Genomic DNA, 144,179 nt, shown 5'->3' with positions numbered 1-144,179 from the left:
GCCAGACCCATCCTTCATAACACCAGGGACAGGTAGAACCTCAGCACGTAGTGACACTTGGTGTTTGCGTACCAAGGGTCTACGCGCAGCTTGATGCAGCCACACACAAAGGTGGCCATCAGTATGAGGGCGATGTTGGACACGTTTTTTCCCCCTTTATCTAGAGGCTTGTACATCGCGTCCCTGCAGACACGATCCATTTTCGATCTCCAGATAAAGCGAAAGATGGCTCGGGTGATCGCCACCACGCAGGAGTGTGGAATGGGCCAGACCTGCGCCACGTAAAGCAACAGCGAGAATACATCACACCTGATGACCAGGTTCTTACCCGCAATGGAGAGGGAGCGTCACTCCCACGTGCGCAGTTTACTTTTCACCATAGACACTCGCTCCTTCCAGTTTCTAACGCATGCCCCGGTCCCTCCGAACCATATCCCCAGCACCTTCAGGCCGTCAGCCCTGATGGTGAAAGGGACAAAGGATCGGTCAGCCCAGTTCCCAAAGAACATGGCCTTGCTCTTCCCACGATTTACCTTGGCTCCCGAGGCCAGTTCGAACTGGTTGCAGATGTGGATCAGTCTGCGCACCGACAGCGGATCCAAGCAGAGGACGGCGACATCGTCCATGTACAGGGAGGCTTTGACCTGAGTGCCTCCACTGCCTGGGATCGTCATTCCTCTTATGCCCGGATCCTTCCTGATGGACTCAGCAAAGGGTTCTATGCAACACACAAACAGGACAGGGGAGAGAGGGCAGCCCTGCCTGACTCCAGATTTAATAGGAAAGCTTTCTGATTCCCAACCATTGATTGAGACTGCGCTACTGATGCTAATGTAGAGCAGTTGGATCCAATTGCGAATTCCCTCCCCAAACCCCATTTTGGAGAGCACATCCACCATGTAGGTGTGCGATATTCTGTCAAAGGCCTTCTCCTGATCCAGGCTGATGAGGCAGGTGTCCACACCCCTGTCCTGCACATAGGCAATCGTATCCCTGGGCAGCGTGAGGTTGTCAGAGATCTTCCTGCCCAGCACAGTGCAGGTCTGGTCAGAGTGGATCACCAACTCCAGAGCAGACTTGACCTGATTGGCGATGACCTTGGACAGAATCTTATAGTCAACATTCAACAGTGAAATGGGTCGCCAATTTCTAATTTCCTCCCTCTCCCCCTCTGCTTGTAGATGAGGGTGATGATGCCTTTCCTCATGGATTCTGACATACTACCGGCCAGGAGCATACTCTCGTACACTCCTAGCAGGTCTGGGCCGATCAAGTCCCACAGAGCCGAATACAACTCCGCCGGCAAGCCGTCGCTTCCGGGAGTTTTACTCTTCTCCAAGGACTCAAAGGCCTTAGTCAGTTTATCAGGAGTTAGCAATTTGTTCAGGCTCTCCAGTGTACTGTCGTCTAAGACCTCCGTGATAGAGGACAGGAAGGATTGGGAGGCTGTGCAGTCTGTGGGCTTCACGTCATACAATCCGGCATAAAAGGATTTGCTGATCCTCAAAATGTCGGACCGCGATGACTTTACTGAGCCGTCTTCTTCCTTCAGGCTGCTGATCACAGAGCTCTCTCTGTGTTCCTTTTGGAAGAAGAAATGTGAGCACGTCTCATCCTGCTCCACGGAGCGGACTCTGGAACGGAAAATGATCTTGGAGGCCTCCGAGGCAAAGAGCGAGGCTTGCTGGCTCTTCACCTCTTGGAGTTCCTCCTTGACATCGACCCCCATCGACTGCAGCCTCAGCAGGTCCTGCATGTTTTTCTGGAGTCGGGACATTTCCCTCTGTTCCTTTCTAGCTTTCTGGACGCCTTTGAGGATGAAAAACCTCTTGATGTTTCCCTTGATCGCTTCCCACCAGTGTGTCAGGGACTCAAAGAGGGGTTTCACGGTTCTCCAACCTTTGTAATCCCTCTTGAGCTCCTCAATGTTCTCTGGGGTCAGCAGTTGCAAGTTTAAAGCCCAGGGTACTGTATGCTTTATTAACTGCTCTCCACCTGTCCTGCCATCTTCTATGCACGTATACACCCAGGTGCCACAGCTCCTGCACCCCCTTAAGAATTGTACCCCTTATTTTAACTTTAATTTTAATTTTATTTTAATTCAACATAGTGCTGGAGGGATGAGTAATTCAGCAGACTAAAAGCCTGGAATCAGATTTGAATTTGAGTTTGTATAACGCTCCTCACCTTACCTGCATTTACCTATGCAAAGCTGAACACCTGCCTACCATTCCGTTTGGCTGATTAATTATTTCCTTTTCTTAGGAACCATTAAAGGAGGGTGCTTGTGGGCAAGGGTGGGGAATGTCTGTCACTCAGTTCCAGCTTACAACAGGTAGCAATAATTTCATACCATTAGCTCTCTGCTTATGAAATGTATTAAATACCCACAGTGACATAGAACAGGCAGACCTGACTCACAATTCCGTTTCCTGCCAGGATCTATGCTTTCAGCTGCCTGGAACCTAAGCTCTGGAATCCACCCCCCCGCACCCCCCATCAAGTCATTCTGCCTCTCTATGGGCAGAACATTGCGCTCATTGGGTGAGCGCCGACTGACCCAAACGAGGTGTAAAATGACATGCGATGAGGTTGGGCGAGCGTCTCAATGTCATCACACACTCCCGCGATATTTTGGTCGGTGGGCGCGCCCAGGAGTCGGCCTATTAAGGCCCTCAAGGAACGAGTTGACTTGAATTCTTCGCTGCCCGTCCATCCGTCCGGTTGGCGGGTGCACGAAAAGGCCAAGCGGCCTTTTCAATTTTGGCGAAACCTCATCCACAGGCGGGATGAGGTTTCGTCCAACGATGAAAAAAATTAACTTTATGCGCTCATGTTTTACATGTCCCTGCTCGTGTGACAGAGTCACATGAGGGGGCATGTTTTCATTATTTTAAAATTCTCTATTTATATTGATAAAAATCTTCAGCTCCCTTGGGCAGCTCTGTGCCTCGGGGAGCTTTTACTGTGCATATCGGCCCGCGTGCGCGAACATCAGCGCTCGCGGTCCTGTCACCCCCACCCCGGCAACACTCAGTGCGTGTTTCACGCTGGGCTGGCCATTAGTCAGCCAGCCCAGCGTGAAATCCATGTCGGGGCCCGATTGCGGGCACCGAGCCTGCCCAACGACCAGGAAATCCTGGCCTATGTATCTTTCCCCCTGTAATATGCTCCTTAACTATGCCTTTGACCAAGCCTGTCCTAATGGCCAGCATCTTCCGGTCGGCGAGCGGGTGGGGCGGGACCTGCTTGCTGACGCCTGAAATGATATTAATAATAAACGTTACCCCGCGTCATTTAGATTGTCAGTTTGGCGGGCGCGCGGCCAACTCAGATGTGCACCTGCCGACCTGTCAACGGCCTATTAAGGCCATTAAAAAAACCAATTGAGCTCATTAATGGACCTGCCCGTCCAACCTTAAGGTTGGCGGGCAGGCCGGGAGCCCAGGGGGGTGCTTGTGAGAAAACACACGAAACTTCATCCACGGGTGGGATGAGGTTTCAGGAGTGATTTAAAAAATGCAGAATATTTTACAATAAAAGTTATGGACATGTCCCAACTCATGTGACAGTGTCACATGAGGGGACATGGCAGGGAAATTTTTTTCTAATCTTTATCCAAAGTTTTAAATCAGAGCCAATCTCCCTGAGGCAACACTTCGCCTCAGGGAGACCTGTGCGCTCTTTCGCGCGCGTGCGTGAAAGAGCGCACTCCCAGCTGAGGGAAACTCCATCCCTCCGCCCGCACAGGGAGCGCCCCCTTCCTGGCACACGTCATGCGGGGCGGGCCTTAATTGGCTTACTCACGTAAAATGGCGGCGCGCCCCCAATAGGGGGCGCTGATTGGAAGCCCGCCTGCTCTCACCCGCTCCTGCACTTCCCCCCCCCTCCGACAGGGGGGAAAATGTTGCCCAGCATCTCTTTATGTGGCTTGGGGTCAAATTTTGTTTTCTAATCACTTTCTAATCGCTTTTTTGTAATGTCTTGCGACAGTTGTACTATGTTACAGGTGCAATATAAATGTGAGTTGTTGGTGTTCTAGGGTCAACAGAGTTCTCAACGTAGAGCTCCATTCACTAGTATTCAAATGGCTAGATTTTAATGTCAACAGAAAGTAACAAAATGTGAGAATCATCCAAGCCGTAGCAGTTTGAAGCAAGTAGCACATTCAGCGTTTTGGGCTAGTGAGTTGTGTCTTCCTAACATCAGTCAATATACTCCTTTCAAAATTCATCCACCCCCTCTTGTCCATAATTCCATTGTGTTTTATTTTCTAGCTTTCTCTCCTGTGCTTAGGCACAGTTCCTCAGACCTTCAGTTACACAGCTAATTCTCCATGCCTGAGGCTAGGCACTGAACATCATTGACCATGGCAGGCATCACAGCTGAGACATCCCTTCCACCCAACCCGTCATGTTCTGAAATTAAGGACAGAATAATGGGGAAATGTGACCTCGCTGAAATGGCAGCCTATCTCTTTCTCCAACTTGGGCTGAAACAATGGTTTGAACAAATCCAATAGTGACTGCTTTCGCCACACAGGTCATGACCCCTTATTGCATCTATTCTGCTCAATGTGGAAAGGTTTCCTAGCCACAAACACAGGTGGGACTCATTAGTCAAAGTATCTGACTGCAGCCGTGTACTTTGGAGGAAGTATTCCAACTGGAGCCTTCACTTTTGTTATTAGAATCATATTCTATAAGAGTTTATCCAACTCTATAGGGAGGTGTTTAAAACTGGCATCAGCTATGACTCAGTGAGCACTTTTAGCTCAGAGAGATGGTGAGCTTGAGTCCCATTCTAGAGACTTGAGCACAAAGTCCAGGCTGACAGTACAGTGCAGTACTGAGGGAGTGCTGCTCTGTTGGAAATGCCATCTTTCAGATGAGATGTTAAACTGAGGCCCTGTCTGCCCTCTCAGGTGGAACTAAAAAGTCCCATGGTGCTATTTTATGCAGAACAGGGGAGTTCTTCCTGGTGTCCTGAATAATTTTTATCACTTAACCAACATCACTAAAAAAGCAGATTACCTAGTCATTATCACGTTGCTAGTTGTGGGAGTTTGCTGTGATCAAATTGGCTGTCACCTACATTATAACAATGACTGCACTTCGACAGTACTTTATTAACTATAAAGCATTTCAATGTCCTGAGGTCATGAAAGGTGCTATAAGTGCAACTCCTTTCTTTTTATTGTAGGCAACACAGAGAATCGGCCTCTGAATTGCAGGCCAAATGCGAACAGGGGGCCTGATTTTAATTCTGTGAAGTGAATGGGCTTTGAGCACGTTAAAATTTGGTCTGTAGAGTTCAGGCTGGATCCTGTCACCTGCACATGGGACTTCTATCCAAAACAGCAGCATTCCCCCCTCACCAAGATTCAGAATTGAGGATAGAAGCTGTCAATGGAAAACGGTGTCCAGAAACCAATGAACTTATAATGACTTTGAACAGTTGTTTTTGACATGTTCCTACTGTCAAGAAGATATAATAATGTTATTGAAAATTATTTTAAAATAGAGTTCTAGTGGGGTCTGTGTCTATGTGTGTGTATGTGTGTGTCTTAATTGGATTAAAGCCAGCTAGTCTGGGTGCTTTGATATATAGTAATTTTGAGATGTTAATTAGATAAACATAAAAGAAGGTAGAAGGTAAAGTGTCAGTTTGCATTTGTTAAAAGAAACTATTCAAGACTGCAGGTGAAATCTTACACCTAGCTAGAAGACGTCAAGCAATGTGTTTATTTTTTTCAGCCTACTAATAAAATTGGTGGGATGAAAGGATGTTATTGTTAGAAGAGGTAAAGTTAAAAGCCTAGTGATACAATGGAAAATTTACATTCAAAGAGAAAGATATGTATAAAGGAGAAAGGAGATTCTGGGTAAGGGAGAGGTATTTTGAGATCCAACAAGTGCGAGAAATCTCCAGCCCATAAGCCTCAAGTCAGTCTGCAAGGACCCAGAGCTGAAAGAAACTCATTTTGAATGTGACTGTCCAGGGCGTGCTTTGCCAGGTGTCTGTTAAATCTATGAGTTTTACTGTTGCCTTAACAAAGATGTAACCGGGAGTCAGATTAATTAGAGGATTTTTGTAGTTATTATAGTAGTAATTTTGAGACATATGTATGTGTTTACAATCTTTCTTATATTAATAAATATTCAATTTAGTTTTATAAAAACCTCTTGAGACTTGGTGGTCTTATTACTACTGAATTCAAAGCCTACATCTCAAAACATACAAATTGAAAAAATGGGTTATGACAGTTGTTTCAAGCTTCCCTCTGGGATTTGAACAACTCTACCTTTACCACCGGCTGTGTCATAATAATATATGCACATTGACACAGAGTTGTGGTCTTGAATCTTAACCTGGTTAGAAAGTCTCACTAGATTATTTGCTGATTACATCACTAATAGAAAATATTTAAATCATTTTTATTGATAAACAGTAAAGGTTATGAACAGAACAAGAACAGCGAGCAATGAGCTACATTAATTACAATAATGTTTATGAGATACACGGTCCATTAAATTATACAATTGATCTTGGATATGTGGAGATACCTTAGATGTTTCCCACATGGGCAAACTTCTGACCTTAAAAACAGGAATAAAATTATGGATTCACTTTATCAATCTGAGCCTGGAGATTCTGATTGGGTCACTGTGCTGCCAGATGTGCACTGGGTGGTGTCATGATAATAGCTGATTGTGACTGTGGACTCCAGTATTAGACGCTGTACATTACTCTGTACTATATACAGGGTCACGTGACCTGGGGGTCAAAAGTCAGATTCCACACATTGAAGCCTGTCTTGATAGAGCAGATACTGCAGATATGTGTTCATGTTAGGAAAATGTGTTATCAATAAAGTTAACTCAGCTACAATGTCGACAGCCTATGTGCATCATTAAAAAAAAGAAACAAGACAGATGGAACCAAGTGCTCTCTGTGTTCCAAATCCCGGGGACGAGGTAATTTGGATTACGGAGGTAAGCACCCATGTCATGATACTGGGCATCCGCTCCACAGGGAGATCTGGGGTTTCACACCAGCACCTTCAGCTGAAGAAGTGGATGAAAATAATCCTGTACTGCATTTTGCCCAACTTGGGGCATAGCACTTTTGGAAGGATACCACACTTTTAGAAAGTATACAGATCAGTCTACCAGAGTGAAACCAGAGGTCAGGGACTGCAGTTATGCAGTGAAACTAAAGAAGTAGGGATTGTTCTCCTGTAAACAGAAAAGGCTAAGGAGAGATTTAGTAAAGGTGTTCAAAATCATGAGAGGTTTTGATAGTTTGTAGAGGGAGAAACTGTTTCCATTGCTAGAATGGTTAATAACCAGAGGACACAGATTTAAAATAATTGTCAAAAGACCAGAGGCTAGTTAAGGAGTGCAGAGGAACAAAGGGATCTGGGAGTTCAGATACATAATTCCCTGAAAGTGGCGTCACAGGTAGACAGAGTTGTAAAGAAAGCTTTTGGCATACTGGCCTTCATAAATCAAAGTGTTGAGTATAGGAGTTGGGATGTTATGGTGAGGTTGTATAAGACATTGGTGAGACCAACTTTGGAGTATTGTGTGCAGTTCTGGTCGCCTAACTACAGGAAGGATATCAGTAAGATTGAAAGAGTGCCGAGAACATTTACTAGGATGTTGCCGGGTCTTCAGGAGTTGAGTTACAGGGAAAGATTAAACAGGTTAGGACTTTATTCCTTGGAACGTAGAAGAATGAGGGGAGATTTGATAGAAGTTTACAAAATTGTGAGGGGTATAGACAGAGTAAATGCAAGTAGGCTCTTTCCACTTAGATTAGGAGAGATAAACACGAGAGGACATGGCTTTAGGGTGAAAGGAGAAAGGTTTAGGGGGAACTTCTTCACTCAGAGAGTGGTGGGAGTGTGGAACGAGCTGCCATCTGACGTGGTAAATGCAGGCTCACCAGTTTTAAGAATAAATTGGATAGATACATGGATGGGAGAGGGCTGGAGGGTTATGGACTGGGTGCAGGTCAATGGGACTAGCGGAAAAATATTTCGGCACAGACTAGAAGGGCCGAATGGCCGGTTTTTCTGTGCTGTAATGTTCTATGGTTCTAATTTATTTGTTGCAGCGACCTGTTATGTTCTGGAATACACTCCCTGAAAGAGTGGTGGAAGCAGTTTCACTAGTAACTTTCAAAAGGGAATACTTGAAAAAGAGAACATTTGTAGAGTTATGAGGAAAGAGCAGCAGCATTGGAATTAATTGGATAGTTCTTTCAAAGAGCTGGCACAAACATGATAGGCTGAATGGCCTCTTTCTGTGCTGCAAGATTCTATGATTTATTGTTTGCATTGTTGTTTCTTGCCCAACCATAATCAGTCTGTCAGATCGCACCCATTGGGTTTACATTTGATGGAATTAACAGAACCTCGGTTCCATCCAGTATCCCCTGTAAGCTGTGTGGACAATTGGCCACACAACAATCGAAAGGTCCCCTTGTAGGACACGCACGACTTGTCCCCGTTACGTTACCATGGGGAGGATTTTTCCCTCATCGGGTGGGCACGGTGGGGGCGGGTGGGGACGGTCAGGAAGCCAACCGCCGCCTGCATTCGGGGCCGGACTACGATTTCACACTGGCAGGCCAACTAAGGCCCGCCCAGCGTGAGACGTGAGTGCCAGCGCTGGGATGGGTAGGAGGGTGAGCGTGAACTTTGCGCCTGTGCTGCTGCACTTGAAAATCTCCCTGAGGCACAGAGCTGCCTCAGGGAGATGAACATTTTTCAAAATAAAAATTAAAGATTTCTGAAATGTTATAAAACATGTCCCCTCATGTGACCCTGTCACATGAGCAGGGACATGCCATTAAGTACATTTTAAAATGTTTATTTTATTTTTATTATATGTTTGAAACCGCATCCCGCCCGTGGATGAGGTTTCCTAAAAAATGCAAAGGCCGCTTGGCCTTTTCGCCTGCCCGTCAACCGTAAGGTTGGATGGGCAGCGAAAAATTTCTTTCAATTACTTTTTGAATGGCCTTAATAGGCCTTTTAATTGTCGGCGGGCGTGCTGCCAACTCCGGTGCATGCCCGCTGACCGAAATATCATGTGAGTGCGCGATGACATCGGGATGCTCGTCTGACGTCATCGCGCGTCATTTTACGATCAGTCAGGTCGGGCATGCGCCCACCCAATGAGCTAAAAATTCTCCCCCACGTGTGCACAACCGCACAAAAGCTAGGGCTGGACACTTAAATAAATCACCTTCACATTCCAAAATAACATTGAAGGGAACATTGGTCCTGCCTGTAGCTGCGATGTCACATTGAGCAAAGGGGGTCACATTGGAGAAGTTAACATTGGAGCTTTTGAAGATGATCTTAAAGGGACAGAGACCCAGTAGATACAGATTCCAACTCAAATGTCGCTACCTAGATTTGATAAATTTTGCTTCAGAAACGGTCTCAAAAGCTACAGGCCAGGATCCGCTGTATGAAATGGAAGGACATTACAGAGATTTGCGTATGGAGTTCCAATTCCCTTCTGAGTTCGTTAATTTGTAAAATTTGCCTTTATAATCGGTCATGTAACCTGTGCCCAACAGTATAGCACAACGAGGGTATCTCTGTGCCAGTCACTGTGATTGATTCATGATCTTCTCCGCATAGAATTACATAGAAATTACAGCACAGAAACAGGCCATTTGGCCCAACTGGTCTGTGGTGGTGTTTATTCTCCACACTAGCCTCCTCCCTCCCATCTTTATGCTTTCCTGGTTTGTGCTTTTAAATCCACCAGAAACCTAAGTGCTAATAACATGCAATTTCCATATTTAACCTTACTTGCAAAATGATTGTGGGCCCCAAGATAGATAGCCAAAGGTATTAAAGGATGTGGAGGCAAGGTAAATGGAATTAGGACACAGATCAGCCACAATCTCATTGAATGGCAGGTGGCTTTAAGGGACTGAAGGGTAACAAATTTGCACACAGCAAGATCCCATTTGCTCTCCCGCTCTTCTTCAAAATCATACCGCTGGATCTTTTATGTCCATCTGGAAGGAGAGAGAAGGCCTTGGCTTAATGTGTCACCCATAGAATGGCACTTCCAACAGTGCAGCACTCTCTCAGTATTGCACTAGGAGTGTCAGCCTAGATTATATGCTTAAGCCTCTGAAGTGGGACTTGAACCCCCAAACTTCTGGGTCAAGAAAAAGTTGGGCAACAGGGAAAAACATTAGGTGGAAGAGGAATTCTTGACAAGTTCATCAATTGCCATCACCAATCTCCAAATAACCAAGACTCAGTATTGGTTGGGAATGTCATTTACATAAATAGGCTGTTCACGTTGTTCAATTATGGGAAATGGCTCATTTACATAAAAGGGCTCCATGCGTCTCTTATTTACATATGCCGCCATTGGGCATAGGTCAGTTGTGTCAGTCATAGAAGAAAGCTTGGTGGTAACCATTGTGACAATAGGTGATGAGGAAGCTGCAGTAACGTTCTGTAAAGAACCAAACATACACCCATTGTTATTCAATCATACACATGGTGGATTTATACATTATTAGGATTCAATCGCTTTCTGTAAAATGTCCAGCAATGACGATGATCCTTAGCCTCTCTCTAATGGTTCATCTCTCCAGTTAATACTTGATATTAAACATTTATCCTTGGACCAACATCACAAAAACAGGTTAATTTGATCATTATCACATTGCTGTTTTAGGAGCCTACTACGTATCAACTGGCTGCTGCATTTGTTACATTACAATAGTGTCTACAGTTCAAAAGTACTCCATCGTCTGTAAAACACATTGGGATATCCTGAGTTTATGAAAGGCACTGTATAAATGAAAATTCTTTCTTTCTTTTATGGGACTTTCAGTGCAAGCTTGCAATTGAACTGTAAATGCAAAATTGATTCTTATTTATCTGACCCTAAATCTCTGCTAATGCACAATGAGGCTTGGCTAAGAGCCCATACATCCATTAGCTTGTTGAAACAGCTGACACCAGGGAAAATATTGCTTGATTGACAGCTCTGGCTCTCTGATCCCTTCAGTCAATTCACCATGTTTATTTGCATAAGATAAAGAAGTTAAAGTGCTTGCAGTTTCTGATATTGATATTTTAAAGGATCTGGATGATTGACACTTTTATTGGTCTGCAGTAAAAAGACTTTTTTTTCAAGAGAGTGGGAAACTATGAATAATTGATGTTTTTAAAGCTTTTTTTTTTACACATACTATTGTTGCTATAGAGTTAATCAGTTCTATCTAGTGCATAGTGGGTGAATGGCCATGTAAGTGCCATAGCTTGGCATTGGGGTATGAGGAGCCATTAGGGTAGATGGAGGGTATGAATGGGGCAGGTGGAATATGTGGGGGCTGAGAGGATGTGAGAGGTGAGCGCTGGAGGGTTCTGTTTTTATTTTTACTTGGTAAAGTCCACAGCACAGAGGCGGGCCTTTTAAAAACCCTGCCTCAGCACTTGGCAGCCCCTGTGGCTGCCTCTGAACTCTGTCCCAACCCCACTGTAGTTTGCACCCACCACCCCACAATGAAAATCTCATCCTTGCGTGCACTTTCTCCCAAAACAGTCATGGGGAGACAGGAATTTTCCCAACTCCCCCTACCTGCCTCGAGGATGAAAATCCAGTCCGTCCTTTCAGTCTCCATCCTGTCAAGCCCCCTCAGATCAGAATCTTATATGTTTCAATAAGATTTTTTCATTCATTCACGGGATGTTTGCTTTGCTGGTTGGACCAGCATTTATTGCCCATCCCTAGTGGCCCTTGAGAAGGTGGTGGTGAGCTGCCTTCTTGAACCGCTGCAGTCCACGTGGTGTAGGCACACCCATAGTGCTGTTTGGGAGGGAGTTCCAGGATTTTGACCCAGTGACAGTGAAGAAACGGTGATATGTTTCCAAGTCAGGATGGTGAGCGGCTTGGAGGGGGACTTCCAGTTGGTGGTGTTCCCATCTATCTACTGCCTTTGTCCTTCTAATTGGTAGCTCTCGTGAGTTTGGAAGGTGCTGTCTAAGGAGCCTTGGTGAATTCCTGTAGTGTATTTTTTTTTAGATGGTACACACACTGCTGCTACTGTGTGTTGGTGGTGGAGGGAGTGAATGTTTGTGGATGTGGTGCCAATCAAACGGGCTGCTTTGTCCTGGATGGAGTTAAGCTTCTTGAGTGTTGTGGAAGCTGCACTCATCCAGGCAAATGGGGTGTATTCCATCACACTCCTGACTTGTGCCTTGTAGATGGTGATCAGGCTTTGGGGAGTCAGGAGGTGAATTACCCTTTGCACAATTCCTAGCTTTTGAACTGCTCTTTTAGCCACTAGCTGGTCCAGTTCAGTTTCTGCTTAGGAGCATTTTACTTTGAATGATGACTCTCTTGTCACCTCATTTACCTTTTCTTGGGCTCTTTGTCTCTTCTGTGCCGATCGTCGCCTCTCTTCAAAAGAAAATCACAAGTAGCATCATTGTATGTGGCAACATATGAGATATGTGTGTCTGGTAATGATGATGAATAAGTGCCTCTCCTCTACTTTGTGCTGGTGCTTACCTCGACAATATAGTATGACACAGACTATCACCACGAATAAAGGCAGCAAAACCAAATAGTACCAATTATAAGTGTTGTCAGCATGTTCTACTGGTATTACTGGATCATCTGGAGCCTCTGCAAAACACACACAATGCATGAACAGCAATCCATGCAGCACTTGAACAATATATAATATAATACTCGCGTGATTTTGTCAGCTCCATGTTATGTGGTCAATTTCTACTCTTTATGAGTTACATTGCATGTACCATTCTCTGTGTGCCTCTCTGATGTGGACTCAATGATATAGGATATGACTGATCTTATGAATGGGTACTATCCAAACCGTGCCATTGATCTCATCAAGCTAAGGAATATTGGTCATGGGGAATGTGATGGTTTCCATTGCAGGCACCCAGTGTCAATGTTAAGCACTGCTGCTATGTCAAGTATAGCATGCTTAGAGTAAAGTACCTTGTACTCTTTCCTAATGATGTGCTTAAGCCCGTCTCAGAACTGTTCCCCATTCTGTTCACCTCTCTGCATTCAGTTGTCAATCAACACTGACTCAGGCTAATTTTGCAGTGTGGGTCAATGTGCACTTGGACCCTGATTTGACCCTGTTCAAACTCCTTTCAGGTCCCACATAGGGGAGTCAGATGGCTTCAATGAGCTGGGAATAGCTATTAGAATTAGGGATGAAAAAAATAAGTAACTTCTGCCTTATACATGAAACTCCCCAGCCTTGACCCTGGACTGGGCTTCACTGTACAATGTACAACTAGTTTTCCTGTACACGGATGTCCTTTCAGGTATCTAACACATTCACAAAACCAGGTTTAAGACAAAGTTAAAAATAACTAATGATGTTCAGTAAGGACAATAGAGAAAATGTATTGCAGGAAAAATGGGGAAACTGAAGGAAAACATCAAGAAACCAAATTGAAATAAAATTGAAAAATCAATAAAGAAGAATGGAAAATTACACGGGCATGCGGAGAAAAAAAACAAATATTTCATTTGAAGATAATGCGAAAAAGCAAGGCAAGTGAGAAAGAGTTCCTAGACAATCTGAGGTTGGAGAGAAGCTGCAGGTTTGGAAAGGAGAGAGACAGAAGTCTAATAAAGAAGTCCACAATGACTAAAATGCTTCCTAGGGGTTACCTGTGTTAAAACCGAAAGGTCAACTGGGGGCTCTAGAAGACAGTCATGTTGGTGTGGGTGCAGTGAGTTTAGATTATCAGAGTTATATCTAATTCGCATGCTATATTAGTGTACACTGGCTGTGCCTGCAACATTCCCCAGGTGATATGTACCTGAGCCTATTCACTCTTTCAAACAATGTACCTTCAGAGTATCCTGAGGAACTTATGTTCAAAGCTGAACCCAGAGTAGAACACTCCTACTCATTGGTTTCTCCTCCATTAAGAGCAAGCAACTTGGGGAAGGAAGAGGAAGACCTATGTTGTGTGTACTTGTAGGTTTATAAATGAGGCATATTCAATAATTACCAGTCACATTTAAAACAATGGAATTGCCTATTGCCTTCATAATTCCTTGCAAAGCTTCACATCGGAATATGCCACTATCACTGAAGTTCAGGTAGGCGATCGTGTAGCTGACAAACATGCTGCTTGCTTTGTCATGATTGGAATTTGTCCTGTTCGGAGGCACGGGCTGACAACTGCCTGCCTCCAACATGCACCAGTGCACCACAGGTTCTTGTGCTTGATCAGTGCAGAATTTAATTGTACAGTTCAGCGTTAGACTGTCTCCCACAGTACGTATCAACTTATTGCGTGGGTAGACTACAGTCAGCGGGCAGGCACGATTTCCATTTCCTGAAATAGAGAAACTGTAGGTCAGTCTACATACTATTTCTACACTGCCTTTGCACCACCATACATTTTCTTAATGCTTGTACAACAGTCTTTCAGGACCAGACCTGAATGGCTACCCTTCATGCGTATGTCTAGACAATGAATTCTAGAGTTTCTGATATGAGTGGAACTTACATGCAGATAGTTGAAAAGAACCTCCTCACAGTCGTGATCTGGTGAGTCTGCATACTCCCGGAGAGACTTGGCTTTTGGCTAACAGTCACCCAAACATACCTTTCATGCAGTGCTTCTGATTATGAATGAGATACTTCAAAGAAAGAGAGTCACTGCCTAACTTTCCCAGCTTCATTTATATCAACTATTCTAATAAATCAGCACATTAAGCTGCAAGAATAATTTAAGCTGTAGTTTTCCCTTGTTTGTCAGCCATGTCTCAATGGCTAGTACTCTTGCCTTTCAGCCAGCAGGTTCTAGGTTCAAGACCCATTGCAGAGACTTGAGCACAAAAATCTAGTGCAGTGCTGAGGAAGTGCTGCAGTGTTGGAGGTGCTGTCCTTTGGATGCAATATTTAATAGAGGCTGTATCTGCCTCCTCTGGTGGAAGTAAAAATCTCCTGGCACTATTCAAAGAAGAGCAGGTGAGTTCTCTCAATAGCATCATCCGAGACGGTGTCTTGGTCAATACTTATCACCAAAAACAAAACATCTTGTCATTATCAGATTGTTGCTTGTGGGGTCTTGCTGTGTGCAAATTACAACTGTGAATAATTTCAAAACTACTTAATTGTCTAAGGAGTGCTTTGCCAGATCCTGAAGTTGTGAAAAGTGCTGTAGGAATGAAAGTCTTTCATTCTTACCAAATAAAGTGACTTAACTAGTATCTGGGATCCACAAGTACCTGCCTTGGATTCTGAATCACAGATCACATCTGCCTTTAGATTGGTTTTGGATTCACATTTCTGCTGTGCAATGTCATTCAGCTTCTGAATTGTCACAAGATAATCCACAGCATTTGGGATTCCATTGGTCATATGGCTGCCTGAGTCAGGTGGTTGAGGTCAAATCTCACTGAAAGACCTAGTCTAGGTTTTTCCGGCCCCACTGTTTTGGGACCCACCGTGGGGAATGCTGCGGGCCAGCCAAAAATCCATTGACTTTCGGCAAGACCAGAAGATCCCAGTGGTGGGCGGGGCCGGAAAATCCCAGCCCCAGTCTATACTTTCAGTGCCACACTGAAAGAGGGCTGTGTTGCTGGAGGTACCATCTTTAGGACAAGCACAAAAACACAAGAAGTAGGAGCAGGGTAGACCATATAGCCCATCGAGCCTGCTCCACCATTCAATACAATCATGGCTAATCTTGGGCTTCAGCTCCAATTTCCTGCCCGTTCTCCATATCCCTTAATTCCCTGAGAGACCAAAAATCTGTCTATCCCAGTCTTAAATGTATTCAACAATGGAACATCCACAACCCTCTGGGGTAGGGAATTCTGAAGATTCACAACCCTCTGGGTGAAGTAATTTCTCCTCATCTCGGTCCTAAATGATCGGCCCCTTATCTGGAGCCTATGCCCCCGCGTTTTAGATTCCCCGGCCAGCAGAAATAATCGCTAAGTGTCTACCCTATCAATCCCTTCAGAATCTTATACATTTTAATGAGATTGTCTCTCATTCTTTCAATCTCCAGAGAAAATGGACCCAATTTACTCAGCCTTTCATCATGGGACAACCCCCTCATCCCAGGGACCAATTTAGTGAAACTTTGCTGTACCGTCTCCAATGCAAATATATCTTTTCTTAAATATGGAGACCAAAACAGCACATAGTACTCCAGATGTGGCCTTACCAAAACCTTGTACAACTCTAGCAAGATTTCTTTATTCCTGTACGCCAACGCATTTGCATTGAAGGCCAACATGCCACTTGCCTTCTTAATTGTTTGCTGTACCTATATGCTAACCTTTTGCATTTCCTGTACCAGCACACCCACGTCTCTTTAAACATCAACATTTATAAGTTTCTCAACTTTTAAAGACATTAGTGTGTAAAAGACCCAATGGCACTATCTGAAGAGGAGCAGAGAGTGTTATGTTCAACATTATCCCCTTCAACCTACATCACAGCAACAACATGCATTCATATAGCATCTTAAAGGTAGTAGAATGTCCCAAAGTAGCATTTTCAAACATGATTTGGTACCAAGCCACACAAGGGGATATTAGGACAGGTCAACAAAAGCTTGGTCATAGAGATAGATTTTAAGGAGTGTATTAAAGGAGGAAAGAGAGGTAGAGAGGTTTCTGGGTGGAATTTCAGAGCTTAGGACCCAGAAGGTAAAGGCATGGCTGCCACTGATGGAGTACCGAAAATCGGGGATGCACAAGAAGCCCGAATTATAGGAACGCAGAGATCTGGAAGAATTGTAGAGATGGAGGAGTTTTCAGAGCTCAAATAGGAGAAAGACTATTTGAAAACAAGGATGATAACTTTTAAGTCAAGGCGGTGCCTGGACCTGGAGCCAATGTAGGTGAGCGAGTGCAAGGGTGGTGGGTGAATAGGACTCAGTGGGAGTTAGGATACAGGCAGCAGAGTTTTGGATGAATTCAAGTTTATGGAGGGCAGAAGATGGGAGTCCAGGCAGGGCGTATTGGGGCAGGGGTGGAGATGGGATGATATTACAGAATATGGAGCAGGTATAGGGTTGGAAACTCAGACATTGCCAGGGTGAAGAATGGAGCTGGTGGCTACTGAACAGACTTTGGGGATGAGACCAAAGACAGATCTACAAAAACAGATCTATTGATTATTCATCAAATTCAAGGTTCAGGGGATCTTTCCGTGCAAAGGTTGGTTGTTGAGTTTGTCTGCATGTCAATGTTGATTCTATTTCAGAAGTAATGAATTGAGTGTAAACCAATTGTGACAGCCTGGAGATATGAAAAGCATTGTGGGGCAATGTTGTTGGAGATGACCATTGCCTGGCACTTGTATGGCGTGAACGTTACTTGCCACTTGTCAGCCCAAGCTTGGATATTGTCCAGGCCTTGCTGAATTTGGACATGGACTGCTTCAGTTCAAGAAGGCAGCTCACCACCACCTTCTCAAGGGCATTTAGAGATGGGCAATAAATGCTGGCCTAATCAGCGACACCTACATCCCGTGAATGAATAAAGAAAATTAATACCCTTATGTGCTGCTGTCAATGGCCATAAAACCAAACATATAGCTTCCTCCACCAAATGTTTAAGCCAAAAATCAGCAAGATGAAATAACATGTGATTATTACTAAAGAAGCATATAACACTCAAAACACTAACTTGGCTTCTAAATTTACCGATGTTGATGAATTTAATACAGAAAATAGCAATTTGTTTAATTGGGGAAGCGCACTTATGAGTTTTTAGAAAACAGTTCAAGGCCAGATCATAACAGATTACAAACTATCGAGGGAAACTTAACAGATGGTAATATTAACATTAAATGGCAATATTACTGTGTGCAGATTGTGTGCAGGCCTCATTGTGGTTCCATCATCTCTTCACACTCCTTGAGGCACAGATGTATATTTTGTGTCTCTATTTCAATATGTGTGAAATGATAAACATCCTGCTTTAAAAGCAAAATACTGCGGATGCTGGAAATCTGAAACAAAAGCAAAAATTGCTGGAAAAACTCAGCAGGTCTGACAGCATCTGCGGAGAGAAAGACAGAGTTAACGCTTCGAGTCCGTATGACTCTTCTTCAGAAGTTCTTTCAGCAATTTTGGTTTTTGTTTCTGCTATGTTGCTAGTTCGTCTTATAAATGGTCATTAGAAATGGCATCCCTTAAATTCACTGAGTCGGAAACATGACTTGGTTATTGTTCTAGAACTTTCACCATCCACAATTATAAATCCCTCTATGTCCGTGTCCCACACCTTGCAGCTTGCTGCAGCCTATATCCCTGTTGAACATTGCATTCCTCTGACTCTGGCCTTCCCTCCCTTCACTCACCAATGGTAGCCATGTCTTCAGCTACTTGGGTTTTAATTTCTGATATTTCCTTAAGTCAAACCGTTTCTTTCTCTCTCCTTTAAAAACCTCCTCACCCCTTGCAATCCTTTCTTTCCTGGCTCAGTCTGCATTTTCTGCATGCCTATCTGAGAATCATCTTCAAACATGTTTTTATATTAAACCTCCTAAATTGATGCAAGATTACATTAATGCAGCAGAGAAACAGGCCATTCAGCCTCCACACGAACTTTCTCCTACTCTAACTCGTCTCTCTAACCTTTCTCCCATCCCTCTATTCCCTTATCATGTATGTCATTATTTATATCAATCCTCCCCTTAAATAGATCAATGCTCTGTACTCCAAACACTCCAAGTGACAGCATGTTTCACATTCTCACCACTCTCGCTAAATTCTTTATTTGATCTGTTAGTCACCCTCTTCTATTTATGTGCCCTTGTTCTAGATTCACCAACCGGAGGAAAAGGTTTCGCCACATTCACCCGAACACCTTCATAATTTAAAATCAGTCTTATGGACATCAGCGACGGCCTTTGTATAGTCTGTGGCCAAGCACTGTGCACTGGTATGGACCAGAAGTAGCCACATTCAACTTGCTGATGTCCAACTTTACACTGCAATAAGATGTATCACTGGTACCTTTAAGTTAACCCCAACACACTGGTTGCCAATGCTGTTGTACATTGCTCCCCTGTCCTTTTGCTGCCACAAGGTCACAACCTGCCTGGGTGTCTGGGGAATTGAAAAAAAAGTCTTCCCATCAACCAGGAGCTCAACAATGCTGCTCAACACCACTTGAAAGTGCACAAATGCTTTAGGACCCACACGATCGACCTTCAATAATGTCACTTATAACCCTGATGAAACTTGGAAAGTTGAAGGAGTTCACAAGAAGTCACAAACAATCACTTTGTGAAAGACCTGATGCGGAAGGATACCTGGCTTCAATCTTCTGCTAACGGGTAACCCTAAAATGCATCCATAAACCCCTGACAGATTTAAGATTAAAAACTCTCCAGTTCGTGACTGTGGTCACCCAGAATAGACCATGAAACATATAACGACTCAATGCCTAATTCACAAATGCAAAAGAGGCATTAAAACGATACACTCAGCCACTCCTAACACAATTATCTGTCTCAACCACCTGAATTTAAAATTATGGTTGTTTTTCTACATTTATATCATCTGTCCAGAGAAGATGTACAATTTTAAAGAGAGGGTTTGAATGAGATCATGACGAAGCTCAGTTTTATTTTGCTCTCCTCTCACCCTCTCAGTCTATTAGTACACCATCCTCACACTGCCTATGGGCGACATAGATCCTGGATGTGAGTTACTGAGAAAAGAGTAGAAACGTTGCTATCTGGATCCCAAATCAATCATCGCCATCAAGAGGTAGTAAAAAAAGAAAAGCCGGAGGAAAAATCTTCATACAAGTCCCAGTGCAGCTGATCAAATCAACAGGAGAAATAGGAAATAAGTTCCGACAAGGCGGACGTGTAATTTTATATAGTACTGCTGCAGCCATTAATATCCTAAAGCACCAAAAATAATAAAAAAGAAATTGAACGTAAAAAGGGAAACTTGTTTTATATATGAGTAAGTCATTCGTAGCTCCTACCTTGTATCAGTGAGATTAGTAAGAAACAGTGAAGAGGAGCCCGCTGATTTCTGCTAAACCACATGGCCTGGTAGAAATTCAGAGTCTTGAGTAATTGATGAAATGTGAGTTAGAGTCTCGCTGCTACCTCAGAAGAGAAACCACAGCTTGGTGTGGTTTCTGCTATCAGGCACTGAAAGCTTGAGAACCGACTGACCAGTCAGCTTGTCCTTTGCCGGCCAGTCACCACTCTGCAGATATCTTAATTTAAACCGGCATGACTCAGCCCCATGGGGCTGAATTCTCCACCCACCACCCCCCCTTCGTCGGAGGGGTTGTGCGGGGGCGGGCAGGAGCGAGCACGAACCCGATCGGCTCCCCCCGACCGGGTGCGCGATGCTGTTTTACATGGGTGGAACAATTAAGGCTGAGCTGTGCAGGTGGGGGAGGATTCCCTGAGTCGGGGCCTGAAAATCTCCCTGAGGCACGAAGGAGCCTCAGGGAGATTAATTTAAGTTCTGGAAAATTTAATAAAGGTGAAATAAATTTTTAAGGATATGTCCCCCCATGTGAAACTGTCACATGAGCTGAGACATGTCCATTAATTTTTTCAAAAACTTTTATTTAATTAATAAACCCTTCATGAAGCCTCTTCCCGTCCCTGGGTGAGGCTTCATGAAAAATGTGAAGGCCGCCTGGGCTCTTCGTCTGCCCGCCAACCTTAAGGCTGGACGGGCAGCATTCTTAACAACTTTAATTACTTTGTTAATGGCCTTAATAAGCCTTCGATGGTTTGGCGGGCGCACAGCCGACACAGCTGCACACCTGCCGAACTGAAAATCTAAATGACGCGCGGTGAAATCGGGACGCACGCCCAACATCACTGCGCGTGCACTTTAAGCGTCGGTGAGCGGGTCCCGCCCCTGCTCGCTGATGGGAAAATTCTTCCCATGGTAGCGGGCGAAAATGTATCTTTTTATTCCCGTCTTACGTTCCTCCGCAGGCACCAGTTTATCTCCTTCGTGATAGTGTAGATACAAAGAGATCTGGGGATGTATCTTTGAGGTTGGCAGGACAAGTTGAGAAGCTGTTAAAAAAAACATTTTGGATAGGTAGCTTTACTAAGCTGGGAAGAGATGCAGTGGTCTTTGTTGCAGTTCATCCTGAACAGCTCAGTAACACAGGACTCTGTGTTCCACAAGCTGTTCCCAGGGACGCACACCGAGAAAAACATCAACTGCTGCTAGAGGACCATCAACTCGGTGAAAAGCGCTCTTTGGTCTGCCTTAAACCAGCTGGTCTTCCAGTGTAAAAAGCTGCCCACAACCAAATGGAACATTCCAAAGTCCAGAACCACCTGCTGAGGGATTGGGGCGGTCACCGCAAAGGCTAAATGGAAAGGCCACAGTCTAAGACCCTCCTGCCAATAGTACATTGAGGGACTGAGACTTTTGTAAAACCCACCAGGTTGTATGCGCCAGAGAATGATTGACATGAAATGTCAGTGACGTCAAGGGAACAGGTGATTCCAAGTGACCCAGGATTAGTACTACCAACAGTCCCCGTCTGGGGAGAGGAGGGTAATGACCATTTACCAAACATTCAATTAAAAAAACTGAGAACAATTTCCTTTCCCAGAAAGATTGGCATTACACTACCAGTGTGAAAGACTTGGATTTTTAATTTTAATTCCTACCTAATTAGCTGACATTTCTCCTTCTGTCATCCATCTTGTCTCGCTCTCCTGCAGTCTTCCCTCTGAAACATCCAAAGGCTGATATTCTTATCTTCAGTAGAAGCAGGACCATTAGAATAACTATAAAGGCCACCACAGTCACCATTTTGCCATTTGTTGCAGGGCCGATGGTGACTGGTCTGTGAATTGTGGGGTTTTCTCAAAAAAATTCCGGGCAACAGGCGTTTTCGGATTTCGGATTTCCAGACTGGATTTATCCAATTACCTTTTGAAAGTTACTATTGCATCTGCTTCCACCACCCTTTCAGGCAGTGTATTCCAGACCATAGCAACTGATCAAGAAAAAACACCTCAAGATAGATGATCTTCTTGTGCAGCTCGCTGCATGTAGCTAGTACAGAATGGTTGCTCTGTTTGCCTTTGTAACAGTGACCATGCTCCAATGCAATTTCCTGTGTGAATAGCTGTAGGGCATTTTGACATAATGAGGTACTGCATAAGCACAAGTTTCAGACATGCCACCACATGGGGGTTAAATGTTTACTTGCTCGACCCACCAAGTGTTGAAGGGGAGTTCCAGAGGTGAAGGAAGTCAGGTTTCTCCCTTGCGCTGTGGAGTTTTAATTCACCATGTTTAGTTTAACATGACGTCACTGATCAGTTCCCCATTCAGAAGCCAGCCTGATTGACAGGCTTAGCTTCCAGTTGGAAGGGGAGTCTGTTGGCGAAGACTGTAGGAGGTCTGCGTGGGATAGGTCGATTGAGGAGGGGGACGGAGTGGATTGAGATGGGGGAGGGGATCAATTGGAGTTGGGGGGGGGGAAGTTGATCCCGGAGACTGGAGGGTCAGTTAGGTGGTGATGATCAAGGTTGGGAGGGATGAGGTTCCAATCCCAGTGAGTTAATTGGGGGGAGCAGGGGGAGCATGGGGTGGAGAGTTGGGGGCAGGTCCCATGAAGGGATTGGAGAAGTGCTGATCCTTTACGTTGGGGGAGGGTGAGGATTGAGGGCTCGGGTAATGACGGTTATTAGAGGCCTCTGGGGGAAGATCATTGGATTGGGGGTGCCCAGTTGCAGAAGTGCCTCAGGCAGGTACCTGCATCCAGCATGTAGGTGTGAAGGCACTTACCTGCTGAATCCACCATGTCCTCGCTTCGATGAAACTGCCGGTTTCCTCAATACTCAATGTTGTGATGTGGCAGGTGGTATTTGCTGGGTAGACCAAATCCCAAAGGGAAACTTGGTCAGGCTATCACAGCGATTTTGCAATTTGTATTTATCAGGAGAAGGTATGTGCACTGAAGTCAGAAGTAAAGATTCAACTACCGCTTTTGGGGATTTTTAAATATTAAATTAAAACATTTATTAACAAAAGAAAAGAAAACTTAAACACACAAGATTACAATTACGCAGTTAAATTTAGTCTTATAACATTTCTCAAAAGATTGCTACTTAGCTAGACTCACAAATAAACACCCTTTTCCAGGCAGCAGCCTCTATAGATTCTTAATCTATAAAACATCCTGTAATATTACTGCAAGGCACACACTAACGTTATAAGGGAGGTATTTCACAAGCTTCTCTCTCCCTCTCACTGGGCAATGGAAATCCAAGGTTTGTAACAAAACCTTGCTTTCTGGAACAAGTTAACACTTCTCTGGGGTGGCTTTTTCACAGCATGTCTTCACACAGCCCATTCTTCAAGATCTCATTTGGTCACTCACAGTTCATACAGCTTTCAATCTTTCCTTAAATATATTTTCTCCCCTTTTATTTTTTAAGCCCATTGTTCTTAACCTTCTTTCGAAAGTTACCTTTCCCAAAATCTAAAAATCTTATCAGTTGTCTTTATGTCCAGCACTTTCTAGAAAAATAAACTTAGTAATTTTACTTTATTTATTTATGGTCTTTGCCAGTTGTAAAACTTCCTTTCTGTCTCTTTGAAATTTAACAGCTAAAAATTAACTCCTCATTTATTTCCTAATGCAAATTCCTATTCAGGCTGTATCTACTGGGATCCAATCTTAGCTCATCCATCTCTACTTCAACATGCCTGCTTTTACACCTAATTCTTTTGATGATTTAAACCTTGCAGTCTGATTGTCTTCAGTTTAATTAAATTAGTCACACACACACACAAACACACACTCACACACAAAACATGCACACAGCCCCCACAAGCCTGCTTCACAGTATCCCACAGTAATACTGGAAAAAATATTTTCTTTACATCAGGAAACCTGAACAACCACAGTTAAAGTTGAAAAACAGAATGAGAATGAGACCCACACCCTCATTATTATAATTAAATTGCCAAACTGCCTCCTTAGATCAGATTCATCGTCTGCTCCCCCTCCCATTTCAGGCAAAACTGGAAATGCGCAGGTTGGGAGTAGTGTGAATCAGGAAATGTTTTTTTCAGACTTTAACTCCCCCACGTGACTCATAAATGCTGTTTTTAGGTTAAAATTCAAACAATAAAACAACAGACAAACTTAAAAATCTAAAGACTTGGTGTAAAAAATCATGAGTCTCTACTTTCTCAAACATAAACCAAAATAGATTGACAATTGGTTTAAAAACCTCATTAGTGGCTTATTTAATCTATAGCAGTTCAGAACTCTTTACAAAAACCGTGTATGAAAAGGCTTCACAAAGAACTTTTATTCAGTCCCACACACGGAACAGGAAGATCCCAGATTCCATCCCCAGTCACAAACATTAATATACAACAAGCAAGGAAATATCAGCTCACTTCCAGGGACTTCCTGGAAACATTAGCACAGAGATGCAGGAACATGATTATCTCAGGGACTGAAAATAAATCAGTTTGTTTCATTTTAATGTGTGCTTTAAGCTATGTGCGCTGTAAACGGTGAAATATAGAGGAGAAGTTTTTGCACTGAATTGTTTGTCTGATTTCAAACAATTTCCAAGTCTGGGGCGGGGTGGAACTGGATGGTAGAAAGAATGTGAAGTTAATTTACCTAAACTATAAAACATTATTATCACATTGAAAAATAAAATATTGGGCAAAAAATGTTTCTATGAAAACAGAAGAAATATTGGGCTGGCTTGAGGGAATTTTTTTTTAAATTATGACGCATTAGAACAGAGTAGATAGAAACATTTCAGTGACCGAAGGATCTGGAAAGAGAGGATGTAGTTACATGATTAAATGTGAGAGATGTGGACAGAGAGCAGCAGAAATATTTTTACACAGAGGGTTGTGAAGCTATGGAATCCATGACCCGAATTGGAGCAAAGCACCTGCCAAAGTTTAAGAATAGGTGAGATACACAGTTGGGGGGAAGGATATATGAACATGTAAGAACTGAGCAGGCACATGGGATTAAGATACTTTTCATGTGGACGACAAACGCTAATATGGACTGGTTGAGTTGAACGGCCTGTTTCTCTGCTATCATTTCTACCCAATTCTAGGTAAGGAGTAGAATTTTCTTTTCAGTGCTGGGTTGTAAGTGCTTAATGGTCCAGAAGTCCTCATCACAAATTAGCTGCTCACAATTTCCCCTCATGTTGTTGTGACAAACAGAAAGAACTTGCATTCATTGCAGCATGTTTCAAATCCTCTGGGTACCTCAAAGCTTTGCGCAGCCAATTAAGTACTTTTGCAGTTTAGTCACCATTGTAATGTAGGGTAAACAGTAGCCCATGTGTATGCAATAAGGTCACACAAACAGCAATGTGATGAGGGACAATGGAGGAACACCACCTCATCTTCCGACTAGGCACTTTACAGCCTTTCGGACTGAATATTGAGTTCAACAATTTTAGATCACGAACTCTCTCCTCCATCCCCACCCCCTTTCCAATCCCCCTTTTTTCCAATAATTTATATAGATTTTTCTTTTCCCACCTATTTCCATTATTTTTAAATGTATTTCCATCCATTGTTTTATCTCTACCTTTTAGCCTACTTTGATCCCTTCCCCCCACCCCACCCCCACTAGGGCTATCTGCACCTTGCTCGTCCTGCTTTCTACCCTTAATGTCACCTATTAGCACATTCCTTAGATAATATCACCACCTTCAACATCTCTTTGACCTTTTGTCTATGACATCTTTTGGCTATCTCCACCTATCACTGGCCCTCTATCCAGCTCTACTTGTCCCACCCCCCTCAACTAGCTTATGTTTAACCTCTTTTCTATTTTTCCTTAGTTCTGTTGAAGAGTCACGCGGCCTCGAAACGTTAACTGTGTTCCTCTCCGCAGATGCTGTCAGACCTGCTGAATTTTTCCAGGTATTTTTATTTTTGTTGTGATAAGAGATGTTAGTTGAGGGCTAAATATAGGACATCAGAGACAGTGCCTATGCTCTTTTTTGAATCATGCCATTGGATTTTTTATATCCACCTGAAGGCGGACAAGGCCTTGGTTAAGTGCAGCACTGCCTCACTATTGCACTGAGAGTGTCAACCCTAGATTTCAATTTACATAGGCTTGAATCCACGACCTCTGACTCATCGGTGAGAGAGTTATCACTGAAAATGCCTCATTTGGTGTTTTGCAATGCATTGTTTCACATCAGAACAAAATAACTTTTCCTTTTTTCTCTTGTACCTAGTGACAGCTGAAGCAACTTATTTTACCACTTCTCCTATTCTGCCCTCTTGCCCTTGGAGTTAATCACTCCACCACTGGAGGCTGTGCCTTCAGCTACCTAGCCCCTAAGCTCTGGAATTCCCTCCCTGAACTTCTCTGCCTCTCTTTCCTTCTTTAAGACACCCCTTAAACCCTGCCTCTTTGACCAAGCTTGTGGGCACCCGCCCTGATATCTCCTTGTGTAACTCAGTGTTTTGAGATGTTTTAACACATTGAAAGCTCTTGATAGGTGCTATTGTTATGCCCTGCATACTTGGCGCTGCTGCAAAAGTGCAAACCAGGTCACACAAACAGTAAACATCTAGGGTGAAAACATGCATCTTAAAGGCACTAGCACAGAGCCTTTGATCAGTGCATAGGTGGTGTGGACCAGATGGGTCAAATGTTTCCTGTTATCAAAAACAGTCACAAGCCATTCATAAACCTCAACAACACAAAACAGGTTGATTTTATCTTCAGGTTCAACAGAAAAGGCAATAGAAATTTATATTGTTCACCCCAACAGAACCAGAGGAATTATTCCTGGAACCCTCAGCTAGACAACTTACCATCCATAACAAAAACTGAAAATGCTGGAAAAACTCAGTAGGTCTAACGTCATCTGTGGAGAGAAAAACAGAGTTAACGTTTCAAGTCCGTATGACTCTTCTTCAGAGCTCTGGGATACCCATGCCACACTGTCATGTGCAGTGACAGGTTCCAATATATAAATGGAACAAAATTTAAAGCTTAGAAAGACAGTATCTATCCACAGAAACACATCCACAATCTTGTAAAAAAAAATTGACAATTAGACCAGTAAAGTATAGCTAGCAGTCAAATTTCCAGTAGATAAACATGCTTGATGGAATCACAGATTGGAGAAGCAGTTACAACATTGCAGGCCTGAACCACAGGGGACAGGGGAATGTTAACCTCCCTCTACAATGATCAGGAAAGTGAGTAAGAAGTTCTGATGATGTTCTGCTGTCAAGGATCACCTGGGTGGAACGTATAAAGGAAAACTGGGGAGATTGGATGTCTGCAAAAGCGAGTCAATATAACTTACAGGCATGTATTGTCTCTGCACAGTTTGCTTCTTTCCACTGTGCCCAAGTGATCCTTGTCACCAATCACAGTAATGAAAAACTGCCCTCGATTCTGACCCTGTCTGCACGCTTTCACATTCTGTGATGAAGGGGGTCTAACCAAAGTATTAACTTTCCTCTTTCACCTGCTGCCTGACCTGTCAAGAATTTCTATCATTTACTGCTTTCATTCAATGTTCCTTTTGTCTTGTTAGCAAATTCACCAATGACCTCACCTCTCCCCATCTCTGTAACCTCCTCCAGTCCTACAACTCTCTGAGACCTCTGCACGCCGTCAATTCTGCACATTCCTGATTTTCATTGCTCCACCATTGGTGGCTATGCCTTCAGCTACATAGGCCGTAAACTCTGGAATTCTCTCCCAAACCTCTCCCCCTCTCCCCCTCCTTTAAGACAATCTTTTTAAACTAGCTGTAACACCTCCTCGTGTAGTTTGATATCAATTTTTTTGTGTTAAGGCTCCTTTGAAGCACCTTGTGATATTTTACTATGTTAAAGGTGCTATATAAATACAAGTTATTAGTCGACAGTGAGTACAGCCCTCTAGTGGTATTTGATATCATTGGCTCACTGCAGGTGCAGTACCAACAGCCCGTTCTTTGGAGGTGCAATATAATCTATGGTTATAATCTGTCCCCTCATACTAGACTGGGCAAGGATGGCGTAAATACTCACAGACTCAGACAGTTCACTTATTGAGTTGGTTGTTGGCGATTTGTAAAATGTTTTAAGTTTTGAATAGCAAAGTAACCTAAACAATGAACTTGCAAAGTAACCATGAACTGCTGCCTCTGTTCTTCTTGGTGAAAGCAGTCACGAGGGAGGGAAGGTGCTTTTGAAGTGACCTTGGTGAACTGCTGCTGTGCATCCAGTGGATTGTACCTGCTAACACCACAGTGCGCTGGTGTTGGTGGGTGTGGATAGAGTCCAGTGGCAGGGGCACTGGCCAAGAGAACTGCTTCACCCTCAGAGCTGTCAAGCTTCTTAAGCGTTGGTGTGGCTGCTGCCATCTAGGGGGTGCGAGAATATTCCATTACACTCCTGACTTGAGCCTTGTCGATGGTGGCTAAGCTTTGTGGGACCAGGTGGTAAACCACTTACCACAGAATGCCTAGCCTCTGTCCTGTTATTTTTTTTTTTTGGTTACTGTGCTGATGTGGTTAACTCAGTTTATCTTCTGGTCAATAGTGAATGTATGGACTGAAGTTGGGGCAGGGGGCTGCTGTAAGGGGATGTGCTGCTGAGAGAGGGGGTTAAGGCACATTATTGGACAATTGAAGAGAGAGACAGGTTGCTCCTGACCTGGGAGTACTTCAGACTAATGTTGGATCCATCAAGGGATTCATTCCCCAGCACTGACATCATTCACCATGATAAGAACAAACAAAACAGCCTGAAGAAATACGCAAAGAAAAATAATTGATAAAAGAGATACGAATAAAACAAAGACAAAAAGACAATGTTGAGCTAGCTGCTCTTACTTAGGTCAGCAGACAGGAGGTGTTACGGGTTGTACTAGCTTCCCTGGACTAGGGAGGGGAAGAGAATCCAACAAGATCCCTATTGCTGACCCAGGCAAATGAGCTTCTTTGGAGGTTGGTTGAGGACTGCATTGGATTTGTTGGTGTCTATGGTGGAATAGTGTGCCAGCACTAGTGTAGGCTCCATGGGATGAATGGCCATTTAGAGTTGGGAACAAACAGATCTCGGAATGTTTAAATAATTCAAAAACAAGAAATAGGAAAAAAATAAGGAACTGCAAATGAGCAAAGGGAGATGTGATCCTCTCACTGCCTGACTAAATCAGCCAGACAGCTACATAAATGTGGGTGGTGCAATGTAAGTTACCTCAGGCTAGTTCAGTTTAGTTTTTCAGACGAAAGCAAGATTCCGAATATATGTTATTTACCGTCAACCCTGGGATTCAGGAATTGTAGCAAACTATGATCCCTGTCAAGCAGCTGAAAGTCACCATCGGCTTGGTCCTCCTGCTGGTACTGATACAATTACAAGGTAAGAAATGTTGAAGCTATTGAAAATACTTTATAGTTGATAAAGGATGAAAGTTAGGTGGAAGTATTGAATCTAACTCAATGTAATGGCATTTATAGCCCAGGTTATGTTCTATGCTTTTTAAAAATTCATTCCTGGGATATGGACACGCTGACAAGGCCAGCATTTATTGACAATACATTAGTTGCCCTGCAGTCTAAGTGGTGAATTGCTGTCAGTTAGGGAGTTCTGGGGTTTTGATCCAGTGACAATGAAGGAAATGCCATAAATGTCCAGGTCGGGATGGTGTACATGACTTGGAGGGGAAATTAGAGGTCATGGTATTCCCATGCACCTGCTGCATTTCCACTTCCGGGTGGTGGAAGTCATGGGTTTTGGAGGTGCTGATGAAGAAGTCTTGGCAAATTGCTGCAGGGAATCCTGTAGCTGGTACAATGATGCACACTGTAGCCATGTTTGTGCTGGTGGGTCGTCAATGTTTAAGGTGGTGGATGGGGTGCTGATCAAATGGGCTGCTTTGTTCTGGATGGTGTTGAACTTCTTGAGTGTTGTTGGAACTGCACCCACCCAGGCAAGTGGAGAGTATTCCATCAGTCACTCACCATTGAATATGCAGCTTTTGTCTCCTACTCTTACTAATCTTGCCTCTGTTTCTTTTTCCAGTGTTCCTTGGTGGAAATGTTGCAAGTTCCATGCCTTAGACTTGTGTTTATATAACATCTTTTGCGAAGAAAAAAAATCTTAGAATGTTCAAAGTGAACAGGAGGAAATAAATGGGAGAGTTAGAAAATGTGACCAAAACTATGATCAAATAGGTCAATCTGAGAATGTTTAAAGATAGAGAGAGTAATCGATTGGTGGCTCAGCTCAGAAAGGGAGTAATAAAGAGAAAGACCTAAGCGACTGAAAGCTCTATGAGCAATGGTGGAATGGAAGGGGATTGGGGAATGTTGGAGTTAACATAACTATGCAAAATATTGTTAGAACATTGACCATCACTAGTTGACCACCCTCCCATCAGACAGTAAATTAAAGTGTTCTTGGGATGTGCTGGTTCCTGACTCACCACATGAGCTCGTGGGTAACACGTTTTGCTTTGAAACAAATTGCAAGAACCAAACACTTAAAGACAAGAGGAGAGCCTACACATTCCAGAGGACAATTACAAGCTTGTAAGACACAGTTGGCAGTCGAGGAGAACAGAGTATTGCACAAACAGCTCACCTTCAGTTGGTGGCATGCTGTCAGCTTGGTGGGGTCATTAATAACTAAAAGGTAAGGGCAGAGTTGTACATGTGCAGCCCTGTGCAGGCGAATAGCACAAAGATAGAGCTCCCTCCTTCCAAAAATTAGCACTCTCGTTGATGAGATGGAAATCCATAGCCTTGAAGGCAGCCCATGCTGGTCAAGCCTAATGACCTTGAGATCCGCAGGGTAACTATTTGCATTAACTGCTCAGCAGGTCTAAACAGCATCTGTGGAGAGAAAGACAGAGTTAATGTTTCGAGACAGTATCACTCTTCTTCAGAGGCATACGGACTCGAAACGTTAACTCTGTCTTTCTCCCTACAGATGCTGTTAGACCTGCTGAGCTTTTCCGGCATTTTCTGTTTTTTATTCAGATTTCCAGCATCCGCAGTATTTTGCTTTTATCTTTGCAATAACTGCTTGTCATTTAATATAATGCTACAGGACAGTTGTACAAGAACAATTAGTCAATATACTAAAGCTTGTTCCTTAAAGCCACTTGGGCCCAAATCACACGGAAGTAATTGCTAAAAGACTAAGAATCTCGTATTGTGGCAGTAACCATTGAAAGAAATCTGCTCTTAGGTACATCAACAGAAAGGCAGAAGAAAAGCAGAGGGGGCTAAAGTCTATGGCAATTCGTTACTACTGTTGTTTAAGAGATGACTTGTGTCTTTTTACACTGCTGATGTGTTGACACTTGCTTTCTGTTCCTGATTCCGACCCTACGCCATAGGATGGGGGCGGGCCAAAAGAGCCTGGAATGGGAACTGGGACTTTTTTGTGGGATCTGAGAATACAGCCTCATTAAATATATTAATATTCCCCTTTGCCGAGCGACCATCCAATACCTTTATAAAAGAATGTTTACGACAGAGAATTCCATTTTGACCAAAGCTTTGGCTGTCCCTCCTAATCTTGCCTTCGACTCAAATCCCATTTTTCCACTTCTGTGAAGTACCAGGGGAGTTTTTACACTTTATAAAAATGCAATTTGTTGTTGTTCAGAACTACTAATCTCCGCGCCCCCCCCTCCCCACCCTCCACCATTCCTGGTAATGTTCTAGAAGGAGTAAGGTGTCAGCTGTGTCTCACTGGGTAGCCTCTGAGTCTAGAAGGTGTGAGTTCAATGTTCCATTCTAGAGACTTGAGTACAAAAATCAAGGTTGACACTCCAGGGAAACACTGAGGGAATACTGCACTGTTGGAGGTGCTGTCTTTCAGATGAGCCGTTCAACTGAGGCAAATCTTGCCCTCTCAGGGCACAATGGCACAATTTCAAAGAAGCTGCAGGGAAATTATTCTGGGTGTCTTGAGCAATATATATCCCGCAATAAACAGCATCAAATTATTTGGTTATTATCACATTGCTGTTTGTGGAACCTTGTGGGTACAAATTGGCTGCTGTGTTTCCTACATCACAAAACTGACTACATTTCTAAAGTACTTCAGTGTTTGGAAGAAGTAAAAGAAGCTATAGAAGTACAATGTTTTACTTTTTAAAAATTGAAGGAATGTGAGAAACAGAGAGAAGTGAAGGAGGACCATTTAGAAGAAGATGAGTTACTTTCCAGATAGTCCTATGCCCTCTCTTTTCTTATCATCCGCAAAAAAACGTTTTTGTTTTATTTTTGTTCACTTCCACCTCAACTCTTTAAAATGTTAATTTCTAATTTTTTGTTCTTCTTCTTTATTTTAATCTTGCCTCTGCTTCCTCTTTCAAGTACTGTGCTCACACAGCACTTCTGTTCTTTCATTTCAATCCTTTTCTGTTTATTAGTCACTTCACATCATTTCAGTCTGCATGAGAAAGGACTTCCTTTTTTCAAAAGAAACTTGGTGCTTTCTTTCTTCTTAGCAACCTCACTGTACCTTGCACTCTGCCTTCATTCAATCTTCACCGTTCAAACTGTTCTCAGTGTCAAACTTCCACCTTTTGACTCAGGAACAATGATTTTCCATTACATTGGGCAGAATTTTGCCCTTGGTGGGCATGTGGGCCCCACCGGCTCGGCGGCAGGCGGACAGCCGATCCCCGCCACCGAAACGGGGCCCGCCGCCATTTTGAGCCAATTAAGGCTCGCCCAGCGGCCTGCCCGACAGGAAGTGCTATGCACTTCCTGTGCGGGGAAGGGAGGGATTCCCCAACAGTCAAAGTGCGCTCTTTCACGCATGCGCACGAAAAAGCGCACTGCTCCCCGAGGCAAAGTCCTGTCTCAGGGAGAGCGCTGACAGGTAAGAAAAGTCACAAAATAGAAAAATTTTTAAATTATTAACATGTCCCCCTCATGTGCCATTGTCACACGAGATGGGACATGCTAATAAAAAGGACATAAACTTTATTAGACTTTTTAAAAACGGACATGAAACCTCATCCCGCCAGTGGATGAGGTTTCATGCTTTATCAGGAGCCCGCTGGGGCTCCTGGCCTGCCCGCCAGCCTTAAGGTTGGATGGGCAGGTCTTTAATTATCTTAATTAGCCTGTCAATGGCCTCAATTGGCCATTGAAAGGTCAGTGAGCGGACAGCTGATTTCGCTGTCCGCCCGCCTTCCTAAAAATTTAAAGGGACCGGGATGACATCGGGGGTTCCTCCCAATGTCATCCCGTGTCATTTTCCCCTTGGTGAACGGGCCCCGCCTCCCAAATCGCTGACGGGAAAACTCAGGCCATAGAATACTTAGCAGAGAACCAGGGCATTCAGCCCAGCTACTGGCTTACACACAGTTAACTATCTCCATCGTCTGTCCTCTGTGCACTTTGTCAAAGGTGCTGCCCCCTGTTAATTACAATCTTTACACTTCTACCAGTTGCAGAGGATCAACACATCCCCATACAACAGTTTCTCCTCTTGCATTTTGAGAATCATCTCTGAAGTAGCCCAGGATTCTATCTTTGGACCTCTCCAGTTCCTGCTTTGCAAGCTGCTCCTTATAGAGTAGTTGGTTAACATCAAAAGCAGCAGATGCTGATGTAACTATGATGTAATGACACGTGACTAAGTGACAGAGATCTGGAGGAAGGAGAGGTCCAACCTGGTGTAGAGTTCCTAAAATATACATAAAGCTGTAAACAAAATGTTTTTACAAACTGCAGTCTTGAGTAGCTTACTTAATGAAAATAGACAAACCCCAAAGAACCTCACGTAGACCCTGAATACACGTTAAAACACCCCTCAGTGACAGTATTTGTAAGCCAAGGTTCAGTTTCCACATGTATGCAACCTCTGTATTCTCCCTCAGCTGTTTGTGTGCCTGTCCCACATCACATTGTGAATGAGCCAGAACATTAGCCAACTTATTGTTGGAAATGCCGACTCCATCTTGTCCAGATTCGGGAACTCCATGCTATGGTCCTCAATTCTGGCCTTTGCTCAGGTTGGATCCAATGGTGCATAACCTTTATTTGACTTTCAGCTGAACTGCAAAACACTTTTGCTATCTCCACAACATCATCTTCCTCTGCCCTTCCCACTTCTGTACCTTTGTCACCTCCAGACTTAACTTTTCCAGCTCTTTTCTCAGTTGCCTTCAAAGCTCCATCCCACCAACATTCCAATTCATGCAACACCTCCATCTTATCTCATACTGAGTCTTGCTCCTACATTATCTTTGTCCTTGCTGATATCCATTGATTTCCCAAACTTATTGATTTTAAAATCCTTCTCCTCATTTACATTTCCCTTTAGAATCATGTTCTAGTTTATCTCTGAAACATCCTGAAGCTCTATGCACCAACTCACACCTTGTGCTGCTTCCGCCTCTTATTTACTGTGTAATCCCTACTTTTGTCCATCTAATGATCAGTAGCACAACCATCAGTGATGAGGTTGCCTCTGTGCCTGGAGCTGGTCAGTCTTGACATCCCAATAATCTTCTCAGTTTGCAGCAATTCTCTTCCACTTTCTGGTTAAAAAACATCAGTTTAACAAGTTTAAAGCTTTCAGGTGGAATCTCCTCTTTGTATACTCCTTCATGTTTTATTTATTGGTTCCTCTGCGTGGTGGACAACCACAATAACAATAATTTACATTTATATAGAGCCTTTAGTATGGTGAAGAATCCTAATGTGGTTCACAGGAGTGTTAACAAACAGAATTTGACACTGATCCATATGAGGAGATAATCTGAATAGGTTTGTAATATAAGAGTCTGGCACACATGGGGTTAATGTGGGACTGAGTATAGTACCGCCCACACTGTGATATAAGAGAACACATGACCCACACCCCGGGTCAGTCTAGTATTGGACAGAGCTGTGTGTACCAGCAAGTGTAGAGACAGCTCCTAGCTTATACCCTTTACTCTATGTTTGTAAATAGTTCTAAGATGCAATAAAGACTTAAGGTTAGACGTATGTTAACTCTAAGAGTCAATAAGGATGTAGAGTTAACCTACATATGACTATGAAGACTTCTTCAGGCCTACTGAACTGTAACCAACACCCAACAACAAAGTTGGCTACAGGAATAGGTTTTAAGGTGTCCCTTAAAGGAGGAGAGAGAGGTAGAGAGGTTTAGGGAGGGAATTTCAAAGCTTGGAGCCTTGGGCAGCAGATGACTGGACTTAGCTGTCACATTTCGGCAGCCATTTCCCCTTCATCTCATGATCAGAGACTCTGGCTATAGGAATCGTTAATTATCTTGACCAATCTTATTTGGCTAATCAGTTAATTAAGTGTTATATCTAACTTTTAATACCAAGATCAAAATGTACAATAATAAAATGGAATTACTATACCTGAACTGTTTTCTTATTCAGAAAATACTAATTGTGTATTTCTTTGGCTTGCAATATTGAAATTATACAAATATATGATCCTGTTTGTTCTCTCTTCCAGAAAATACAGTTGCCACCTGTACACTGAGAGTAGGATACCCCAGGGCTACATTAAACTATAGTGCAGGAGATAGCCTAGCACTGAACTGTTCAGTTTGGTTCTGTGGTCATGAGGTCCCCGAGGTCTCCTGGTATAAGATGCATTCACATGGTTATCAGCCACTGGATGAATTGAATCATCAACTCAGAACTTATTCTTCCATAAACACAGAAGGAAGATTACTCGTGGTGTATACAATCCCTGCTGTCACCTTGGCTGACAGTGGCACATATTGTTGTCAAGCGAGAGAAGAAAACGTGGGAGCAACTGGAAATTCCATTATTGTGAATGTATTTGGTAAGGATTGCTTTCTAAACAGATATACCCATTTTTTTCAGTGAATTTTATGCTGACCAGGGTGAGGGAGGTTAGCACTGGCCAATGAAATCCTATCACATTTTGGACAGCTAATATAAGCAGCAAATGTATCCAGGTTGAAAATAGCAAAAATCCCTTTACATTACCCAATTAAGCACTCTCACACCAGATAATGGCAAGTCATTTCATAATGTACCTGAAACCAGCAGGTCAATACGAGACCAGGAGGTCAGTGCAAAACCAGAGGGTCAATGCAAGGTGTGGTAATCTGATGTGTAGTATACTTTTAAGAAGAATGTTATAATAGAAGATCACATGATCTTATTATCCAATGACAGAGTAGCCTGGGCTACCTTAGTAGCCTGTAGTCAGCAGTTAATAGTCTAGAGTAATAGTCTGTAATGTAGAGACAGGGTTTGAGTTGTAAGCATGCAAGTGTAGCTGCTGAGTTCCTTTGTAAATAAAGAGAATGTGTTCTACATAAGAACTCGTCTACTGGTCTGCTCTGTCTATGGTACCAACTCGGTCATCCCGAAACAAGCATGCAACCTGGATCCATTAGTCCAACTAAACTAGTGACCAGGATCCAACACAAGGTGAGTGGATCAGTGTGTGACCAATGGTTCACTCCACATACAAGACCTCAAAATTTAACTGATGTATTTCAATTTAGTTCTCTTGACAAATGATTAAGTTTTGGAGTCTTTAAGTGATACATCATATCCAAACATTTCTTTATTTCAATCTGGGGATGTGGGTGTCACTGGTAAGACTGGCATTAATTGACCACCCCTGGTAGCTCTGATACAACTTCAGGGGGCAGTTAAGAGTCCACTATAGTGCTATTAGATTGCAGTCACATATAGGCCAGAATAGCTAAGGAGCTTAGGTTTCCTTTCCTAAAGGATTTTACTCAAACAGTTAGGCTTTCATAAACAACCCACATTCGTGTGCTTTTTACAGTTATTTTATTTACAGAATTCCTTTTTAAAAAACTTGAACATCAATTCTCAAACTGCCATGCTGGAGTCTGAATTTGAATTCTCTTAATTCAAAGTCAAGGCTTATGGATTACTAGTCTAGTAACATAACCACGCTATCCCAGGTAGGGCAAATATTGAACTTATGCAAATATCTATAATAGATAGTCCTGTTTGTTCTTCTCTTTCAGAAAGTACAAATGCCGCCTGCTCCCTCTTTGTACAGTACTCCAGGGCAGTGTTAAACTATAGTGTAGGAGACAGTCTAACACTCAACTGCACGGTTCAGTTCTGTGCGAATGGAGTTCAGTTACCTGAGGCTCACTGGTGTAAGATGCATGGAAAGACTTGTCAGCCAGTGACTGGAAGGACTCATTATCCAAACATGACATATTCTCCTCAGGATGCTGGTAATTCATATCGTTTCTCATGTTGAACTGAGTACCAGTGGCGTTTACCAGTGTCAGGCAACACAAGGGGTTGTAACCACAGTGGGTCAGTTCGTGAGTGTAAACGTGGGTGGTAAGCATTGGTTTTCTTTGTTTAACTTTACTGAGGTAACTCATACCATGTTTGTATGGTTGACTTGCCAATGATTTGTCATGTATTGTGCTGTTGCTGAACTTGACATGCACATTAGGGTTGATTTGCCACATAGAGCTGTGAGGGCCATTTTCTACCACACTACAAACAAGGTAGAGGGATCCTAAACCATCCATGTAAAACCTATTGGAAAAATTGGAGCATGCTTGATTAGAGAATGTCTTTTTGTATATTCTTTGTTGCATTTAACCTAATTTGGTCTATATTTGGTTGATTTATGGGTCCTAGATCCCTTTCATTTTGAAAAGCAGAGAACTTATGTTAAATTTATTGTTCCACACTTGGAGTGTTGGGAAAGGTTCTGATCTCCTTATTATAAAAAACATACAGAGTCACTGCAGAAGGTGCAATAAAGGTTTGATACCAGATCTGAGGGGTTATAACTATCAGGAAAGACCCAATATGTTGAGGGGCTTCTCCTGTATAAAAATATGAGGGGTGACTGAATAGAGTTCTTTAAAGTTATGAAGGAGGTTGACTGGGTAGGCGTAGAGCGATATCTCCACTTGTGGGTGTGTCTAAAACTAGAACCCACATATATAAACTAGACCCCAGTAAGGGGTCAGTTGAAATTTCTTTACCCAGCAAGTGATTAGAACATGGAATTTGTTGCCACAAGCGCAAGTTGAGATGAGTAACATAGATCCATTTAAGAGGACTAAGGTAGAAAAGAATAGAAGAGTGTGCTGATAAGGTTAGACAATGTAGTGCCAGTGGAACATAAACTCCAGAATTGATCTGTTGGGCTGATTAGCCTGTTTCTCTGCTGTAGACCTATTATAACATTGGCATGGTCACACTTATTGATCATCTTTAGTTGCCCTGAGATGGTGCTGGACTTTCTTAAACCATAGGTCTTCTATGTCACATCTTGCTGTGTGATGATGATGGTGCATTGATAGGGGAGTTCCAGGATTCTGAGCTGGCAACAATGAAAGAATGGCATTATATGGTATTGTCGCGTTTGGGACGCCAATAATATTTGAACTATAGTTAATCACTATTAGCTTGGCTCAATTGGTAGAATTCTTGCCTTTGAGTCAGTAGCTTATGGTTCAAGTCAAATTTGAGGTCTTTGGTGCAATACTGCTTTGTTAGAGGTACCGTCTTTCAGAAAATAATATTAAACCAAGGTTCCAATTTGGCTGTTGCAGTGGACATAACAGATCCTGATGCTTTACACAATGAAGAACACATGCTTCTCCCAGTGTTCTAGCCCCCATTTGTCCCTTAGCCGCCACCACTAAAATAGGAAAATGAGTCATTTATCTCATTTAGCATTGGCGAGATCTTGCTGTGTGCAGGTTAGTTGCTGTGCCTGCATAACAATGATGACTGCACTTTAATATATTATAAATTCGAGTTCCTTCTTTCTACCAATTTCATTTACTTTTGCATATTTTTTAGAAACTTCACCTGCATGTACAGTGTGGAAATGGTACAGCATTGGCAGATGGATCGTATTTGGTTTGCTGGTCATGACACCTATATCATTGTGCGTCCTACGGTGTGGTTAAGGTAGTGACCATCACATAAGCTTAGATTTTAATTCTTCCATTATTCAACAGTGAACCTAATTTGTACCAGAGTCATGGGTCCCTGAGCACTGTGCAGGCCAAAAACCAGGGCCTGGGGGTCACCAGGAATTGGTCCTTGGACCTCATCTACCTATTTGGGTTGAGCTGCTGGCAATGTTGGTGCTTCCAGAGGTAGCATGCCCCACAAGAAAAATCAATTTGGGCTCCTCTTCCTCACCAGCACCAGCCCTCTGGTAAGATCTGAGAGGCAGGAGGGGGTTGGAGTGGACAATGGATAACAAAGTTTATAGCAATATCTCCAATTGGCATTAGGCCTACTCATTTACACATTCAAAGGGCCCGTGATGCCAAATAAAAATGGGTCATACAAACTTCCTTTTATCACTTACGTGTGCCTGTGTCCCTCCTCCTTCTGAGGCCTCAGGTGGGTGTAGTACCAGCAGCAGCCACCGCCTCCCTGGCAGCGCTGCTGAATGCAGAAGAGCTGCCAGCCTCTGATTGGCTGACAGCTCTCAGTGGGCAGGACTTCCATCTCCAGGGCCCTTGATCCTGGGGACAGCCTATCACTGGCCTGTCAAGTGTTTGAGAAGCACAACATGTGCTGGGCCTGCCCTGAATGAGGCAACATGGGGCTCTTGCTGACTCTCGAACCAGCAACCAAGACCTCCATTGCCTCCACAAGATTCCACCTTCAAGAGTGAGTCAGACAGAGAGATTCCAGGAAGAAAACTTAAGGGAAGTGCTGCTATGCCAAGCAGAGGCAAAGGTTTTTGTGTTAACCACCAAGCAGAGAGCTGGTGAGGACAGATTTCCAGTTTGGAGAGCCAAGTCTTGTAGAAATTTAAAGACCAAGGATTCTCCAGAGGATGCCTTGCTATGGGAACTCCGTTTTATTATGCCCAGGAGACTGAGTTAAAGGACTTTGTTTAAAAGGACACTGGAAGACTCACCCTGGTTGGGCAGGGAGATTAGATCCTGTGGAAACTGGGAGGAGCTTGGGACTTTATATGCAAGACTACATCTGCTGAGAGTATGGTGTAAATGTGGCATGGGATTTTTCAGTTGCATTATGTTCATGGAGAGTACCTTTCATAGGTTTAGTTTATTAGTTACCTGCTAAGTAATGTTTAGTCGTTGTTGATATTAGATTGTTTATTACAGTGAAACAGTGATTTACACAGTTAAAACGTGAAATCTTGCTGTGCAACGTTTTGCGTTGCTCACTGGGAAATCCACATCACTTTTTAAAAGTTATTGTCTCTACAGAAATTGCAACAATAATGATATTATCTTTGTGGCTGTGTGATAACTGTGCTCTCTTTGCAGGATGATCTTGGACCAACATCACCACTTGCTCTTCTCTGCAATTCATTAACCGTTGGTCGCTCTCGAAAGGAACATTATCTGGATATTCAGTCCATTCAAGACATATTCCACTAGCAAAACCACACTGAACCAGGGTTCTGCAGACAGCTCAGGACTCAATATTGCCATGGTAGTAATTAAAATTCACAGAATGATTTCAGGCCAACTAGCAGGGATACAATCTATGGCAATTTCGCAGAATCTTATCTCCATGCATGTCAAACAAAAACTTTTGCAGATTATGCTTCCCTGCCAACGGCTTTGAAGGTGGGGTGGGAGGGGTGGGGTGGGGTGGGGTAGGATGGTGGGGGGGTGGGATGGGATGGGGTGGGTGGGGTAAAATCCAGCCTGATGGTTTCCTCTTTTCTGTTTCCCTAATGAACCCCAGAAATAAATGTTTCAAGAAAACGATCCCACTTCTTACAGGAATGAGTACCTCGTCTTTAAAGAAGCAAAGTTGGATCAGGAGTAATCACCAATTAAACCATCCGTATATTAGATTGTGTCATTGTTAGAGGTTGGGGTTTTATTTATGATTAGCTATTCAATCTAGTCCTCAAAATCAACCAAGTTCTCGAGATGTTGAGGCCAGACGTTTTATTAAGCATACTGTACATGCAATGATACTTAGACATACACTTAAACTATAGGATTTGCATTATTTCTGGGGGATTCAAACGGACTACTGTATTCGGGTTGATCAAGCCCTTCAAATCCAAGATCATCATCATTTGCTACTTTTACACATTTCTCGTACCCGGATGATGTGACCTGATGTCCACAACTCCACATCAAAAGGTTAAAAATAACTCGATATAAGGAGAGCCAATCAGCACCCATACCTTATTCATACTCAGTTAATATGCTGCCTTCTTCACCAGCAAGCTTTTTATAACACTGAACCAAAAAAAATCAATACAGTTTGTGTCGCATGCATTTTCCAAGTGCAATTACCAGTTCTGTTTGCTTATGTGTCATTCAGCACTAATTTGATTTAAACTCCAAATAGAAAGCTAATACTTTACACAGACGTCCTGTCCTTGCAGCTCCAGATCAGTATTACAATGATTAACATGGGTGAAAATAAGTCAACTTTCAAACATTTTTAGCTCTAACATCCTTAACTTGGTTAAAGTAGGTAAATCCTTCCTACCTTTCTCAATCGTGGTTCCCAATTAAGTTCTTGTGTGACCAGAGCCATACAACCTCTCCCTCTGTCCCCCTAATTTATTTCCTCCCACCTTCCCCTTTCTCTCTCTTTCTTCTCCCTCCCTCCCTCCTTCCTTCTCTCTCTCTCCCCTCCCTCTTTCCTTCCTTCCCTGCATCTCCCTCTCTTTCCCTATCTTCTTTCTGTGCTCTCTCTTTCTCATTAAATAGGTGTTTGTAAGGGTTGTTCTATGTTCAAAGTTCATTGGTCACTCCTTTAGAGTTGCTGTACATTTGTAGCTGCTTTAAGAGATTAAAATTTAAGAATCGCACTTCTCTATTTAACAAAGGCTAAAAGCTAACATTACTGCAATATGAAGATAATTAATAGTGGTATTACATTAGTAGACTTTAAGTCAGTCTAATTAACCCTTTCCCAGCATAGGAACAGAGGATATAACCTTAAAGCTAGAACTAATCTGATTAAACCTGAAGTACACAAGAACACAAGAAGTAGGAGCAGGAGTAGACCAGATGGCTCGTCTAGCCTGCTCCACCATTCAATAAGATCATGGCTGATCCTAGGCTTCGACTCCACTTCCCTGTCTGTTTCCCATGTCCCTTGATTCCCTGAGAGACCAAGTCTTAAGTATATTCAATGATGCAGCATCCACAACCGTCTGGGGCAGAGAATTCCAAAGATTTACAAACCTTTGAGTGAAGTAATTTCTCCTCACCTTAGTCCTAAGTGATTGGCCTTTTATCCCCAACCAGCGGAAACAATGGCCGGGATTTTCCGGCCTCATCATGATGGGACCTGCCGTGGGGGATCTGGCAGCTCAGCCTAAAGTCCATTAACTTTTGATGGGACCAGACAATCCCAGCAACCGGCAGGGCCGGAAAATCCTGCCCAATCTCTCAGCGTCTACGCCTATCCGGCCACTTCAGAATCTTGTATGTTTCAACGAGATCGCCTCTCATTCACCTAAACTCCAGAGAAAATGGACCCAATTTGCTCAGCCTTTCATCAGAGGACAACCCCCTCATCCCAGGGATCAATTTAGTGAACTTTGCTATACTACCTCCAATGCAAATATATCTTTTCTTAAATGTGGAGGCCAAAACTGCACGCTGTATTCCAGATGTGGTCTCACTAAAACCCTGTACAACTCTAGCAAGAATTCTTTATCTCTGTACTCCAAACCCCTTGTAATAAAGGTCATCATGCCATTTGCCTTCCTAATTGCTTACTGTTTTTCATTCATTTTACAGGGTGTGGGCTTTGCTGGCTAGGCCAGCATTTGTTGCCCATCCCTAATTGTCCTTGAGAAGGTGGCAGTGAGCTGCCTTCTTGAACTGCTGCAGTCCTGGTGATGTAGATACACCCACAGTGCTGTTAGGGAGCGAGTTCCAGGATTTTGACCCAGTGACAGTGAAGAAATGGCAATATATTTCCAAGTCAGGGTGGTGAGTGGTTTGGAGGGGAACATCCAGGTGGTGGTGTTCCCATCTATCTGCTGTCCTTGTCCTTCTTGCTGGTAGCAGTCGTGGGTTTGGAAGGTCCTGCCTAAGGAGCCTTGGTGAGTTTCTGCAGTTCGTCTTATAGATGGTATATACATTGCTGCTACTGTTCGTCAGTGGTGGAGGGAGTAAATGTTTGCTGTACCTATATATTAACTTTTTGCCTTGTATGAGCATATCCAAATCTCTTTGAACATCAACACTTACAAGGTTATCATCTTTTAAAAATATTCAGCTCTTTTATTCTTTCGAACAAAGTGAATAATTTCACACTTCCCTACATTATAATCCATCTGCCATCTTGTTGCCTGCTCACATAACCTGTCTATATGACAGAGACAAAATATTTGTTCAATGCCCCTACCATTTTCTCATTCCCCATGTTAATTTCTCCTGTTTTTGATTCTAATGGACCGATGTTAACTTTAGTTACTATCTTCCTTCTTTTTATATACTATAAAAGCTCTTACAATCTGCTTTTATATTCCTGGCTAGTTTACTCTCATTCTATTTTTTCCCTTTTTATCAACTTTTTGGTTGCCCTTTGCTAGCTTCTAAAACAATCCCAATCATCAGACTTGTTACTGTTGTTTGCAATATTGTAAACTTCTTCTTTTAATCTAATACTATCCCTAAATTTCCTGAGTGAACCATGGATGGGTCTTCCTTGCTGAGTTTTTGTTTTTCCATGGAATGTACTTTTGTTGGACATTTTGAACTGTTTCTTTAAACGTTTCCCACTGTTTATTTCCAGCCATACCTTCTAGTATATTTATCCAATTTTCCTTAGCCAGTTCTCCCCTCATACCTATATATTTGGCTTTATTTAAGTTTAAGATTCTTGTTTGTGATTTGAGAATGTTACATTCAAAGTTAATCTGGAATTCAATGGTATTACGATCACTATTTCCCAGTGGCTCTTTTACTGTGACATTATTAATTAACCTTGCTTCATCACACAATACTAGACCAAAGATAGCTTCATCCTTTGTTGGTTCCAAAATGTATTGCTCCAAGAAACTGTCATGAAAACATTTCATCTTCTAGACCACTCTTGCCAATTTGATAGTCTCAGTCTATATGAAGATTAAAGTTCCCTGCAATTAGTACATTGCCTTTGTAACAAGCTCCAATTATTTCTTCAGAGCTCTGAAGAAGGGCCATACAGACTCGAAACGTTAACTCTGTTTCTCTCTCCACAGATGCTGTCAGGCCTGCTGAGTTTTTCCTGCATTTTCTGTTTTTATTTCAGATTTCCTGCATCTGCTGTATTTTGCTTTTACCCAATGATTTCTTGTTTAATGCTCTGTCCAATAGCATAACTACTGTTAGGAGGCCGATAAACTACCCCCACCAGTGTTTTCTGACTCTTGCAATTTCCAATTTTTACTCACACTGTTTCCACTTCATGACCGTCTGAGGCCAGATTCCTTCTCCTTAAAGTCCTTTTGTCATCCTTTACTATCAGGGCTACCCCTCCTCACTTGTCATTTTGTCTGTCTTTCCGAAGTATTGTGTACTCTGTGGTACTTGAAAGGCTAATGTTGAAGGAACAAAATTGGTGACATATTTTTCAGAGAGACAGGGGCCATTACAACATAGTAAAGTGATAGCAGCAAAGGTCCAGCTGGTGCATCAAACCCACTGCACAGAATGATGGCTGAAGTATCATGACTGGACTTTCCTTCTCTCAATCCATGACCACCAGAGAGAACACATGGTCAATAAAAACTTTGGAAAATTCCTCTCGGATCTCCTCAGCCACTGAAAACTAGTCTGAGAAATCACAAGGAACAAGTGTTATCTATAACAAAAACAGAATTACCTGGAAAAACTCAGCAGGTCTGGCAGCATCGGCGGAGAAGAAATCAGTTAACGTTTCGAGTCCTCATGACCCTTTGGCAGAACTGAGTATAGTGTTATCTATAGGTACACAACTTCTATATGATTTGATGCTAGCCCTAGTCAGGAACAAGTCCAACTTTAACTCTTGCTTTAAAAAAAAGGGAAATATATGAAGTGACATTTGGATTTTCAGTGGACCAATATCACCAAAAATTACTTCAACATTAACTGCCTCGTATCCTTCAATCGAGTTAACAGAAACACTGCACCCCACTCAGCACTGCATTTTCACAGAGACCCTCTGTCATCCTCCACTTTAGAGACGAAGGCACAATCTAAGCTGATGCTCCCAGTGCAGTACTGAGGGGATGCTGCACTGTTGGTGGTGCTGTCTTTCGGATGAGAAATTAAACTAAAGCTCTCGCTGCCCTCCCCCAGGTGAATGTAAAAGATCTCATGACACTATTTCAAAGAAGACCAAAGGAATTCTTCCTGGTGTCCTGGCTAATATTTATCCCTCAACCAAACTCACCCAAAGCAGATTGTCTATTCATTACCATAATGCTGTGGGAGCTTGCTGTGCATGTTTTGTGCATAACACTCTCAAAGGTAACTCATTGCCTGTAAAACTCATTGGAAATTTCCTGAGGTTATGTAAGGCTCTACATAAATGCAAGTCCTTTCCTTCTTTATAGGTCCTGTCCCTTCCCACTTTGATGCTGAAACTCTCCTTCAATCGCCCACCTGGAAATGCCATTCATAACTCCCTCCAACCACCCCCAAAAAAGCACCTCACCCTTTTCCCTTTCTGACCATCCATTTCACTAAACCCTTCCATTCCTCTGCCCTTCCCTCTGCCCTTGGTGCAGCGGTAATGGAATTGGCTCTGGTCCCTGTGTATAATGAGAGTTAACTGCATTTCTAACTAGAATTCCCATCTACATCAGGGGGCAGCTGATAAACCTCCATTAGAGGCAGGATTCAGGTAAGAATGGCACTGAAGGAGGAGGGGCCCAATCAATACTGACCAGACGCTCAGATGCTGACTATCAGGTTGAAACACTGAGGCTAATTTTAACCTCCAAAAATCGGTAGTTAACAGGTGGTTAAAAATCTCAACCATAAAGAAAAAGCAGCTTGAATCCACCCATGTCCACTTTTAAAAAGGAAGGACCTGGGACGTGCAGCCAACCTGCTCCCAGGAGGTGCCTTGGTCTCTGAAATATTTCAAGGAGACTGCGTGACTCCATTTTAGAAGGGTTTCTGTCCTTAACTAATATTCGACTGGGTTTCTCATACGTCAGGTAAAAGGTGAGAAAGGCCAGATCTATCAGGTAAATGCCTTTACAGCACTGCTTGTGGGCCAGGAGGAGCAGGAGTGATGACCCACGTGTAACATGCTTACCTGTAAAACTCCCACCCCATTGCCATGATCCTCCCCCCAACCTGGTGCCCCAATGATTACTGAGCCCCACCCATGCCCTATGAATGACATGCACACCCCAATCTAAGACCACCCCTCTCCCAAACATCCCAACAATCTCTGATCCCCCTCCCCAAACTCCGATGCTCCCCGCAGCCCCGCAATCTGTGATCCCCTCCGATCTCCGATCCTCGCAACCACCAACCTCCCCTTCTCGCAATCACTGACCCTCCCCACCACCTCCACCCTCCTCCCCCCCCGCCCCCCGGCTCCCATTACCCCCCCCCAGCCATGTTCGGCATACCCCCAGAACCACAAAACTTACCTGATCCTGGCTGCAAACTTTTCTCAAGTGTTCCCGCCTGGCACACAGCCCAGCTGGCCAATCACACTGGAATCTGGGTAGGTTCAAAACAGCCACGCACAGCCCAGAGTTAAAACTTATACTCCCAAGTATCCTGACCGTAACTCCCACCTCCCTCTCCCTGAAAACTTGGCTCTGTAAAATATCAGGGCCATTAATAGTTGAAGTGTACGACTGCATCATTTAACAACTCTACTGAACAGTTTCCAATTTGCAACTTCCATTGCTACATATGGGTATAATTTCCTCAAATTGACAGGTTTCAAATAGCCTCCAGTTTAATCATTAATTCTTCAATTATCACCCGGAGCTCTCCACAGAGCTAAGTTATAATGTGCTGGTGTTAGCGATGCAGTGATTGGTGATGTGGTAATAAATGTTAGAGCGTTGTAGATACCCTGATCTTTAGGTCACAAGGAGTAACAATGAACACTTTACTGTCAAATGACAGTGGGAGCCTTTTTGACCAAACTGCTTTGTTCTACCTCCTGGTAATTTGCTAATAACTGAACAGCTCACATCAATCCATCATGGTGTCCCCTTTGCTAACATACTGGGATTAGATTGGATTCTGTGATGTTATTCCTCAAAGTTATGACCAAAAGATTTGTAGCCCCACTTTTCAGGTGATCCTATGACACTATTTCAAGGAAGAGCAGGGGAATTCCCACTGACCCCTTGGGTTCTGAAGAAGGGTCATCTTCAACTCAAAACGTTAACTCTGTTTCTCCCTCCACGGTTGCTGCCAGACCTGCTGAGTTTATCCAGCACTTTCCTTTTTTATTTCAGATTTCTTTCTGATACCTGGTCAATACTGATCCCAGAGCCAACATCACTAAACCAGTTTATCAGGTCATTTATCTTATTGCAGTTTGTGGGAGCCTGCTGTTCACCAATTCATTTTCACGTTTCCTGCGATGCAAGAGTGACAATAATTTCAGAAGTACTTAATTGGCTATAAAGCCCTTTGGGATGTCCTGAGGTCATGAAAGGCCCTTCATGAATACAATTTCTATCCCGCGTTATGTTATTCTTGTAATCGCCTCCATTGTCACCCTTTCATTTTAGCTTCTCAGTGCTTTTTGCTTCTTCCTCCACAATGAAGGAGGCTAATTTTAGATCTCCATATATGGTTTTGAGCCCTTGTAGTAACTTAGATACACTATTTCTCAAAACTCAACTTACTTTAAATTTATAATATTTGGAAAGCCTATTGGTCTGCAATTTTTTTCTATTCTTTAGCGGGATGTAAGCGTCGCTGGCTAGGTCAGCATTTTTATTGCCCATCCCTAATTGCCTAGGTGGCGGTGAGCTGCCTTCTTGAACCGCTGCAGTCCCTATGGTGTAGGTACACCCAGAGTGCTGTTAGAGAGGGAGTTCCAGGATTTTGACCCAGCGACAGTGAAGGAACGGCGATATATTTCTAAGTCAGGGTGGTGAGTGGCTTGGTGGGGAACTTGCAGGTGGTGGTGTTCCCATGTGTCTGCTGCCCTTGTCCTTCTAGGTGGTAGATGTCACGGGTTTGGAAGGTGCTGTTGAAGGCGCCTTGGTGATTCCTTAGAATTCTAATTCCACTTTGAGTCTGCTCTGGATCTTTTTGATATGCTTCTCTAAACTCCAACTTAGCTGCTCAATCAAAGGATGTTACTGTGCACTCACCTCCGAGTTCCCCTTGAAGTGCATCTCGCCAGGTGCAGGCCTTATAAATGCTGTTGTGAAAAACTCCGGCACGCAATCACACTGACGTGCCCGGACTATCTAGCATGGGTGGGATGATTCCAGCGAGCAGGGCTTATAATGATATACAGACGTATTGAAGTGAAGCTCCTGATGTCCAGCGGTGGGAAACACAGCCTGCCATTGATGGGTGAAGCCGACGATCGCAAACTGGTTTCACAACATCGTGAAACTGATTTTTGGCCTCCCTGCCATATTGTCCGCTCACACTCGCCATGGCCCCCGTTGCTAACAGGCACATAAAATTCCGCCCTGAGCCTCAAAAGGAGATATTAGGGCAGGTGATCAAAATTTGGTTAGAGAAGTAGGTTTTAAGGAGCATCTTAAAGGAGGAGAGAGAGGCAGAGAAGTTTGGGGAGGTAATCCAGAGTTTAGGGCCTAGGTATCAAAGGGTATGTCTGCCAATGGTGGAGCGATTAAAATCAGGATGCACGAGGAACTGGAAATGGAGGAACACAGGGACATTGGGGGATTGTAGGAGGTCACAGAGCTGAGGGGTAAGGAACTGGAGGGGGTCAAGACACTGCCAGACCAGGAACAGTAAAGAAAACACAACAGCCAGCTTAAAATGTCAAAATCATTAGAAAAAAACCAAAACACATCATTTATGTGATTTGAAACTTTTAGTTTAAGTTTTTTTTAAGAATGCACACAATTCAGTAATGTACTGTAAAATCTTTTCAATGGACCTTTAGGTTGACCTTCAAGTTTACTTTGTAACATAACTCAAAGCAGCTTTCATCTCAGTGAGATTAGTCAGAGCATAAAGGGTTAACAGTCACATGTTGCCAGACTCCTTCATTGATTCATTTGCTAGTGAAGGCACCATTTTGCCAGTAACAGGTTGCGAGATGCAGATAGTTGCCAGGGAGCGTCAATGAATCTGAAAAGCGTAGATTCAAATCTATATAAAGTGTAACAGCTTTACTGTATGGAATGAAGGAGCTCAGCATCGTTTTCTCTTTAAAAAAGCACATCTGTCACCCTCCAATTTTAGGTGTAAGATTGAGAGTTCACAATGAGGCATTAGAGGAAAAAAATTTGGCCCCTTCTAATATATTGTTGGATCATTGCTCTCACCATTACATTTCTGTGGGATTTCCTTTGCCCTGGTTCTGCATAAAGTTACAAAATCATTTGGCCCGAAAAATGCTTTCAAGAGAAGTGAACTGCAAATGATCTCAAGAAAACTGCTGCGAACACTGTGGATGCTATTTTGCACCATCAAAGACAAGTAAGGTCAAGACTGGGTAAAGAACAACACTGACATTTCATAGGAGCATCTGAGTTCAAAGTGCCCCATCATCTGCCCCTTTCAATAATGCCCATGAGCATCATCCTCAGTTAATTTGTGTTTTCATACTAACTTCATATGGATCTTGAGCGTAGGCACCTAAACTGGACCTCAAGCTTCAGCCAATGTGAATGAACTGGTTTAGACAACAGGTCAAAGCTGGGCGCTTGACTCAAAAAGGCATAATTTTACAACGAATTCAAAATAAAAGACACAGAAAAAGAAACATGCATCAGTCATCGTTAAGGTTGCAAATGGAATCAAACTCTGACCTGCATTGTTATGCTAGGGAAGCTGAGCTCCCAGTTGGAATGAATGCCGGAACAAGCATATACATTGTCAGTCAGTATACTCAGGTTCCTGTTCACATCATGAAGAGATAAAGGCAAAAGGTTGCCATGGACAAAATGATGATGGTGGCAAATATCTCCCATACATGTCACATATTCACAGTTCTTATTAATACTGTTACCAGAAGTGATAAATTAGGTGACAAGCAGCCTAGTGGTGTGAATTTAAAAGCAGTCACCCATTCCACTCTGCCTGCATTGGTTGCTGTAAGTTTTGAGTATTATCTATCTAATCCTGTTAAAAATCTATCTTTAATTGGCTAGTTTTAGTGGAAGTGGTGGAAGAGCCTTTTGACATAATGCACTCCTTCTACCCAACTAAAGATCATGAACCAGCAATAAATCTCAGCTGGTTCTCTCCTATTCTCACTCCAGTCCAACCCAATCTCAAGGGACCAAGCCAATTATTCTGACCAGTTGATCAATAGAAAGGAAATTGTAAGCACATAGCTGAACTATCTTATCTTAAAGGTTATGTTCAGAGGTAAAACATGGTCATAGAAAACATTTTTAAAAATACTTTTGCATGAAAAATTCCCAACAACACACCTTCCACAATAGCTGTGAATCCAATTCCTACAGCTTATCTCCAGTTCAGACCCAAAACTCAAATGATTAAACTGTAAAGCTGGTGTGGACATTAGTGACTCCAGCTCCAAGACCGACGAAAACAGTTTCATTTGAAATCAAGAGATACCCACAGGATGGGTAAGAGAAGGCTGGGAGGTGACCCTATTAAAGTCTTTAAAATTGTTAACAGGTTTGATTAGGGTAAGCATAGAGATGATGTTTTCACTTGTTTTAGAGGGGGTGGTGGGGGGGGGGGGTTCCAAAGCTGGAGGCCATAAATATAATAAATCCAATATGGACTTCTAGAGAAACTCTTTACTCAGAGAGTGGTGTGAATGTGGTTAAGACAAATAGGACAGGTACATTGAAGGAGAATCTAGATAAGTATATGAAGGATAAAGAAATATGTGGACATGTTAGATGAGGACATGGGGTGAGATGATGTAAGGTGGGAGGAAACTTGTTTGTGTGCATGTAGCACCTGGCAAGTTAACTCTGCATCTCAACTACACATCCAGTGACCCAGAGGAGAGCAGCGATTAATGAAATTGGCCCTGTTCATTTACACTCGCCCCTTCGCTGATCACATTTACCCCTTTTGAGGGGCAGCTAACCCCCAGTTTGGCTGCGTGATGACTGCTGGGAGCTAGTATTGGTATTTAACACAACTGTGAATCCTACAATCTCTTTTTCTCTCTCTATCTATATATCTCTCATCCATCACCCCTCCCACCCCCGCCAATATCACTTCCAAGTCACTGACTTTTAGAATCGTAGAAGCAGGTGGCCATTCAGCCCATCTTGCCGGTGCTGGCTCCTTCAAAGAGCTATTGAATTAATTCCACCCCCTGCCCTTTCCCCATAGCCTTGCAAATTTTATCCTTTTCAATTATATATTAAATTCCCTTTTGAAAATTACCTTTGAATCTGCTTCCACTACCCCTTCAGGAAATGCATTCCAGATCATCATAACCCACTGAATTAAATTTAAAAATTCCCTATCTCCTCTCTGGTTCTTTAGCCAAATACCCTAATTCTACATCCTCTGGTTACTGACCTTCCTGCCATTGGAATCAGTTTCTCCCTAATTCCTCCAGCAAAACCCCTTATAATTTTGAGCACTTGTTTTAAAGCTTCCCTTAACCTTCTCTGTTCTAAGCGGGAAAACCACAGCTTTTCCGGTCTCTCCACATTGAATGAGCAGAAATTGCTCATCCCGTTCCAGTGAGTCTCTTCCGCACCCTCACCCCCAAGGCCTTGGCCTCTTGCCTAAAGTGTGGTGACCAGAACTGGGCATAGTACTCCATCAGGGGCTGAACTAGAGTTTTATAGCCTTGATGCAGGATGTGCAGCTCAAAGGGCAAGGGTGCTATATTATGTTTTAAAGTCTTAGTCTGATATATTTAAGGTTGCAAACTGTGGTGTGTAGTTTTTCCAGGAGGAATGTTATCAAAGCACCTACAATATTAAAACCGATCGAGGAGAGTCAAAGGCCGAGATCTGTACAGTGAGGCAGAGACAGCGCAGGGGAGTGAATTTGCAGGGGGACAGGGGGAAACCCGGAAATGGGGAGGCCCTGCTGAATTTTTTCCTTCATTTCCTGCCTGGCGGGCAGCCAGATTGAGAGTTGGGAAAGCCAGCAGCAGCAGAAGGTCCCCAACAATCAGGAAAGACCGGGGATTGGTGGGTGGTGGGGTGGCGGGGGTGGGGGGGGGTTGGGGGGTGGTTATGGGGCTGTCCAATCACAATGGAAGGCTTGCTTGACAGGCTGGGGTCAAGGGAGGGAAGCAACCTTCCTGGCTCACAAGGTAGGCACTTACCTCCAGGATCCGACTGCTCCTGCCTCCTTTTAGCTGCCATGTTTCCCGAACCCCAGGAAAACAGTGCAGAAGGTGTTGATTTCAAATCACTGCCAAAACATCAGGACAGGAGCCTCATTTAAATACTATAATGAGTGACTTACTTAGACAGCTCGACATCCACGTGGGTTAAAACACAAACAAGTACCTTAAGAAATCAAGTAGGGTTTGGGTTTTGCGGCTGAATCAATTTCATCCCCCTCCTCCCCTCGATTCTCTCCCCCCTGTCATAGGTACAGCGGGGTTTAAAATGCCCCTCCAAAAGGTTTGATTATTGCACAATTAGTCCTTAATAACCAAAAAATACTTTCTTCAGCCAACACTGAATTGCGGAGCAGCTTTCAATAGTATTGCGAATAACATTAAGGATATTGGGAATGAGATTTCTTTGGCTGCAATTTTTTTGCATAAAATAGTCCATCAAACATTCTCCTTCCTCCCAAGTTCTCAGTGTCCCTTTCTCCACTAATCAATCTTCATTCGATGGTTTTGGTTGCTGTCCACAAGTGATCGTCCATTCTGTTGCCCGTTGCAATGGTGCTTCATCACCGTTTGTTTAGCCACTTGGAGCTCCTGTTGTTCCTTGGACGTACAGCGTGGTTTCTTTGGCAACACCAGGATAAGGACAATAGCGATGATATGCAAACCGAAGTACCAAGTCCTGAGGGGACAAAATACAGATACTGAATTCATCGTTCAGCCCATTGCACCTCCGCCAGCTCTTTGAAAGAGCAGACTTCAAACTGAGGCACTGGAGATTGTCAGAGTGACCAACCCTGGGGGAAAGAAAAAGAGAGGGTGCAGATGAGACCAGAAGACAGGGGTGGGGGAAGTGCTGGCGGGATCAGAGACGAGAGGTGGGGGAGGAAGTATAGACCCAGAAGTGGGAACTTCAAAGGGACAATATGCACAACATCAGCAGGGTGGAGGAGGGAAAAATGAGTTGCTCAGTGAAAGGCCTATGTCCATCACAACATTCTGTATACAGTGTAAAATACTTATAGTCTGCCTCCTTGACCCTGTTGATGCTGTACACACTGCCCCCTTGGAGCTCCACGCTGATCCCAGACTCTCCTTGCTGTTCCCCAACACACAGATGCTTCTGCCCAATTCCCCTCCCCCTGACAGACATACTCAGCAGCCTGTTTCTCCAACCCCCCCCTCCTTTCCCCTGCACACTCAGCAGCCCCTCTCTTCCCCCATCCTCCTCGGGTCTGCCAGACCTCCACCCCCCCCTTCGGCCTGCCTGGAAACCCTTCCAATCTGGCCTGTCCGACTGCCCACCCCCTCAGGCCCCTGAGTGCCTCCGTCCACCTGACCCCAGACCCTCCCACCCCGGGCCTGGGTGCTGCTGTCGGACCTCCAACCCCCTGCCACTGAACCCATTCCCCCATCAGACTAACCCCCTCACAGACCTCCTAACCCCAACTACCCACCTACCAAAATGGAACAACTCTAGAGAGCAAAGTGCCGGGCAGTGGTCCTGTTCCTCATGGCTGAGTGCGGGCTCTGAACCACGCACGCTCAGCAGCACAATGTGCATGTGCAGACACTAAAGACGCTTGGGCAGGCGCAAGAGGGGACTCTGAGTAATCTCCCCGGTCACTGACTGGAGAGATTCGTGATAAATGGTGTCCCAGGAAACACCCGGTCCCTGGACACTAAGGACCAGGACATCAAGGCAAATTCCAAGGCAATCCCATAAAATCTGGGATGGTTCGTCACCCGGGAAATAGTTCAAAAAAGATTTTTAAGGATAATACCAGAAATGCAGGGAATATTCCGATCAGGAGAGAACTGACAGGATAGGTCTCTTGTCTCTAGGAAAGGGAAAGCTGAGTGTGACCTACTAGGGGTCTTTAAATCTCTGAAAGGTTTTGACAGAGTGGATAAAGAGAGAATGTTTTCAGTTGTGCATAACTAGAGACATTGATATAAGATAGTCACCAAAAAATCAAATAAATAATTCAGAAAAAAAAACTTCTTTACCCAGAGATTGGTGAGAACGTGGAACTCACTACCACTGGGAGTGGCTGAGGTGAAGAGTGTAGACGTATTTAAGGGGAGGCTCGACAAACATATGAGGGAGAAGGGAATAGGGGGTTCTGCTGTTAGAGCTAGAAGAGGAAAGACGGGAGAAAAGTCAAGTGGGGCATAAATGCCAGCATGGACTGTTTGGGCCAAATGGCCTGTTTCCATATTGCAAATTTGATGTAATGTTACAAAATTAGTTCCACTCCCCTGATCTTTCCCCACAGCCTTGCAATTTCCTTCCCTTTTAAGTATTTATCCAATTCTCTTTTGAAAATTACTACTGAATTTGCTTCCACCAACCTTTCAGGCAGCACACTCCACATCTTATCAATTCACTGCACTAAAAAAAAGGCCTCCTCATCTCACGTCTGGTTCTTTCGCCACTTAAAATTGCAGCTATAGAAGCAAAGAAAGGCCACTCATGACATTAATTGGCTGACCAACAAATAAAATGACCAGGCACCCAACCGAGAGTCTGAAACAGGTTGCTCACCATTTTGGTTATTTTACAGTCGTCCACTTTCCATTAGAAGATGTCCAGTGATCATTTGAAAATTGAAATCCAGAGCTAAGTGTCTACAGATTAACCAGGTAAAGCGTGACTTCCTATCACATCATGGGGTGCTGGTTGGGGAGGGAGGAATCTTTCCTGATAGATACCCAATTCGAGAGGAAGAAGGATGGAGGGACCTTTTATGGAGTGTTGGGTTACAGATAAGTTAGGGCAAAATGGTGGAGTTGTGGTGATGTCACTGGACTAGTAATCGAGAGGCTTAGGTTAATGCTCTGGGTCCATGGGTTCAAATCCCACCCTACCAGCTGGTGGAATTTAAATTCAATTAATAAAGCTGGATCGTAAAGCTAGTCTCAGTAATGATGACCATGACAACTCCCATTGAATTTTGTAAAAACCCATCTGGTTCACTAATGGCCTTTAAGGAAAGAAATCTGCCATCCTTACCTGGTCTGGCCTATATTTAATTCCAGACTCACAGCAATGTAGTTGCCTCTTTGTTACATGCTGTTGTATTGTCTGTGAAGAACTAGGAACTAATCAGCTAGGAACTAATTGATATGTATAAGTGTTCTGGGGCCATATTTCATTGCTGCACCAGAGACTAATGTGATATGTAGCAGAACCAATTCAATCCGGTCCTTCTATTGGACAAGACAGCAGCAAGTTAAAGATAATGAGTTCTGATATTTCCTAGCTTGAAGTGTGATTATTACCAACATCGGGGAACCAAAAGACAGCAAGAGCACAAAGCACTCTTAACCTATCTCTGAAATGCCACTCAGTTCAAGGGCAATTAGGAATGGGCAACAAATGCTGGCCTTGTTAGTGCCACCCACAACCTGTAATAGGATAATAAGATAATAACTATTTGCTAGTTATTAATAACAGCGCCTTAAGTTACCTATATTACATTCTGCTGTCCCTGATAGCAAGGTGAGGAACATAAATGATATGTTACTTTGATCTATTGGTATTTTTGACTCACCTGTAAAACTTGAATGATGTGTCCACAAATGGGAGGACAAATGGTGCCACAGTATAACTCACAACGACCTGTGTAGTCGCCCACGTCATCACATCGTAGAATGCCTTGCGTGTTGGTGATTTTAGGAAACAGGGCCTCAAATTGTTTCTAACCTGGATAAAAACAAACAAACACACACAGAAGAAAAATTAACCTGGTTTGAGTAAATGGAGTTAAGGTACAGATCAGCTGTGACCTAATTGAATGTTGGGGTGCAAGAGGAGAATGTCTAGACTATTCCTTGTTTCTATGTCCTGAGATCTCTACCCTCCTCCAATTCTGGCCTCTTCCATATCCCTGATTTTCATCCACTGGCAGCTAGGCCTTCAGTTGCCTACAGTCCTACATTTTAGAATTCCCTCCCTAAACCTCTCCTCTACCTCTCTCCACCTTTGAGATGCGTTTTAGAACCCTATGTCTTTAGCCAAGCTGTTAGTCACCTGTGCTAATATCTCCTCATGTGGCTAAGTGTCAAATATTGTTTGACAATTGCTCCTGTGAGGTGCCTAGGAGCATTTTATTATGTTAAAGGCACTATATAAATGCAAGTTATTACTGTTATTCCTATGTTCCCAGCGGATGCTCTTTGTTCAATCATTTTTTTAATCCTCCAGCACTTTTTGCCCATCCCCTAGTTGCCCTTGAGAAGGTGGTGCTGAGCTCGCTTCTTGAACCACTCCAGTCCATGTGATGTAGGTACACCCACAGTGCTGCTAGGAAGGGAGTTACAAGGTTTTTGATCCAGCGACAGTGAAGGAACAGTGATGCGGTTCCAAGTCAGGATGGTATGTCTTTGGAGGGAAACTTGCAGGTAAGGGTGTTCCCCAAGTGCCTGCTGCCCTTGTCCTTCTAGATAATAGCGGTTGGGGATTTGGAAGGTGTTGTCAAAGAAGCCTTGGCAATTTGCTGCAGTGCATTTTGTAGATGGTACACACTGCAGCCATGGTGCACTGCTGGTGGAGAGAGTGGATGTTGAAGGTGGTGGCTGGGGTGCCAAGTAAGTGGGCTGCTTTATCCTGGATGGTGTTGAGTTTCTTGTGTGTTGTGGGAGCTGCACTCATTCGGGCACATGGAGAGTATTCCATCACACTCCTGACTTGTGCCTTGTAGATGGTGGACAGGTTTGGGTGACTTATGAGGTGAGTGACCTGCCACAAGAATACCCGGCCTCTGACCTGCTCTACCAGCCACAAGAAGCAATCTTGTGAAGCAATTGCTTGTTGGGGCCACTGCACAAGATGCCAGGCCTCTCACTCGGAACCTTCGGAGCTCTCATCATTTTTGGATCCCTGGCGTCCTTTCAATTTTGTTCCTTCGTAGCTTTTCTTACCCCTCCTCCCAAACCACACTTCTCATTACTGTGGTCTGGTTCCATCTCCCATTGCTTTTATTTCATTGAATTTATGTTTTTTTCTAAATGGTCTGACAGGGTACCCCAATGAGCAATATAGATATTCCAACCATGAACAGCAGATTACAACAGTGACAGCTCTGTGTAAGAAGGTCATTGGTTGTAGAACTCTTGGTCAAATGATCGTGTGTTTAAAGTCATAATCCAAAAAACTTGAGCGCAAAATCTAGGCTGATATTCCATACAGCACTGAGGGAGGGCTGCACTGTTGGGTGTTCTGTCTTTCAGGTGAGGCATTAAATTGAGATGCCATATGCCCTCTCAGGTGGATGTAAAAGATCCCATGTCCACTATTTCAAAGAAGAGCAGGGCAATTCTCCCCAATGTCCTGGCCAACATTCATCCCTCAGTGAACATCAGGAGAAACAGATTATCTGATCATTATCACGTCGTTGTTTGTGGGAGCTTGCTGTGTACCAATTGGCTGCAGTGTTTCCAAATTGCAACAGTGACTTTACTTCAAAGGTGCTTCCTTTGACTGTAACGAGCTTTGGGACGTTCTGAGGTTGTGAAAGGCGCTATTTAAATGTGAGAGCATATGGGGCACATTAATGTAGCGGCAACTTGCAGGCAATTACACTGCCCTCAGATTCTGGGATAGGGGGATTTCCATTCCATCCTAGAAGTGTTTGGGAGGGGAGGGGCAAGTGGTCTCGTAATGGTGGAGCATTCAGACCCCAGGATTTTCATGGTCTACAAATCTTTAGGTACAACTGCGTTGCAGAAAACCAGACCAAGCTGTCCAGTGTTACTTACTGTTCTCGCTGCCAGTGTCATGAACATGCCTGTGATGAAGGTGAAGTAGTAGCCAGGGTAAACACCGTGCCATAGTGCAGATAGAAGGAATGTCACCAATGTAGGGTTGAATGGACATCGATCATAACAGACTCTAATGGGAGGAAACAGCAGCATTGATTAGTAAAATTTAGCATTATATTAGTGTATAAATGCTGAGATTCAAGGAATCATACAGTAATAAAGCACAGAAGGAGGCCATTCAGTCCATCATACCTCTGTATGCTTGTAAGTAAAGTTATCCAATTAATCTCACTCCAAGCCCTTTCTCGTAGCTCTAAATATTTTTCTTCAAGTACATATCCAATTTCCTTTTGAATATTAAATCTTTTAACATCACACTTCCAGATCGCAATAACTTGCTGTGTAAAATTTAATCATCCATATACCATCACCCCCTCACCAACCTACGACAGTAACATGAAGCAGACTATGAGCTTGTATAGTGCTGTAGACCAGAACTACCTACTCTTTGAGCCACAGAGCTGTTTGTATGTTCCAGTTATCAATAAACATCTTCAAGCTTGTTGCAAACTGAAAAATAAAAGCATCAATAAATTATAGTTCAGCCATTTTGTGGTAAAGGTGGGTGTTTATGTATGTGTATGTGTGTGTGTGTGTGTGTGCACGCGCGCTTTTGTGTGTGCGTGTGTATTGAGGGGGAGGGTGTAGATGTGTACGAGTGTGCGTAGCTACCTAGGTTTCTATGTACATGGTGTATGTGTAGGTATGTGTGTGTGTGTAGGGGTTTCTGTGTAGATGTGATTTTGAGTGTTGGAGTAGATATTTGTGTATAAGTGTGTGCGTGTGTGTAGGGGTGTGTGTATCAGGATCAGTGTGTGTAGGGGTGTGAGTAGGGATGTGTTAGGGATGTGTACATAGGGGTGTATATGTAGGAGTGTACATGTATAGAAGTATGTGTAGGAGTGTGTGTGGGAGTGTGTATATGCATGTGTGTGGGTGTGTGTAAAGGGATTTATATATAGGGGTGTGTGCGTGTAGGCGGGTGTGTGCGTGTAGGCGGGTGTGTGTGTAGGCGGGTGTGTGCGTGTAGGCGGGTGTGTGCGTGTAGGCGGGTGTGTGTGTGTGCAGGCGGGTGTGTGTGTGTAGGCGGGTGTGTGCGTGTAGGCGGGTGTGCGCGTGTAGGCGGGTGTGTGCGTGTAGGTGGGTGTGTGCGTGTAGGCGGGTGTTTGTATATGCATAACGGTGTGTGTGTAGATGTGTTTGTGTAGATGTATGTGCAGGAATAGGTGTTTGTGTGTAAGTATCATTGTACATTGTGTGTAGGGATGTGTGCATTGATGTGGGTGTAGGTTTGTGTGTGTAGGCTTGTGTGTATGCATTTTGCATGCATTACTTTTCAGTTCTTACCTCTACGTTGACGATGTTAAGATTGGAGAGCAGGTCCCAGCGAGGCTTACCACGACTGTCATATCCGGTGAATCCAAACCCTGCGGCATTATTGACGGCATCAGCTGTGTGCAAAACAAACAGTCACAACCAGTCCCACCAATCCTGTGCCTATAGGCCATGGGCTAGAGTCAGGCAACACAACCTGCTCAAACAAAACTATTTTTCACAGGATGCACTGGGTGTCAGCCTCTGAGCTAGAAGATTGGAAGTTCAAACTCTACTCCAAAGACTTAAATACAAAATCCAGGCTGACGTATCAGTGAGGGATTGAGCATTGTCAGAGGTCTTGTCTTTCAGGTCAGATACTAAACTGAGGTCGTATCTGGTTGCCCTCGAGGTGGGGACGAGACCGTTGTTCACCTCCTTGTGGATTGTGCCTTTGCAAAGAAGGTCTGGAGAGAGATGCGGTGGTTTTTGTTGAGGTTCATCCCGAGCAGTTCTGTGACACAGGACTCTGTGCTCTACGGGCTGTTCCCAGGGACACACACCGAGACAAACATCAACTGCAGCTGGAGGGTCATCAGCTCGGTGAAAGACGCTCTTTGGTCTGCCTGGAACTTGCTGGCCTGCTAGTGCAGAGAGTTGTCTACAACCAAATTTGGCAGACTGGCACGAGGTCCAGGACTACGTGCTGAGGGACGCACCAAAGCTTGGGGCAGCCGCCAAAAAGGCTCAATGGGGAAAGGTCACTGTCGAAGGCCTTTCAGCCGTAGTGCATTTGGGGCTGGAGACTGTGTAGAACCCCTTGGGCTTGATGTCTGACGTTGGATGTACATTGCAAATGTGAAGAATATTGAAATTGTATTGAGGCACCTCAGAGTGGAACATTCTGTATAGAGAAAGGCTGAATTCTATTGTACTTTCCGTAATTTTCAATTGGAAATTTTTTTTGCTGTCAGGCCGTTTGCCTGACAAGGAATTTATGTTGTAAACATCAAGAGTTTCACAATTATATCGCGGCTCCTAAGAGTGCAACATGCTGAATGGAGACCAGTTGAATTTTATTGTACTGTCTATAATATTCAAATCGGAATGTTTAGTAATGTACTTTTACAAATTTTATGAATTACATATATTTTTGGGAAAAAATAATTCTCTCTGCACCATTTTGAAGAAGAGCACTGGAGTTCTTCCCAGTATTTGCCCATTATTTTTCCCGCAATAGCACATTGCTGTTTGTGGGAGCTTCAGGTATGCAATGTCGCTGCCACATTACGTTCCTTATGGCTGCGCTGAGGCATCTTGCCAACCCGTGATGAACTGGGAGGCATTAAGTGCTCAGCCCACTTCACTTTAGCCTCCTGCATGTGACAGAGGGAACAAACTTTCTGACCATTAATCTAGGAGGGGGGCGTAGGGAGGTTTGAAACCAGAAACCAGAGGTGAAATGACAGTTTACTACCAATTCCTGTTCAGAATATAGAAACAGGAGGAGGCCATTCAGAAATTCAAACCTATTCCGCCATTCGATTAGAAGATGGCTGACCTGGGTCTTAACTCCATTTACTCACTATGGTTTTGTAACAAAAATTTATCAATCTTAATTTTGAAATTTTCAATTGACCGCCAGCGTCCACTGCGTTTTGGCGCGAGAGAGTTCCAGGTTTTCACTACCCTTGGTGCAATTCCTGCCATCAGCCCTGAAGAGCCTAGCTTTAATTGTAAGGCTATGTCCCCTTGTTCTGGACTTTCCCACCAGAGTGAAATAGTTCCTGTCCAACCTTTTACCTTACCCTAAACACCTCAGTTAAATCCCTCCTTTAATCTTCTATACTCGCCTTATCAATGCAACCCATCCTCATATTTTAGCCTTTTAACCCTGATATTATTCCAATGTGGCTCAGTCACACCCCTTCTCAGGCCCAGATATCCTCGATGAGGTGTGGGACCTGAAATTGTGTGCAGAAATCTAAATGGGGTCTGAACAAAGCTCTGTACTGCTGTAGCCTTGAAATAAAGGCCAATATTGACCTTTCAAATTACTTTTTATGCCTGTCCACTAGCATTTTAGCATTTTCTGTACTCAGTCCCATTAATCTGCTGTAGGCATTAGGTCGAATGTTGCTCTTACCAATCGTCCATGCAAAATAATACTTGGGCCTGCAGGCGAGGAGGGAAATGTAGAGATACAGCAAGCGCACGGGGACCGGTCCTGTGACAATAAAGGTGTCGTCTGTATTGTAGGAGACGGGAAATACTTCCAAAAGCGACAGATGCATAAACACACACACGGCACAGATCAGTATCTTACATCCCACGGCACCCTACGGAAAGAATCAATGAAATCCCAGTCAATGAGGAGATAACACAGCAACAGATGATTCACCGGTAACATTGCAAGATCCCCGGTGCAGGAGGGCGTCAATTTTACCCAACTACCCTACCCCCTAACTCCATCGTCACCTTTCCCCAAATTCACATTCCTGAGCGTATACTTCTGCTTATAAGTTTGATCTGTTTCAAGAACAGCCCAACCTGACAAAAGACGAGGGGGAGACAAGGGAGAATTTATTTTTGTGTAGGGATTTGGTGGTGATCTGAAATGCTCTGCCTGAAAGGACAGTGAAACTGCACTATAACTTTCCCTCAAAAAGGAATTGTCTAAAGTTTTTCAGGGAAATGGGGAAAGGGTAGGGGGTAGTGGGAAGTTAGACAGGTGCCAAGGCTGGTGGCACCAATTCTCTGTGGATGCTGGGAGTAATTTTGAAGACTGAGATTTTTTGGTCGGTATGGGTGTCAGGAAATATGGATCGGAGGCAGGTGAATGCAGGAATATGGATCGGAGGCAGGTTAATGCAGGAATATGGATCGGAGGCAGGTGAATGCAGGAATATGGATCGGAGGCAGGTGAATGCAGGAATATGGATCGGAGGCAGGTTAATGCAGGAATATGGATCGGAGGCGGGTTAATGCAGGAATATGGATCGGAGGCAGGTTAATGCAGGAATATGGATCGGAGGCGGGTTAATGCAGGAATATGGATCGGAGGCGGGTTAATGCAGGAATATGGATCGGAGGCAGGTTAATGCAGGAATTTGGATCAGAGGCAGGTTAATGCAGGAATATGGATCGGAGGCAGGTTAATGCAGGAATTTGGATCGGAGGCGGGTTAATGCAGGAATATGGATCGGAGGCAGGTTAATGCAGGAATTTGGATCGGAGGCAGGTTAATGCAGTTGAGATACAGACTAAAAGGGGTCCAATTGAATGATGGAACGGGCTGGAAGCACTGAATGACCACCACCTATTCCCAGGATCATATTTATTTAACAAGATATTGTGATCCCTACATTACAGAACTAAAAAAAGAGCTTTCATTCATCTAGCTCCTTTCATGACCTCAGGATGTCTCAACGTGCTCTGCAGCTGATGAAATACTTTTCAAGGTGTGGTCACTGTTGTAATGTACGAAATACAACTGCTAACCTGCACACAGCAAAGTCCCAGAAACAGTAATAATGACCAAATAATCTGCTTTAGTGATACTGGTTGGTGGATAGATATTGGCCAGGACACCAGGGAGAATTCCCCTGCTCTTCTTTGAAATAGTGACCATGGGATCCTTTAGATCCATCTAAGGAGGGCAGGACGGAGCTTCAGTTTAATGACTGATCTGGAAGACAGCACCTCCAGCAGGGCAGCACTCCCTCAGTACTGCACTGGCGTATCAGCCTCAATGTTGAGCTCAAGTCTCTGGAGTGGAACTTGAATTCCTGACCTTCTGATTCTGAGGCGAATGCTGAGCCACAGCTGACAGCTAAACAGCAAACCACTTCAATAAAGAGGAATTAACCTCAGGGACACTAAGTTGCATAAATAAAACTATATGTGTTAAACTTTAATATGAAGCTCTGTAAGATGCCTCCTGTCACTGAGCGATCAGTGACTTGTGCAAGAGGGCGCAGTGAGCCAAGACAGCCACAATGTGGAGCTCTTTACAAAGAAAAAAGCGCCAGTCTCAGTCAGGTTGAACAGTGTACCCTGCCTCAGCCAACAGCAGGGCACCACTACCAGAAGGTTAGTACTCCTGCACAAAAGCAATGGTGGTTCAGATGTAACACACAGCACACTTGGAAAACTAAAACTATGTCACTCTTCTGGCGGAGCTACTGTAGGAAAAAAACAAGTGTTTTAACAGCTGGGTTTAGGTGAAGACTGGTCTGATAGTTCGACCACATCTTTTGTCCAATCCCATCCTCACCAGCTCCCCCATCATTGCGCCTGGCTGGTACTTAAAGGGATCCAGGATCAAGGCAGCGTGTTCCTGCTGTTGATCAGCGGGTTACAAAACACATCCTGGTGTCTATCCTAAACTTGTCCGTCATGGACCCTGGACGAACCTGCCAAATTGGGGTCGCTTCTTTCCAGTTTGTTTTCTTTATCCCATTGAGCACTTGCTTACAAAAGTAACGCCATTAAACCAGAGGATCCAGTCGTTAACTCGCTGCTTGTTCGTGGGATCTTGCTGTGCACAAGTCGCCTGCCACTTTCCCTACATCACCAACGTTGACTGAACCTCACAAGAAGTACTTCATTGGCTGTAAAGTTTCTTTGGGATATCTTGAAGATGTGAAAGTTGTTATAGAAAGGCAAGTTCTTTCTTTCTAAGGGAATGGAAGGATGTGTTGATAGGATTAGATAAAGAGGAGGAGGCTCATGTGTCGATCCTTTGGGCTGAATGACCTGTTTTTGTGTTGTAAGCTCAATGGAACCATGTTACTTATTACAGCTCTCTCTATAACTGGATTTGTTTCCTGATTCTTTGTTACCTTTATTCCTGACATATACTCTTTCTTTTATTTTTAGCTTTGCATTATTCCTACCATATTACCCCAACCAGCCACCCAACAATGCCCCTGCCCCCCACACCCCCATCTTCTTAGTTTAAAGCCGCATCCACAGCTCTCTTTACCCTTCCCACTGGGACTCTGGTCCCAGGCTGGTTCAGGTGGAGCCTGTTGCAGGGGGTAACACCTCCTTCCTATCCCAGCACTGGTGCCACAGTCCCAGAAAATGGAACCCCTTCCTCCCCACACCAGCCATGCATTCATCTTCCTGATCCGCTTACCTCTGTGTGTCAATTAGCACATGGCTCGGGTAGTAATCCCCAGATTATCACATAGTTACTGTATCAGGAAACCACATGGATCGTTTGAAGGAGGATAATATCACCTGCACAATCTTGCAGGTTGCAGGTTGGTCAATTACCGCCCCCCCAGTTCACGATCTTGCTTTGAGCTGAGATTAACCTCTCGGTCTTTCCTCCAAAATTATATATATTTTACATGTCTGTATCCTGCTTCCTCCTCCATCGATGCCCAAGGCTATATTGGCTATTTAACATGACAAGTGATGTTACCCATCAAGATGCTTTGGAGAGAGAGAGATTTTGAAACTTCACCTACATTTCACACAAAAAAAAGGCTAATGGAATGTTGGCCTCTGTTTCAAGGAGGTTTCAACACACCAGGTGTGGAAGCTGTGCTTCCGTTGTACAAAGTTCCAGGTGGACCCAGTCTGGAGTAACATGTTTACTTCTGGACAGCATTCATTGAATCAGGGAATGGCTACAACACAGAAGGAGGCCATTCAGCCTGTCGTGTCTGTGCTGGCTCTTCAAAGGAGCCATTCTTCTAGTGCCGTATCCCTGCATTTTCCCCCCTAACACAGAAAAAATGTCATTTTCAGATGGTGATCCAATTCCCTTTTGAAAGCCTCGATTGAATCTGCCTCTACTGCACTCTCAGGCTGTGCATTCTGGGTCCTAACCATTCACCCCGCAAAAAAGGTTTTTCCTCACGCCACCATTGCTTCTTTTGCCAACTACCTTAAACCTGTGCCCTCTGGTTCCAACCCTTCCACCAACAGGAACAGTTTCTCCCTATCTACTCTGTCCAGCTCCCTCACGATTTTGATCAAATCTCCTCTCAACTGTCTCCTCTCTAAGGAAAACAGACCCAACTTCTCCGACCTATCTACACAACTGAAGTTCCTCATCCCTGGGACCATTCTTGTGAATCTTTCCTGCACTCTCTCTAACGCCTTCACGTCCTTCCTAAAGTGTGGCGCCCAGAACTGCACACAATACTCCAGTTGAGGCTGAACCAGTGTTCTATACAAGTTTAACATGACTTCCTTGCTTTTATACTCCATGCCCCTATTAATAAAACCTGTGTGCTTTATAAGCTGCTCTTTCAACCTGGCCTTCAACCTTCAGTGATTTATGCACAGATACACCCAAATCCCTCTGCTCTTACACTCTCTTTACAATTGTAATAATGTCTAATTTAGGGTTGCAGTGCATGGATGTAAATTTATCTACGTATGTGACTTTACCTATTAAAGGTCATTTTTAAAATCATGAAACATTGGCCAATTAGCATACCAGAGCTGAAGGTTCATCAGGGAGATACTTGTTGCTCTTCTTCCCATTAGCAACATGGTTTGTTCCGACCTCAAAATTTCTGCCTTCAATGAAGCTGATGTAATCGTTGAATGAATTCAGAGGTCCTGCAAGGATTCCCATGAAGTTGAGGTTGTAGCTTAAGTACTCAAGTAAACTTGGTATTCGCCTGAAAGCCCCAATAAAAATGTCTTACTCCAAAAATGTTATAGGAAAAGCTGTATATACCTAAGCTATTGCATCACAGCGTTTTAACTCAAGACAAGTAGCAAGTGGGGGGCACTCGATTATGGTGTCTAAACATATTCTGATGGCTGGTGTGTGACACTTCAAGTCAATAGGTCCCTTATTGAAACTACATCTCCAGAAGGTCAGATGCCCAAGCCTGTTCTACCCCTTCCACACAACCACCTCTCTCTCTCTTTCACACACACACAGACAGACACACAGACACACACAGACACAGACACACACACACACAGACACACACACACACAGACACACACAGACACACAGACACACACACAGACACACACACACAGACACGATGCAGGTTAAGAACAGTAATGTTATTGATCCATCATATCCATTAGGACAGTCAATCTTTGTGACTTTGCATCATCATTAAGGACAGATAATTAATGCATTCATGGCCACCTCCCTGTTGGAAGAGAGGAAAATGAGCTCTTCTGGGTTTTGAAGCTTTGAAGTTTTTTCTAATAAAATTCTGAGCCTAGTTTTCAAATCCTTCCATGTCCCCACCCCTCCCTGTCTCTATAATCTCCTCCAGCTCTACAGATCACTGCAATCTGGCCTCTGAAACATCCCTGATTTATCATCACTCCACCATTGATGGCTGTGCCTTAACTGCTAACGGCCTAAGCTCTGGAATTCCCTCCCTAAATCTTTCCTCCTCTCTACCTCCCTCTCCCCCTTTAAAACACTCATTAAAACTGACCTTTTGGCCATCTGACCTAAAATCTCTTAATGTAGCTCAGTGTCAAATTCTGTTTGACAACGCTCCTGTGCAACATCTTGGGGGTATTTTATTATGTTAAAGGTGCTATATAAATTCAGGTTATTGTTATTTGATACTTAACTAAAGGTAATAATAAATTTGACAAATATCACTACAAGTGAATAAGCACAGGTCCAATCACTAGAGTTGAAATCACATTATACAGTATTAGAAATGAAGCTCAATTATGTGGAACTCCTGTGCCCCCAGTTTGGTGATTTCAGGAGTATAATTTAACTGGTTTGGATTAACACCTTCGATGGATATCAGATGAATGGTTTAACTTACAAAACACAGTAATTGTTTCTTTTTCAGAAGACATCACTCAATGCAAATCCAAACCCTATCTTCCTTGGTGTGCATCCTATACCTACCTCACTGCTAAACGTTTCTGCGATGGATTCAGTTCATTTTCGTCGCGGGCCAGACCTGAAAGGAATTAAGACAAAAAAAGGTCCGGAATTGTTTCAACATAAGAAAGCAAACGCACCGATTTATCTGGACATGGTAAAAGCAGAGAAGGGAAACAGCTTGTATCGATTGTTGTACCTCAAAACGTGCCAAGTACAACGAACCAATCTGAAGCGTGACTGATTTTAAAACTGGCAAGCACCACAGCCAACAGGTGCACAGCAAGATCCCACAAAGTTGCAATTAACCTTTTTAGGACCGTGACTGGTTGGGGAAGGAAAGTTGGCCAAGACCCTGGGGCTGGGAAATTTCCTTGGAGCTGCTGCCATTCTGGTGCAGCAACTTTGTCGGAAATTCCCGGTGAGGGAGGGGGATCTGCCCGTGATTTGATCCACAAGCTCTGGGGTAGTGTCGCACTGTCAAAGTCCCATCTTTCAGATGACGTATAAAATGGAGTGCCACTATCTAGTAGGTGAACAAGGAACCAGGGAGCTGGGAGGCGTCAGGGAGAGGTCCCAAAAGGAAGTCCCAGGTAAGGGACAAAGACAGGGGGTGGAAAAAGGTTCTGATGTTAAGGGAAAGGTGCAGAGAAATAGGCTCCAAATTAAAGGAAGAGCTGCAGGCAGCCGACTTTAAGTGAAGTGGGCACGAGAGAAGCCCTGAAGATCCAAGAAGGCAGCCATAGGTTGGTGACTCCGCACCACAGGCCATTGGGGCAAAGGTACCCTTCGGAGCAGCGGTGATCTGCCTGGCATGGCCGAAGATCTGAAATGGGGCTTGGAAGGTGAAGCTTGAGCGTACTCGGAGATCCAGGGTAAAGGGATCTCGGAAGGCGAGGCTGAAACCCTGTAAGGTGGGTCGTCATTGACGGAGTGACTTTTGGAGAGAATTCCGAGGCAAAGTCTTCAAATGTGGAGATTGGAAACATTTGTGAGAAAGACAAAGTTTCAGTGAGATTGGTTGGCTCACAATGTGACAAATGTCTGGGTGGGTTGCGGAGAAATCCATGGAATTGGGTTTGGTCGCTTCTGTCATCTATTGTGTAGTGTGGTGTGTCTGTTCACATGAACCTCATACTTAACCTGAATGTTAGAGCGTAGGATAGATATTGTAATTTGTTTTATCTTTCTGAACTTGTATAGTAAACCTTATTTTGTTTAATCCAGTCCTGGGGAATCTAGTGGCTTTTATTCACTTAGTAAGCGTCTTGAATCTCAAACTTTATCTACTTTAACAAAACGTTATTGTTCTCTTACCAAATCTCCCCCCATGACACAGGGTCTGGCCGAGGATCATAACAGCAGGAACGCTGACCGGGCTATTGCCAATTTTACATTGACAACCAGGGAGATAGCAGTGACACAAGATGAACAAGTAATGGGGTTTTCTTTCTTGCTCACGGTGTTGACGGGATCCTGGCTCTACTTTTCCATGCCTTCAGTGGCAAATCTCATCAAGTTTGGGGAAGAGGGGCCAGGTCTCAGAAGGTCAAAGTTCACAATCTTTCTGCCATCCGTGGGGGATGGGGGTGGGAGGAAAGGACTGACAACCACTGAAAACTTCCAGCAGAGGGCAGTAGGAAACAGTCAGCAGTGCATTGGGAATCGTGAATCATGACTCATTCCATCCAACTCAGGCCCAAAATGCCTCAGAACAATTATAATGCTTGCATATCTCTAACCCAGCTGAGGCAGGCTAACCCTTTACTAACAGGGAAGTCAAACCAAGGATTTCCCTGTCTGTACAGTACAATGTTGTACTGTGTTGTCTCCAGTGTCCTGCAGCCAAACTTTATCCCTCAACATCACTAAAGCAGATTATCTGATCATTACCACATTGACATTTATGGGAACTTGCAGTGCGCAAATTGTTGCGTTTCCTACATCTTGACTGCTCCTCAAAAGTACTTCATTGACTGCACAGCAGCTTGGGCACCCCAGGTTTGTGAAAGGTGCTATATAAAGGCAAGTCTTTCTTCCTTTAACAAGAATTCATATGTCAAACTTGGCACCACAGGGAGTAATGAAGGCAACAGGTGCGGTTAAGGGAGAGTTAGAAAAGGGCATGAGGGAAAAAGGAATAGAAAGGGATGTTGTTGGCGTTAGATGAAGAGAGGTGAGAGGGGGCTTCCATGGAGCATAAACACCAGCATGGTTCTACTGGGCCAAACAGCCAAAAAAATTGTTGTGGCCAAATAATAGGTTGTAAACAGAGGTAGGCCTTTCAGCCTCTCAAACTGATCTACCATTCTGTTTCATCGTCACTGATCAGTTGGACTACTTTCTTTTAGTTTGAGTCTCTTACCATCATGAAGTTCAAATGCCAACTTTGTTATTTTCTGTGTGATCACCATCAATGGCCTACAAAAAAAAAAGAGAAGGCACTTTAATAGGTAACACACTGAGGGATTTACTCAAAACTCCCGCAGGCTGTTGCCATTTTTTTCTTTAAACAGGAAGTACCTTTGAAATTATAGACATTAGTGGGTGATTAATTCTCAACCTGGGTCTGGGAGTGATGCACACCTAAATGTGACACACCCATCAGGTTTCACTCCAGTGTCAGTAACTTGTTGAACCTCATACCTAGATGACATCACCAACAGTCATGACTTAGACAATATTGAAAGGTCAAATAAAAAAACTTGAATGTAAAAAGCCTGCTCGTTGATTTGAAATCAAAGTTCCTTCAAGCTATTTGTATCCAGTGACGTGACTGCCTTTAATCTAATTGTCACACTTAAAGTTAATAACTGTGGTTGTCTTTTACATTAGAACAGATAAAGTTATGAGTGATATAGAGCAAAGGGAAGGGTTAAATAATAACTTTTTGACGCACCCACACACAAGGTTGTTGGGATGTAGAATTCAGCCACAAGCTGCAGTGGGAGAAGAATCCACAACAATTTATAAAAGGGAACTTGATAAATACTGGAAAAAGAGAAAAAAATAAAAGGATGTGGAAAAGGGGCTGGGGAATTGGAACCTCTTGCAGAGAGCTGGTACAAATGCAAAGGACCAAATGGCCTCCTCCTATTTAGTAAGGTTTTATGGATCTCTATTGGCCTGAATCTGAAGAATCATTTCTTTTGTCCCATTTCTACCTTCCCCTCCACCCCAACACACAATATAACACACTCCATTCCATGAACCATTTACACAGAGATCACCCGTTTGCCCTCAGCCCATCTTGATTTTGTGGTTATTTTACCGGACAGCACAATGCAGTGGCAGAGGATGGTTTACTAACAACTGGTCTATGCTTTTTCATTCATTTACGAATGTGAGCATCACTGGCTGGGCCAGCATTTATTGCTCACCCCTACTTGCCCTTGAGAGGGCGGTGGTGAGCCGCCTTCTTGAACCACTGCAGTCCATGTGGTGAAGGTACTTGCACAGTGCTGTTAAGGTGGGAGTTCCAGGGTTTGCTCCAGGAATAATGAGGGAATGGCCAATGTACGTCCAAGTCAGGTTGCTGTGTAACTTGTAGGGGAGTTTGATTGTGATAGTGTTCCCATGCACCTGCCGCCTTTGTCCTTCTAGATGGTAGAGGACACGGATTTTGGAGGTGCTGCCGAAGAAACACCGGTGAGTTGCTGCAATGCATCTTGTAGATGGTACACCTTGCAGCCACAGTTCATCGATGGTGGAGGAAGTGGACGATTAGTGTGGTTGATTGGTGGATGATCAATTGGGCTGCTTTGTCCTGGATGCCAAAGAGCTTCTTGAGTGTTGTTGGAGTTGCACTCATCCACGCAAGTGAAGCTTATTCTAACCCAATCCTGACTTGTGTCTTGTAGATGGTGCACAGGCTTTGGAGAGTCAGAGGTGCATCACTTGCCACCTCTGACCTGCTCTTGTAGCTACAGCATTTATATAGCTTGTTCCTAAATTTCAGGTCATTGATGACCCCAGGATATTGGCAATGGAGGAATTGACAATGGTAATGCCATTGAATGGCAAAGGGAGATGGTTGGGCTATCTTCTCTCCAAGACGCTAATGCCAGGCATTTGTGTGATACAATGTAACTTGCCACTTATCAGCCCAGGCCAAGATATGTCCAGCACATGCAAACAGATTGTTTTGTTATTTGTGTATTACTGAACATTGTGCAATCATCAGGGAACATCTGAGTTCTGACCTTAGGATGGAGGGTAGGCCATTGATGAAGCAGCTGAAGATGCTTCGGCCTAGGACACTACCCTGAGGAGTTCCTGAAGCAATATTCATAATGTAGTAACCAATTCAGGAATAAACTTGCTGATTAGATTGACAGAAAACAGTTGCTAGTACTCATATGGTGACGACAGATTCTAGAAACCAGTTGCTAAACTAAATGGGCAGAGGACAGCACCATATCCTGGAACTCCCCCAGCTTCACATGTAGACCAGATGTTTGGAACGAGCTATTGTTCCATGATTTGATGACTAATTGAATAAATGTCAGCCACATGCAAAGGGGTCAAAAAAACCATTCAACCAACTTGCCAACTCAGCTCAAAATGTTCAGGACACAGCAACACACACCAACAAATTAGTCTTACTAATCATACATGTGTTTGCCTCACTAATCATATTTGCTGGCCTCACTAAACAAATGCAGGACCTGGCTAATTACCAGCAGCTACACTAGATTCAACCAATCGAGCGCTTTTCCAAAATCTACAAAACTAACATATATTTCCTGTCCAAACTCTAAACTGTCTCCACTCATTAATCTTATAATGCTGATAGCTTCTCTCTTCCCTCTTCCTCCATGGAATCCAAACTGGCCATCTCTGATGTTGTTCTGCACTTTCCCATCCACACTCTTTGTTGCAATTCCTTGCACAACCTTCGATGCACGGACAATCAGGCTAATTTGGCTGGATTTTCAAGAAGTCAGGAAGGCTCCATGGAGGGGTGAAAACAGTGGCCAGGGCCTGATTCCAAGATTCCCGACCCCATTCCCAGGATTTCCAGTTTTCAGTAGTGCCATTTAAGGTATGGTCTGGTTCAGGTTATGAGCGCACAGCCTGCACTCCTGACCTGGCCGGCTCCATGGCGGGGGTAGGCATTTCCTAGTCCTCCGCAATTTTGATGGAGTTGGCCCAGCTTTTCAAAGAGCCATGGTTCACAGCACCCCAAAGGTGTCATGAACCATGGCCTGGATGACTGAACCTTTTGAAAGGTATGTTCAAAAGGTCTTACCCGTGCCCTCCATGTTAAGCTATGCTCCCCACCCATCCCTCACTGTCCCTCATACCCTCCATGCCAAGCTATGACCCTCCCCCTATCTCCATGCCAAGCTATGCCCCCTATCCACCTACCATGGCCCCTCCTACCTTCCCTGACAAGTTATGGCACTTATATGCCCATTCACCCACTTAACACACGGGATGGAATGAATGAACCCTATAGTGGCAATAGGATATGTTAAAAAGCTTTTAAAAAACCATTATTTATTCATAAAAATTGCTTTCATTACAGCCCAATAAAGGTATCAATCGTCCAGATGCTTTAAAATATCAATGGCAGAACCTGCAAGCACTTGAAATTTCTTTATCTTATGTAAATAAACATTGTGGAATTGACAGAAGAGATCAGAGAGCCAGAGCTGTCAATCAAACCATGTTTTCCCTCCAGCTCAGGTGTTTCAGTACTCTAATGGATGTCTGGGCTCTCAACCAAGAATGCATAATGAGGCTTGGCTGAGAGGTTTAGGGTAGGATTCCAGACATAGAGTTAGGCAGCTGAAGGCACAGCTGCTAAAGGTGGAGTGACGAAAATCAGGGATGTGTAAGGGGCAGAGATCTTGGTGGCTTGAAGGGCTGGAAGAGGCTACAAGAGATAGGGAGGTGCAAGATCTACATGACAACAACTAAATGTTTCTTAAATGATTCCAAGGCTAGTGAGCTCCCACTGCTCTATCAAGAAGTCCATTCAACATGTTATCAACTTTTTGTTTGAAGAGCTTCCTGGCACTGGGTATTACTTGTTTGAGCCCATGTCTCTGTGCCCTACTCACACCATGAGGTAATTCTCTGAATCTGGATTTTCCATATCATTTACCAGCTCATGTACTTTAACAAGGTCACTTTTTGATCATCACTTTCTTGGGGAGAACATGGTCTGTTCAAGCATTCCAATGTTCTATATCACACTGGCAGTGAGGGTGGAGGTTAGGGGGAAGGGTAGAAAGAAGTACAGGAATTGTCTGTCACTAAAGTGAATTAGATCATGACTGAGCTTTAAGGAGGGAATTCAAGGAGTTAATTTAACTTAATCCACGTTTTGGAAAACAGATGGTATTGGTTGGTATTTTGGTTTTACACCCCGCTTGATATTACTTGGGACATTTCATTAGGTTAAAAGCTCTGTATAAATATAAATTACTGTTGTTGTTGCTAATTTTAGTGGAATATGCAATCAGGTGAAGTGTCAAACCTGTATTGCACCTGATCCTGTCACTATCCTAATGGGAAACATAGGCTAAACTTAACCCCCAGTTGGAACCTGTGCATAACATCCTCATCTAATTCTTCAAAAATACTTGGTCATAAACAGAGTTACTGGTGGCCAAAGCAGTCCCCTTGATCGGCACCCCAACCACAATCTACTAAAGCAACTTGCCAAGGCTTCTTTGACAGCACCTCCCAAACCTATCTAGAAGGACAAGGGCAGAAGGTACAAGGGAATAAAACCACCATCACAAAGCTCGCCTTCAAGTCATACACCATCTTTACATGGACCTATATTCACCGTTGTTTCATTGCTGGTGTATCAAAATCCTGTCTAACAACACTGTAGGAGCAGCTTCACCACACAGACCACAGTGCTTCAAGAAGAAAACTCACCACCATTTCAAATGGCAACTAATATTGAGCAATAAATGCCAGCCTTGTCCCCAGAAATTTTTTGTAAATTTATAGATATATATATATCTGAGAAGGGAAAAGCTCCAATGTTGAGTTTTCCTTGTGCTTTGTTAACTTTTTAATGACATTGGTTAGCATCGCAGCTGCTTTTGAGGAGGCCACAAGTTAAAGCGATGCACATATTATGACATAAACATCACACGGCACCAACCTGCGATTAATGACCATTTCAAATCAATGGCATGAAAGTGCCCTTCTCCTGTACTTACCCTGAGAAGTCAGCAGACCGTTCTTCACCATCAAACACATAGACTCGGATGATCTGACAGATGGTCAGATATGCCATTGCTACCAGGAAACTGTACCTGAAACAACATTAAATAGTGGGTCAGGTAGACCATAGAAAAGTTATGGCGCCAGAAAGAGGCCATTCAGCCCATCATGTCTACAGCGGCCAAAAAGAGAAAAAAGAAACTTGCCGCTCATTTTAATCCCACCTGGTCCGTAGCCTTGTGGGTTACAGCGCTTCAGATGCAGATCCAGGTACCCTTTAAATGAGTTGAGCGTTTCAGTCTCAACCACCAACTTAGATAGTGAATTCCAGATGCCCACCACCCTCTGGGTGAAAACTATTTTCCTCATGTCCCCTCTAATCCTTTACTAATCACCTTAAAACTATGCCCCTGATAATTGACCCCTCAGCTAGGGGAAACAAGTCTTTCCTATCTACCTTATCCAGGCCCCTCATAATTTTGTACACCTCAATTAGGTCAGCCTTTAGCCTTCTCTGTTTTAAGGAAAATAACCCTAGCCTATCCAATCTCTCATCATAGCTACAATTTTAAAGCCCTGGCAACATTCTTGTAAATCTCCTCTGCAGTCTCTCCAGAGCAATTATGTCCTTCCTGTAATGTGGTGACCAGAACTGTACACAAAATTCCAGCTGTGGCTTAACCAGTGTTTTTTTTTTTACAGTTCCATCATTACATTCCTGCTTTTGTACTCAATACCTCGTCCAATAAAGGAAAGCATTCCATATGCTTTCTGATGACTTTTTTCCACTTGTCCTGCCACCTTCAAGGACAAAGCACTCAAAGGTCTCTCACTTCCTCAAACCCCCTCAATAACTTCCCATTTTTTAAGTATTCCCTTGCTTTGTTTGCCCTCCCTAAATGCATTACCTCACAATTTTCCGGATTGAATTCTATTTACCACTTCTACGCCCACTCAACCAAACGATTGATATCACTCTGGAGTCAACAGTTATCCTCTTCACTATCAACTACATGGCCAATTTTTGTGTCATCTCCAAATTTCCTAATCACGTCCCCACATTTAAGTCTAAATCAATATATAAAGCAAACAGCAAGGGCCCCAACACTGAACCCTGTGGAACACCACTGGAAACCGTTTTCCATTTGCAAAAACATCCATCGACCATTACCTTTGTTTCCTGACACTGAGCCAATTTGGATCAAACCTGCCACCTCTCCCTGTATCCCATGAGATCTCACTTTCCTGACCAGTCTGCCATGAGGGACCTTGCCAAATGCCTTACTGAAATCCATGTAGACAACATCCACTGCTCTACCCTCATCAATCCTCCTTGTTACTTCCTCAAAAAATTCTATTAAGTTGGTAAGACACGATCTTCCCCTAACAAAACCATGCTGACTATCCCCTGATCAATTTGTGCCTTTCTAAGTGACCATTTATCCTGTCTCTCAGAATTTCAATAGTTTTCCCACCACTGAAGTCAGACTGACCAGCCTATAATTTTCTGGCCTATTCCACACACCCTTTTTAAATAATGGTGCAACATTCGCAGACTTCCAATCCTCTCGGACCTTGCCTGTGACTAGTGAGGATTGGAAAATGATCCTCAGAGCATCTGCTATTTCCTCCCTGGCTTCCTTCAACAGATGACATACACTGTAGGTGGGGGACATGTGCTGTTATGAACAGAGTTGTGCTGTTCTAGATGTTGCATCACCAAGTTCCTCATGTTCACCTCTGCTGAAGGAACAACTGTTCCTGAGGTATTGTTCCACAGGTGCTGAGTGTCCTCCACTATCTTTCCCCAAGTGGCCATTCTTCCTGGGTGAGACTCAGTAGTGTTGGTTAGACTACTTGAGCATGGAGAACATTGCAACCCTATCCCTCCTCTAACCTGGTGCATTTTTCCAGCAAGGAAGTCACTGGACAGTTATCAGGGGACAAGGCTGATTTCACCACACTCCCCCCCACCAATTTCCTTGCCTTGGGGCAGTGTGTGGCATGTGAGCCTGGCGACCCCACTCTAAGACTCACTGGTAATTGGGCCTCAGTCCTTGACAACATCAAACCTGCAAGCTGTCAAACCTGCAAGCTGTAGATGCCAATCAGGTGCCTTGGCACAACTTGCCAATAGGGAAGCTTCAGAAATTTGGGTGACTCCAACGTTGGGCCAGGCGGGTATAGGAGAGAGGGAGATAGGGAAGGAGAGGACAGAGGGAGGAGAGAGGCGGAGGGGTACGGAAGAGAAAGAGAGGGGGAAGAGGAGAGAGAGGGAGAAGGGAAAGGAGGGAAGGGGAGCAAGGTGAGAGGTGGAGGACTGAAGGGGGAGGGGGAGGGAGGAGCAAGAGGAGTGGGGTGAGGAAGAGGAGAAAAGGATAGATGGAGGAGGAAGGGAGAGAAGGGGGGAGAAGGAGAGGACAAAGGAAGGAGGGGGAGGAGAGAGTGAGGTGAGGGAGGGGAAGGGGAATGGAAAGAGAGGTGAGGAAATTGGGGGAGGGAAGCAGCAAGGGGAGGGTGAGGGGTAGGTAAACAGATGTGTGTCAGACCCAGGCCGACAGTGGCTTGCAGAATTTTTGTAGAATCCTCAGAAACACAAGAATAGAAAAGTTAAAATAAAAAGAGAAATTGCTGAAGACACTCAGCAGATCAGGCAGCATCTGTGGACAGAAGCACACAAGTTTCAGGCCAACAGCCTTTCATCAGAACCAGAAAAGGTCAGATATTTACCAGGTTTTAAGCAAGAACAGGACCTGGGAAAGGGTTTGGGGTGGGGAGGTTGGGAGAGGGGAAGTTGGGGCTGTGAAGGTTGGGAGAGGAGAGGAAGAAAGTACAAAAGGGAAGGTCCATGATGGGGTGGGAGGCAGGAATGATTACAAAACAAAAGGGTTGATGGTGCAAGGCAAAAGGTGGTGATGATGTACAAGTAATGAAAGGAAAGATGAGTCCAGAAAAGGTGTAAATGGCAATAGCAATAGCAGAACCATTACCAACACCTCCTGTCTGAAAAATTGGAAACAGTGGTTATGGTTTGAAATTGTTGAACTCAGTGTTGAAGCCGGAAGGGTGTAAAGTGCTCCTGACCTTTCAGTCAGCAGCCTCAGTGATCCCTCTAAGAACCGCTGGTCTTTCTAAGAACCGTTAGTTAAGTCACGGTAGAGCCAGGAAAGCAGAGCAGGTCACGCACTGTCCACATTCAATCCAGTTGCTGATTAGTTGAAAATGGGGCCAATCAGGTGGGCTGCTTTGCCCTGGATGGTGTTGAACTTCTTGAGTGTCGTTGGAGCCACATTCATCCAGGCAAGTGGACAGTATTCCATTCCACTCTTGACTTGTGCCTTGTAGACGGATTTGGTCGGTGGGGGGATCAGGAGGAGCAGGAGTAGGCCATTAGACCCCTTGAGCCTGTCCCACCATTCAATAAGATCATAGCTGATCTGATTGGGGCCTGACGCCACTTTCCCATGGGCCCCCATAACCCTTGCAGATCAAAAATCTGGCTAACTCAGTGTTGAATACATTAAATGACTCAGCCTCCATTGCTCTCTGGTGTAGAACTCCAAAGACTAACTACTCTCAGAGAAGAAATTAATCCGCATCTCTGTCTTAAAAGCGAGACCTCTTATTCTGAAACTGTGTCCCCTTGTTCTTGACTCCCCGCTGAGGGGAAACATCCTTTCAGCATCTACCCTGTCAAGCTCCTTAGAATCTGATATGTTCCAATAAGATCACCTCTCATTCTAAACTCCAATGACTATAGGCCCAACCTGCTCAACCTTTCCTCATAAAATAACCCCTTCATTCCAGGAATCAACCTAGTCAACCTTTTCTTTGTGGTATTTGAATTTACATTCTCTGGTTCTTAGTCCAGGCCCCTCAGTTATTAGTCCACTAACATGACCCACTATGCTACTCTATCCCCTTACAGTTCTCTCTGCTGTCGCCTGTCAGATTTCAGTGTGAATTGGGTACGAGCAGCCCCCAACCCAGTTTTTAACCACACGTTGACTCATGTGGTGCCCACAAGTCTGCGCAGAGGGATGTTAAAATATTAGTCTCACTCAGGAAAATAAGTATGTCAGACAAGATTAAAAGGAAAAATTAAATTAAACCAGGAAATTCAGGTTGTTCAGTATTTCAGAGGGAGTTTCTCATCTGATGAGGAATCCCATCCAAACCCGATCGCCCTATTGAGCAAGTCACAAGCTGCCTGATGTGCAAAGTAGAAATTTCACAATGCTCTCGTCAATTAGGAACACAGCAAGTGAAGTGTAATCACCGAAGCCGGTGCTAACTCACATGCAGAGCCAAGCCACTTCTGTGCTGTCATCTCTGTGACACAGAAACTTTGGATTAGTTTGTGCAGAGAGAGAAGCGGTGAAGAAATTCTCCTGACAGCATGCTGGTTGAACACTGCTGCCTCCTCCCACAAACATGGACAGGGGCTGCAGGTGAAAACCATGGCTCCACAGGTTACACTCTCGCCCCAGTGTCTAAAGGTTGTGGGCTTGAAACCCATTCCGGCCTTCTGAGCATATAATGCGGGCTGATTTTCAAAGTGCAGCGTTTTTCAGATGGCAGGCTTTCCCACCCTGTCACCCGAAGAGTCGGCGGGGAGGTCAGATTAGCCATCAGCTCTGTAGTCCCAGCAATGTCTGTGGCAACAGTGATCAGGCCTCATGGGATGACAAGCAGTCCCCAGATTCTAAGTCCTGGAGTCCAACACCAGGTAAGTGCAGGGGGCTGGAGGGAGGTTTCATGGTGGGGAGGCGAGGTGAGGCCAAAGAGGGGAGAAGGGGATGGCAATCTTTATGGAGAGGCCAGTGGGGGAGGGAGCACCCGCAGGGGGAATGCCTTTGAAGTGGGGGGAGCCCAATGTGGGAAGGGGGGAGGGGTGCCACCCTCAAGGGCCCTCTTGAGGGAAGTGCCCACCGCCACCACCCCCTTCCAACCCCTAGCCCTTAAATGTCCAATAATTGGGGCAAAGGCGAGAGGGTCACCCTAGGCCTTGCCTGGCCCCATATAAAGTTGCGGACAGGTCAGCATAAGGTGGGAAGGCAGTGGGACGGCCACCCAGGGAATTTAACAGGCCCTTCATCACCTGCAAAGGCCGCCAGCCGCCAGGAAAATTCTGCCCCTAGTGTAGTACTCATGTAGTGCGGCACTGTTACAGGAACTATCTTTTCGATGAGATGTTAAATCGAGGCTCTACCTCATGCTCTCACAGATAAAAGACCCCATGACACCATTCTATACAAGTTTAACATAAACTCTCTGCTTTTCAATTCCAACTTTTCTAGAAATTAGCCCTTTTCTATAGGCATGCAGTCATGACATCATTAAAGGACATTTTATAGGTAAATATTTAATATTACTTTGTGTAGCAGCTTTATGCTTACTGTAAATCTACAGTCATATTTGCTAAACATAAGCCGCATTGTGCTGAGAAACAGTGTTGGGTTTTTATCTAACATTCGTTTCAACCAAGATTGTCCATTCATGGAGTGGGCAGTCAGCATCAGCTCCAGAATTAACAATTACCCTCTGACATATTTGATGCTGTAAGACATACAAAATGCCTGCAGTGCACTATAAACAAATCTTATGGTGTTTTATTTTTATTTTTATTTTCATCTTGAACATTTTCATTTTCAAGTCCATGTCCAAATGCAGCAAGACCTGGACAATATCCAGGCTTGGGCTGACAAGTGGCAAGTAACATTTATGCCACACAAGTGCCAGACAATGACCATCTCCAACGAGAGAGAATCTAACCATCGCCCCTTGATATTTTATGGCATTACCATCACTGAATCCCCCACTATCAGTATCCTGGGGGTTACTATTGACCAGAAACTGAACTGGACTAGCTGTTTAAATACTGTGGCTACAAGAACAGGTCAGAGGCTAGGAACCCTGCAGCAAATAACTCACCTCCTGACTCTCCAAAGCGTGTCTACCATCTACAAGGAGTGCGATGGAATATTCCCCACTTGCGTGGATGAGTGCAGCTCTAACAACACTCAAGAAGTTTGACAGCACTTGATTGGCACCCCATTCACAAACATTAATTCCCTCCATCACTGACGCACAGTAGCAGCAGTGTATACCACCTACAAGATGCACTACAGAAACTCACCAAGGCTCCTTAGACAGCATCTTCCAAACCCATGACCACTACCATCTAGAAGGACAAGAGCAGCAGACACATGGGAACACCACCACCTGGAAGTTCCCTCCAAGCCACTCACCATCCTGACTTGGAAATATATCGCCGTTCTTTCACTGTCGCTGGGTCAAAATCCTGGTGCTCCTTCCCTAACAGCACCGTGGGTGTACCTACACCACATGGACTGCTGAGGCTCACCACCACCTTCTCAAAGGAAATTAGGGATGGGCAATAAACGCTGGTCTAGCCAGCGATGCCCACATCCCGTAAATAAATGTTTTAAAAATTTAAATGTTGGAGATGGGAAGGAGAAAGGGAGGTTTGAGTGAACGGGGAGGTGTGTGCTGGGAGTTCATGTGGTGAAGCCCCCAGCAATATGTCCAACCAGAGCTGGCAAGTGGCAACCATAAGCCCCCAACCAGCTACAAAATGAACTGAGGCCATGGATATAGTGATTCGAGCAGCAACTGAACACCAGGCCTTTCCACTGGAACATGGTCAAGCCTTCCAGGGTTGGTATGCGTTGAACCGAACTCCACATATTCTTTACAGGCAAAGGCTGCAGAAACAAGGCAGGACTATCCATCCATTGCAGGCTGGGATTTTCCGGTCACGCCCGCCCGGGACCAGAACTCACCGCCCAAAGTCAACGGACCTCTGGCTGGTCCGTCAAGTTTTCCATCCGGCCCGTGTCGATTCCTGCTGCTGGTGGGACCAGAAAATCCTGGTCAAAGATTACAGTTTGAACGCTGTGCAGGTTATAAATGAACAGTGCCCATTTGCAGCAAGAATCCTAGAATCGTAGAAACTTTGGCCCGTTGTGCCTTTGCCAGCTCTTTGAAAGACCAGCCATACCAAGCCCCACATCCCTGCTTTTCATCCATAACCCAACAAGTGTGCTCGGGCTGGCATGGACAAGATGGGCCAAATGGCCTCCTTCTGTGCTGTAACTTTTCTATGGTTCTATGGTTCTAAGTTTTTCATGTTCAAGTACTGGTCCCTTCTAAAATTATTTATGGAATCAGCTTCCCCTCATCTTTTCAGGTAGAGGGTTCAAGATTCCGATGACTCTTTGAGTGAAAAGATTTCTCCTCATCTCCCCTCTAGGTCTTTGGCCAATGATTTCAAATGTATGACCTCTGGTTATTAACCCACATGACAGAGGGAATAGTATTTCTCTATCTACCACTCACTGATTCACTCCAGTTAAACATCCACCTAAACGTGAGAACAGTCTGAGTATAAGCAGTGAATGCCGCAGTGTCCGTTCCATTTAAATGTCCTTTGCTGTTCCTGTACACTTGTCAACCTGCATGAGTTTTCTAGGAATGTCTCATTTATAAAAATGTCAACATCCTAAATTCAGCCTAAATTCAACTCCCAGCTAGGCCGAAAGATCGAAAAAGCTAGAATTGTTCTCCTTAGGGCAGAGAAGGTTAAAGGCAGATTTAATAGGTGTGTTCAAAATTATGAAGGGTTTTCAGAGAGTAAATAAGGAGAAACTGTTTCCAGTGGCCCCAGCAGCCACAAATTTAAGCCAAAAGGCAAAAGAAACATTTCCACACAGTGGATGGTATTTATGCAGGTGACGGGGGGTCCCACCCAGTAGCTGGAGATTCACCAGACCAGTATTCCAGAGACCCAGGGTAATGCTCTGGGGACCCGAGTTCAAATCCCACCATGGCAGACGGTGAAATTTGAATTAAATAAAAACCTAGAACGGCGCAATTGGCTCTGATTTTTCGTTGCCCGTCCAACCTTACACGTTGACGACGGGCGAATCAGCCAGGCGGCCTTTACACTTTTCATCAAACCTCGCCCGAGGGTGGGGTGAAATCTTCGTCATGAAATAAAATTAAAATAAATATCTGTGGACAGCACTTTTATCAGTTATGTTGTCAGGTGATTGATTATGATGCACGGACACTTTTTTTCAGCTTTTAGAACCTTTATTTCAGCTTTTTCAGGTCTCCAGCTCCCTGAGGCAGCTGTCTTCCTTCAGGGAGCTCCCTCGCAGCGCTCACCCGCGCCCATGGAAACGTCATCACCCGCCCTCTTCCTGCCCCCCCACCGGCGGCGCTGAACATTTCAGCGTGTGTTTCGCGCTGACTGGCCGTTAATTGGCCAGCCAGCGTGAAATCGCAGTGGGAGGTCGACCACTCCCAGGCCCGCCGATCGGGCACGACCGCCAAAGGTAAAATTCAGGCCTAAAAATCTGATAATGACCATGAAACTATTGCCGATTGTTGTAAAAACCCATCTGGTGTATTAATGTCCTCTAGGGAAGGAAATCTGCTACCCTTACCTGGTCTAGCCTACATGTGAGTCCAGACCCACAGTAATGTGGTTGACTCTTAAATGTCCTCTGAACAAGGGCAATTAGGGATGGGCAATAAACACTGGCCTAGCCAGTGACGCCAACATCCTATGAACAAATGAAATTTCCTCTTCAGGAAGGCCCACCACATTAAGTACCAATCAGGGATCAAGGACCCATGGGGCGGAAATTCCACCACCACCATCACCAACCCCCCCCCCCCGCCCCCGAGAGCTGCCGCCCAATCAGAGGCCAGTAGCTGTCCATTGCAGGCAGTGCCAGCTGGAACAGCGGCTGCAGCCAGTAATGCACCCATCAGAGGCTGAGGATCCCCATGGGACCTCAGGTCAAAGGTACGTGGTGGGTGGGGTGGGGATCGTGGGAGGGGGTGGAGGCAGCAAGGGTAGGGATCTGGCTCTCAGTGGGCCCCCCCGCCTTTCCCATGCTGGGTCCCTCGATCAGGTACTGAGTTTCTGACAATGAGGGACATACAGCCACTCGGGAACCTGGCTTTGCCTTTCGGGTTTCCCGCACGGTTAAAACACCAGCAGCAGTGGGATGAGGCCCTTAAGTGGGCCTTGATTGCCCACTTAAGGGCCTCAATTGGCATTGGGGTAGGAAGGGGGTCCATGAGACTCCCCGACCTGGAATTAATCAGGGCAGAAGTGGGACATATGCAAAAGAAAGCTACCCGGTTTACAGAGGTTAGCTGCACCATAGATGAGGGAAAGCAGTGCACTTAGACCTTGCTCCCAACATCCAGGCTGCATCACAAAAGCAGCACTAATGCCTTCTACACAATCCCTAATATTTAATTTATACAATATTTGTTTTATATAAACTTTTCTTAATAAGGAAGGATGATTTATGGCCTCAAGGTTCAACCTCACTAAGGCTCTTAGCAGTCTGTGAAGTGAACAGAAGGTGGTCCTGTGGTGGTGCATCTTCATGGGCTCCAAGGGTCACAGGGCAAGATCTGATCTTGGTGGGAGGAAGAGATGGAACACAAGAGTCTGGGCTGCAGAACTAAACAACATAGCAGGGGCACAGGCTGAGGTAAAGCCAAGGTCGTGGAGGGGTTTGTAGAAGACCAGACTGGCAAGGAAAGCATTGGAGAAAATCAGAGTAAAATGGATTCTGCTTCACAAATAAAAAGGTTTTGGACATTCAAATGGCAAATCTGACACTCCGTTCAAAGTTAATTCTCACTGTTAGTATCTAGCCAGTGGGAACATGCCTGTGGTTTCCCAAGTATGTGTGTTGGTCTCATCACTCAATGATTCAACGTTCTAAATAAAGAAAGCATCGCACATTCTCCAACACTTTTCCATTCAGTATTAGGATTTGCACAGACAACAGGAAGTACCCTAGCTTGCAGTGTTCCCATAGGGGACTCCCTCAGTATTGCACTGAACATGTGAGCTTAGATTTTGTGTTCAAGCATTTGGAGGGGGGTTTGAACCCACAACTTTCTGATTCAATGCTATCCATTGATCTGAAAGGGGTATTTTTGGCCTCAACACTTGTGGTTAGAGAAGAAAGGCTCTGGGCCAAGTGCTGGTAAATGGGATTAGGTAGGTAGGTGTGGTGTTTCTCACGTGTCGGTGCAGACTCGATGGGCCGAAGGGCCTCTTCTGCACTGTATGATTCTGTGAAAGTGGAAAGGGTGGATCATCAGGAATGGTTTCTGATCATTATGCAGTGACACCTCCTGGAAATACTCATGCATGGATAGGACTAGGCTTAGCTCTGATGACAATCCCTCCACACATTGTCCCACAGTGAATGTCCTGCTGACACTCATGGCCAAAGTTCAGATATGAATAACAGCCAATTAAGCAGATGACTGGCACCAGTAAATCTAAACCCCAGTGAACGGCAAGACCTTCAGGAGACAGACACATCAAATATTCACAAAAAGTCAGAATTTGTAGTTATAACATGAATCAACACCAAAAAAAAAATTCAATAGCCAATACTCCAAATGATTGAATATTAGCATTACTTCAGAGAAATGAAATGTTTACTTACTTGTGAATGCTCTTCATATGTACAGTCACCATAATACAATACAGTAGGATTACCTCGCCCAGAAAGTGAACAGCATAACTGAAATGGAAAAATCACATTCAATAGAGGATGTTGAATCACAGAGTAATGGAGTCAAACAAGGTAAATTACATCGACTGTCCAACACAGAAACAGGCCATTCATCCCAACTGGTCTATGCTGGTGTTTATGCTCCATGAGCTATGAGCTAAAAATAACTAGAATTTGCATTCATATAGCACCTTATTAGGACATTCCTACATGCTTCACAGCCAATCCATTACTTTTGAAGCACAGACTCTGTTTTATTAAGGCAAAGTTGACAGCCAATTACATGCCAGTGACATATGGGTGAAAGACCTGTTAACTGTTCTTGATGATGTTGGTTACATACATAGAATTTACAGCACAGAAACAGTTCACTTGGTTGGTGTTTATGTTCTACATAAGCCTCCTCCTCCCCGCCCCCTCTTCATCTAACTCTTTTCGGCATAACCTTCTGTACCTTTCGCTTTCATGTATCTTTCTAGGTTATCCTTGAATGCGTCTGTGCTATTCACCTCAACTACTTCCTGTGTAGCGAGTTCCACATTTTCACCACTCTGTGGGTAAAGATGTTTCTCCTGAATTCCCCATTGAATTGGTTAGTGATTATCTTATATTTATGCCCCCTCAGTGTTTTGGTCTCACCCACAAACAGGAACATCTTTTCCGCCTCTATTGAATTGAACTCCTTCATTTTTTAAAAAGAGGGCATCCCTCAACCTTCTTTTTCTAGAGAAAAGGCCCTGCCTTTTCCGTCTTTCCTCATAGTTATAACCTCTCAGTTCTGATATCATCCTTGTAAAACTCTTTTGTACACCTTCATCAGAACTTAGATATACTTTTTAATCATATGGAGACCAGGATGTTCAAGATTACCTCTGCTGGAGGTACTGTATACAAGAGGCACCAGGATAGGATATTTCCTGGATGCTGTGAAGATGTCCTAGTCCTGTTTTTTGGATGGTAAAAAAGGACAGAAATAGGACCTACTTCAGGTGGAGTTTGCATGACAGATTCCACCACGATGATGGTAAAGGTGGCTTTTCCTGAGTGGCTGCCTGAAACAAGCATTCGCACCCGAGTCAAAAGTTGTGGGTTTGAAACCTCACTTCAGATACTTGAGCATAACATCCAGGCAGACACTCCCAGTGCAATACAGAGGGAATGCCACACTGTCAGATATGCTGTCTTTCGGATGAGACGTTAAACCAAGCCTCTGATTGCCCTCTCAACTGGGCGTAGCACCATTTGAAGAAAAGCTTGGGAGTCCCCTCTTATGTTCTAGCCAATATTTATCACTCAACCAACTTCACTAAACCAGTCATTATCACGTTAAGTCCATGGAATCTTGCTGTGCAGTGCATGTTTCCTAAATTACAACAGTGCCTATACTAAAGTACCTCATTGTCTATAAAATGGTTTAGGATGTCCTAGGATGTGAAAGGCACCATATAAATGTAAGTTCTTTCTTTTCTTTTAGATCATGATGATCTATGTACCTCTTTTGACTGAACCTTTGGTCACCTGTCCTAATATCCTCTTATGTGCCTCTGTGTCTAATTTTGTTCGAGAACACTCCTGTAAAATACCTTGGGAAGTTTTACTATGTTAAAGGCACTATATAAATGTAAGTTGTTGCTGTATAGCCAGTTGGGAGATGTTCCCCGCTTCTCAGTTCCAGTGTGAGGTACTGTTTGGGCTCTTCTTCACTCTCTGGATTTACATTTTTTTTTACTAACTGCCAATCTTCGTGCCAAGGCCCCATTGGGTTTTCAGTCATTGGAATAGTTTGTCTCAATCTCAGTTTACAGGAATCAAACAATGACCAATAAAGAGAATCTGCCATAAATCTGGACAAAAAAAAAATACTCAGAAGAGCAGATTTTCCATGGTCTGGTTTACATTAGCAATGAAATCATTCAGATTGTCTTTTAAAAAAAAATCCCAGACATGTCCTAATATCAGCACTGGGTTCGTGCTAGGTCAGCTAGTACAACATTCTAATAGAGACCACGAAGGAACTCGCATTTATATAGCACCTCTGATGTCTGCAGGATGTCCCAAAAAGTGCTTTAAAGCCATTGAAGGTTTTTGAAATGTAGCCCTAGTTGTAATGTAGGAATACAGGAGCCAATTTGCAAATCCCCAGAAAGAGCAAAGTGAAAATAACAAGGTAATCTGTTTAATTTAAGTGATATTGATTGAGGTAAACATTTTGACTAAGAGTCTGGGAGGAACTCCCCTGCTCTTCGTTGAAATAGTGCATGAGATGTTTTACATCCACCTGACAGGGCAGGCGGGACCATGTTTAGTACCTCATCCGAAAGGCAGCACCTCCCTCAGTACTGCACTGGGAGCCTACAGTTTGTATACAAGTCTCTGGGATGGGATGTGATCACAGTACCTGCTGAGACAGTGGTGAGAGTGCTGCCCACTGGACCATCGTTGACACCTTATAAACTAACGGACATCACGTCATTCGCTGAGTGGTAGTGTGAAACTGGACCATCTACCAACCAGTGTGAGTTGACTGTAACTAATTCCTCACTGCCCACTGAACACATGTTGCATTGTAGCTATGTTAGTGGACTGGTAAACCAGAGACCTAGGCTAATAATTCAGAGACAAGAGTTCAAATCCCGATAAGAGCCATTGGAGAATTTAAATTCAGTTAATTAAATAAATCTGAAATTAACCAGCCAGGATCAAAACCTTGAAATAAATGTACTGTTGTAACAAACCAATCCGGTTTGCTATTGCCTTTTAGGGAAGAAAACCTGCTGTCCTTGCCAGGTCTGGTTTATATGTGACTCCAGACCAACAACAGTGTGATTGACTATTCCCTTTGAAATTGCTTAGCAAGTCACTCAGTTGTCAGGAAAAAGTGTCTCACCACCACCTCCTCAAGGACAATTAGTGATGGGCAATAAAACTTGTCACTGATGCTGACATCCCATGTATGAATAGCAAATAACTGTTCTCTTCACAGCCAACATATTCATCTCCCTAAGTTATTAAAGGGGGTTTACCCTTGTTAAAGGCGGCTAGATAATTTACTTGTTGGCCGGAAATCAAACACACAACACACGCCATGACCTCATAGTGAAACAGATACTGAGGAAACAATGTTTTGCTCAGGGTATTACAGTACCCCTTTAAGTACAGTCAGCCAGATGGGGGACTGTACCAACTGCTTTCCAACAGGGAGAAACATCTGGATGCATTTTGAACATCTTGTTAGAATGGTGATGAAAATACATTGGGAAGTGTAGCTGAAGAATCAGGTTTCTCTTTGGCAATATTTTCAAGAGCACTTTCTGAGGAATTGATCTGGAGATTATGCATCCCATCACTCTACCCCTCGCTACCAACTAAAGAGGATGCAAATAGGAAAAGTAAGAGTCAGTCATTAATCTCGGGGGGATGGTGGGGCAGGAGTGAAGAAAGGGAAATATAGCATTGCTGACTTTTGGCGGAATTATCCCAGATTTGCTCTAAGTGTAGTAGCGGGTGGGAAAAAGGACATTATACCTGCAGGCCGCAATGGCGGCTTTTCGCGCCGAATTATGCATGCATGGGGAACATGCCAGCTCGCTGGCAGACGAGCTCAAATTTGCCCGCCACACTGTGACCTTAGCGCTTCCTTGCTCTTGGTGCCATACTTAAAGTGCAACAGAGCGCATACCTACTTCATGTCTACAGACCAGGACTGGTCCAGGCGACAGATGGCCCTGAAAGCAAAAAAGATGGCAGCCCACAAATTTAGTGACGCCTCTCTGGGGCGCCCGCTGGCTGATGTGGAAGGCCGCCACAATGTCCTCTACACTCGCTCTGGCCGCAGGAGGTCCACCAGAGTCATCAATCCAGATGGGAAGAGGTGGCAGCGACAGTCAGCACCACAGGAGCACAGAGGAGGTCAGCCATCCAGTGCAGGAAGAGGATGAATGGTCTCATCCGTTCGGCCAGGGTAAGTCACTCTTCTCATCACTCTCAACTCACACACTCCCAAACCCATCACGCATCCACAGGGATCTCATGCCTCAAGGGACAACACCACTAACTCGCACACACACCCAAAAAATTCTATCAGGCTTATACCCTCTGGAACCTGTGTCCTCATCCTGTCCATGGCTCCGCTCACCACGCAAACATTCCATGCAGTGCCGTGCCCTGCTCACACTCTATCTGTTTTCATGCAGGAGAATCTGGCTCACAACAGCAGGGAGAGGTCCCAGACTGGGGGCGGTGTGGCCCACATTAGGCCCCTCACTCACTTTGAGGAGAGTGCCATTGCGCTGACTGGTAAGAACATGGGTTATGCCTGCAGCGACAGTGAGGTCGGCGGTGAACACCCACATGAGAATCCTTCACCACATCATCTCTCTCAGGCAACTGTGAGTGCTCTCTCTTCTGCTTTTGACTCTGCGGCTATGCACTAATTATCTCTACTTTGCTTCACAGGGAGCTCTGCCAAGGGACCGTCACACACAGCCAGTTCCTCAGCTCCATCCATGTCCTCACCTCTAGCCAAGAGGACACCTCCTTCATTGAAGAGCTGGAAATAAGCAGCCTGGAAGACCCATCACAGCACTTACCCACACCCCAGCACTTACCCACACCCCAGCGACGCACAACTCGGTGGGACCTGGACCTAGAGCAGGCTCGGGTTCACAATCTGGTGGTCACCACACGGACACATGTCCGAAGCAGGAGGAGGCAGGTTCAACCGAGCTCCCCGGCACTTGGAGGGGTGCTGGGGAAGAGGCATCTGTGAGGTCCGACACAGAAGACGAGCCTCTGGATTCGGCCTTCCAACTCACCGTGGAGAATCAGCAGGAGGAGGAGAAACATCACACAGGGCTGTGGGAAGCCCTCAACAGAGCGGCACACGACTTGGAGGTGTGCATCTGTCTGCTCTCTGATGAAGTGGTGGACACATGTGCGCATATGGAGGTCTCCATGGGATAGATGGCAGATGCCATGTTGACCCTGGTCCAGCAGAACATGGAGGTGCACGGAGACCTGCACTCCACCGTGGTAGCCACAGGTGAGTTCCTGCAGTGGCAACATAAGAGAGAAACGGGGCACCTTGGCATCCCTCCAGGTGTTCCATCCCCTCAAGGATTCAGACCGGGGCCCTCAGTCACTCAAAGAGAGGAGGAGCGGAACTGGACACCCCTGGGTCATCCACTTAGGAATCTCAGAGGCTGTCCTCTCCCTCTGAGTCCCCTTTGCCTGTGACCCCCTCAACCTCATCCTCTGTCACCACAGAGGGAGCAGCTGGCCCACAGAAAGACAGCCAAAGCAAGCCGGGGCCCTCAAGGCCTCGGCTCTCCAGAGAACACTCAAGTCATCAGAGCCTGCAATGACTGTTCTCCCACGATGAGCCAGATACGTGAACAATGAACAATTCTTTTGTTTACAACTTGTAAATGTACACTATTCTCTCTAACTGCATTTTTTCTCAAGTGTGTGTGTGTATGTGCATGTGCTGAGTGATTGACATAGCATTTAGACTTTTGTGGTGAAGGCATAAATAAATAATCCTCTTTACTGAAACACTCAAATGCTTGCTGCTGTTATTTAAATTGACCACATCCGGGGCCTAAGACACACATACATCTTCCTCTCCAAAAACCACACTGATTACAGACAGTAAGGGAAAGGGTGCAAGGGTTTTGGTTCACTCCCAACCCTGTCTGTAACAGTGAGAAAAGGCTGTTGGGGGACGGAGGTCACCTGATGAAGTTTCTAGGATTATGTCCAAAGGATGGAATTTTCCGCCCCTGTTGGCGTCGGGCGTCATAGTCGCTGGGGTGGGTGGGGGGGAAACAATAAGGCGAGAGGGCCAAAAATTGGTTTCATGCCGGTGTGTAAGCACAGCAGGATCATCCGTTGATGTCGGCCATGGTGGAACGCCAATCCTGCTGTAGGCCAACGTGAACCCACTTTGCATCTCACTAATGGGATACTAAGTAAGGCCCAACTGGAATCTGAAGCCATTACTACACAATAAGAGGTAGATGGTGGTCTTTCACACTCACTTGTGGATAACTGGCCTCTTCAGCTTTCTTTTGTTAAATTGTAAACTTGGAGATGTGAAGTCTGGAAGTCCATTGATTCTGAGTTTGGGGTAAACTATGAATGATGCCGGGTGTGAGTTCCACAAAGGGATGCTGTATGGGCATGTCCATGCAAGGAGGAACCCACTACCCAGAGTGATTCCATTAAGAACTTTCCAGAAGCTTGAGATAGTCTGTGTTGAAGTTGCAAAGCTCACCTGATCATTGGCAGCCATCTTAGCCACCTTGCAAGAGTCCATTTAAAAAAAATGTAAGACAGTCCCAGAAGCTTCCAGAACACAGTCCATGTTTGAAGTTATGAATAGGAAATGCCTTCACAGGGCATGACATTACCCAATCACCAATATTTCCATAAATAATAAACAAAAGAGTTGAAGCAAAAATAAACAAAAAACACAATTCCTTTTTAATGCCCCTCAAGATTGCTCTTAGTTGTGTCCATGAGATTAATCCTTCATTCCTGGAGATTCCATGGCAATCCTGGAGGGTTGGCAACCTCATGGGGTGGCTGGGGAGTGGGGGTGGGTGGGGGTAGGGGAGAGTGGGTGCATTATGAAGATACAACGCACTAATGGCTTATGCCAGAGAATAGAAGATGTGGCTCTGTCCCTGCAGTCTCCCAGGGAGGCCTTGGCTAGAACACCAATGAACCATTTAAAACAAATAAAAGAAAGAACTTGCCTTTATATAAGACCTTTCACAACCTCAGGCCATCACAGAGCATTTTACAGCTAATTGTTTTGAGAGCAAAATGCTGTGTGACATCATTTGGTGGCGGTGGGGGAGTACGGGGAGGGTCAGGAAGGATAAAGATTGGGAATGAAAAAGTATATTTCAAGTACTTCAAGAAGGAAGCTGCTTTAGCAGCTGCTTCAGTGAATAGGATGACAGATGTCAGCAACATCAGCCAGGGCTGCACGATGATGTCAGCTAAAAATATGTAGCCAAGTAGCTAAGCAAATAAGCACTGAGCAACCACGAGAAGCTTTAAAGCCTGTAATACATTTAAACCAGTGATGAAACATATTCTTTCTCACCATGCAACACACACACGCCTACATGTGTACGCACGCATGCACATGTACAGGCACATGTACCTACATACACAGACGCAAGTGAAACTTTGCAGTCCAAATTTTGCATTGCTGTTTCTTTTGTTCTGATTGCTTTTAAGATGGTTTCATCTCTTATTTCCGTGGAACCATGTGTATCAGAAAAGCAAGATCAACAAGGAAAACTAAATGAGGGAATTCTTGGAAGGACATTCTACAAAAGCAAGATTTGACACTAAAAATGATTATACTTTGGCAGTATTTTTTCTTGACTTACAGTTCCAGTTCAGGGAGAATGTCACTGAGCTAGTAATACAGTGGCCAAGGCTAATACACTGGGGGCCTGGGTTTGAATCCACCAAGGCAGCTGCTGGAAATTGAATCCAATTAAACAATAAATCCAATTGATTAATAAAAAAAATCTGGAATTTAAATATCGTGTCACTAATGGTGCTATGAAGCTACCATTGACTGCCAGTTTTAAAAAAACCATCTGGTTCACTAACATCCTTTAGGGAAGGAAATCTGCTGTCCTTACCTGGTCTGGCCTACGTGTGACTCCAGACTCTCAGCATTGTGCTTGACTCTTAACTACCTCCTGAAATAGCCTAGCAGGTTACCCAGTTCAAGGGCAATTAAGGGTGGGCAACAAATGTTGGCCTTGCCAGCGACACCCACATCCAATGAAATAATTTTTTAAAAGTCAAATGGTCTCTTTTGTTCTCTTTTAATTCAAGCATTAATTCCACCCAGCTCTTTAGTTATTTTTAAACAAAAGCCATTCATTTCAGGAGATCCTAAAGTACGTTACAGTCAATGACATATTTTTGAAATGCAGTCACTACAGTAATGTATGCTCAGAAATTACCAGGTTTATAGCATTCAGTTCCACAATTTGTCATAAGTGGGATTGAAGCCCTATTAAAGGCATGCACATGTATGAAAAGAATATGATACTAGCCTTTTAAGAACAGGGGCAAATAATGGTTTTCTGCATCCAGTAACTAGGAGAGGATTTGATAATTCAGTGCTTTGGATTAATCAGGGTACAGTTCTGTGATGACTCAACAGAGCAGCAGGTTTCATCAAGAAACAGTTAGACTTTATTACAGAGAGATCTACAGGTGCTTTCATGCTCGACCAGTACTCTCATCAGGAAGCTCTGCCTTCCTGATTTGCCCGCACTAAAAGCTCACTGGTCGGAGGCCCCACAGTACATCACGTGACCCCCGAATGACAGAAGGGACTTGTAATAGAGTTGGTTTTCCAGGCAACTTTCCTTGGTGGCAACATTGAACTTTATATACACAAGACAGCAGCAGCAACTACATGCATGCATCAAACTTTATAACCAAAGAAGAACTCCCTCCTAGATGTTCCCTCATTGGTTTACACAGATCATGTGATCTTACAACTGGATTATTCTTAAAACTACAGTCCTACGTTTAATCAAAACTATAATTAATACATTCCTCCCCCTTTAACTTTTCTGTACATTTTGTATTTACAAGGATATTTATCTCATAACATTACAATATTTACACAGGCCATGAAATTACAAGTTCAGTGTTTCAGATGGCTTCCTGATCCATGGGGAATGTCGTAGCTTCATGATGTCCGACTCTTTTGCAGGAACCACATTCTTTGGAACTACATTAACATCAGGTACCTCATTAGGCACAGGCAGTTCAGTGTCTTCCACTTTGACAGAGACATCGAGCATGTCAATCCTTGGTTGAGCAACTTCAACAGGAACCACAGGTTCCGCAATGGTTACAGGTGGAACATCATTTTGTTGGGATATCTCCCTTCTTCTTAAATGACCCACATGCTTACGGGTGATCTGGCTCTCCACTTCTAGGTGGTACAACAATGGTCCGGGCACAGAGTTTACTTTACTTCAGTCCTCCACCGAAATTCCTTCCATATACTGCTTCTCCAACAGTAAATTGTTGCTCGTGGCTATGCAAATCATGAGTTGCTTTTTGGTTCCCTTGACATTTCTCCACCTTACCCTCCAAATTGGGAAGTATCAGACTTAGTCTTGTTTGAAGACAGCACCTCATCTGTAATTCTGCATCCTCTTCCTACGTGTCATCTTCTTTCTACCATAGAATTTAGTCTCAGCCTTTTTTTTTTTTACTTCACTGACAGCCAGACTTCTCTCAGGTGAAATCTCAACTTCTCATTGTCCAGTAATTGAGCTACCCATGACTTCATTATCTACTCACATCTTGGAAAGTTCTACTGCTTTTCCTTTCACGGCCTCTTTAGCTTCAACCAGCTGATTCTTCAGCTCTTCTGCCTCCTTCTTATATCTGTTGGCTTCCTCCTGGAACCTTGAACATTGTTGCGTCTTCTCTGCCAACTCGTTCTTCAGTTTTTCCAGAGTGACATTGAATTCTTCCTGTGGCTCTTCATAATTTTCCAGAGGTACAAACTTTGACCTGAGGGATCCTTGTAATGTATGAAGGTCTTTCAACAGGTTTTCCTTTTCTTTGCAAAACTCACTCACTTCATCTTGAACTGTCATTCAGCAGAGTCTCCTTGAGTTTCTTCTGCTGTTCTTCCAGGTCGTTGTTTAAAACAGTTTTCATTTCTTAAGATTGCCGAATGGCTACACACTCCTTTTTCATCCCGTTACAGTCCTTGGACTCTCCAGGCTCCTTCTGAAGTACCTTGTCTTGTTCCTTTTCCAACTCAGGAACTCTTCCAGCTTCCTTTTGAAATCTCACTGGCCAATCAAGGTTAATTTCCCTCAAACAATTTCGACCTAGAAGGCTTTTCCTTTGCCTTCTAATACCATCACTTCTAGTTGCGCTGTTTGGTGTCTATAATAAACAGGTACTCTGGTGATACTTTTTACCTGGGATTTCTTCACCTGTGTACATTTTCAACTTGGCAGATGTTTGTTCCAAATTTAATTGTTGAGCATCTTTATTTAAACATCTGAAAGTGTGTTCTCCTATTACAGTGGTAGAAGCACCAGTGTCTACTTCCATTTTTAAAGGTGTACCATTCACTTGCAATGTGACAGTAATTGGCTCTGTCTTCCCAACTTGGTTGTTTCTGGCTCTTCTACACTATATACTTCATTGGACTTCATATGTTGCCTGGAAGCCTGTTTAAATCTCACTCTGCAATGTTTCAATATGTGTCCACTTTTGTGACAAAAATAACACTACCTTTTTAAATTACCAATCGTTAGAAGTATGATTGTTTCCACGTCAATAAAAATTAGTTTCTGACTTTGCTGCTAAGCTGTTTCTTCTAAATTTTCGATAAGTGGGGGCTGTTTCGCACTTCGCAGCGGAATCCCCGCTTATCGCACCATTTTCGGTTGACTGTTCCCGACCAACTAGGAGAGTGGCGCCATTTTGCATACCTTGAATCACTTGTGAATCCCTTACAGCATTTTCCATTGCAAGCGCTATTTCTAACCCTTTCTTAAAATCAAGATCCACTTCAGCCAGCAATCTTCGCCGAATAGTATCCTCCTGCACACCACATACCAAACGATCCCTGAGCACATCATTCAGGGTTTCACCAAAATCACAATATTTTGTTAGTTGTTTTGGGTAGCAATGGTCTCTCCCGGGTTTCTATTCTGTGAATTGCACATGAACCTCTGCACCTGAACCTCTGCGTTGTGACTAAGGGCTTGAGTTGGAAATGTCCCTTAACGAGGTCTACTAATTCACTGAAAGTCCTCAAATCAGGGGCACTGGGGTCCATCAAGCTTCAAATTAAACTGTAGGTCTTGCTCCCACAAATACTCAGAAGAATCACTCTCCTTTTTTCCGCCGCAATAATTTCATTGGCTTGAAAGCAGAACGCAAGACGTTCGATATATTGAGACCAGTCATCTATGGCTGGTTCAAAGGGATCGATTCTGCCAAACTGTGGCATCTCGGATGAGTATATCTTCCTTTCTTTTTAATTATCTTAGATACTCACAATTGCTGGGAGAGGAACAGTATAGCATCTGATTTATCCTCGTCACCAGTTTGTTATAGAGTTGATTTTCCAGGCAGCTTTTCTAGGTAGAAACATTGAACTTTATTTACAAGACAGCAGCAGCAACTGCATGCGTGCAACAAACTCTATAACTAAAGAAATACTCCCTCCTTGAGGTTCCCCACGCTGCTAACTCATTGGTTTATAGAGATCATGTGATCTTACAACACAGGATTATTCTTAAAGCTACAGTCCTATGTTTATCAAAACTATAATTACTATAGGACTATAACCCCAGTTACTACATTTCCTCCCCTTTTAGTTTATTTACAATTTCTATTTACAGGAAAAGACTTAAACAATCCATCAAACATATATACAATTTCAGGTGATTATAAATCAAGTCTCTGAGGTGCTCTTCTTATACGGCTAGAGCGGCGTAGCTCTACCACTGGAGGTTCCTGAACAGGATCGACAGGGTCTGGAACTGCAGCATGAGACACATCATCGGAACACGGCAGTTCAGGGTTTGGCAATTCTTCAGGGACATTTGGCATGTCTATTCTAGGTCGATCAGATACCTCAGGAATTGACAGTTTGACGTTAATCACAGGTGGATCAGTTGATTATTGAAATGTCTCTCCAGCATGAATATGATCTGTGTGTTTTTGGAGTATTCTATCTCCCACTGGTACTTGGTAAGGTAGTGGATCAGTCTCTGACACACTGGCTCCAGGAGCCCAACAGGATCCGCTGCTGAAATTCCATACGTATACCATGTCACCTACACTGAAAGTGCGAGCTTTACAGTACATGTCATGGTTAAACCTTTAATTACTCTGGTTCTGCGCCACTTTCCCTTCTAAGTTTGGAAAGACGAGATGTAGATGTGTAAACAGATGGTGTTTCATTGATAACTCCGAAGGTGTTAAACCCATAGTCGAATGTGGCGTTGTACAATAACTGAAAAGAAACCTGGAAAGTCGAGGGTCCAGAATGCCTTCCAATAGCCTTCCAGACTTAAAAGTTTGTACTGCCCTCTAGGCTTGATCATTCAATGAGAGATGCCAAGGGGCTGGTTTAATATGTCGGATTCCATTCAGATCCATAAATTTCTGAAACTCTGTGCTGGTAAAAGCAGTGCCTTCTCGATAGTTGTGTTTGATGTTGGTGACTTGACTTGATATACATCCATCCATTTGGAACGTGCATCTACAATTAACAAGAACATGGTACCCAAGAATGGTCCTATGTAATCGATATGTAATCGAACCAGGGTCAACTAGACCACTCCCATGGATACAGGGGAGCCGGGACAGGCAACTTCTGTTGTTGTTGACAGTGGAGACAGTGCTTGACCATGTTTTCAATATCTCCATCAATACCTGGCTACCATAAATAGCTTCGCGCAAGCATTTTCATTTTTGATATGCCCGGATGGGCACTATGAAGTTCTGTCAAGAGCAGCTCTCTGCCTTGTGATGGGACCACCACTTTGATCCCCACAACAAAACCCCAGCTTGGCAGCTCAATTCCCTCTGTCTGACATGGAACAGTCTCAATTCTTCAGAGACAGGCAAGTTGGGTCATCCTTTTAAGACAAAGTCTCTGACTTCCGATAATGTTGGATCTCCATTCGTCCAATTTCTAATTTGTTTCACATACAGGTGAAGAGCCTAAGAAATTCAATAATAGCACTAATTCCTGCAGAACGAGACAACGAGAACGCACAATACTGTCCGGCAACGGGAGACAACTGAGTGCATCTGCATTTGCAATGTGCAGGCCAGGACGATACATAAAAGCATACTCGCACGCAGATAATGTCAGAGCCCATCACTGTATCCTTGCTGATGCTATTGGCGGAATGGCCTTATCCTCGCTGAATAAACCCATTAATGGTTTATGGTCCAACACAATGGTAAAGTGGCAACCATGCAGTTACTGGTGGAATTTCTGCACGCCGAATACCACTGAAAAATCTTCCTTTTCTGGCTGGGAATAGCCCTTCTCGGCTGTGGAGAGGGTTCTCGAGACTTGGCAATGGCTTTCAGACCCATTTTCCATTTTATGGGATAACACATACATGGGATAACAGGGAGAGGCATCACATGTTAATACCAGCTCTTTTGATGGGTTGTAGTGTACAAATAAACATGACAAATGCAGCAATGTGAACCCCAAGACCAGTGGCAGTCCTTTTTTAGTAATGGGTGTAACGGTGCCAACATAGTTGATAAGTTTGGTAAGAAGCGGCTATAGTAGTTGATCATGCCCAGGAAGGGCTTGAGTTCTGTTACATTGGATGGTGATGGTGCATCTTTTATTGCCTGAACTTTATCTTCTACTGGGTGCAATCACATGGCATCCACCCTCCTGCCTAGATAAGTCACTTCTGGTGTCTGAAATATGCACTTTTCCTTCTTTAACTGTACGCTGGCCTCCATGAACCACCTTAGCACCTCCTCCAGGTTGATCAAGTGTTCTGTCTCAGTTAACCCCCTGATGAGGACATCATGTAGATAGACAATTACTCATGGGAGTCCTTGCAAAAGGTTCTCCATTATTCTCTGGAAGATAGCGCACACGACGAGACCCTGAAGGGTAGACAGGTGCACTGATAGAGACCCTTATGTGTGTTAATGGTTACATACTCCCTCGATGTGCTATCCAGCTCTAGTTGCTGGTAAGCGTGGGTCATATCCAATTTCGTATAGGACTTGCCCCCAGCAAGTTCGGCATATAAGTCATCTAGCCTTGGGATAGGATACTTGTCTAGTTTGGCTACCTTATCTATGGTCAATTTATATTCTCCAAAGATACGTACGGTGCAGTCCGGCTTAACCACTGGAACTATGGGCACAGCCCATTCCGAGAATTGAACAGGTTGGATAATGCCCAGCTTTTCTAACTGGCACAGCTCCACATCAACCTTTTCTTTCAATGTATAAGGTGCAGGTCTTGCCTTAAAGGAGTGAGGTGTCGCCTGTGGATTCACATGAGCTTTGGCCTACATGCCTTTTAACTTCCCTAGTTCATCCCAAAAAACCATGTTGCATTTTCTTAGAAGCTCTGGAACTCCATCTGATTTTAGGTGAAATATCTCAGACCAGTTGAGTTTGATCTTCTGTAGCCAGTCTCGCCTAAAAGACTGGGTCCTTCTCCTTTCACAATTATTACAGACGGCTGGGCTGTCTGTCACTTGTAAGAGACTGGGACTGTGGTGATGCCCTTTACCTGAATGCATTCTCCTGTATATGTTCTTAATTTAGCAGTTGTCCGCTCCAGGTTTATTGGCTGTCTTCCTTCATTAAGGTACCTGAAAGTGTGCTCACCCACCACCTGTGTCCACTTCCATTTTCAGTGGCTTCTCGTTAACTTGTATTGTTACAGTAATAGGCTCAGTCTTCACAGCAGTCACATTATATAAGGAGTAAACATCAGCAGCAGCAGCCTCGGCCTTCACTGTACCCGTTACTTCTATCATGTTTGTTTGCTATATTGCAGACTGCTTTAACTTTGTCTGGCATTGCCTAACCACGTAACTCTTCTTATGACAGGGGAGGTGGTGGCATAGTGATATTGGACTGATAATCCAGAGACCCAGGGTAATGCTCCAGGGGGCTAGGTTCGAATCCTGCCATGGCAGATAGTGAAATTTGAATTCAATAAAAAAAGTCTGGTGATGACCATGAAACCATTGCTGATTGTTGTAAAAACCCATCCGGTTCACTAATGCCCTTTAGGGAAGGAAATCTGCTGTCCTTGTCTGGCCTGGCCTACATGTGACTCCAGACCCACAGCAATGCGGTTGACTCTCGAATGCCCTCTGAACAAGGGCAATTAGGAATTAGGCAATAAATGCTGGGCCAGCCAGTGCCGCCCACATCCCATGAATGAATATTTTAAAAATGGCGCTCTGCCTCTTTGAATTTACAAGTATCCGCTACATCTATAGCAACTTTGTCTTGAAATCACTGCTGAAGCGTTTCTGCTCGGATTTTTAATGTTTCTCACAGCGGACATTGAATCGTGCTTCGATCCTGCACGTCTGTCTCTCGCACTACGCTTGGCGACAGGTTCCCGCCCAACATGAAGTCCGGCGCCATTTTCCATGTGTTGCAAAGCCTGTGAGTCTCTCTCAGCACTTTCCATGGCGAGGGAGATTTCTAGGATGCACTTAAAGTTGAGGTCGACCTTGGCCGTATGGCGCCATCCTTAATGCCACAAGCCAAAATCGGTCTTGCAGCATCTTGTTTAATGTGTCCCCAAAGTCGCAGTGTTCTGTTAATTGCTTGAGGTTCACGACATAGATTGTGATGGACTCCCCTGGGACCCTAACTGTTAAATTAACTTTAAAACACTGCATTATTACGGATGGCTTCAGCTGGAAGTGTGTTTTCACAAGATCCACTAATTCACTATAGGACTTGGAATTGGATGTGCTCGGGGCCGTCAGGTTATGAATTAGGTTGTATGTTTTACTGCCACATACACTTAAGAGGATCGCTTTCTGCTTTTCTTCCACGGTAACCTCGTTTGTTACGAAGTAAAATCCGAGGCGCTCGTCATTCTGGCTCCGGTCTTCCACAGTCGTATCATAAGGATCGGTTCTGCCAGAGAGTGGCAATGACTGGTGAGTAACTTTTTTAAAAAAACTTCAATGTACTCACAGGGCGAGGCGTAGAGTTAGAGCTGATCCCATCCTCGTCACCAATTGTGATGACTCAACAGAGCAGACAAGTTTCATCAAGAAACAGTTAAGTTTTATTACAGAGAGATCTACAGGTGCTTTCACACTTGGCCAGGACTCTCGTCAGGAAGCTCCACCCATGATTGCCCGGGCTAAAAGCTCACTGGTCGGATCCCCCGCAGTACATCACATGACCCCCAATTGACAGAAGGCGGGGAATCATACCCTTAGTTACCACAAGTTGTGCCTTTGTTTGGCGAAAATTCCTGTTGCTATTGGTGATATGTCATGCAGTATACATAAGATATGGGTGTAGGAGTAAGTCATGTGGCACAAGAACAAAGCAAAGCGGCCGAGACTCATGACAGAGTGATGAGACACGAGTTTATCTCACTGCATCTTATGAAGTAATGCATCTTAAAATCGACAGAAATAACTGTAGGAAACGAGTGTCTTTCCAATTGTGGGCCCTGGCAATACTCTAAATGTGCCAAGCGTGACATATGAATCCCTGTATCATCTACAGTATTCTGTACGCTGGGGGTAATTTCAATCATCTCTTTGGAATCAGGTGAATAGAATTTTGAAAGACTCCATGGAGTCCCCAAGCTGAGATTGGAGAAACCAAGGGAACTAAATATTTTCCATAAGTCCGTCTGACAGAATGTTTGGGCTTAGCAGTTTAATGCAAAGGCTGTTTCCTGTTTAAGATATCTGACTCATTTCCCCCCACATTTTCAGAAATGTGTCACTAAATGAACTCCAAAATAGTTTCTATCAGCATTTAGGGTTGTTACTGGAAAATTCAGAGGAAACAAGGAATGAAGTGCCTGAAGTCCACACTCCATGTACTTTTTTCCAATTTGTACACCTGTCCTCTTAGGAAATCTCTTGAGTGCTAGTTACTTTCCTGAACTCACTGTGCACCCGCATGCATGCACACACGCACACACACACGCACGGTACACATACAATCACTTTTCAGCCACAAGCTTCTTGATTTTTTTGTCATGAATTCTTTGCCTATCATCCAGGCGATAGAGACACTGACGGAGATCTAGGACCAAGTTGCTTACCTGTCTCTGTTCAGAATATGGGGCATGATTTGACAGGATGAATAATCAGAAGATTATACTGCCCAGAAGGAGACTATTCACTCCCTTGTAGCTATACCAGCTCTTTGAAACAGCCATCCAATTAGTTCCACTCTTTCTCTATAATGCTGGAAAATTTCCCTTCCCAATTTCCTTTTGAGAATTGCAATTGAATCTGCTTCCAGCACCTTTTCAGGCAGTGTATTTCAGATCAAACCTGCTTACTGCTTAAAAAAAAAAATTGCCCTCATTTCACCCTCTAGCTCTTTAGCAAATCTTAAATCTGGGTCCTTTGGTTACCAACCCAGCAGCCAGCAGAAACAGTTTCTCTTTATTTACTGTATCAAAACCCCTCATAATTTTAAACACATCCATTAAATCTTCCTTCTTCTGCTCGAAGGAGAACAATCCAAGTTTCTCTAATCGCTCCTGAAGTCCCTCATCCCTGAACCCATTCTGATAAAACTCCACTGCACCTTCTCCAAGGTTAATTTCTACACTTATTGTGTGTGGCACAAATTGAGACTCAAGTGTATCAACGAAGTGCTTGAAGTAGCCAAAAAGTTGGTTCCTCAGCGGTTCAATGAAGACAGGTCTCTTGCCCTGAGCTACAGAAGCATCCAATACCAGCTTCTGGTTTTATTCACCAGGCTTTGGAAATGGAAACGTTTGGTTTGCAAGAGCGAGTTAACAGGACGACCTACCTGCCAAAGCAGAAGAATGCAAAGTGAAGGCCCAAGAGGGTGACTATCACATGCCTGATGGTGTGGCTGGTCTTGCTCGGGTGGAGGTAGTTACGAAATAAAAAAGCTGCGAGCAGTCCAAACAGTTGGCACATTGCAAAATTTACCTGTGAAACGAAAAATAAAACTCTGTAACTTTGGGACGTTGCGGGTTGGAACTGGCTTAACGGCTTGCATTTATCTCTGTGCGTGTTTAATTCAGTAAAACGTCCCAAGGCGAGGACAGGAGTGTTATCAAAGAAAACTTGGCACCGAGTGATGACGGATTGGGACGGGTGACTAAACATTTGGTAAAAGGGGTAGGTTTTAAAGGTTCTTGTTAAAGGAGAAGAGAGAGGTAAATAGGCCGAGAGGTTTGGGGAGGGAATTCCACAGCTCTGAGCCCAGCCAGCTGAAGGCACAGACACCAGTGATGAAGTGGCAAGACTCAGGGATGCACAAGAGGCCAGAATTGGAGGAACACAGTGATCTCGGAGGGCTGTTCGGCTGGAGGAGGTTACAGAGATAGAATGGGGTGAGGCCATGGAGAGATTTGAAAACAAGAATGAGTATTTTTAAAATCAAGGCCTTGACAGACCAGGAGACAGTGTAGGTCAGTGAGAACAGGAGGCATTGGGTGAGAATCGGCAAGATGGCAGTGACACTGCCTTCTGAGACCACCTGACACTGGATTTAGTATCCAGCTTTGGTCATCTGTTTTCATAACTCATCTGGCGCGGTGTCGAATATTTGTCTGATAACGTTCCTGTGAAGTCTTGGGGCATTTTTACCATGTTAATGGCGCTATACAGATGCGAGCTGTTGTTGCTGCTATTGTCTTAAAAACAATTACACCCTGGACAGGGTTTTTAGTTCGGCGGGTGCACGCGATTGGCAGGCCCGGGAGCGGCCAAGGAAAGTACCGCCGACCACGATCGGCCCCCGACCGCAATGTCACGCTGGCTGGCCAATTAGCAGCCAGCCTGCGTGAAACACGCACTGAAGTGCTCAGCGCTGCCGGGGTGGGGGGCGGGAGGAGGGCAGGCGCTGACGTAAGCTCAGGGAATTGCGGAATGAAAGCTCCCTGAAGGCAGAGAACTGGCTCAGGCTGCTGGAGAATTTAAAAGCAATCAACAAAGACTTTAAAATCCAGAAAAAAATGTCCACACATCAGAATTAGTCACCTGAACATAGAGATGAAGAAAATTCTGTCCATACTTTTTTTTAAATTTAATAACAGACACCTCATCCTGCCCTTGGATGAGGTTTCATCAAGAAGTCGGACTGGATTCGCCGGTCTGCCAACTGTAAGGTTGGACGGGCCATGAAAAATCTGGGACAATTGGAACTTTAATGGGCCTAATTGCCCCCTTCATTGTCAGCGGGCGCCCACCGACCGAAATACCGCACGAGTGCGGCATGACGTCGGGATGCTCGCCTGATGTCATCACGCGCTACTTTACGCTCGGGCGGGAGGGGCACGTGCCCACACACCGAGCTAAATATTCCGCCCTGTATTATGAAGTACATTCAATTTGCATTTTATGGGAGAGAACAGGCAAAAGGTTACTCATTCATTTTTGATTTGCCGCTAAGTGTTACATAACATTAATATTTCTCAATAATCGCCTCTCTCATGAGTGAATTGCAACACAAGTCTGTTTTCACAATATAGTGATTCATTAATTCCCTGCACTCATTTGACAGGAATTCCCATAATGTTAGCTCAAAAGATAGACAAATATAAAGAAATATATACGTTTTGTATCTAATATATATAAAAAGATAATATATATATATTATATATATTTATATACAGGTATATATAATATATATGTTAATATATATCTCGCTTTCTCCAAATAAAACGTGTTGCTTTGGGTACCTGTGTGGGTCCTAGCCTTTTCATGGGCAATGTAGAACATTCCTTGCCTAGGTCTGCTTAGGACCTCTCTCTCGCCACTTTTATTCCAGTACATTGATGGCTCTATTGATGCCGTTTCCCACTCTCACCCTGAACTGGAATACCTTTACATCTTTGCTTCCAATTTTCGTCCTTCTCTCCCTCTCACATGGTCCAACTCTGACTCTCCCTTTCCCTTCCTCAGTTTCTCTGTCTCCATTTCTGTGAATTGGCTTTCCACAAATATTCATGATAAGCCCAGTGACTCTCACAGCTACCTTAACTACATTTCCTCACATAAAAACAGAAAATGCTGGTAACACTCAACAGATCAGGCAAGCACCTGTGGAGAGAAAGAGAGTTAGGGCAGAATATTCCATACCTGCTGGCGTCAGTCATGTTTGGCAGCTTGAGCGGGCAATATGGCGAGAAGGCCAAAAGTTGGCATCACGACGTCATGAAACCAATTTGCAATTGTCCGCTCTGCCCGCCGATGTCGGGCCATTTTTCCCACCGACGGATGTCGGGAACCTCATTGTAATACACCTGCGTATCATTATAAGGCCAGCTTGCCGGAATCATCCCCCCACGCTGGATCATTTGTGCACGTCGGCGTGTGTGTTTCACAACAACATATATAAGGCGTGCACTTGGCGGGTTGTACTTAGAGGGGAATTCGGAGGTGAGTGCACAGTAATGTTGGGCAGCGCTCGCCAGGGTCATCTGTTGGACTCCAAGGTTCAGGCGCCGCGAGGGGAGGGTGGGGTAGAGTGGGAGGAGGGAAGCAGCCACACATTAGGAAAACCTTGAATAAAGTGACCGTTCCTCCACAGCTGAGACAATTCAGACGTGGCCACATTGACACCCAAGCTAACACACACATCTCTCTCTTTCATCCTGCAGGAGGAGTACACCAGGAGCATGGAGCATGGTGAACTAGCTGTATGCCTCGTGGCGTATAGAGAGCGGAGATGAAAGGGGAGAGAGTGACTGAGGCATCTGGCTGGGCAGAGGGAGGAGCAGCACCCTCAGGAAGAAGGGTCTCCTGCACACACCGCCAAAGAGTCACAGCGAGCTGTCGCTGCTCGGCGCCTCACTAGACCCAGGGTCTATAGGCACCACCTTTCCTCCCTGCAGATGACCGAGAACCAGTGTCGCCGAACACTGCACATGTCTAGGGAACTGGTCAGTCACATCTGCTGCAGGATTTGGCGCCATGGGGACATGGAGTGCATCCACTGCCCGTGACTGTGAAAGTGTAATAAATTTGGTATACCGGACTGGTTTCACGTTAGAAACAGTAAGCTTTATTTACAAAGCTCCTGATGAAGCTACATGCTTGAACCAGGTCCATGACTAGAAAGCTCCACCCCTAAGATTATCTGCGCTTAGGGCTGATTCATCTGTACAGTCACATGATCCCCGAAACAGTATGAAAGGTTTTACTTACAAATCACTACAGAAAGTGACTGTGGCACTCAATTTTTACAAAGGTGGCTCCTTTCAGGGCTCTAAAGGTGACCTCTGTGGAATATCACAAGCCTCCACCAACAAATGCATCCATGGAGGTCACAGATGCCACCTTCGCGAAGGCACACAACATTGTGCAGTTCACCCAGGATGCAAGAGTGCTGGGATTTGCCCAGATCTCAGGATTCCCACAGGTGCAGGGTGCCATCAACTGCAATCATGTGGCGCCCAGGCCTCCATCGCAAAAAGCAGTCAACTATGTCAACTGCAAGGACTTCCATTCGCTGAATGTTCAGCTGGTGTGCGACCACCACAAACACATCCTGCAGGTCTGCGCAAGGTTCCCAGGGACTGTGCATGACTCCTACATTCTCAGTCAGTCTCAGATCCCTGACATCTTCCAGGATCCACAGAGGCTGCAGGGATGCCTCCTCAGGTACAAGGGCTACCCGCAGAGAAAGCGGCTGATGACGCCCGAGTGGCGGTCTCAGACTGCAGCAGAGCAAAGGTATGCAAGGCACATGCTGCAACTCACAACTTGGCGGGGCAGACCATCGGGATGCTGAAATGAGGCTCTGGTGCATTGGTGGAGCCCTGCAAATAGTCCACAGAGAGCGTCACGCCCGTCATCGCCTGCTGCGCCCTTTACAATCTGGCGCTGCAAAGGGGATTGGGGCTGACTGAGGAGGAGATGGGGGAGCTGGACATCTTCTCCGATGAGGAGGACAGTGACAGGGATGAGGGTGAGGAGGTCCTCGAAGGCGATGATGACAGCGATGAGGTCATCGCACTGGCCGGATGAGGCAGGCACACTGGGGAGGTCCGCATAGCTGCTAGGTTTGTGGAGGATGATGAGGACTTACAGTGAGGAGACACCATAGATCATCACATTGCATCTGTGAACGTTTGACTCCAGTCTGGCTGATGGCAGCGCACATACCCTCTGTGATAATGCTCCTGTCATGAAGATGCAGTAGAGGCCCCAATAGTCACTCGATTGCAGGAGGGTGATGACGACATACAGTGAGGACACTCCATAGATCTTCACATAGCCTCAGAACGTCTGGCTCCTGTCTGGCTGAGGGCAGCTCGCTTGCGCTCTGTGATCAGGGTCATATCATGGAGATGCAGCTGTGAAACCTTAAGATGTACCTGATCCTTTGACAGCCTTCAGCACCTGGCCCCTTCAAGAGCACAGTGTCACCGGTCACAGGTGCTGAAGAGATGGGGGCCAGCCCCACCTCAAAAGGTGCTGAGACCACACAGAGAGAACGACGGAACTCTGATGCCTGCCCACAACATTCTGGCAGCAATGACAAGCACCATTGAGGTGCAGGCATCAGTAACGTGTCCAGTGAATGTGAAGCCGGACCATCACTTTGGTCTGAAGGTTACACACTGCACAGGGAAGAGGCCCTGGACTGAGACACCTGCCTTTATCTTGTTCAGGGACCAAAGTTTCACAACTGAGTGACACGAACACTGCTCATCAGAACAAGGAGCCATAGACAGGGAGACATTCTTGGAAGTTTATTTACAATAGTGAACATTATGTACAAGTGATTGACACCCATGCCCAGGCTGTGCAACTATATCTTCTTAACCTTCCTAACTGTGTCGCTATGTTTTGGTGCTCTCCCAACATCCCAACATCCGCAGCCTGGTGGGCATCCTCTGAAGGTCCAAGACCTGGAGGACCCCAGCCTGCTTTCAGGGTCCTGCTGTGTGGCAGTGGCACCCTCCTCGGCCTGTGGAGCTGGAGCTGCTGGGGTCACAGGAAAAGGGGATTTGGCTGGGCCAGACATTCCCAGAGTCATCTGGGTGGATGACCCCGGGGTATACACCTGCTGACCCTCCTCCCTATCCTCATGGGTGCCCAAGAGCCCCTGGCTGGCTCCTTAAGGAGAAGGGGAAGCTGGAGTGAGATCCAGCTGCCCCACACACCTCTTGCAAACACACTGTTGGAAGCCAATTATAGTATCAGCAATGGCGTTCAGCCCGCGCAGCAGTGCAGGACCAATGTTCTGGACCATGGGCCCCATAGTGGCCACCATCCCACCAGTGTTGACCTCAGAGTGTTGGCATGCTGGCGCTATCACCTCAGCCTGAAGGCAGACAGATTCCTCCATCATGCCTTGCAATCTGAGGAGTGCAGCGGACATCCCTTCCTGATGTTCCCGAGCTTGCCTTTGCAGCTCCAGCAACTGTGACGTGACCGAGTCCAGAGGCTTGTCTTTTAACTCGGACTTAGCAGATTTCTAGCCTCTGGCAGTCCTCTGAGTGCCAGGGACCTGGGAAGTCCCTGCTGTGGATCAGAGTGTGTGATGTGCTCACCAGTATGTGATCCCGGGGCTACTCTGAAGCTAGGTCCCACTGAGGTGTGTGTCTCTGCACTGGTGAAGGGTGTGGGTGAGCGCTGTGATGGGTCTTCAAGGAGGGTGCCTTCAGATTCCTCTTCAGAGATTTCTTCGGGGCTTGATTGGAGGCCCTGGGTCATGGACTCTGTCAGCTGTTTCCTAGATGTGCCTGTGAAAGCAAGGAGATATAATTAGTGTATGGCAGGGGACTGCGGAATTGGACACATCACTCACAGCATGGTTGTCTAATCGATGTTGCATTGCAGGATCATGACTTGGTAGAGAACCATTGGCCTGACTGCCAGTACAGGAATGGTCCAGATCCTCGCCAGCCAGCTGGGTGACTCTGTTTTCAAAGTCCTTGAGGACCTTGATCTCAGGTGTTCCTCCACCGGTCTGCAATCTCTCCTTGCTGTTGTGTGCCAGCTTGTCCTGCATGAATACAGAGGAGAGTGTAAGCAGGGAGCCTGCCAGGCCAGGTGATAAGTATGCCTGGCATGTGTGGGTGGCAAGTGGTCCCATGGATGGGATGAGGACAATGAAGGCGTGTTTGAGAGACTGAATGGTGATGAACCTTGAACTGGCAGTGAGTGAGATCCCTGTGGATGTGTGATGGGTTTGAGAGTATGTGAGTTGAAAGTGATGAGAAGAATGACTTACGCTGGCAGAGCGGAGGAGATCATTCACCCTTTTTCGGCACTGGGTGGCTGTCCTCTTTTGTAGGGTGTTGGTGCTGATCACAGCTGTCACTGCCTCCCAAGCTGGATTGATGATGTTGCTGCCCCCTCCGCGGCCAGAGCGGGGCTAGAGGACATCATAGCGGTGATGCATCCACTGCATCCAAAAGACGCTGGAGGGACCAGTCATTAATTCGGGGTCTGCAATCTTCTTGTTTTTCGGGGCCATGTCTTCTTTGCAGCTGTCCTTGTCTGGAAGCATTGAGAGGTGCTTGTGCGGCTGTATTTTAAATATGGCGCCTGGTGTGATAAAGCGGTGAGGCGATGGCATGGCGGCCGAATGAGAACCCGCTCGTCATCGAAACGACCTGTTTCCCGGGAATGCATTATTAATGAGGCGGGATTGGCATGATACGGCGTGAAAAGCCGTCATTGTGGCAGGCGGGTAAAACATCCTTTTTCCTGCTTGCTACTGCACTTAGTGCAAATCTGGGATGATTCCGTCCTTATCCTTTCAAGTCAATGAATTCTAACAAAGGAGCATCAACCTGAAATAGTAACTCTGTTTCCGTCCACAGGTCTGCCTGACCTCCTGAGTTTACCTGCATTTTCTGTTTTTATTTCAGATATCCATCATATGCAATATTTTGTTTCTATGTTACAATGCTCACACCACACCTCCTTTCAGGGCTCCATTCCATTCTCGCAGTTTCTCTGTCTTCACCACATATGTTCTAGTGATGCAAACTTCCATACCTGTGAGATGTAACACCTGTCCTTTTTACCTCCTCTCTCCTCACCATCCAAGGACCCCCAAAGGCTCCTTCCAGGTGAAACAGTGACTTACATATACTTCTTACATTTTGCTATACTGTACATGCTGCTCACAACACAGTCTCCTCAACACTAGGGGAACCAAATGCCAATCGGGTGATCGCTTTGTGGAACAGCTCCATTCAGTTCACAAGCATGGCCCCGAGCTTTCAATCAACTATCATTTTAATTCTCCACCTTGCTCTCACACTGATCTCTCTGTCCTCGACCAGCCGAAGTGTTCCAATGAAGCTCAATGCAAGCTCGAGGAACAGCACCTCATCTTACAATTAGGCACATTACAGCCTTCTGGACTCAACACAGAGTTCAACAATTTCAGACCATAACCTCTGTCCTTCTTATTTTGTTTCTATTTGCATGTTTTAGTGTAAATGTTGTTTTTCTCTTGTTTTTTGTTTTCAGATGGCAACTGTTCATTATTCTGCCACTCATACCTCCGCTGGAGACATCTTTTGTTTTTTCACTTGCCCCATTACCATTTTCTTTGCCTCTGCATCATCAGCCGTCATAGAGAAGCAGAGAGGTTTAGCGAGGGAATCCCAGAGCTTTGGGCTTGGCAGCAGAAGGCAGAGTTTCCAATGGCGGAGTGATTAGAGAGGATCCTGCACAGCAACCTTCTCACTCCTACTTCATTTTCTAATATATACAGAAATAAATAATTGTAGCTTCCAAAACTGGATCTCTACTTAAAAAGGAAAACTTTGCAGGGCAATGGAGAAAGTGCAAGGGAAATGGAACTACTTGGATAGTCCTTCCAAAGAGCTGACACAGGCATGATAGGTCAAATAGCCTCATTCTATGTTATATAATTCCAAGATGAACAATGAGTGTCTTTTAAGGCTTAGATGACGTTGTGAAACCTCTCACACCCTTATCATGCAATTCCTGAAGCATGAACACATGTTGTGCAATTTCCCTCAATCTGATTGTAACTCGAATCTCAAATACCCTAACTTAGTCATGTTGGACACAAGCAGCATGACACATGTCCATTGTCATCACAACAACATTCCAAACTAAAGTAAAGACACAAAAGAAGTGATTCCCTTTTTATCCTTCCCTCTCTTTATCTTCCTTTCTTAGCACTTTAGAGATGAGAAGTGTAAGGGGGGAATCTAATGGAGGTATTCAGAATTATGAGGATGTTTGATATAGGCAGTAGGAAGAAACTGTTTCTTCAGACACGTGGATTGGTAAGCAGAGGTCATAGATTTAAACTAATTGGCAAAAGAACTAGAGGGAAATGAGAAGAAATATTTTATTTATTAATAGGTTTGTTATGATCTGGAACACAATACCTGAAAGGGCGGTGAAATCAGATTCCATGAGAACTCTCAAAAGGGAATTGGGCACGCACTGGAATAGAACAAATTTGAAGGGTTCTGGGGGGAAAAGCTGGGATGTGGGACTAAACTGAACAACTCTTTCAAAGATCCAGCACAGAAACAATGGGCTGAATGGCCTCCTTCTGTGCTGTATGAGTCCAGAATTCTATAATTCATGGTAGAGGGCACAAAACACTTTCTGGAAATAATGGGGAATCATGGATCTAGCAAGAATGAGGAACTTCAGACATTTGAACTAGTCAAGAACTAGCACTGGAACAAATGAATAGGGGAAAGTCGATAAATCCCCTGGACCTGATGGCCTACATCCTTGGTTGCAGGTATTGTGATGTATTGGCTTAATCTTCCAGAATTCTCTAGATTCTAGAATGGTCCCAGGTGACTGGAAAATAACAAACGTAACCCCGCTACTCAAGAAAGGAGAGAGTGATAAAACTGGAAACTACGGCATCAGTAGTAGGGAAAACATTTGAATTTATTATTAGGGATGTGATAATCAGACACATAGAAAATCATAATATGGTTGGGTAGAGTCAACATGGATTTATGAAAGGGAAGTCGTATTTGACATCTGTTAAGAGTTTTTTGAGGTTGTAACTAGCAGAGCAGATCAGGGGAAACCAGCGAATGTTACGTATTTGGATTTTCAAAAAGCATTCCATAAGGTGTCACGAAAGAGATTATTACAAAAAATTAGGGCCCTAGGGATAGGAGTAATATATTAGCACAGCTTGAGGATTGGTTAACGGACAAAAAATAGAAAGAAACAGGTCATTTTAGGTTGGCAGGCTGTAACTAGTGGAGGTACTGCAAGAACCAGTGGTTGGGTCTCAGCTATTCACAATCTGTATCAATGACTTACAAGAGAGGACCAAGTATCCAAGTTTGCTGATGATACAAAGCTAAGTGGGAAAGCAGGTTATGAGGAAGACACAAAGAAGCTGCAAAGGGACATAGATTAATTGAATAGGCAAGAACATGACAGATGGAATATAATGTAGAGAAATGTGAAATTATCCATTTTGGCAGGAAAAATAGAAAAGCAGAATATTTGTTAATTTGTTAATTTGTATCATCAGCAAACTTGGACACTTGGTCCTCTCTTGTAAGTCATTGATACAGATTGTGAATAGCTGAGACCCAACCACTGGTCCTTGCAGTACCTCCACTAGTTACAGCCTGCCAACCTAAAATGACCTGTTTATTTCTATTTTTTGTCCGTTAACCAATCCTCAAGCTGTGCTAATATATTACTCCTATCCATAGGGCCCTAATTTTGTGTAATAATCTCTTTTGTGACACCTTATGGAATGCTTTTTGAAAATCCAAATACATAACATTCGCTGGTTCCCCTGATCTGCTCTAGGCCAACTTTGGAGTATTGTGCGCCGTTCTGGTCGCCTAACTACAGGAAGGATATCAGTAAGATCGAGAGAGTGCAGAGAAGATTTACTAGGATGTTGCCGGGTCTTAAGGAGTTGAGTTACAGGGAAAGATTAAACAGGTTAGGACTTTATTCCTTGGAGCGTAGAAGAATGAGGGGAGATTTGATAGAAGTTTACAAAATTGTGAGGGGTATAGACAGAGTAGATGCGAGTAGGCTCTTTCCACTTAGATTAGGAGAAATAAACACGAGAGGACATGGCTTTAGGGTGAAAGGGGAAAGGTTTAGGGGGAACTTCTTCACTCAGCGAGTGGTGAGAGTGTGGAATGAGCTAACATCTGACGTGGTAAATGCAGGCTCACTCTTAAGTTTTAAGAATAAATTAGATAGATACATGGATGGGAGAGGTCTGGAGGGTTATGGACTAGGTGCAGGTCAATGGGACTAGCGGAATAATATTTCGGCACAGACTAGAAGGGCCGAATGGCCTGTTTTCTGTGCTGTAGTGTTCTATGGTTCTATGGTTAAATGGGGAGATACTGGGAACTGTTGGTATTCAGAGGGACCTGCGAGGTTCTTTTACACAAATCACAGAACGTTAACATGCATGTACAAAAGTAATTAGGGAAGCAAACAGTACATCAGCTTTTTTTTTACAAAGATTGGAATTTTTAAAAATTTAGTCATTCATGGGATGTGAGCATCGCTGGCTAGACCAACATTTATTGCCCATCCCTAATTGCCCTCGAGAAAGTGGTGGTGATCCACCTTCTTGAAGTGCTGCAGTCCATTTGGTGTAGGTACACCCTCAATGCTTTTAGGAAGAGAGAGTTCCTTCTAGGTGGTAGAGGTCACGGGTTTAGAAAGTGCTGTTGAACAAGCCTCAGTGAGTTGCTGCAGTGCATCTTGTAGATGGTACACACTGCTGCTAATAAGTGCCGGTGGTGGAGGGAGTGAATGTTTAAGGTGGTGGAATGGGATGTTAGTCAAGCGGCTACTTTGTCCTGGATGGTCTTGAGTGTTGTTGGTGCTGCACTCATCCAGGAAAGTGGAGATTACTCCATCACGCTCCAGACTTGCGCCTTGTAGACAGACTTTGGGGAGCCAGGTGGTGAGACACTGTCATAGAATTCCCAGCCTCTGACCTGCTCTTGTAGCCATGGTATTTATATGGCTGGCCCACCTATTTTCTAGTCAATGGTAACTCCCAGGATGTTGATAGTGGGGGATTCAGCAATGGAAATGCTTTTGAATGTCATGGGGAAGTCTTTAGATTCTCTCTTGTTGGAGATGCTTGGCACTTGTGTGGCATCTATGTTACTTGCCTCTTATCATCCCAAGCCTGAATATTGTCCAGGTCTTGCTGCATATGGACATAGACTGTTTCAGTATCTGAAAAGTCATGCATGATGCTGAATATTGTACAATCATCAGCGAACATCCCCAATTCAGACCTTCTGGTGGAGGGAAGGTCATTGATGAAGCAGCTGAAGATGGTTGGGCCTAGGACACTACCCTGAGGAACTGCTGCAATGATGTCCTGAGGCTGAGATGATTGACCTCCAACAGCCACAACTATCTTCCTTTGTGCTAGGTATGACTCCAACCAGTGAAAAGTTTTCCCCCGATCCCCATTGACTTCAGTTTTGCTAGGGCTCCTTGATGCCACAATCAGTCAAATACTGCGTTAATGTCAATGGCAGTCACTCTCACCTCACCTCTTGAGTCGAGTTCTTTTGTCCATGTTTGGATCAAGGCTTTAATGTGGTCAGGAGCTGAATGGCCCCAGCAGAGCCCAGAATGAGTGGCAGTGAGCAGGTTATTGCTGAGTAGGTACTGCTTGATATAGTGATAAAAGCAAAGAACTGCGGATGCTGGAAATCCAAAACAAAAACAGAAATACCTGGAAAAACTCAGCAGGTCTGGCAGCATCGGCGAAGAAGAGCACAGTTGACGTCTCGAGTCCTCATGATCCTTCAACAGAACTAAGTAAAAATAGGAAAGGGGTGAAATATAAGCTGGTTTAGGGGATGGGGGGGTTGGTCCCAACAACAACCCCCCCACCCCTTAAACCAGCTTATATTTCACCCCTTTCCTATTTTTACTTAGTTCTGTTGAAGGGTCATGAGGACTCGAAACATCAACTGTGTTCTTCTCCGCTGATGCTGCCAGACCTGCTGAGTTTTTCCAGATATTTCTGTTTCTGCTTGATATAGTATAAGGATGAAGAGGTTTTACTGCAATTGTATAGTATATCTTGATGAGACTACACATGGAGCACTGTGTACATTTTTGGTCTCCATACCTAAGGAAGGAAATACTTGCCTAAGATGGAGTATGATGAAGATTCACTGGACTAATTCCTGGGATAAGGAGATTGCCCTATGAGAAGAGAGTGAATTGACTAGGCTATGTTCCCTAGAGTTTGGAAAAATGAGAAGTGATCTCATTGAAACATATAAAATTTTTGAGGGGCTTGATATGGTTGTTGTTGGGTGGATGTTTACCCTGGCTGGAGAGGTTAAAACTAGGAGTCACAGTCTCAGAATAAGGGGTCGGTCATTTAGGATTGAGATAGGAGAAATTTCTTTGCTCAATGGGCAGTGAATTTTTTGCATTCTCTGCCTAGAGGGACTAGACGCTCAGTCATTGAGGTCAATAGGCTACAGGCATCTGCAGCAGAGAAAATGAATCTATTCAGTCAAAACATGGAAACATAGAAAATAGAAGATAATAGACAGTCTCGTATATTATTCAGTTGGATGATTCTTGACTTAATTTTCCCATCTCCACTGTTTTACAATGAATGAACATGCTCGGAGAAAATGAAAGGAACACATAGAATTTATGATTTTGCTCTCAGCAGTTATGATGACCATCATTAACCAGGGGATTCTTTTCTGGGGACTCCCGGTCAACCTGAAGGGTTGGCAAACCTTGGCTGAGTTTCCAGATCTTGAATATGCTTGGTTATAAGTAAGAGTTGGAAAAAAAGTCACTCCCAAGAAGGAAATATATAGAGTAGGTCATTTGGCCCTTTAAGCCTGCTCTGCCATTCAATATGATCATGGCTGATCCTCTATCTCAATGCCATGCTCCTGCCCCCTCCCTATACCCCTTGATGCCTTTAAAGTCTAGAAGCCTATCTATTTCCTTCTTAAATATATTCAGTTGCTTGGCCTCTGCAGCCCTCTGTGGTAGAGAATTCCACAGGTTCACCACCCTCTGAATGAAAAGGTTTCTCCTCATCTCAGTTCTAAATGGCCTACCCCATATCCTGAGATTGTGACCCTTGTTCTAGACCCCCAGCCAGAGGAAACATTACCCCTGCATCCAGTCTGTCCATCCCTGTCAGAATTTTATATGTTTTAATGAGATTCCTTCTCATCCTTCTAAACTCCAGTGAATAAAGGCTCAGCTAGCCCAATCTCTCCTCATACGGCAATGCTGCCATCCCAGGAATCAGTCTGGTGAACTTTCGCTGTGCTCCCTCTATGGCAAGTATATCCTTTCTTAGGTAAGGAGACCAAAACTGCACACAATGCTCTGAGTACTAGAGGAAGTCTTGGGAGTGACATTTTGTCCAACTCTATCTTATAACCAAGCATAGCCGAGATCTGGAAACTCAGCCAAGGGTTGCCAACCCTTCAGGATTGACTGGGAATCTCCAGAAAAGAATCCCCTGGTTAATGATGGTCATCATAACTGCTGAGAGCAAAATCATAAATTCTATGTATTTATTTCATTTTCTCTGAGCATGTTCATTCATTGTAAAACAGTGGAGATGGGAAAATTAAGTCAAGAGTTATCCAATTGAGTAACATACGAGACTGCCTATGTTACATGTGGTTTGGGAAGGAGGGGTCAGCTTGAGAATTGACATGTCAGGTGACCAATGGAGAGAGTGAGAGGGTGGGGAAATTGGAGGCAAGACAAGATGTGATCAAACCTCCAGGGATACATCCAACCAAAGTTGGCAATCCAAGCATAGTGGGGGCTGGGTCATTCACCCGCCACTCTATACTGAGAGTAACTGACATTTTGTTTTAGCTCCACTCTGCCAAAAGACTCTGAATCTGCTAGAGCTCATTTCAGTAATTTCAGTTGCTCTTTCTGTACCTCATTCAAGTAACCAACCTTCATTTGCCAGTCTAGACTGTGAGAGTTGGCATGTTATTCAATTGTCGAGGTGCTCACACAACCCCCTCACAACAATTATCCTGATTAGGATGTGTTATCTCACCAAATTGCCCCTTCCTAGCACTGGACCACTTAAGCTATCTATAGTTGTGTGTCAGCTGTGGCTCAGTGGCTAGGACCCTCACTTCTCAGCCAGAAGATCATTGGTACAGGTTCCAATCCTGAGGTATGAGCATATAATCTGACACTCCCACTGCAGTACTAAGGGAGTGCTGCATTGAAGGTGCCATTTTTCACATGAGATGTTAAACTGAGGTTTGTTTGCTCTCTCAGTTGGATGTAAAAGATCCCATTCCCTATTATAAAGAAGATCAGCAGTGCTCAGCCCAATGTAACAGCCCTTATTCAAGGTTGAATAGATAGATTCTTGATCTACAAGGGAGTCAAGGTTTATGGGGGGCAGCCAGGTAAGTGGAGTTGAGGCCATAATCACATCAGGCATGATTTTATCGAATGGCGGAGCAGACTCAAGCTACTCCTGCTCCTAAGTCCTATGTTCCTAAATTCCTATTAGCCAATGTCACTAAAACAGGTTACCTCATCATTGTTGCATTGTAAAAAATGGCTGCCATATTTCCTCTGTTACAACAAGGACAGTACTTCATTGGCTGTGAAGTGATTTGGGACATCCTGAGGTCATGAAATGTGCTTTGACTTATTGTTATATTACATTGATGAGACCACATGTGGAATATTATGTACACTTTTAGTCTTCGTACCTAAGGAAACGTATACCTTCCTGAGATGGAATGTGATATAGATTCACTAGACTAATTCCTTGGCATAAGAAGAATGTCCTATGAGCAGAGATTGAATAGATTAGGACTATGTTCCCTAGAGTTTGGAAGAATGAGAAGTGATCTCATTGAAATATATAAAATTCTTGAGGGGCTTGATAGGGTAGATGCTGGGTGGATATATAATACGCAAAGCACTCTGGAGCACAGTAACACCACTCTGGGTTAAGGTGTCAGTACACCACTTCATGTAATGTGTGATGACAACCCATTAATATGGCACAGTTATAGGATGTAGACCAGACTGCAGGCTAGTCTACAAAGAACCTGCTCCAGTCTACATGGGTTCTCTATGTGGAGATTGAATGTGCCTTACTTAAATCATTTGCCTGAGTTTCCCAGCGCTGACTCATCAGCATCATGAATTGAAGTGATTCAGCAGGGACTGCCTGCAGCCACTCTTTGCCATACCACAGGCAGAGTCTGAATCTTTGGATAAATTGAAAATAAAACAATTGAAGGCACCAGTAGGAACACTTAAAATTAACTTTTGTGTTTGGTCACCCATTCACCAATGTATAGACTGTAGAAACCAATCCTTCCTTAGCAAAATATATTGCTCCAATGGTTATAATCCCCTATTCAATTTCAAAAAGTTTATTCTATTAAAAAAGGAAAGGTAATTATGTGACACATATTAACATTTGAACTAATGTGTTTAAGGAAAAAATACTTTTTATTATCAGGATAGACTTCCTATTAGTCATTCAGTCAAACAATTTAAATTCTTTTAGAAATTTGTGCATAAAAGTAAAACTAAATTTTGCATTCTCATCATGTTACAAATAACATTAAAATGGTACATCAAATATTTAGACAATACATTAATGGTATTTATATAACACCTTTGTTACATGCAAAAACCTATCACAACCAATGCATTACTTATAAAATGGAGTCACTGTTTTCTTGTAAACAAGGACAGCAGCCAGTTTGTGCACAGCAAGATCCCACAAATAGCAAAAGGCCCCTTATTTTTGATGGTGCTGTTTAAAAGGTGAATTCTGTCCGGGATAAGATAACTCCTTTGGTTTTGTGGAATAATGCCACAAGATCTTTGTTCAGGCAAAGAGGGACATTGGCTTAACATCTCCTCTGAAAAGTTCACTTCCAGCTCATGTAGGCCCTTAGCACAGCACTGAAGTGTTTTTGTTTCAGATTTTGTTTTTGTTTCAGATTTCCAGCATCCGCAGTATTTTTTTTTTTTAAATTGAGGTGTCAGCCTAGATTATGAACTCAAATATTTGGACTGGGACTTGAACCTGCAGCCCCCACCAACCCGGCTCAAAAAGGAAAAGTTAAACGAAAGGCTTGCATTTATATAGCACCTTTCACAACCTCAGGACATCCCAACGCGCTTTACAACTAATGAAGCACTTGTTAAAGTGTAGCCTCTGTTGTAACATTGGAAATGTTTGTACACAGCAAGCTCCCACAAATAACAATGAGATAAGAGAAACAGAAAATGCTGGAAATAGTGTTTTTATTTCCAACCTCAGCAGTATTTTGCTTTTGTGTAGCAACGAGGTAATGACTGGATAATCTGGTTTTTAGTTATGGTTGAGGGATTAACATTGGGCAGAACACCAGAGAGAAATCACTGCCCTTCTTTGAAAGAATGCTACTTGATATAGCAGACAGGGACTCAAGTTTATCTCATCTGAAAGACATGACGACCGCCCATGCAGCAGTCCCTCAGTACTGCACTGAAACTTCAGCCCAGGTTTTGTGTTTCAGTGTCTAGCTAGGTGCTTGAATCCAAGCTTTTGATTCAGAGGATTGAGTCCAGACTGACACTGATTTCCACACTAAAGCCACAGTAACAGCCATCATTTACCACGATAAGGACGAGAAGACAAGATGTTTCTCAGACCAAAAGTTTCATTCAGGTATAGATGTTTTAAATCAGAGTAATCCCTATTATTTTGATCATTCCAATATGTACACGTAAAGTTATATTATAAAGTTGGTACCTGTTCTATGGGTAAACGCAGCCTCTCGCTGAGAGGCAGGAGTAGCTCCGATCCACAGCCGCTCGATCCCATCCCTTCACCAGGTGGTGAGAGCCGGTCGGCGATCTCCTCCCTGAATGCACCTGAAACTGATAAAAATTCTCACCTGAAACTGACACAACTCCTGGCGCGCACGGACTTGCTACCCTGCCCTAGTTTGGTCTCAGTTAACATCACCCGCTCAAACTTTCCGACTAATTGCAGCTGATCGGCGAACGTCATTGTTTCCAAAACATTGGGGGAGGTGACCTAAGTTAAGAGATCCCTTAACAAGAAACGTAACCACACACACAAAAAAAAAGATTCGGCGAAGGGTGTTTCCCCTCAGATGCACACTTTGAAGGCTGGGCTCTTGAAGTAGCTACAGAACTGGTCCCACAGCACACCCTGTTGGTTACTTATTCTTAGCACTGTGGTCAAATCCACTTGAGTATTGTGGCTAGTTTTCACTGCTTGCTTTTAAGTTCTGCAGCGACAGATCTCTCGACCGTGTGTAAATTGAGGAAAAATCCTTCCACTGAACTCCTGATATTAATTGAGTGAATTGGTGTCCAATATACAGGCCCCCAACAAATGGACACAGTAGGATTTTTTTTTCTCTTTTGCAGAAGACAGATGACAACGACTTAAATTTATGTAGCACTTCTAACATAGTAAAACATCCTAAAGCACTTCACAGGACCATTAGCAAACAAAATTTGTAATTGCGCCATTAAAAGGAGACATTAAGATAGGCAATCAAAGGCTTGTGCAAAGAGGGAGGTACTAAGGACATAGAGGCAGGGAGGTTTAGGGAAGGAATTCTAGGACCAAACCAACTGAAAGGACAGCCACCAATGCTGGAGCAATGGAAATGTGGTACACATAAGAGGTCAGAATTAGAGAAGCGAAGCGATTTCGAAGGGTTGGAGAGCGGAAGGAATTAAAGGTAGAGAGCTACAAAGATAAGCTCAACTCACACAAAGATTCAGGCCTACAGATTATAGGGACATCTATAAATACCATTTATGATTCCAACTAAACTGGGCATCGGGTCAATCTGTAAACTTTGAACATTTTTGATCACTCAAAACCTCACTGTAAAGAGATGCTCCACTTAAATACCATCCAAAAACATTTAGACAGTCTAGGAGATCTCTTGTGGAGTTGTGTGTGGGAATACTTCATTTTATAAGGAATATTATACCACAAAATATATATTATTCACAGTGCATAATTAGAAGCAAGTTCTCAAGTCAATTAGAGGTCAGAAGAAATGAGCATCAATGAAATGATTTTTGTTATTTATATATTTTCTGAAGTCTGTCTGTCTGTCATGTTCTGCCTCAGGGCAGGTTCTAATTTCAGTCATGAGATTCTTGAGGCACTTACTGGGGAAGAGTAACTGACATGGTTTCCCCTTGCTGTTTATATTATCCAACACCCCATCTGTCCTTCAGCTAGGTGGAAAAGATCCCATGGAGAAACAAGTCAGTTATCCCTAGTGGTATATACAGTGAAAGACCAGTTAATCTGTTCTTGGTGGTGTTTGCATAGATAGTATTTTCAGCATAGAAACAGGCCATTCAGCCCATTAGGTCCATGCCAATGTTTATGCTACACATGAGCCTTCTCCCACCCTACTTCTGATGAGGGGTCATCAACCTAAAATTCTGTTTCTCTCTCCACAGCTATTGCAGGTCTGTTGAGTATTTCCAGCATTCTCTATTTTTACACCCCTCCCACTTCATCTCACCATACCAGCATTCTCTTATATTCCTTTCTCCCTCATGCACTTAGCTAGCTTCCCTTTAAACGCATCTATGCCATTTGCACATTCTCACCACTCTCTGGGTAAAGAAGTTTCTCCTCAATTTCCTGTTATTAGTGACTACCTTATAGTTATGATTTCTAGTTTTGGACTCCCCCACAAGTGGAAGCATCTTCTCTACTTCAACCCTATTGAACTACTTCACAATCTTAAAGACCTCTGTCGCCCCTCACCTTTCTACAGAAAGATGCCAAGCCTCATCATTTTTTTCCTGAGAGTCATGAGCTTTCAGTTCTGGTATGATTCTTGTAAATCATTTTTGCACCTTCTCCATTGTCTCCATGTCCCTTCAGGTACCATGCCCTAAGAGTGCATTGGCTGACCATGGACTCCCACGTGTTAGTCCACAGTTATGCTTGGCAAGGTGCTGCCGTGGTTTGTCATTGCCTTCTGCAGGTTTTGGCTGACCAGACGACTCTCACTCTTACCACCTGCCATAGACATATTGAAAGGATTTACAGGCTGATAATCAACCTGTTTGGCCATGTTATGAACGCCATCAAGTCCTGAAGTGGGACTTGAACCCAGAGCTTCTGGCCCAGAGGTAGGGAGACTACCACAACATCACAAGACCTCCCCAGTGTCTATATCCTTTTGTAATATGGAGACTAGAATTATGCACAGGTTTATGGAGGAATGTTGACCAGGGCATGGGGAGAGCTGCCTGCTCTTCATCGTGTAATATCTTGAGATCTTTTATATTGCCATAAGCGGGTAAACAGATTCCTGGTTTAACATCCAATCCAAAAGATATCTTATCTTTGACAATGCAGTACTCTATCAGCACTGACTTGAAGGACTGGCTTGGATTCCATGTTCCAATCAATGCTCTCAAAAGAAATGTGTGGGGAGATGGTGGTAATGTCACTGGACTAGTAATCCAGAAGCTGAGGCTGATGCTCTAGAGAGATGGGTGTAAATCCCACCATGGCAGCTGTTGGAATTTAAATTCAATCAATAAATCTCGAATTGAAGGTTAGTCTTAGTGATGATGGCCATCAATTGTTGTAAAAACCCTTGTGGTTCACTAATGTCCTTCAGGGAAGGAAATCTGCCGTCCTTACCTGGTCTGGCCTACATGTGACTCCAGACCCACAGAATGTGGTTGACTCTTAACTGCCCCCTGAAATGGCCTAGCAAGTCACTTAATTCAAGGGCTATTATGGATGGACAACAAATGCTGGCCTTTCCAGCGACGCCAACATCCCATGAAAGAATAAAAAAAGAAAGTAAATTGAAGAGACTATTGAGCATCAAAGGCAGTAACATTAACGCTTTTTACTGCTGCAATGTTACACAACAGGGCACACTTTGACTGCACTTCATATCAACTGGTATAAAAAGCCCTCTTAGCAGACACTGGAAATAATAAGAACCACAGACCCAGATGGTTCCACTCTTTGCCCCATTCATTTAAAGGGAGTAGGGGGTGGCCATGCTTTTCTGTAGACCACTCTGCGGAGAAGATTTTAATTAGAATCTCAATTATGCTTAATAGCATGGGGAACCTAAAGAATGTGATTTTCTGGAGACAAGGATGTTCTTTGCTGTCCCCATTCAGACATTAGCTCCCTACACTGGGAACATAAACATAGCTTGAAGAATAATATTCTTTTCTCTTCCTTTCCTGATGGCAGCCACTCCTTGCTGGGGTACAGTTCCATGGATACTGAGTGCCTCTCATACAGCGTCAGACTGACCAATCTTCAATAGTGACTTTGAGCTGTGAGTGTTGGCTGGGTATTCAACCATGGGAGTAACATCACTGGCAACTATGATTCTTTCCTTTGGTCCTACACACATATTTCCCATCAGGAGTCGATGGATGGTAATCAGGAGGGCGAACCCTGGATGGTTTCCTCATCCTGTGCTCCAAGCCTGTGGTTCCCAATGCAGTTAAGGCCTACCTGAGGTGGATGGGAGTGGTGAGTGGAGGTGATGTAGTATAACGGGTTAACAGATGGGATATGCTAATGTATGATGTAGGTGATGATGTATCACTGACATGGGCCAGTCATGTGTTAGATTCTCAAAGAGTGGTTGGAACACCATGCCCAGGAGTAAATTTCCTACTCTGTAACCTGTTTAGACATAATATTAATAAATCAGTGTTAAGCAGCTACCAGAGTATGACTACAGTCTGTCTGGTAACCAAGTAACCAAGCCTAGAGTCCACAGGCAAAAAGGACCATCTCAGAACAGGCGAAATGTATTGTCCAGCCACTGAAACATTAAGTAGGATGGCATAATCATCCAGTGCAGTGTCCCTCTGGGCTGAGTTCAGAGCTTTGCTGCTTTATGTCATACTGAAAAGGAAAGGGCAGAATATTTAGTTTTAAATCATCCTTTGGGATGTAGGCATTGCTGGTCAAGCCAATATTTATGGTCCATCCCTGGTTGTCCTTGAGAAGATGGTGCTGGGCCTTCTTGAACTTCTGGAGTCCATGTGATGAAGGAACTCCCATAGTGATGTTAGCTAATGAATTCCAAGGTTTTGACCCAATGAAGATGAAGGACAGCTAATATCTGTCCAAGTCAGGATAGTGTGTGGTTTGTTGGGAGAAATTGAGGTGGTGGTGTTCACATGTGCCTGCTGCTTTTGTCCTTTGTCGATGGAGGCCGTGGGATTTGAAGGTGATGCTCAGAATTGGAATTTATGCACTACATCCTGCCGCCAGCAGGGGCCCCCAGAAAGCCTTGCAAACACAATGTGGAATACTGAAGTGGCATTTGTTACAAATTGTAAACCAAGCACAAAGAACATGTTTAAAATTTTGCTACAAATAATGAGTCAAGGAAATCTTTGCTAACTTTTCATGGCCCTTCTCCATAACTGTAGCCCTTAATCCCTGTTAGCAAGCTGTAAATTCACACTGCACTTTTTCCATAGTTTTTATATCCTTCTGCCTTTCAGATGAGATGTTAAACAGAGGGCTTCATTTGGCCTCTAAGAAACTGGTTCCAAAAGCCTTGTGCTTGAGGCAGACATAGAGGGCCGGCTTATTATATACTTAACCCCATCTGGAAAACTCACACTTGAGTGCGTGTGAATAGTGAGTGAGGATTGATTCAAGCTCAGCTTTGAGTCTTCGCATGGTGAAGTTATCTGTCTAGTGACTATCTAGTCTCCAGGAGTCTAAATAGAGTAGGGGAACACTGGGATCTAGAGGTTCAAGTGTGCAAATCACTAAAAATAGCAACACTTTTTAATGAGGCCATAAAATAAGCAAACCAAGCACTGGGGCTCATTTCTAAAGGGATAGAAAGCTTATGCTAACACGTGTAGAGCCTTGATTATAACACACATAGGACTGTGCACAATCCTCGACTCTATATTATGAAAAGGATATAGAGGCATTGGAGCAGGTGCTAAAAAGGTTCACAAGGATGATACCAGAAATGAGAGGAGAAATCATTTGAGAAAACTGAATAGGTCGGGGCTTTTTTCTTTACAGCAACAACAACTTGCATTTATATAGCACCTTTAACATGGTAAAATATCCCAAAGCACTTCACAGAAGCGTTATCCACCAACCTGAATCTGAGCCACATCAGGTGATACTAGGGCAGTTGCCAAAAACTTGACCAAGTAGGTAGGTTTTAAGGAGCATCTTAAACAAAGAGAGGAAGGTAGAGAGGCAGGGACAAATCTGTTAGAATTCTTTGAGGAGGTAACGAATAGGTTAGACAAAGGAGAGCCAATGGATGTTATCTACTTGGACTTCCAGAAGGCCTTTGACAAGGTGCCGCACAGGAGGCTGCTCAGTAAGATAAGAGCCCATGGTGTTAGAGGCAAGGTACTAGCATGGATAGAAGATTGGCTGTCTGGCAGGAGGCAGAGAGTGGGGATAAGGGAGTCCTTCTCAGGATGGCGGCCGGTGACTAGTGGAGTTCCACAGCGGTCAGTGTTGGGACCACAACTTTTCACTTTATACATTTATGATCTAGATGAAGGAACTGAGGGCATCCTGGCTAAGTTTGCAGATGATACAAAGATAGGTGGAGGGACAGGTAGTATTGAGGAGGCGGGGATGCTGCAGAAGGATTTGGACAGGTTAGGAGAATGGACAAAGAAGTGGCAGATGGAATACAACGTAGGGAAGTGTGAGGTCATGCACTTTGGTGGGAAGAATAGAGGCATAGACTATTTTCTAAATGGGGAGAGAATTCAGAAATCTGGAGTGCAAAGGGACTTGGGAGTCCTAGTCCAGGATTCTCTTAAGGTTAACTTGCAGGTTGAGTCGGTAGTTAGGAAGGCAAATGCAATGTTGGCATTTATTTCGAGAGGACTAGAATATAAAAGCAGGGATATGCTGCTGAGGCTTTATAAGGCTCTGGTCAGACCACATTTAGAATATTGTGAGCAATTTTGGGCCCCGTATCTCAGGAAGGATGTGCTGGCCCTGGAGAGGGTCCAGAGGAGGTTCACGAGAATGATCCCAAGAATGAAAGGCTTAACATATGAGGAATGTTTGAGGACTCTGGGTCTATACTCGATGGAGTTTAGAAGGATGAGGGGGGTTCTGATTGAAACTTACAGAATACTGAAAGGCCTGGATAGAGTGGACGTGGGGAAGATGTTTCCATTAGTAGGAGAGACTAGGACCCGAGGGCACAGCCTCAGAGTAAAGGGAAGACCTTTTAGAACAGAGATAAGGAGAAACTTCTTTAGCCAGAGAGTGGTGAATCTATGGAATTCATTGCCACAGAAGGCTGTGGAGGCCAGGTCATTGAGTGTATTTAAGACCGAGATAGATAGGTTCTTGATTGGTAAGGGGATCAAAGGTTATGGGGATAAGGCGGGAGAATGGGGTTGAGAAACTTATCAGCCATGATTGAATGGCAGAGCAGACTCGATGGGCCGAATGGCCTAATTTCTGCTCCTATGTCTTATGGTCTTATGGTCTTATGGAAGTTTAGGAAAGGAATTCCAGAGCTCAGGGCCTAGGCAGCTGAAGGCATGGCTGCCAATGGTGGAGCGATTAAAATCAGGGCTGCGCAAGGGGCCAAAAGAGTGCAGGTATCTCAGAGGGATGTGGGGCTAGAGGGGGTTCCAGAGATAGAGAGGGGTTAGATCTTGGAGGGCTTTGAAAACATTTATAATGTTTTAAAATCAAAGCATTACTTAACCAGGAAGGAACATAGATCAGCGAGCACAGGGGCAATGGATGAATGGGATTTTAATGGGAGTTAGGATATGGGCAGTTTGGATGAGCGGAAGATGGGAGGCCAGCCAGAACTGCATTGGAATAGTCAACTTTAGAAATACCAAAGAGTTTCAGCAGCAGATGAGCTGAAGCAGGGGAGAAATCAGGTGATGTTACCTGGATGGAAACAAATAGTCCTAATGATGCTGTGGATGTGTCGTCAGAGGCTCATCTCGAGGTCAAACACAACATCAAGTTTGCGACCAGCTTGGTTCAGCTTCAGCCAGTTGCCAGAAAGAGGGATAGAGTTGGTGGCTAGGGAAATGAGTTTGTGGTGGGGATCAAAGACAATAGCTTCAGTCTTCCCAATAGTTAGTTGGAGGAAATTTCTGCTCAACCAATACTCAATGTCAGACAAGCTGTATGGCAATTTAGAGACAGTGGCGGGATCAAGAAAGATGGAGTTGAGATAAAGCTGGGTGACATCAACAGCCCTGTGGAACCTAACATGTTTTTTGATGATGTTGCTGGGAGGCTGCATGTAGACGAGAACCAGGATGGGATCATGGATAGGTCCTTGGGTACATTAGTTATCACAGTGCAGGAATGAGACGAGAAACCATTGCAGGTAATTCCCCGGCTATGATCAGACAGATAAGAACGGAACCAGGTGAGAGGTGTCCCACCCAGCTGGACACCAGTGGAGAGGCGTTGGAGGAGGACAGTGCAGTCAGCCCTGTCAAAAGTTGCAGACAGATTGAGAAGGATGAGGAGGGAAAGTTTGCCACAGTCACATAAGGTGGCCTTTGTGATTTTGATAAGAGCCATTTCAGTTCTGCAGCAGCGATGGAAACTTGGTTGGAGGCATTTAAACCTGGAGTTGACATGGATTTGGGAGGTGACAAGTTCAAAAAGGGGTGTTAGAAATGGGGCAGTAGCTTTCAAGTACAGACGGATCAAGAGCTGTTTTTTTGAGAAAAGGGGTGATGATGGTAGATTTGAAGGTGAAGGGGACAGTACCTGAGGAGAGAGAGCCATCAAAAATATCAGCTAATATGGAGGCCAGAAAGGGAAGTTGGATGGCCAGCTGTTTAGTGGGAATAGGATCTAGAGTGTAGGAGGTTGGTCTCATGGACAAGAGACAGCATGGGGCGAGATAAGATAGAAACTAGGGAAAAATCTGAGTTCAGGGCTGGGGTGGAGGGGTGGGGAACAGAGGGAGGGGCAGAGGCAGCTGAACAGATATCTTAGTCTTCTTGGCAAAGAAGTCTATAAGCTCCTTATTGATGGAGGTGAGGATGGAGGAGGCAGGGGAGAGGGATTTAGGAAGACAGTTTACAGAAGAGAAAAGCAGTCAAGGGTTATCTTTCAATTCCAGAATGACCCTAGAATAGTGCACAGTTTCAGCAGAGCAGAGCAGAATACAACAGAAATGATAGTGTATTATGTTGTCTAAGTCAGATCTCTAGAGAAGAAACGGCTGAGGAATGACCTGGTATATTTCTTTAAAAGTATGTACAGTTTTGATTGGATAGATGTAGAAAAGATGATTCCACTTGTGGGGATCCAAAACTAGTACCATGAATATAAAATAGTCACTAATAAATCCAATAGGGAATTCAGGAGAAACCTCCATACTTAGCAAGTGGTGAGAACGTGGAATTCCCTTTCACAAGGAGCAATTGAGGCTAAAAGTGTATTATAGAATGGTAATAGGGAATAGCTAGATACGACCATGAGGGATAACAGAATAGAAGATTATATTGATTGGGCTACATGAAGGTGGCTAGAGGTTTGTGTGGAACATAAACACTAACATAGAACAGTGGGGCCGAAAGGCTTGTTTCCATGCTCTAAACTCAGTGTAACACAATGTGATAGATTTACAACAGTGACTGGGGTGAGGTGCTGGGAAAGGAACTACACCAATAGAATTGTGCCCCTAGCAAGAGGCAGGAGGGAGCAAACAGCAAAGCAAAACATTTTGAAGGGATGGGACTACATTTCTGACAGGATATACACCCTCTTTAAAACCAGGGTTATATCATTAGCTTGTTCCATGTCTGACAAGAGAAATCAACAGGCACATGTGCTGGTCAGTGGAGGGGGCTGTGCGGAGCAGGGAAAACCAAACCTTCTACCCAGTGTACGTGGTCAGGTCTGTGGCGAGTTATCTGATCTCGGGAGGGTGGTTGTAGAGGGGATATATTAGATTGAGGAGGGGAATCATCGGCCAGGGTTCCCTGATCCCTGTTCAGTGCCTCTTTCAATGAAGTATGTCTGGCGCAGGTGTGAATCCCTCCATAGATGAACAGCTGGTGGATACTCCCAATTCAGGGTCACCCATGAAGAATAGCTGCTTGCATGAGGTACCAGAGGGCAGAAAATCCCCATGGAACAGTGCCCCAGCAAGGATCAGCAGTCTCTGGCGAAAGGTACAGAAAATTAGGGCGGGGTGGGAGTACGAAGAGGTGACAAATATTGTTGCAAATGGCCCCACATCCACTCTCCATTGCTGTTTCTGCTTTCCCTTTTCTTCTCCTCTGATATCCTCATGCACATCCTTATTTTGTCTGTCCAGTGTAGGGGCATATGGATAAATGAAAGCTCCCCCGACTCTTGCTAACTGAGACCATCCAGCTCAGGCTAGTGATTTGGATCTGTGACCATTCTGGTCTGTATGATAGGTCTTCTGTTTGATACAACTGAGTGGCTCACAAGAGCACTTCAGTGGGTAGATAAGAGTCCTATGGGACAGCATACTCACCCTCCAACTCATCATGAGATTGTGTTACATCATTGATGACTTTCGACCAGTGTTTTAGTAGCTTGGGCTCCAATTGGCAGAGTTAAAAGGCTAACAAAATGCCAAAATTCTTTATGTTGTGCCATGACTATGCCAATTTCTGAAACACTTTCATTCCTCAAACATGAAAATTGATGAAGGTTTTTGAGAAGTGTCCCTTGTGCCTCTCTTAGGTTCCATTGCATCTTCACTTGCCTGCGGTACAGAAAGGGTGAAAGTATGTAAGCTTGCCTCAGTTGGAGAAAGGCAGGGAACCACTTTCATCACAATCACTCCTCTGAATCCCACCCCAGTGCATAATCTAGATTGACATTTTAGTGCTGTACTGAAGGAATGGTGCTCTGTCAGCAGAGCAGTATTGAAGGAGTGCTGCCCTGTCAGAGCAGCAATAATGAAGGAGTGCTGCCCTGTCAGAGGAGCTGTACTGAGGGACTGCTGCCCTGTCAAAGGGATACTACTGAGGAAACGCTGCCCTGTCAGAGGGGAAGGACTGAGGGAGTGCTACACTGTCGGAAGGGTATTCTGATAGACCGCTGCGGTGTCAGAGGTGTCGTTCTATGAGGAAATGCTAAGCTGAGGTTCCAGCTGCCTGTTCTCGTGACACAAGGTGGACGACGATACCAATGACAGTATATGAAGAGCAGCTGGCGCTCCTATTATCCTAACTAATGTTCCTCTTTAAAGTAATACAACAGAAATGAGTGAGCAAACTATTCATCTGATGACTCACTGTGGGCTCATGCTGTGTGCAAAATGGCTGCTATGTTTGCCTGCAACAATATAATTGACTCTTACCTACCCTCAGAAGTGTCCTTGTGAGCCACTCAGTTGTATCAAACAGAAGACCTATCATCACCTTTGGGGACAACCAAGGATGAGCAATAAATGATGGCTTTGTCAGGGATGCCCACATCTCCAGATTGAATAATAATTTAAAACTACAATAGGTACCACACATGATGAAATGCCAATCTTACCAGCACTTCAAAATAATTCATTAAATTAATTATGTTGAGGTCTTCTGATACTACGATGAGATACATTTTTAAAACCAGAATTGTTATTATTTCAAGGGGCTTCATAGACAAGTTGGACTGTCTTCAGTCAACTGCATTCCTGGAACAGCTAGGACTTGGGATACGTGGTAAATCTTCAGGGTCAGCTACTGCTGACTGTTCTAGGATTTCAGTTTGACTGAAGACTGTCCTACTTGGCAGTGGAGTTCCTTGAAGTGGTAGCAATTCTGATTTTAAGATGCATTGCACATCATCAGAAGCCCGCAAAACAACTCATAAGATGAATTACTTTGAAGCCCGAACTAAATGCGATACCTACCGTAGTATTAATTTATTATTATTCAAGCTGGGGATGTGAGCATCACTGGCAATGCCATCATTTATTGTCCTTTACATTCTTCTGTTTGTTATAAATGAGGGACTTGCTGAGCCACATTAGATGGCAGTCAAGAGTCAACCACATAGGTATGGGACTGGAGTCATACACAGACCAGGCCAGCAGGTTGCCTTCCCTGAAGGACGTTGGTGAATTGATTGGACTTTTATGATAATCCAACAACTTTCACTGATACCAGCTTTTTAATTTACAGTTTTTTAAACTACCATGCTGGGATTTGAACTGGTGTTTTCCAGGTGATTAGTCCAGATGTCTGAATTACTAATGCAGTAGTATCCACTTATCTGATCATTATCACATTTTCTGTTTGTGGGAGCTTGCTGTGCTTAAACTCTCTGCCAACTTTTCCTACACTACAACAGTAACTAGCCTTCTTTGGCTGTAAAGTGTTTTAGGATTTCATAGTAAATTAACGGAAAATCAAGAGGCAAGAGGGAGAAACAATCACGATCACTAGAGAAAAAGTATTGGGAAACTAATGGGACTAAAAGCTGACAAATCTCCTGGACATTGCTCAGTGTAGTCTATAGACTGGCAACTAGTGAGAAGGACGTAGAAGAACAAATCTGCAGGAAAATGACAGAAAGATGCAAGCATTATACAGTAGTTATAATGGGTGACTTTAATTACCTGAATGTAGACTGGGACAGTGGTAGTGTAAAGGGTGGAGAGGGGCAAAGTTTCTAAATTTTCTACAACAGTATGTGTCCAATCCAACAAGAAAAGATGCACTGTTGGACCTGGATCTTGGAAATGAGGTCGGCCAAATAGATCAAGTGTCAGTGGAGGAACATTTAGGAGACAGTGATCATTGTATTGTATGTTTTAGGATGATGATAGAAAAGGACGATAGGCAATCCAGAGTAAGAATAATTAACTGGACGAGAACCGACTTCGATGGGGCAAGAACGGAGCTGGGCCACATAGACTGGAGTGAAAGATTGGCGGGAGAAACTGTAGCTGAACAATGGTCTAATTTCAAAAAAGAATTGGTTCGGGCACAGTGAAAGAATATTCCATCGAAAGGGAAAGGTAGGGCAAACAAATCCAGAGCTCCCTGGATGAAAAAGGAGATAGAAACTAAGATTCAAAAAAGTGTGCTTATGACAGGTGTCAGATAGAAAATACAACTGAGAACCAAGAGGAATACAGAAGGTTCAGAGGGGAGGTGAAAAAGCATACTAGAGAAAGGAAGAGGGATTATGAGAAAAGACTGGCAGCCAACATAAAGGGGAATCCCAAAGTATTCTATAGGCATATAAATAGTAAAAGGGTGGTAAAAGGAGGAGCAGTGCCGATTAGGGACCTAAAAGGGAATTTACACATGGACGAAGGGGCCATGGCTGAGGTATTAAATAGAAAGGAACAGAGGGAAATGTCCCGACTCCAGAAAAACATGCAGAATCTGCTCCGGCTGCAGTCGATGGGGGTCGATGTCAAGGAGGAGCTCCAAGAGGTGAAGAGCCAGCAAGCCTCGCACTTTGCCTCGGAGGCCTCCAAGATCATCTTCCGTTCCAGAGTCCGCTCCGTGGAGCAGGATGAGACGTGCTCACGTTTCTTCTTCCAAAAGGTACACAGAGAGAGCTCTGTGATCAGCAGCCTGAAGGAAGAAGACGGCTCAGTAAAGTCATCACGGTCCGACATTTTGAGGATCAGCAAATCCTTTTATGCCGGATTGTATGACGTGAAGCCCACGGACAGCACGGCCTCCCAGTCCTTCCTGTCCTCTATCACGGAGGTCTTAGACCACAGTACGCGGGAGAGCCTGGACAAACCGCTAACTCCTGATGAACTGACTAAGGCCCTTGAGTCCTTCGGGAAGAGTAAAACTCCCGGAAGCGACGGCTTGCCGGCGGAGTTGTATTCGGCTCTGTGGGACTTGATCGGCCCAGACCTGCTAGGAGTGTACGAGAGTATGCTCCTGGCCGGTAGTATGTCAGAATCCATGAGGAAAGGCATCATCACCCTCATCTACAAGCACAAGGGGGAAAGGGAGGAAATTAGAAATTGGCGACCCATTTCACTGTTGAATATGGACTATAAGATTCTGTCCAAGGTCATCGCCAATCGGGTCAAATCCGCTCTGGAATTGGTGATTCACCCTGACCAGACCTGCTCTGTGCCAGGCAGGAAGATCTCTGACAGCCTGGCGCTGCTCAGGGATACGATTGCCTATGTACAGGACAGGGGTGTGGATACCTGCCTCATCAGCTTGGATCAGGAGAAGGCCTTTGACAGAATATCGCACACCTACATGGGGGATGTGCTCTCCAAAATGGGGTTTGGGGAGGGAATTCGAAATTGGATCCAACTGCTCTACACTAACATCAGTAGCGCAGTCTCAATCAATGGGTGGGAAACAGATAGCTTTCCGATTAAATCTGGAGTCAGGCAGGGCTGTCCTCTCTCGCCTGTTCTTTTCGTGTGTTGCATAGAACCCTTTGCCGAGTCCATCAGGAAGGATCCGGGCATAAGAGGAGTGACAATCCCAGGCAGTGGAGGCACTCAGGTAAAAGCCTCCCTGTACATGGACGACGTCGCCGTCTTCTGCTCGGATCCGCTGTCGGTGCGCAGACTGATGCACATCTGCGACCAGTTCGAACTGGCCTCGGGAGCCAAGGTAAATCGTGGGAAGAGCGAGGCCATGTTCTTTGGGAACTGGGCTGACCGATCCTTTGTCCCCTTCACTGTCAGGGCTGACGGCCTGAAGGTGCTGGGGATATGGTTCGGAGGTACCAAGGCATGCGTTAGAAACTGGAAGGAGCGAGTGGCTATGGTGAAAAGGAAACTGGGCATGTGGGAGCGACGCTCCCTCTCCATTGCGGGTAAGAACCTGGTCATCAGGTGTGAGGCACTCTCACTGTTGCTGTACGTGGCGCAGGTCTGGCCCATTCCAGACTCCTGCGCGATGGCGATCACTCGAGCCATCTTCCGCTTTATCTGGAGGTCGAAAATGGATCGTGTCCGCAGGGACGCGATGTACAAGCCTCTAGATAAAGGGGGAAAAAACGTGCCCAACATCGCCCTCATACTGATGGCCACCTTTGTGTGTGGCTGCATCAAGCGGTGCGTAGACCCTCAGTACGCAAACACCAAGTGTCACTACGTGCTGAGGTTCTACCTGTCCCCGGTGTTGCGAAGGATGGGTCTGGCCACGCTGCCGCGGAACGCTCCAAGTAGTTGTACCGTGCTGTACCACCTGTCCCTCGTGGAAAAATTTATGCAGAAAAACACCTTTGACCACAAATCCATCAGGCAGTGGTCAGCACGTAACGTCCTAGAGGCCCTGAGGGAAAAGGAGAGGGTGGACCCTGTGGGATGGTTCCCCGAGCAGACTGTCAAAGTCATTTGGCAGAATGCCTCATCGCCAGAACTTTCCAACAAGCACCAAGACGTAGCTTGGCTGGTGGTGAGAAAGACCCTCCCCGTCAGATCCTTCCTACACGCCAGGAGTCTCACCCCCTCTGCACGTTGCCCTCAAGGTGGCTGTGGTGGGGAAGAGACCGTTGTTCACCTCCTTGTGGATTGTGCCTTTGCAAAGAAAGTCTGGAGAGAGATGCAGTGGTTGCTTTCGAGGTTCATCCCGAGCAGTTCTGTGACACAGGACTCTGTGCTCTACGGGCTGTTCCCAGGGACACACACCGAGACAAACATCAACTGCAGCTGGAGGATCATCAACTCGGTGAAAGACGCTCTTTGGTCTGCCCGAAACTTGTTGGTCTTCCAGCACAAAGAGTTGTCCCCGACCGATTGTTGCGGACTGGCACAATCCAAAGTCCAGGACTACGTGCTGAGGGACACACTAAAGCTTGGGGCAGCTGCCTCAAAGGCGCAATGGGGAAGGGTCGCTGTCTAAGACCTTTCTGCCACAGCGCACCGAGAGACTGGGAACTGTTTAGAGCCCCTCGGGCTGTACAGCTCAAAATGAAAGGCTGTAAATGATTGTAATATTGTTTGTACTGATGCACCTGGTGATACATTTTGTAAAAGTTTAACCTGGATTGTACCCTTGTAATGGTGTTTTTGAAATGACTTGAAATGTGATTGAAGATATTTTATGAATAAAGTATATTTTTGCAAAAAAAAAAATTAAATGAATACTTTGCATCCGTGTTTACCAAGGAGGTAGATGCTACCCAGGCCATGGTGACAGGCCAGGAAACTGTCACTAGAATGTTCAAAATTGTTAAGGAGGAAGTGTTGGATAGACTGTAGGTATTTAAAGTTGACAAGGCACTGAGACCGGACGAGATGCATCCAAGGATATTGAAATAAGTGAGAGTAGAAATTGCAGGGGTACTGGCAATAATCTTTCAGTCTTCCCTAGACTCAGGGGGGGTGCCAGTGGTGGGCAGGATACACGAAACAATTATTTAGGATAGAATTAGTAGTCACATGGAAAAAATAAGGGTTGATAAGGAAGAGCCAGCAGGGCTCTTTCTAAAGGGGAAATTGTGTTTAGCTAACTTGCTGGAGCTTTTTGAAGAGGTAACAGCAAAGGTCAATGAGGGTAATGCTGTTGATGTGGTGTACATGGATTTTCAAAAGGCATTTGATACAGTACCACACAACGGACTTGTGAGAAAAGTTATTACTCATGGAATAAAAGGGACAGTAGTGACATGGATACAAAATTGACTGAAAAATAGGAAGCATGGAGTAATAGTCAATGGATATTTTTTGGGCTGGAGGAAGGTTTGTAGTGGAGTTCCCCAGTGGTCGGTATTGGGACCCTTGTTTTTCCTGATATTTATTAATGATCTAGGTCTTGGTGTGCAGGGGATAATTTCAAAGTTTGCGGATGATACGAAACTTGGGAGTTTTGTAAACTGCAAGGAGGACAGTGTAGAACTTCAAAGGGACATAGGCAAGTTGGTGGAGTGGGCAGATAGGTGGCAGATGAAGCTCAATGTGGAGAAGTGTGAGGTGATGCAATTTGGCGGGAAGAACATGGACAGACAATAGAAAATAAGGGGTGAAGTTTTGAAGGGGGTACAGGAACAGAAAACCCTGGGTGTATATGTGGATAGATCATTGAAGGTGGCAGGACAGGCACAGAGCAGTTAATAAAGCGTATAGTATCCTTGGCTTTATTAATATGGATGTTAGTAAGGAGGACTTTGTAGCGTTGATAGGGTTGAGTTTGTCATTGTCGTTTCCGGTGCCTAGGTCAATGCCGAGGGGTCTGTCCGTTATCATTCCTTTTAGACTTTTTAGTGGCTTGATACAACTGAGTGGTTTGCTAGGCCATTTCAGAGGGCATTTCACTCCACGTGATATTAAGAAATGGCTGAAGCCATTGGATACCGCAAATGATATGGGCCCTGACAATATTCCAGCAATATTACTGAAGACTTGTGCTCCAAAACTTCCGTGCCCCTAGCCAAACTGTTTTTTTTCATTAATGGGATGTGGGCATCGCTGTCTGGGCCAGCATTTATTGCCCATCCCTAGTTGCCCTTAAGAAGGTGGTGGTGAGCTGCCTTCTTGAACCGCTGCAGTCCATGTGGTGTAGGCACATCCACAGTGCTGTTAGGAAGGGAATTCCAGGATTTTGACCCAGCGACAGTGAAGGAACGGCGATATATTTCCAAGTCAAGATGGTGAGTGACTTGGAGGGGAACTTCCAGGTGGCGGTGTTCCCATTTATCTGCATCCCTTGTCCTTCTGGGTGATAGTGGTCGTAGGTTTGGAAGGTGCTGTCAAAGGAGCCTTGGTGAATTCCTGCAGTGCATCCTGTAGGTGGTACACACTGCTGCTACTATGCGTCGGTGGTGGAGGAAGTGAATGTTTGTGGATGTGACGCCAATCAAGCGGGCTGCTTTGTCCTGGACGGTGTCCAGCTTCTTCAGTGTCATAGGAGCTGCACTCATCCAGGCAAGTAGGGAGTATTCCATCACATTCCTGACTTGTGCCTTGTAGATGGTGGACAGGCTTTGAGGAGTCAGGAGGTGAGTTACTCAGCGCAGGATTCCTAGCCTCTGACCTGCTCTTGTCGCCACAGTATTTATATGTCTAGTCCAGTTCAGTTTCTGGTCAATGGTATCCCCCAGGGTGTTGATAGTGGGGGATTCAGTGATGGTAATGCCATTGAACATCAAGGGACAATGGTTAGATTCTCTTTTGTTGGAGGTGGTCATTGCCTGACACTTAAGTGGTGCAGCTACAACAGCTACAACACTGGAATCTACCTGGCAAGGTAAAATATTGGCCAGGTATGTCCTGTACACAAAAAGCAGGACAAATCCAGCCTGGCCATTACCACCCCATCTGTTTACTCTTGATTAACAGTGAAGTGATGGAAGGGATCATCGATAGTGCTATCAAACGGCACTTGCTTGGCAATAACCTGCTCACTGACACTCAGTTTGGGTTCCGCCAGGGCCACTCAGTTCCTGACATCAATATAGCCTTGGTTCAAACATAGACAAAAGAAATGAACTCCCGAGGTGAGGTGAGGGTGACTGCCCTTGTCATCAAGGCAGCGTTTGACCGAGTATGGCATCAAAAAGCCCTAGCAAAATTGGCGTCAATGAAAATCAGGGGGGAAACTCTCCGCTGGTTGGAGTCATACTTAGCACAAAGGAAGATGGTTGTCATTGTTGGAGGTCAGTCATGTCAGTTCCAGGACATCACTGCAGGAGTTCCTCCGGGTAGTACTTGCAGCCCAAGCACCTTCAGCTGCTTCATCAATGACCTTCCTTCCATCATAAGGTCAGAAGTGGGAGTGTTCGCTGATATCTAGGCTTGGGCTGACAAGTGGCAAGGAACAAGTACACCACACAAATGCCAGACAATGACCATCTCCAATAGGAGAGAATCTGACTATCACTCCTCGACATTGAATGGCATTACTATCACTGAATCCCCCACTATCAACATCCTGGGGGTTACCATTGACCAGAAACTGAACTGGACCAGCCATATAAATATTGTGGCTACAAGAGCAGGTCAGGGGATAGGAATCCTGTGGCGAGTAACTCACCTCCTGACTCCCCAAAGCCTGTCCACCGTCTATAAGGCACAAATCAGGAGTGTGTGGTGGAATACTCCCCACTTACCTGGATGAGTGCAGACCCAACAACACTCAAGGAGCGTGACACTATTCAGGACAAAGCAGCCTGCTTGATTGGCACCACATTCACAAACATTCACTTTTCCACCATTGACGCACAGTAGCAGCAGTGTATACCATCGACAAGATGCAGAGCAGGACCTCACCAAGACTCCTTCAACAGCACCTTCCAAACCCACGACCACTACCATCTGGAAGGGTAAGGGCAGCAGATACATGGGAACACCACCACCTGGAAGTTCCCTTTTAAGCCCATCACCATTCTGACTTGGAAATATATCACCGTTCCTTCACTGTTGCTGGGTGAAATCCTGGAACATCCTCCCTAACAGCACTGTGGGTATACCTACACCACAGGGACTGCAGCAGTTCAAGAAGGCAGCTCATCACCACCTTCTCAAAGGCAGTTAGGGATGGACAATAAATGTTGGCCTAGCCATCCCATGAATTAATAAAAAGAGAACAGCCATAGTCTTATTGAATGACAGAGCAGGCTCAAGGGGCTGCATGGCCTACTCCTCCTGCTCCTAGTTCTTATAGTCTTAAGATCTTATGTACTGAGGGTGTGAAAGGCATTCACCCCTTTCACATGTAAAGGATTTTATCCCAAACACAGTTGATGACATTTTTAGTGCATCACCAAACTTGTCATTACCTATCCATGTTGACAGAGTCCTGGTAAAATAATAAATGGATTATGCTACCCGGACAACCAGGCACTAAGAAGGATTTGCACTTATAAAAGACCTTGCGCAGAAAAGTATCAAAATAATTTATATGTAATTAATCACTTTGATATGCAGTCATTATTCTTATGCAGCCAATTTTGAAGATAGCAAGATTCCAAACAATAATGTAATGAATGACCCGCCAGTCTTTTATTTTTGATGTAGAACTTTACAACATAGAGACAGGCCATTCAGTCCAACTGATCTATACCAGTGTTTATGTTCCACACGAGTTTCCTTCCACTCTCCCTCACCTACTGTCAATGTGTCCTTCTATTCTTATCTCCCTTACCTAGTTGCCCTTAAATGTATCTGTGCTATTTGCCACAACTACTTCATGTGGTAGCAAGTTCCACATTCTAACAACTCTCAGGGTAAAGAACTTACTACTGGATTCCTTATTGGATTTATTAGTGACTGTCTTATGTTTATAACCTCCAGTTTTGCACTCTCCACAATTAGAAACATATGCTCTACATATCCCCTATCAAATCTCATTTGTAATTATAAAGACCTCTGTCAAATCACCCTTCAGTCTTCTGCTTTCTGGAAAACTCAGACCAGCCTGTTCAGCCCTTCCTGATAAGTATATAATCTCAGTTCTTGCATCATCCTTGGAAACCATTTTTGCACATTCTTCAGTGCCTCTATATCCTTTTTGTAATATGGAGATCAGAACTATGCATAGCACTCCAAGAGTGGCCCAACCAAAGTTAAATGGAGGTTTAACGTAACAGCTTTGCTTTTCAATTTTATTTCCCCAGAAATGAACACCAGTGCTTTGGTCTTGTTAATGTGTGTTGTTACTTTTAATGGTTTGTGCATCCGTACCCCTAGAGCTCTTTTCTCCTCTCATTTAGACTTTCATTTTCCAAATCTACCGATATGCACCACCCTGCACTTACCCATATTTAAACTACTTTGCCAGTTCTCTGCTGACCTGCCTCACCCTCTACTCCCACCATAGGCTGAATATGGATGGACGAACTGGAGAGCAGCTTTGGAAATAGCTGTGATCTTAGGAAACTTCACCTCTCACCAACGTCTGTGTTGTGCCACATCCAGATTCTGTTCATTAAACCATCGCCTATGTGATCCGTGATACACTGAAGGAGGAAGTGTTTCACTGTTTTCTTGTTACTTAAAAAAAGGATTTGAGATTTTGTAGTGTCTCTGGGTGAGGTGATTCACTTCCTTTGAAGTACATTTCTTAATAAGAGACAAAGAAATCACATTTATATAGCACCTTTCATGACAGGAGTAAAAGAGGAATTAAATTGTGGTTCGGGGAAGGGGTGGCAAGTGCTGGGAAACAGACCCAGCCACAGAAATCTTTGCAAAGACTGGGTGTCAGAGTTATCTGTGATACATCATGCTGCATAGGGCTAAAGAATATTTTCTGTGCTTCCAAAGAGTTGAATGTTGAAGAGCTGACACTGACCTGATTATTATGGAAAATTAGTTTTCAGATCCATAGTTTTCTTTCCATTTTCCCTTCTCTCTCGTTCCCTCTCTTTATCGCTTCCTCTATCTCTCACTGTTTCTACTTACTTTTTTTTTCTCCTGTTTGTTCACTGTTTCCTCCCAAGGTGAAAAGGCATTTTCTTTCCTCAGTTTCCTAGCCGAGACATATGGTTGCAGCTTGTCCCATCAACAGCACTCCATTGCTTGAATTCTTATTGAATCTGGCAAAGTCTTGCATTGAGTCCTCCTGGGGCTCTTCTGATCTCAACTGCAATGGCTTTGGGAAAGTTACAATTGGCCTCATTCCCTCTGGGTTAAGGTAAGGGCAAATCAGCCAGGTTCCCCACTGCTCTTCATTATCCATCCACCCTGTCCTTGAAAGTGCATCTGTGTGTTGACACCACGTGCTGGAAGGGTTGGTTTGTGGCAATGAATGTCCCAGTCAGCAACAACAGCTTGCATTAAAATTTAAAACAAACCTTGCATTTATACAGCACCTTTCACAACCTCAGGACACCCCATAGCGTCTAACAGCTAATGAAATAGTTTTTGAAAAACAGTAGGGAAACACAGCAGCCAATTTGTGCACAGCAAGATCGCACAAACAGCAATGTGATCATGACCAGATAATCCATGTTCCAATGATGTTGGTTGAGGGCTAAATATTGACTAGGACACTGAGGAGATCTCCCTTGCTCCTCTTTGAAATAATGACATAGGGTCCTTTATATCCATTTGAGAGGAAAGGTAGGCTCTCTGTTTAACATCTCAACCAAAAGGTGGCACCTCCAAAATGCAGCACTCCCTCAGTACCTCACTGAGAGTGTCAGCCTGGATTACAGGCATATCTCTGGAGCGGGACTTAAACTCATAACTTTATGATGGTTGAATAACCTGCATCCATTTACTATTATGTCAATCAATCACCAAACAGCATTTCAGGAGAGAAGCGGAGAAAATTAACACCAAGAAATCACTCCCCTTCTGCTAAAAATAAAGGTGGAAATAGAGAAAAATAAAAGGGAATGAAATGTAGGTAGAGCAAATATAAAGTGCTTCTTTTAAATGAACATACGAACAAGGAGCAGGAATAGGCCATTCGGCCCCTCAAGCCTTCTCCGCCATTAAATAAGATCATGGCTGATCTGACAGTAACCTCAAATTTGCATCCCGCCTACCCCCAATAACCTATCATCCCCTCGCTCACCAAGAATCTACCCAACTCTGCCTTCAAAATATTCGAGGACTCTGCTTCCACCACCTTTTCACGAAGAGAGTTCCAAAGACTCACGACCCTCCGAGAAAAAAAAATTTCACCTCATCCCCGTTTTAAATGGGTGGCCCCTTATTTTTAAACAGTGACCCCTAGTTCTAGATTATCCCACAAGAGGAAACATCCTCTCCACAACCATCCTGTCAAGTCCTCTCAGGATCTTATATGTTTCAATCAAGATGCCTCTTACTCTTCTAAACTCCAACAGATACAGGCCTAGCCTGTCCAGCCTTTCCTCATTAGACAACCTGGTGTTAGAATGGTAAACTTTCCCTGAACTGCTTCCAACGCATTTACACCCTTTCTTAAATAAAGAGAGCAATACTGTACACAGTGCTCCAGATGTGGTCTTACTGAAGCATAACCTCCCACATTTGTATTCAATTCCACCCGCAATAAATGATAACATTCTATTAGTTTTCCTGATTACTTGCTGTACCTGCATGCTAGCCTTTTGCAATTCATGCACTATGACACCCAGGTCCCTTTGCATCTCAGAGCTCTGCAATCTCTCACCATTTAGATAATATGCCTCTCTTTTATTCTTCTTGCCAAAATGGACAATTTCACATTTTCCCATATTAACTTCCATTTGCCAGATGTTTGCCCACTCGCTTAACCTTTCTATATTTTTTAGTAGCATCCTTATGTCCTCTTCACAGATTACTTTCCGACCTATCTTTGTGCCATCAGAAAATTTGGCAACCATCCCATCCATCCCTTCATCTAACTCATTTATATAAACTGTAAATATTTGAGGTTCCAGCACTGATCTCTGTGGCACACCACTCATTATATCTTGCCAACCTGAAAAGACCCATTTATGCCTACTCTCTGATTCCTGTTAACCAGCCAAACTTCTATCCATGCCAATATGTTATCCCCCTATGCCATGAGCTTTTATTTTCCGCAATAATCTTAGGCATGGCACTTAATCAAATGCCTTCTGGAAATCTAAGTACAGTACATCCACTGATTCCCCTTTATCCACAGCACATGTTACTTCCTCAAAGAACTCCAACAAGTTGGTTAAACATGATTTCCCTTTCACAAAATCATGCTGACTGTGCCTGATTACCTTGAACTTATCCAAGTGCTCTGCTATAGCTTCTTTATAATAACTTCTAACATTTTCCCTATGACTGATGTTAAGCTAACTGGCCTGTCATTTCCTGCTTTCTGTCTCCCTCCCTTTTTGAATAATGGAGTTACATTTGCTTTCTTCCAATCTAATGGAACCTTTCCTGAATCTAGGGAGTTTCGGAAAATTAAAACCAATGCATCAACTATCTCACTAGCCACTTCTTTTAAGACCCTAGGATGAAGCCCATCAGGACCCGGGCACTTGTCAGCTCGCAGCTCCAACAATTTACTCAGTACCACTTCTCTGGTGATTGTAATTTTCCTGAGTTCCTCCCTCCCTCCCATTTCCTGATTTATAGCTGCTTCTGGGATGTTCCTTGTATCCTCTATAGTGAACACTAGTGCAAAATACCTGTTCAATTCATCTGCCATTTCCTTGTTTTCCATTATCAATTCTCCAGAATCAGTTTCTATAGGACCAACACTCACTTTGTTAACTCATTTCTTTTTTAAATATTTATAGAAGCTCTTACTATCTGTTTTTATATTTCTGGTTAGCTTTCTCTTGCACTCTAATTTTTCCCTCTTTATTAATCTTTTAGTCATCCTTTGCTGTTCTTTATATTCTGTCCAATCTTCTGGCTTTCCACCTATCTTTGCACAATTATATACTTTTTCTTTAAGTTTGATATAATCTTTAACGTTTCTATTTAACCATGGATGGTGTGTCCATCCCTTGGACTTTTCTTACTCGTTGGAATGTGTCTATTCTGTGTATTCTGAAATATCCCCTTAAACGTTTGCCACTGCATCTCTATTGCACTATCCCTTAGCTTAATTTGCCAATTCACTTCAGCCAGCTCTGCTTTCATGCCCTCATAGTTGCCCTTATTTAAGTTTAAAAACATAGTCTCGGACCACTCCTTTCTCCCTCAATCTGAATGCAAATTTCAAGCATATTATGGTCACTGCTACCAAGAGGCGCCCTCACGATGAGATAATTAATTAATCCCATCTCGTTGCACAATACCAGGTCTAGTATAGCCTACTCTCTGGATGGCTCCAGAACATGCTGTTCTAAGAAACTATCCCGGAAACATTGTATGAACTCCTCATCTAGGCTACCTTTGCCCATCCGACTTTTCCAGTATATATGTAAATTAAATCTCTCATGATTATCTCTGTGCCTTTCTGGCAAGATCCCTTTATTTCTTCCTTTATGATCCATTCCACCATGTGGTTACCATTAGGGATCCTGTACACGACTCCCACAAGTGACTTCCTGACTTTACCATATCTCATCTCTACTCAAACCGTTTCCGCATCCTAGTTTCCTGAATTTAGGTCATCCCTCTCTATTGTGCTAATGCCATCATTAACAAACAGATCCACCCTCCATCTTTTCCTCACTGCCTGTCCTTCCAAAATGTCCTATATCCTTTAATATTCAGGTCCCAATCCATGTCCTCCTGCAGCCATGTCTCTGTAATGGCTATCAAATCATACTTATTTATTTCTATGTGCACTTTCAGTTCATCTGTTTTGTTTTGAATGCTTCTTGCATTCAGATACAGAACTTTTAGTTTTATCCTTTTAT

General features: G+C 44.2%; 2 protein-coding genes across 4 annotated transcripts; one reads left to right on the top strand and one right to left on the bottom strand.

Moving 5' to 3' along the window:
* The first annotated feature begins 29,125 nt into the window (after nucleotides 1–29,125).
* Nucleotides 29,126–40,517, top strand: LOC144695406 (uncharacterized). 2 transcript variants are annotated; one of them, XM_078566295.1, is made up of 5 exons: nucleotides 29,126–29,428; nucleotides 35,515–35,850; nucleotides 37,043–37,373; nucleotides 38,862–38,972; nucleotides 40,319–40,517. In XM_078566295.1, the coding sequence occupies exons 1-3, from the start codon at nucleotides 29,359–29,361 to the stop codon at nucleotides 37,285–37,287; spliced, it is 651 nt and encodes a 216-aa protein (XP_078422421.1). In that variant the 5' UTR covers nucleotides 29,126–29,358; the 3' UTR covers nucleotides 37,288–37,373; nucleotides 38,862–38,972; nucleotides 40,319–40,517. The 2 variants fall into 2 exon arrangements, with proteins under 2 accessions (XP_078422421.1, XP_078422423.1); XM_078566297.1 differs by lacking the exon at nucleotides 38,862–38,972 and having other exon boundaries at nucleotides 40,319–40,340.
* Nucleotides 40,518–52,316: 11,799 nt separating this feature from the next.
* LOC144696006 (membrane-bound glycerophospholipid O-acyltransferase 2-like) lies at nucleotides 52,317–120,082 on the bottom strand. 2 transcript variants are annotated; one of them, XM_078567170.1, is made up of 13 exons: nucleotides 119,745–120,082; nucleotides 102,786–102,931; nucleotides 85,140–85,217; nucleotides 74,619–74,714; nucleotides 69,797–69,852; nucleotides 67,456–67,510; nucleotides 66,046–66,232; nucleotides 61,732–61,924; nucleotides 59,619–59,722; nucleotides 58,717–58,781; nucleotides 58,209–58,341; nucleotides 56,003–56,154; nucleotides 52,317–53,127 (listed from the first exon to the last, which is right to left on the bottom strand). In XM_078567170.1, exons 1-13 carry the CDS (start codon nucleotides 119,814–119,816, stop codon nucleotides 52,932–52,934), a joined length of 1,533 nt encoding a protein of 510 aa, XP_078423296.1. In that variant the 5' UTR covers nucleotides 119,817–120,082; the 3' UTR covers nucleotides 52,317–52,931. The 2 variants fall into 2 exon arrangements, with proteins under 2 accessions (XP_078423296.1, XP_078423297.1); XM_078567171.1 differs by lacking the exon at nucleotides 102,786–102,931 and having other exon boundaries at nucleotides 119,745–120,081.
* Between the last annotated feature and the right edge of the window lie 24,097 nt (nucleotides 120,083–144,179).

The sequence above is a fragment of the Cetorhinus maximus genome, chromosome 21 (assembly GCF_964194155.1).
Source record: "Cetorhinus maximus chromosome 21, sCetMax3.hap1.1, whole genome shotgun sequence".
NCBI classification, from domain to species: Eukaryota; Metazoa; Chordata; class Chondrichthyes; order Lamniformes; family Cetorhinidae; genus Cetorhinus; species Cetorhinus maximus.
This window is presented reverse-complemented; position numbering and strand designations above follow the sequence as displayed.

Excerpts from the sequence above, each read along its gene's own strand:
- LOC144695406 (XM_078566295.1), top strand. The coding sequence starts at position 29,359 with ATGATCCCTGTCAAGCAGCTGAAAGTCACCATCGGCTTGGTCCTCCTG. Across the intron at positions 29,429-35,514 it reads GGTACTGATACAATTACAAG|AAAATACAGTTGCCACCTGT; the intron begins GTAAGAAATGTT and ends TCTCTCTTCCAG. Across the intron at positions 35,851-37,042 it reads CATTATTGTGAATGTATTTG|AAAGTACAAATGCCGCCTGC; the intron begins GTAAGGATTGCT and ends CTTCTCTTTCAG.
- LOC144696006 (XM_078567170.1), bottom strand. The coding sequence starts at position 119,816 with ATGGGATCGAGCGGCTGTGGATCGGAGCTACTCCTGCCTCTCAGCGAG. Across the intron at positions 102,932-119,744 it reads TGCGTTTACCCATAGAACAG|GTAAATTTTGCAATGTGCCA; the intron begins GTACCAACTTTA and ends TTCGTTTCACAG. Across the intron at positions 58,782-59,618 it reads TTAACATCGTCAACGTAGAG|TTTGCAACAAGCTTGAAGAT; the intron begins GTAAGAACTGAA and ends TTTATTTTTCAG.